The 102,721-nt window shown below is 40.8% G+C and overlaps 1 protein-coding gene across 1 annotated transcript; it reads left to right on the top strand.

Annotated features, from left to right (window-relative positions):
* The first annotated feature begins 6,907 nt into the window (after window positions 1–6,907).
* Window positions 6,908–69,383, top strand: KCNK13 (potassium two pore domain channel subfamily K member 13). The gene is made up of 2 exons (XM_032187890.1): window positions 6,908–7,256; window positions 68,086–69,383. Exons 1-2 carry the CDS (start codon window positions 6,908–6,910, stop codon window positions 68,976–68,978), a joined length of 1,242 nt encoding a protein of 413 aa, XP_032043781.1. The 3' UTR covers window positions 68,979–69,383.
* Window positions 69,384–102,721: the final 33,338 nt, after the last annotated feature.

Here is a 102,721-nt window from a genome sequence, read left to right as displayed (position 1 = left end):
ACTGAACCCCCAGCCATACAAGGTTCTGTACTGATTTTATAAACCATGCATCACTGAGGTCATGGTGTGGAAGGGAAGCAAACTGCAGAGCTGTCAAACATCCAAGGAGAGATCAAGGTGGGTAACTGAAAATCTGTTTTCATAGTTGCGCATCACTATTGGCCTGTATCGCTGTATCCTCTAATGTAACGTGATAGTCCCAGTTTACTCCCTTCAGGGACAAAACAAGAAACTTGGTTGCATGTGATTTTAGAAAAGATTTAATCTGTCTGGAGCAACATAAGACTAGATTCTTACTGGAGTTGCGTAGTAAACTGATGGCCTAATTTTGGCCTAAAACAATGATCTAGCTAGTTTTTTCGCTGCTCCTGAGATTAAATCCAGTACTATAAATATAAAAAGGCATGAAAGGTTCCATGTGGTTTGTTCCATGTTAGGTGTGCAAATGTGCAATGATGATATAGCTCCTTTAGTGGATTTTTTAGATGTGTCAATGTGCTTTTTCAGTAATGAGTAATATGTTAATTTCTTGTACTTTCTGCTGTTAAGACTTTGTATGATTTCAGTATTTCAGCCTCCGAGTAATGTAAATACAAACAAATGTGAAGAAAGTAACAAATAACTGCACATAACATCCCAAGTAAATAAGCAAATACAGATGTAATGCCAAGAACTGAATACTGAGACCACTAAACTCATGTAGTGTGCAGATACTTTCATATATCTTACCTACCCAAGGAGCGTTTGAAAAAACTCAAATGGATTTTCATGTTCTTTACAATGCTAGATACCACCTAATTCCACAGATATTTCTATTCATATTGGTGAAGCTGATGAGATTTCACAGCTCTAGAATAAATCACTATGACCAAGGTTGTCAGAATTTCATCCACACACTGACATCAGCCCTACCATTTCCTTTCTTACCTCTGAATTTCCTTTAATCTGCCAACTATAACTGGCATCCTGAAGGACAAAAGCAAGAAACACGGTGAGAAGTATTGAAGATGCTAAAGATGCCAAAATGAGCTCAGTAAGATCAGAGAAATAATTTCCTATTTTAATTTAGTCTTTATACCTTGGCTTTTTTCTTTTTTTCCTTTCTCTTTTTTTTTTTTTTTTTTTAATATATTGCCTTTTCAGCTTCACTCATCAAAATAGATTCTACTTACTCTTTTTCTAATTCCATTCTGACTATATACACGTTGATTCATGTGTCTAGGTTTCTCCCTTAACATGTAATTCACTACCATGCACAGTTCCAGTGCTAATTTGGGAACTTAATGTTTTGGTTTAGTTTACATGGTCTCTGGGAATTGTATGTTGACCAGTTCTCTTTAATTTCTTCTAAATTGCCTATTTTTTTCAACTGCTGTAACAGCTCCAGATCCTTTATTTGCATTTGATTTTTAACTGTCTGTATTTTAAAGTAAGTCATTAAAACAGCATTCTGCTTTGTGGAAGTCTTGACTATACTGAAACAAATAAGTTCTGGCATTGACTTCATTCATCATCTCTCCTCTTGTGACTTCTCTTCTGTTCTTTTGGAAGTGGAAAGTGTAAAGCTGAAGTGATTTTTTTGGTGCTTTTAAAAAATCTATTTAATGAGAATATGCAAACTGTTACAATGCTACAAATAACAATATAGTCCACACTTTCTGAAAAATCCTCCATGGAAATGGCTGTAGAGATGCATCCTTCTCCTGACACATTGTGTGACCCCATTTTGCTCTTTTTGAGGAAATATATTGTATATGAGTGTCTTTATTTTGTTTACTCAGAATTCCCCTGAGTCCTACTTTCTTCCTTTCTTGCTAGGCTATGGGTGGGAAATGGGTAAGCAAGCCAACACTTTCTTGATTGGTTCTGTTATGCAGATTAAAAAAAGGTACTGCTTTTTCTTATGTATACCATGAAAAAGAGTCATATTTCTCTAGAGATATCACCAGTGAAAATCTTAATCTAGGACACAATATTCCAATACAGCTTTCTAACACCATTCTCATGTCTTTTGTTCACAGTAAGCTAAACATCTAGACATTTCCTTGTTCTATAGTTTCATTGCAATGGTATATATGTGGGTAAAGGAAGAACTTTAAGTCATCTATTAAAAACAAACAAACAAAAAAAAACCACACACACACACCACAACTTTTTGATGTTTTCTTCTTTTTTGATGCTTTTATCTCTGCAAGGGAAGGAAGCCATCATATACTAGTAAAAGGAATGCAAACCTGTAGGGTTGTCCATTGCTCTAAAGTCAACTTCTTTTGTTCTTACCAAATGTATTGGTTTTTCTTATAAATATTGTCTTAAAGTAAGATGAAGGCAGCTTCTTTTAGTCAACTGAGATCAGAGAAGGCAGTTCCCAGGCATAGGTCGAAGAAGATACGAATATTACCCTATCTCCAGACCTTATTTTTACAAAGTGCATTCCATCTGGATAAAGCTCATCTCCATGTACAGTTACAGCCTAGGCATTTCCTTATGTTGCCTAAAGTTTGCTCCCATGTCGTGCAAACGTTAGATGTGGGTTACAGCGTCGCAAGATGTAGAAGGAAAAGCAGTAGGAGGAACTTGAAGGAAGGCTGCTAAAGCCCTACAAGAGACAGCCTGGTGCTTTGAAAGCCCCAGAGGAAGATGAGCAGCATGCTTATATATGAGTAGCTTGGGAAAAGCTACTTCACTGCAGATAATAAAAGTAGGGGGGCGGGGAAAAGCATAATCACTGGTCTTGTTACACAGAAATGAGAGACAAAATATATTACACAGCAGATGTACTGCAGGCACAGAAAACTGTGAAATGACTTTTCCAATTATGTGCCTATATATGTGGAAACAAAAAAAAAAGAAAAAGGCATAAACAAAGAAAAACCTGCTCTGAATGGTGTTGGTTTGTTATGTGGTTTGGAAAACCAAGCTATCAACTTTGTTTTTTTTACCTGTTGAACTGAGAGAAGTTAAGCAGCATGCAACTGTAAATTGGTTTCCAGAAGTGGTAGTAGTTCTTGAGAGCTCTTGAGGAGTCCCTTGTAGGGACTATGAAGTCCTGAATCTCTCTGTCTTTCACTCACAATAGCTAAATTTAATCTTCAAATAAAAATATCCTCTCTAGGGTATGCTCAAAGTATAAATGAAATAGTCATCTCTAAGAAGTCTAGAATATGATTTTAATAACTAGCATGGAAGTAGATTCAGTGGTCTTTCTGCTTTGTGAGATAAGCAAATAGATGGGTAAACGCAAGGCGTGACATTCCTTACTTTGAGTTCAGTAGAACTCTACCACAGATGTAATCTCATTGGAAATCGTAACAGTGGAACAGGCATGTTGAAAAGTTTAGCCTATTCTAAATGCCCAAAATGTTGCACATTTATAAAGGGTTGCTATGTTTGTTTTTGTTTTGTTGTTGTTTTTGTCTGATTGATTTTTTTTTTTTTCCCAGATTGCTTTGTTAATTTCAAGATTATTAAGTTTTGGAAGAAACTTCATTGTGTATAAAACTTGCTTGGAAGTAAATTGCAGTTCTCTCAAAGGCTTCTCCAAAGACAAGCAGTGCGTTTCAGTTAAGTGTACCAGTTTATGACTTCCAAATGTGATAAATGCTTAATTAAAAAATATACCATCAGCAAGATAGAGAAACCACATCTCTTTGTGAGTCTTCCAAGTTACTTGTTGACACATTAATAATAGCTCTGTTCTCATCAGACATTTATTAGTAATCATTATTAGGGAGGGCTGAGAGACCTGGGTCTGTTCAGCCTTGAGAAAAGAAGACTGAGAGGAGATCTTATCAATGTCTATAAATACCTGAAGCGTGGGAGATAAAGGGATATGGCCAACCTCTTTTCAGGGGTTTGTGGGGACAGACAAGGAGTAATGGCCACAAGATAGAGCACAGGAAATTCTGCACCAACGTGCGAAAAAACTTCTTCAGGGTGAGGGTGACGGAGCACTGGGACTGAGCAACTGAGGTTGTGGAGTCCCCTTCTCTGGAGATATTCAAGACCCATCTGGACGCCTACCTGGCCAACCTGCTCTAGGAAACCTGCTTTGGCAGGGGGGTTGGACCCGATGGTCTATGGAGGTCCCTTCTAACCCCTACAATTCTGTCATTCCGTGATTATTAGGGTACTCAGTGACTGCATCTTTATCATTTACTGGGTTATCATTTAACAATATCAATAGAAACAGAAAATACATTGATTTTTTTCTACTATTTGCAATTGTGCTCAACCTCACTACCATCAATCCCTTTGTCCCTAAAAACATGCACGGAAAAAAAAAAAACCAACAATGGAACTGTGTCCTTGTGGTTCTGACGTGTAAGGCAAACATAGCAAATTTCCTGATGACAATACCACAAGTGAAACATGCTGAGGTTAATGGAAATGCATTCAGTGTTCAGGCTCAAAAGGTGTTAATTTGGGTTTAGGGTTCATTTAAATATCACCAATATGTTTAAACATTTTTTTTTTCACCTGAAACTAAAAAATATCTTATGCCAGTGAACACACTTCATTTCTTTATTCAACCATGCTTAAATGCTCTGGATGAGCAACTACGTCTACACTGTGCATGCTCTTCTCACACTCAGATTTTTCTAGCTGTCTACACAACAGCAATGGGATTAGTGACCTTTATACAAGAAAGTATTATTTAAAGTACCTTAATTAGAAACAGGGGAAGTAAAGGAAGAAAAGGGAGCTTAAAACAATAAAAGGTACCATACCTGTGGTATTTGCCAGCCAGTTTTTCATTTTCCGCTTCAGGATTCCAGTCAATATAATCTCAAATTTGTTCTATCCCTGAATAGGAAGCATTAATAAGATGATTTCTCAAGAGATTAAATCACTGCACATCCTTTGTAATGCTTTAGCTTGGTGAAGATCAGATTTGACAAATTAGGATCACTTGCAATTTTTGATGCCCTGTGACAGTTGTATGCTTCATTGTTTCTCAGGAACGTGCCAGATGTTCTGTACCTGTATTAACAGTCACACTCGTGCCACACATAAAACCAACACAAAAACTATTTCATGCAAAAAAAATAAATAAGTAACAGTAAGAACTCTAAAACCCTGGATATTTTTCCTTGGATAACTCTTTGGGTAACGTGATTGTTCTTCACATTCCTGTAGCAATCACAGCGACATCATGGTTACAAACAGGTGAAGGCTTATGTGCCCATTGTGCTAATCCAAGCCACCAAAGAATAGCTTTGATGGACAGAAGCTTCAGAGCAAGAAGCTTCTCTGCAAGAGAACTGATGTAGATCCATCTTCTGTTAAAGCAGGGGATAAAGTTTTTGTTTTGTTGTGTTTTTCTTCTAATAGAAACTGTCAATAATTTTAAAGATAGAGCATCCTTTTTAATGGAAGTATGTGGTTACCTTTGCACATGGCACGCAGTCTGGTTAGTTTGACTGGCATCTAAGTCATCTTTTTTGGCTGTTCAATATCTTCCAGCTTTGCTGCTAATTTTAATTGCCATATGCCACTGTATGTTGAAGAGGAATGAAGAGGGAACAAAACCACAACATAATGTGTTACGTTTCACCTACGAATAACAATAAACAGGAAAACAAAGAGGAAGCATGAGTCTCATTCATCCTCATCTGTTGGTTTGCTGTGCGATGTGGGAATTGACTTGGCTCCCCTCGCCAAGCAGATCCCCTGCCGTGCCATCCTTGGTGATCCTCTCTTGAAAACCAGCGAGAAGTTGCACGCAATCAGCCTGCAGGACTCAGCCCCATGCCTGAGATGCAAGCACGTCAGGCTACGAGATGGCCAGTGGCTCTCACACTAAGTGTTCTTTATTTGACATTAAGGGGGATTGACATTAAGGGAATAATTATTAAGAATATCTTCGTTCCCATTGCATTTTTGCTGCAACATGATTAATAGAAGGGAGTGGGGAAAGTTGCAGTAGTACCTCGTTAACCTACTTTCTAAAATAACGTGTGTAACGTGTCTTTCACCGGAAGGAAAAAGCGTTTATGTATGAATATGTTGTACGGAGCTGAATTTCTAACCCCCGATCTTTTCAAGTAGAACTCAGCACTGTGTTAATTGCCGGATATCGCTCACTTCAGCTTTTTCTTTTTACAGTAATTTATCTTGCCAGAAAGTTTCCATCGAGGGCGCCTTGTGGCCGCACGCAGCCCGGCGTGGAGGCACCCGCAGCCCGGGCGCGGCACCTGCCTCACGCCCAGCCCCGGGCGCTGGGAGCGGAGCCGATAACGCTTGGCGGAGGGGAGAGAGCGCCAGACCCGCAAAGAAAGCGGTGCCCTCTCCTGGCAACGAGCAGGAACTCCTCCTGCGCTGTGCCACAACCGCGCCGGAGCCCTCGCACCTGACGGCGCCCAGCCGCTGAGCCGCCCGGCTCTACCACGGCGCTCTGAGGGGCTCTGAGGAGCCCCTGGAAGGGCGAGGAGCCCTCGGTGCCGCCTCGGCCGAGGGGAGCTGCCCTCGGGGGGCCGGCTCCTCACATGGCAGCGCCCCGGGGCGGCGGGGCGAGCCGAGCTGCCGCTGCCCCCGCCGGGCCCGCCTCAACCCCCCCGGCGGCGGGCGGGCGGGCAGGAGGCGCTTGGCGGTGCCTGTCCCTGCGCCCCTCTCCGACGTGCTCGGGGCGGGGGAAGGAAGGGGATATGAAACTCGCCCAGACGGCGGCCGCGGGGGCGGCCCGAGGGGGCTGAGGGGCTCCGCGGGACGGCACGGGACGGGACGGGACGGGGCGGGGAGGAGGGGACGGGACGGGACGGGACGGGACGGGACAGGACGGCCGGTGGCCGCCGCCGGGTCGCCCCGAGCCCTCGTCCCCGCTCACGCGTGGCGGGCGGCGCCGCCGTGATGCCGGGCGGCGGCCGCGGGAGGGCCCCGAGGTAGGGCCGGTGGCGCCCGGCGGAGGATGGCGTGCGGCGGCGGCGGCGGCGGCTGCTGCTGCTCCAGCGCGGGCCGCCTGAACGCGGACAACGCGCGGTTCCTCCTGCTGGCGGTGCTGATCGTGCTGTACATGCTGTGCGGCGCCGCCGTCTTCTCGGCCATCGAGCTGCCCACCGAGCGGCAGGCCAAGGAGCGCTGGGAGGAGCGGCTGGAGAACTTCACCCAGCGCCACAACCTCAGCCGCGCCGAGCTCCGCCACTTCCTCCGCGAGTACGAGGAGGCCGCCGTGGCCGGCATCCGCGTCGATGACATCCGGCCCCGGTGGGATTTCACCGGCGCTTTCTACTTCGTGGGCACCGTCGTTTCCACCATCGGTGAGTGCCCGGACTCGACGGGGTCCCGGGGTGGGGGTGCCGCCGTCGTGCCGGTGCCCGCGGTGGAGGGGCGCCCCCGGGCTGTGCTCGCCTCCCCGGGGGAACGGGGGAGCCTCGGGATGCGGGGACAGGCTCCGGGGATCACCGCTCACACCCGAAGCCGAAAGGTTTTGGAGAGCCGCCACGGCATCCCGAATGTTGTAGCGTCTTCCTGGAGCGAGTCTTCGGTCCGGAGTTGGGGAGGGTCGGTAGGCAGCGAGCTCTGAAGGGACTTTGCTGCTGGGCTAATCTTTTACACAACAAAAGTCCTGAAACCAGCGGTGCCCAGCTGGCAGCTGTAGCACCTGGGAAGGTTGGGTTTCAAACCACCCAGCTCTCCGTCGCACTGGCTTTCCGTGTCAGAGTCAACAGGTCGGTGGGCACTGCCTGCTTCTTGGTGAACAAACCCGAGTTTATCCGGGCAGAAGGAGCTGCAGGGGAAAGTGATACTGAACAGAAATTCAGGGGGGCTGAGAAGAGTACATGAAGATGGAAAGGGACAGAGCCGGGAACTGACATCAGCGCCCCGGGGAGCCTGTGGGTGTCATCAGAAAGGCTGCGTTAGCTGCTGTGGGCAGCCAAGAGCCCCGGAGAAACGGAGCTTGCTTTAGTGAAAGACAGGCAATCTTCTGCGCATTTACCACTGTGATAAATGGGGTCACTATGTCTTAGTAATGGGATTTCCAATTCAAATCAGTTTCACTCCACATGAGAAACACACTGAGGAATGATTATTTAATTACTAAGGGCAATTTTTCAAGAAATCACCATTAACACTTGCTCCCTGAACACGGGCTTTGAGATGTCTTGCTTTATGTTGGACCTGCGAGCTGTCCATCAGTTTGTTGAACACTTGATGCTTCCCAGCAGTTCTACTGATTCCCCAGCACCAAGTTTCTTAGATCTTAAGTTCATTTTGTGATGACAGGTGTCATTGGACTGATTTTACATTACCTCAGGGCATTAAGGTTTGGGTGTTTTGTGTCCTTAGACCTGGAGAAGTATGTTTAAATGTTCTGCTGAACTGGTGCTTTAAAGTAACATAACATTGCTAAAACCATTTCTGAGAACTGATACTGTTTGTTTGAGATTGTAACATCTCCATTCAGGTCTGTTCCCTGAATGATCAAAATATGGTGTTCATCCTAACCTTTGCTACTGCCATAAAATCACAGGAAACAGAGCTGGGAACAGATCTCCGAAGTTCACTAGGTCCACCTCTGTTCCTAGAGGAGGTATCTTGTGTGCAGTTACTTTCCTGATAGGCATTTGTCCAAGCTGATGTTTTGAACCTGCAATGCCGGAGATTCCACAGCTTCCACAAGGAATCCAGACTAGTGTGTTATCATCCTCACTGGAAAAGAAGTTTTTCCTGATGTCTGCCTAACTGCAGTTTAGTGACTTTCCTAATTTTGGTCTTATCCTCAGACATAGAGAATGGCCTCTTAGGTACTCTAAAGACTGTCATGTGTCCCTTCAGTCTTTTCTCAACTTAGAAAGCCACAATATTATAAAACCCCTTTGCAGTGATAGAGTTAATTTTTACCTGTAATAACTGATGCCTGTAGTTCTTAATGTTAATATTTATCTTATATGAATGAGATTGTTAGAGGGAGAAGAGTATCTGTGGTCTTATTAGCTGTAATTACTTACAAGCACAAATATCCACTTAGTCACTCATACTTCCTGGTAATTTCATTGGTTTGCTGATTTCCGTTGCCCACAATTGAGAACTCAATCAGCATTTCTACAGAAAATGCCCTGGAGAACCCTTCTTCCTTCAGATGGTCTGTAGTCTTTGAAGATTTACATCCTACCCCTTCTTTTGACTTGACATTTCTCATTTTTAGTTGTATCAATAGTATCACTTTCTCAGTTTTATCAACAGCATCATTCTTTCTTAATCTGGTCAGTAGCATTGCATGCTTTTGGTCTTATCAATGTCATCACTCTTCCTTAATCTCCTCAGTAGCGTGGCTGCTCTGTGAGGCTGCTGGTGTGTTTCAGCTCTTTATCTTAGTGTGTGCCGCAGGCTGGGCTCTCTGGATGGTCACAAGACGATGGTGACTTGGCCACATCCCTGGGGCCACACCATGCAGGACCATTCTCCCACATGCCCTGCAAGTGTGTTTGTTTTTATCAACCATATCATGGCTCATCCTAACACTAGATTGTGTTATACGTCTCTGATCAAAGATTTTGCTCTCTTCTTGACCCTTTCTGAATGGTCTGCATTTCTTTCATGCCCCAGTAGAGTGCCCCCAAATCAATGTATTAGCTCCAGTTGTGACCTTACTAGTCTATGGAAAGTGGAAAAATTATGGCTTGTGTTTTTTATTCTATCCTTCTGGTGGCCACATACATTTCTACAGCTAAGTTTGGTGCCTTCAGTTAAAGACACTTTTTCAGGAATTGGTGTTTTTATGACATACTCCCTGTCCACAGTCAGTAATACATACTGGTGTCAAAGGTTTTGATTTAACAGGTAAACTGTTGTCAAAGAAGCGGTCTTCTATTTCTCTTATAAACTTTATCTTTTATATTTTTTTCTCTTCCACATGGTGGCAATTGTTTTGCTACTGTACTCGAATAAATGTATTTCTTCTGCAGTAAATAAGGAAAACCTAACCACTTTGATACACTGCTAAAGCATCACTGAAATGTTACTGCTAGTATCAACTGCCTACCTGTACTTTAGCTTGAAAGATTTGCCATCATGTGTTTTGGGCTTTGAGAGGAAAGAAGAGAGGTTTACAGTATCTAAGGGGATAGTACTGTATTTTTAATTAAGATTCACATAAGATGTCTGTCACACAGCTATCATACTGTGATATCAGTGTGTGGAGTCAAGAGGTTGAAACAAAATATACCAACTCTTTTCATTTGTCAAGAAAATACAAAGCTAAACGAATAAAAAAATGTCCTTTTTTCAGTTTAATAATCTAGAGTTTGTTCTGTCAAAGGATGTATTCATATCAATGCTCAGCCTGTAATTCCTAATTTTGATGTGTCTTTTGCTTAATGTGGTCCAGCATTAGGCCCTGAAGTGGAAACAACAGAGGCATAAGAAGGCAGCCACAAGCACCCGCCCAACTGGCAGATTACCTAGTTTTGCCAGGAGGTCATCCCAGGGAATAAGATGGGGTCAAAGCCCCTTCATCCCATGAAGGCAGTTGCCTAACTCTAACCTATGGAGTGGAGCCTACCTGTGTAGGATTGTAGAAGCACAGAATATCCCGAGTTGGAAAGGACCCGCAAAGATCATTGAGTCCAATGCCTGGCTCCACACAGGGCCAAGTCTGTAGCAAAATCCTTCATACACCCCCTTTGTTTTCCAGGTTAGTTTGTCTGTTTGCCACATAATGCACCAGCATTTGGTAGGCTCTGGATGCTCAGCAGTGTCGGACTGTAAGGTCACGGCTGTCAGAAGGCACTCTGATACCTAAGCTCTGTGGTACTTTGGGACAGCAGCGCCTCCAGGAGTTAGGGAGATGATGCCCAGGTGCTTGAAGAGCTATGGATTGGATTGCTGCTTGTCTTTCGTGATAGACACCTCGGCACCCTCTATTCTGCTTGAAATAGGTAGATGCAGCTGCCCAGAGGGTTAACATAATGGGGTATTTGCAGCATATAGGTCCTTCTCATATACGTTCTTCTCTGCTTTTTGAAACCACTGAAAAAAACAGTTACTGACTTCAGCTGCATCAAATGAAGGACTTATCATTACTGCCTCCATATCTCATGTACATCTGTATTTCTGTGAATAACTTCACAAAATTGAAAGGACTTTGTTTCCTTTTTAAAAACAAACAAACAAAACCTGTGCTCATCCCAGGCAGTATCATGGTCTTGATTAAAAGTGTTTTATTTTTAACTCTAAATGATGGGAAACGTGTCTTGTCATAAAGGCATAGCCTAAAGAAAGTAACTCATCAAACTGACATATGATGTAGCATATGTGTGGTGTTTGACCAGGCTCACAGCAAATGAGGTATTTTTTCCTACTGTTGAAACAGAATTTCTTGTATTTCAGTTTGTGCCCATTGCCTCTTGTCTTTTCTGTGTGAACTCCTTATAAGTAGTGAGGCAGAGGAGGAAGTTATATCATTTTCACAAAACTAGGTACATTTTGTGGAGAAATTGCCGTAACTTGTGTCCTTTGTGGCAGAAGCTGCCGCGTGTTGCTCTGGAGGTGCACAGCCTTGGTGCAAGGTGAGAAAAGAGGTTTGTCCCCCTGCTGCCTTACCTGAGGCCCAGGAGCCAACATGTGCTGGCAGAAGAGTGGGCTTCGTGCAGTAGAAAGCAAGAGGCAACCAGGTGGTAGTGTGTGCGAAAGGGGGCACGGGGAGTCAGGGCGTCTCCTCTGAGCACCTAGAGGGGGCTGGGAGGGGAACATTGCTGGCTAACTGGGGGGAACCCCCATGGCAGGGCTGTTCCCTGGCAAGGCAGCCACGCTGCCCATCGAGCAAAGGAAGGAGTGTTCCACGTGCCAGACAAAGTGCTGGTATCCTCGTTTTTGCCTGTGTAAATGCAGCACCTGCTGCTGAGGAGAGTTACATCTGAGGAGGAACCAAATGGAGGGGGAGGAATAATGCCCAACAAAACACCAAGGTCATTAAGATAGAGAACTGGGCTACTGTTTGTAGCCTCAGATTGCCCTGTTTTTACCATCCTTTGGGTGAGCAAAGGGTGGCGGCTGCACCGAGTGCCACCCCGGTGGCCGAGGGCCTGGTGTCACAGAGACCAAGGGACAGGCCGTTACCCAACCGAACCCGATCTGCATGTTGGAACTTGTACAACACAAGGTACATTGTTCTGCTGGCTGATGTTATTCTTTAAATTCTGTTTATGCTGCAAGCAGCCCTAATAATTCAAAACAGTGGCCTGCTCTAGCCACTGGGCCGTGACCGAGACTCAGTAATCCCGGGTGAGACAATGCGGTATGCTCACAGGAGCCAGTGTTTCTTTTCTCTAAGTTCATTCAGGTTCTGGATGTTTCGTGTCATAGATTCTGGAGTACTTTTTCTTCTTGGTGAGTTGGTACTAGGCTAAGTTTGTTTTTATGTTCATAAAGTCTGTTGTGGTTCTTGTCCCTGAATGTCAGTTGAACTTGTCTCTGAATGTCATGAACTTTAGAAGACAACATCTGACCTTGAATCCTGTCTGAATGTAAACTCTTACACATTTTCTTTTAAAGAGATCCCTCTTCTCCTTATAAACAGTGGCATATGGCTGCTATGTAAAAGCATCATGTTTAAAATTCTGCCACAAGAAGAGAGCTTGGGTTTCAGTTCCCTGCTTTATCCCCTCGCATAGCCTGGCTCTTCTTGCTGCGGGTGTAGCCCATGTGCTGTTCACCTGTGTTTAGTGGAGGGTGATGTATATATAGCTCAGTTTTCTGGATCTTTACTGACTCTGAGATTCTTTTCACCAAGGTTGCTGTCAGTAATGGAGACTCCTATGAATAACTTTGTGCTGTGGGGACTGTTTCAGGTGCCCTTCTGAAGTTTTGAAGTTCTCCCAGGCATGACATACAGAACTACTATGCAAGGACTGGGTTACACTCCTGGAGCCACTGAGCCTCTGAGTCCCTTTCTGGATGTAAAGTGCTTTTTGTCATCTTGCCATACTCATCAGCAGAAGTATTGCACTAGGCTGCTTAGGTTCTCCTTCAGATTAAAACCAAACCAAACCAAAACATTTAAAAATTATATAAAACATTTAGTTCCAACAAGCTCTGTTAAAGGTAACAAATGATTTCCCTGCTTTCCTCTACTGTAGAGCTGCCTGAAGGATGAGAATGCCCCAAATATCAGCGCGGGTTATGGCTACTTGAGTTAGTATGACACCCACTTTCTCTTTCCCTTTGAATCTACCATATCCTGCAGTCTCTGACTTGAAAAGCATATTCCACTTACACCCTGTAAATGTAGAATACGGGGAACTGAATGTCATGTCTGATGTCCTTTTCCTGTCAGCATACGTTAAAAATAGTAATTAGTTTCAGAATCACAGAAAATTTTCCATGATGGCAAAAGGTAGGTATTCAAAGATCTCAGACTTTCAGTGTAGAAAACCTGGCATTGCGATAAGCAGAAATAGTAGAGGAAGGGCTTCATAAAAGTGTTATTGCAGTAATTAATGTGTTAGAAAGTATATGATGATAATTAGAAATGAAAAGTGTGTCTGGCTAAGTAAGATTAAGCAAGGAGATGATGTTTAGATTTTCTTTGAAATATTTCACAAATGCAAAAGAAACAAAATGCAAAAAAAATTGTCACACTGATCATTTTGGAGGCTGTTATTTTCTGAAGGTATTGAAACAATCCTACTGGCCTTTGTTGTGTAAATAGAGCAGACCATTTTTTTTTCTTTTGTTTTTCAAATAATATTGCATTTGCATTAAGGAGTGCAAAGAGGATTTTAATTAAATATTAAAAAACTCACTTAATTAATTTCTTAAAAATGGACCTACTAAAGAAAGAGGAACAACTAGGTTTGCCCAGTGCCAAGAGGAGGAAACAGCAGCCAAAAAGCTGAAATTAGAAGCAGCAAAAAACAAGGTTTATTTTACATGCAGGCAATTAGAAGCAGCAAAAAACAAGGAGGTTTATTTGACATGCAGGCAACTGGTATAGTGACAAAAAGGGAATAATCTTTCCTCTATCTCATCCTGATACTTTAATAAGAAAGGTTTTTTTTGTTTGTTTGTTTGTTTTTCTGTTTTTTTTTTTTTTTTTTTTTTTTCTCTACTCTATATAAAAAGGCTTTCATTAGTTGTAGGTCATCTTTAAAAATGCATTCTAATGCTTCTGATCTGATAGCTCTAAGAGCCTGAAAGATGTGTGCTCTTAGAGGATGACTACAAGACTGATTCCCTTCCTTTGGGTTTGAGGGGAAAGTTCAGGAAAGGCATGTCTAGAGCTAAAGGCTCTTCACTTTACATTCCCATCCTTCATCTTTCTCTCTCTGAGCCATGTTTGCCAATACCGAGATCTTAGGCTAAAGCTTAGGGAAGATGCAGGTAAACTGAGGTAGTTTATTTGCTTTACAGAGATTACCAAGTAGTCCTCAATTTACTTAACTTTTATTTGTTTCTAGAACTGCATCTGTTTGTGTAACTAGTACATTCCCCACCTCTGAAGGACCTATTTGCCCAAGTTAGTGATTGGTTCACTGTAATAGTTACTGATGAATATACAACAGATCTGTATAAAGCAAAGACGTAAAAAGAAATAGGAAAAGGAGAACGGTGGTTACCACGACAGAACGACCATCAGTCTATACGCAGAACAAAGCAGAAATTTTTAAGTTAAGCAAACCATGCAATAGGAAAGAAGTATGAAATTAAATGAATCTGGAATTTCTTTTTTGTGACATTTGAAAACAAGATCTAAAAAAACACAGGAGTGGTAGCCTAGCACATTTGCTCTTGGACAGAGGTTAAAACAAAAGGTTAAACCACACAAGAGTAACCCACAAGATTAGGAAAAGGCCAGGTGACTTCTACTGTGTACATTTTATAATTTCTCTTAGTGTCAGAGTTTTCAAGTGATCTTCAAGTCATCCAACTTTTCAGTATATATCTTACATAGGTCAGATGAATTAATGTGTCCTAATATGTCTGTTTCTCTTCCCTGACCAGAAAAAAAAGCTGAGGTTCCAAATGCAAAAGTTGATAATGATACTAACAGCATTGAAAATTAGGTGAAATAAATCCCACCCTAGCAATCTGATGATGGGCACCCAGAAAGCAGCAGAATCAAGACACTGACTGTTAATTTCTCTGCCACAGGTTCCCTCTCCATTAAAATAGATCAGTAAATATTTAAGAGCACTCTGAAATCCACAGATGCAATAATTATATCAGCAATTCTCTTTCAGGAAGGTTGGGATGAGGCTTTTTGTCCAGGGCATAGAGCTTGATCATAATGGAGGATTTATTTTATCTATTTACAAGTTTATATGCTGGGAGATTAGCACAAATTCTCCTATAAGTTTTTCAAACATAAATGCAATTTAAGAGGAAACCCTCTCAATTTGTCTCTAACTTTGCTGTGGTGTAAATGTAGAAGGCAGCTTCTGTGACCACAAAGTGGCAGAGTTCATTAATCTTTAGAGGAGAAGGAGAAAGAGAAAACCAGGGGATTTCAAGAGCAAAAGTTTTAATAACTCAGAGACTTGCAGCAAACAATCTCAGAGGAACCAAAACTAAAGAAAAATTAGGTTAAGGCAGGCTAGCAGTCGCTCTGACAAAAGTTACTCATGATGCTGGCTCAAATAATCCACATGTAGAAAGAGGACAAGAGCTGTAGTGAAAGACCAGCATGTTTAAATTTTCAGTTAGTTATAGATTTCAAACTATATTTCAATCAGAAGGAAGCATACAGGAAATGGTCATGTGGCCACGATGAAATAGGGTAGGGCCCAGTTGGACACGGTATTCTTTGAACAGTTTTCACTGGATCCCTGTAAGAATAGAAGCATGTATCAAATGGGGCTCTGCAGGGGCCTTCCTGCAGTCCAGAATTGCTGCTATGCCAGTGGAAAAATAAATCACATTGAAATGTATGAAGAAGCTTGCAGTGTTATGTTTCCACTATATTCTTTTCTGGGAAGCATTATCCAGAAAACAGTTTTCATGTTTGGCTGCTGCACTTCCAGAAATAGGGTCTAGAAGGAAGCACTTGGCATGACCAGGCATCTAGAAAACAGAACTTATGCCAAAACTGGAAGAAATCAAGGAATTTGAATAGCCGAGAGAAGAGAATTCGTGTGGAAGAAAACAATATGTGAAAATCTGATGCAAGATGGATTTAATACTCTGTTCTCTAAGTGCACAGCAGCTAGGAAAAAAAGTTAATGGGGCTTAAATTACAACACTGCCAGTTCAGGTTACACACAAGAAAGTCTCCTAACACTGACTATAAAGTGAACCAGTTGTGCAGTCTCTCTGGGACTGCCATAGAGAATCCAGCACTGTAGTCCTTGAAAGCAGGTTAACCAGACATCCCTGGTGTCATCCCAAGAATGACACTAGAAACTTTAATTCTGTCACTGGGCAGTGAATGGACAAGATGACCTTTTTATGCTCCTGCCAGAGCTTTTTTTTTTTTTTTTTTTTTTTTTTCCCCAGGTTCTGTCATAGTATATTCCTTATCCCCATTAGCCTCCAAAAAGATTATGTGTTTAGCACCCTGCATATAAAAGTTTGTTCTTCAGCAGTTTTCCCTTGTATTTTTAGGATGCAGATAAGAAGCATTTTGTGACAAATTTACAGGGAAAATATAGATTTAAAAAAAAAATTGTTAAACCCTCAGGAAATGAAAGCAGGATTTTAATATTAGAACGAAACAGGCTTTGACAAGTGCAATTGTGTTACCCTACTTAGTATATATCTCAAATTAAATAAACTTTAAAACAGCCTAAAATAGAACTGATCATGCACTGAGAAGCACTTAATTAAAGCAGTGAAATCAGATACAACAATATCTTTACTGCTGTTAGAGTGAAAAGAGAAAAATGGATGAAAAGAGATTAATCAAAGCCACAGCTTAATATAAACAGATCTTTACTTTGAAGAACTTGGTCCTGTAAGGAGCTAAGTACTTTGCTGGAAGATGCTCTTCTGTCAGCTGTAATTAAGTGTACCTCCTTCTGTAGCGTTATATATATCCCTATGACTTAGAGACAAAGAGCATGAGGAAAGTACGATTGTTCTTATTCAACAGCTGGAGAATTAAAGCAATGAAATGATACCTAAACTGAACAGTGGGTATCTCCCTCTGTGCCCTCCACTGCTCCTTGCATCTCCCACTTGTTCTAAAGAGAGACCTAGCAAAACACACCACTGTTCACTTGCAGTGCTTCCCTGCAGAAACCAGAGGAGGGAAGGAAAAGGAGGAAGGGTGGCTGTGCACACCCAGACCTCGCCTTCACATAGGGGTGGGGCATGGCTGGGGCCACAGCTGAGTGTTTGGTTTTTAGAGTGGTTTTGAGTAAATGCTGGAGAGGAGAGGAGAGGAGAGGAGAGGAGAGGATTGAGACATTTGGGAAAGCTAAAACTATATCCTCTTTAAATGATGCAAAACTTTGGGCCCTACATGAGTTTGTAACTGGATCAGATCCTAGAAGTTTAAAATATTTGTAATTTGCTTCTGAACTCACCTGGATGTTTTTGATGGCAATATTCTCCTTATGAAGAGCCTAACTAGCAAACTCCTTGAAGGGGACACTGGATAATGCTGTGGAGCATGAATTCTGCAAGACAAAAGCAAAGGATTTAAATCTGCAGAACAAAATTTCCTAAGTACTAAAGCTGTGCCTCAGGGAAATGTGATTTTTGACATGGAGGAACTCATCTGAACTGCTGCCGGCAGTAAACTGTTACAGGTACTGACTGCTGTGTAATGGGTGGTTCTCTTGAGGCTGCCTACCTTGTTGTTCAAAAACTCTTCTCCATGTGTTCATCCAGACCAAATACAATAAAACCTGCAGGTATGAATGCAAGGAGAGATGGACAACTTCACTCTCAGCATATGGGAACATCAAACCATGGATCTGAACATGTTTAATACCTTGAGGTACTCCAAAGAGTTCAGCACATTTGCAAAGAATAAAAAAATCTCCCTGGGTTATGTAGTCCACTTGCCTGACTGAGAAGGGATGCTTCTCTGAAAGACCTGAGGTTTTGGCTTTGTGCAAAACACTTTCCAGTGTAATGGTGAGCCCTTATTAAATTGCTCATTATATGGTGACATGAAAAAAATAGGTATCAAAACAAGGAGTAAATCTGCATAATTTTCTAAGCCAGAAGTTTCCCGAGGAGTGTGCTGCAGGCTGAGCTGGAGATTAATTCTGCATGTTGGAGCACACAGCAAACGAGAGCTTTCTGACTGGAGTGGTGACACATGCGATACTGTGTTTTCCTATTTCCTGGAGAGAAAATTACTTTTTTAATTGAAAGTAAAAGCCTAATCAGAGCTGAGAACATTAGACATGCTATGAAGTGGGATAAGTTGGATGGAGAAAAGAAAAACACCAATTTAAACCAACTACTTGCTGGTTATGGGTGCTGTCTTAATTTGTGCAATGGATGAGTGCTAAGAGTAGGGCAGGACCATGTATACCTAACAGTGAGACAGTATTGACTTGAAATAAGTGATTAAAAGTGGTCAGTTCAAATAATGTTTTATATAATAGCTATTAATAGAAAATAGTTCCTTTAACTTGGATCAGACCACTTATATAAAGAAGCATATACATATTTTGCTATTGGAAATTTGTAATTAAATGAATGCTGGGGAGGAGGCTTGCAAACTCTAATTCCAATATTAGCTGACTCAACGAATTTTAGAATAGTTTAGTCAAGTTATAAAATACTGCAAATAAAGGCTTTGATGACTGTTTATCATTACTCATACAAATAGTTCTGCCTACTACAGTGGAATTATTTCTGCTGATAAACTGAAGCATTTATTCAGATAGTTGATGCATGAACAGTTAATACTTTAAAGCCTTTTCAAAGCAGTATAAAATACTTGAAAATAAAATTGTTTCAATGTTAAAACTGGGAAAAAAAATCATCCCTGCACAGTCTTCTTTGAAATATTATTATATATCTTAGATTGCCGGGGAAAAAATTAGGATTATAAAGTAGAGATTTTTTTTTTTAAAGCATTGATGTGGCTTAAGGGTTCTACTGAATTCACAGTGCCATCCCTGTCGGAGGGCTATAGCTTGCGGAAGCATTTCAGTTTTCTTGACTTGTGAAAATCAATATACCAGAAGATGGTGTTGATTGTAAATATAGCCCAGGCTTCTTGCAACCTCAAACCAATTCTGCGTTTGAGGTGGTTTTGTTCTCACAATAAGAATGTTAATAAGACTCTTAATGTGTTTCTATCCACACAGGGGAAGTGGTGAGCATTTTAAGTGTGACACTTTTTAGTAGAAAGCTATTCTTTTGAAAATCTGATAGTCCTCAGTCATTAGGAAGAAAAGGAAATGGGAAGTACTTATTGCTTCACTTTTAGAACATTGTAAAAAAAAAAGCAAAAAAGTAGTAAGAGGTGATAAAACATTGAATACAAATGTACCAAAGTAAACTAAAAAAAGTTTTCTATTTTAAGCATGTATTTGCATCCATTTTATACTTTTTCAACACTTCTTTTGCAGTAGTCAGAACTTCACAGCAACAGCTGTGCAGCACTCTTACTAAAAAAGACTGTTCCTTGTGTGCATCTGTACTTGTGATTCTCTTATTCATGTCAGCAACGTATTATGTAGCCTATACACACAGCTGAGCTTTGCTGCTTCCCATGATAATGAATTCTGTGCTCTTAAGCACACACATCCAGTTAATAACATAGTCAAACTCAAATATCTTAAAGCTGGTTGGAGCAAAATGGTTGTGTTCCAAGAGATGCTTTGAAAATAACAAGATGTTGAAATTCAGTTAGAAGCAGAAACTGATTGTTTTATGAAGTTATTTCTACCAAAATATAAATGGGGTAGTGCTGTTGGGACAGAATCTTCTTTTTAAATGAAACTTTTTTTTTTCTTTTTCTTTTTTTTTTTTTTTTATTCCCTCCTTTTGTTGTTCTCTCTACATCCCATCTCTTTTCCATTCTCTGTATGCTCTGCAGTGGCACTGTGGTGCTGTTTGTTGTCAGAAAAGTTATATTCTGTAATGGCAAATTTCTCTCTTTTTGTAAGCACGAGTTCATTTTGTTATACAGGCTGCCCTTCCTCCTTTCATCTTTTATGTATAATGCTTTAAGTAGGAATTTTCATCTGTCCAGAGAACCAGAGTCTGCATCATCCACCTGTGGCTGTAGTATTCCTGTTTCACAGGGTAAGCGGCAACAAGCCCGGTTTGTAGAATGATGAGAAAGTTCTTAAGACTGTCCTGTGTGCTTCAGTGAGTAATGTTGTCTGTTCCTGCCTCTAAGATGCCATTTCAACACAAGTGTGAACATCATTGTGCTGTTAGAGACACTGCATTCCAGATGAGCTGTAAGCCAAATCCCCATATTATTAAAACTGCCCTGGTACCCCCTGTAAGAATTCAGTCTTGCCCATATTTCAGTGGGGATGGATGCTTTCAGAACAGGGACGTAAAAGGAATTCTCCCCACATTTACAACCGACATGCTGTTCTGTTACCTCATCCCCCATGTGTTTTTTTTAATTTGCGATATATTCTGTCACAAACTTGTTTCATGACAGAATTGCTATCGTTCAGTGCCATGACAAGACACCACTACACAATCTAAAAAAATCATTTTGGAAGGATTTTTTTTTCAGGAGTTAGTAGTATTTTAGGTATAAATGGATGAATAAAACATTTACTCTGAGGGTCAGATTTTGGTCCCATTAATGACAGATTCAAGGCTCCCTACGTGTGTTCATTTCAATTTCTTTCTTTGGAATCCAAAGGAGCAGAGGAATAGAAGGTGGCATGTAACAATTTTGTCAAAACTAGATAGTAAATGCTTTGTAATTTATGCAGCAGGGGATGGATTACCGCTTTGCAAATTGTCCTTTGATATGAGAAATGCTTCTGTTAGCAGTAGTTTTTCTCTGACGCTTCCCCAGAAAGAATTATCTCCCGCTTAGAGAGCAGATGCAGGGGAGTACTGGAAAAAGCAAATTAGCGGGATGAGGTTTTACTGCAAAAACTTTGGAACTGTTTTCCTGATGTGTTTAGAGTTGATCATGTAAATAACAAGGTAGGTGAGTCTGCAATCAGTTTAAAAGCTGTCTTTTGCAGTGTTACTTCTATACAGTTTGTAAAGTGTTTGTCTACTCACATCAAGGACAAAATACTGTTTTTTGGAAAAGCATTTTATTTAGTCTACAAGCCTATGTCATATCTTGGAGACGCTGTTACACTGAAGGGCAGATGATTTTAAGATTCGTTTTTATCTTACCAGTGTTCAAGGGACTAAATTCAACGTTTTACAGAAGCTGCCTGCAAAGCCTTTTCACCCTAAAGAAAACATTGGCATGACTCAAAATACACAGAAAACAGATCTGCTCTGTTTACTAGGTGATTTTACAGTCATGTCTCAGAACAGACTTGCACTTTAAAAATCAAATTTTGCCCCCATTGAATAAAAAAAATAAATAAATAGCATTCATTAGTGCTAGTTTATGTATTTTCTCTTCCTAAAGTTCTTTGTCATTAATTCTGAGGGTCATTAACCCAAATGACTGCATCAGAAAAGAAGATGGAAACCCTACTTTTAATCTGCTCTAGGGAAGATCTGCAGTCAGCTGGGTATTGACACTGCTTAAAGCAGATACATGGGGAGTGAGCAGCAGATGTGAGGAGAGGGCTGCCAGGGGAAGTGATCATGGCAGTTGCAGAGAAAAAGGGGCTCACTGTGGAGGGCCAGTGGGTAAGCAGGTGAGGATCATGGACTTAGAGTCACCAGCTGAGCTTCAGCAGCAGCATGGGTACTCCATCCCCCTTGCTCAAACACAGTTATCCAGCTGTCTTCTGGTGGCACTGAATATTACCCATACCAAATGCCCTGTCCCTCATTTGCAGATATTACAGATGTTCTGAAGACACAAGTCTGGCTAAAGAGCATGCTTAATATTGACATCTGTCTTTTTAACAATGGAGCTAAGCTCCAAAATCTTTTGGCTTGCATGTTCCTGGACTGTCTGCTATAATGAGCCCTAAAATAGATCTTGTTGTTTGTACTTGACAATTAATGCATAACACTGGTGCTTCCTCCTACAACTGATAACTGGCATGTCTGTAGCTCCTGAAAAGGAAAGACCTTTAACATTATGAAAGGATCTGTTTGGTTTGTGTCTATCCATTTCTTCCACACATGGAATGCCTGTTTTTCTTTGCACCACTTCAGTGGGAAGCACTGAGAACATATGTAGAAAATATAGTCACTTGGAGTAGCTACAGTTAGTGTTTTCTTTCACATGGGGCAAGGGCTTAAAGTTTGTTTAGCCTCATCCTAAAATGAGATGTGCTCCTAATCTCATTACTGAGCACAGACATTCAAACTTCACATATAGTTATCAACGGGGATGGGATCTGTCAAGTGACCATTTGAAGAATTCCCTGAACAAGGAACTAACATGAACCAGAAACCTAAATAGAGTAAAAATGATCTCGTCCTTTATACGTAACCTCCGTCTTCCTCAGCTTCAGCCTGGCAGTCCTGTTCCGAACCTCTGGTAGTTTCCCAGTACACCGGGAGCCTTCCTAAGTATTTTAAAAGTTACATGGATTTGTGCACAATTCTTGCTGCAGAGATTTAGATCACATACATGTAGCTATGGCTGTGCCCAGTGCCACTGGTGGCAGGAAGTTCTCCTGCAGGATAAGGAGGTCTGAGACAGTGAGGCTGATATTTTAGAAATCACCAAAGTTGACTGAGAAGAGGGCAGAGCAAGTGCGTTAACTGTCACCAAGCCTGCACACGTTGGGGGCATTTTTTCTCCAAGTCTCTTGTGCTGTCATAGCTGGAATTCAAAGCTGTTCTGATTGAGTGGGATCCCTGGGGTGATCCTGCTGCCAGTCACCCCCCACTCCAGCTGCTCAGGAGAAAGTACCCAAGGTGGAGCAAGCTCTCTGACTCTCTAGGATGTAACTGGCCCCTCTGTCCATACTAGAGTAAATCAAATACTGGCTAGAATAAATAGCTTAAAATAGCTTTTTTGATCTATGGTGGTTTTTTGTTTGGTTGGTTGGTTGGTTGGTTTTTGTTTGTTTTGTTTTGTTTTGTTTTGTTTTTCTTAGAGCAATGCATTATATCAGCAGCATTTCCAATTGCAAACAGATCATTTTTTCCATGACAGAACGTGTTACACAAGAAGGAAGTAGTAGGGAGTAGCCCAAATCTAGCATGAAAATGAACATCTCTGGAGCATACAAAAATATCAGCTCAGTTTCTGATGTGTTTATTTGCTGCTAGAGCTGTGAGATACAACAGGCTCCTACCTAGAATTGCCTTCCTGGCAGATAAAAGTGGGAGCACTGGCAAGCATTTACAGTCCTGACAAAATCATGTCAGCTCTTGATATAATGAGTAACAAACAAAAAGTGTGAAACGTTTAAGTATTAGTTTGAGATATCTTAGTGTTGGCATAGAATCAACACTTGATTGGCATAGAGAAAAGGGAAAGCAAGAAATTTGGGTAAGAATAAGAGCCACTCTGAGACTTCTGAGCTGAGTCCTGCTGCTGGTGCTGGCTGCGATGCTGGTGCAGCTGGCTGCAGCTGGGCGCTGTGCTGCTCAGGGGCTGGCATGTGCCTTGCTGCAGTGCTAGGAAGAGTGGGTGACCCAGCTGTAAGCTGAAATAGCTGTGGAAGGAAGGAATAAATGTGAGGGGCTGTGAATTTACAGGAAAGCTGTAAGTATCCACAGAAGGAGAGTCTCATCTGAAATATTAAAATCACATCAGTTTCTTTCATCTTGAATGGAGTTTCATCACCAAATACATTCCTTTTTTTCTCCCCCATCTTGTTTTGACTTTTATCCTACCTATTGACTGGAGCCAGGCCCAAATTCTGTAACTGGAAAAACTAAAACCTCATACTTGACTGATTCCTGTGATTTTTTTAGAAGAAAGATGCTCTTAGCAAAGCATTGTGTAGAAACCTTTATCTCATACTGGCTTCTCTGAGAGCCTCCTGCATGGGATCTGTCTTACTGGACCACAGCATCAGGCCCACCAGTCCACCTCTGTCATGGCATAATAATGCCTCATGTAGCAGAGGAAGGACTTGTTTTCTGCAAGAATATATTCTTCCTCGCTCTTCCTTTCTATTCTGCATGTCTTCTTTTTTTTTTTTTTTTTTTTTTTCTTCCATGTGATGCCTCGTGGGCCCTGGCCCAAGGTTCTGATCTTATGCCAAAATCATGGGGAGCAGATAACCAGCTGTGAGGAGGTGGATATTAGGGGGCAAATCTCTTCCTGACTGCAGCAGAATATCAGCTTCTGACCAGGAATAATGAGTATTCCTCTTTATCTGAGCTCTTGTAAATTCAAACATGTGCTCATAATTTTATCTGCCCATTAACAATAAATCAGGACTGTAGGATAATTCAGAATTACAGACTAAATTGTACAATGAAAATGTGTTTCTTAGCAGAACTGTTTACAAAACAAATGCTCAACTTTATTAAGAAAGGAGTTAGCTGGAAATTGGTTATTGGCCCACCAGACACTTGAGCTCTGGAACTGTCCCAGGACACGGCTTTAGTGCTCGGTTACATTTCCAGAGGGCAGCACGCAATAAAAGTGTGTTCGAAGGAGTTCGGGGAAGCAGGTGACCTGCTGGAGCTAGATCAGGCTCAGGATTTCTGTTATACAGGAGATGCCATTTGGATGAGACTCCAAAAGTTTCCATAGATAATATACAAATTTGTCTGCAGGAACAATTTTTTCTCCTCCTCATTCTTCCAAGCAACACGAAGCAGCAATGTCTGAACTGTCAGGGATTCTGTACACTTCCAGGTGCACCACGGACTTCACTTGCTGGACCTAAAAAGGGGGTTTGCTTTGGGGTGACCAGTTACCTGTCATGGGGTAGCCTATGCGGTGGAGACGTCTCACAGCCACACACGTGGAAGCCAGGCTGCTCAGCGAGATGGCTTCTCAATTGTCAGAACCCTCTTTCTGTTTTGGGAAAAATATGTCAAAACCAAAATGTTTCTGTGAACCACTTGGGTTTGATGCTTTGTTACTTCCCCATGAAAAAATGTTTTGTCAGAAAATTCCTACTTAATTCCACTACACAGAAACAATTAGAATACAAGAATTTTTCTTTCTTTGTTCCCTTATTGTTTTTATTTTTTACAGATATTCTATTTTTAAAATTAGAAATGAACTGAGTATCTGGCAACAAGGGCTTTTTTTCAGTTCAAGTAACTATTATGGGACTTGGTAAAAAGTCAGCTTGTTCTGCCTGGTGAAGTTAGCTACAGTGGCCAACAGAACTTTGCTTGAATCCAGAGAAAACAAACAAACTTTTTTTTTTTGTTCCACAGAGGATGTCAGAAACCTCTGCCCTTACTACAGGGCCAAATTCAAATTTTCTTTGGCAAAACCACTACAGTGCTAATGGACGTGAACAGAAGAAAGTGAACAGGGCCTTCCTCTCCTTTTCTGAGGCTCTTGTGCTTGTAGGGCTCTGGCTCAGTGATCAGATAACTCAAATCAGCGATAAAACATGGATTTAGACTCCTCACTTTAGGCAACTTGGTCTGACTCCATGACAGAACTTCACAGGGTCCCCAAGTTTTCAGGAACTATATACTATTTTTTCTAAATTACTTATCGCCCACAGAATCCTGAGGCATTTGAAGTCTTTTGTAGACTTCACTTGCAAGAAGCATTCCGTGAGACATAAGTTACGTAGACGTTTCAGGTCATAGTTTTCGACTGCCACTTAATTAAAATGTTGAAGTGAAATAACTTTGCTGATGAGCGCACCAGGCAGCAGTGAGACAGAAAGGCAGGAAAAGTTAAGATTCCAACGTTGTGTTAACAAGTGAGAAAGGAAGGTTAAGTGGGTATAACAACCTTCACCGATACGCTTTGTGTTAGATGCAAATATAATTGGTTGTCATTATTTCATTAATTAGGAGGTGAACAGAGGACCTATAGATAGAGAGAAGAAGCAAAAGGCTCAATTACATAAAAACAAACAAACAAACAAACAAACAAAAAAAAAAAAACCAACAATTTCCAAGTACTTATAATATCAGGGATTTCAAAAGAATGGGAAAGATTTTTAACTGTAGAATCTTCAGATGGGACTACTGATTTTCTAGCAATGTTCTGGCCTTAGTTCTTGCCCTTTCAGAGGACATCCAGAGAAGTAACATAATGTTTTGTTTTCTAAAATCATGGATTTGGTTTTGGCCAAATAGAAGCAGTTACAGTGTGTTTTTTAATTTCAGAATTTTGTATCTAACATGGAAAATGTAGTGCTTACAACAGTCCAGTCAGAGAAGTGGATCCCCTTCATAGCCTCTCTGGGTCTTGGTGTTTGTTTTGGGGTCCAGTAAAGCTGTGGGGTCTGATGACAGCAGCAGACACTGCTACAGATGGTTTCATTGGTATGCTTTGTCCACATTTTTTTTCCTCCTTCTCTCTTCACTGTGTGTTTTTTCCTTCATTCCTGACCATTACCTTGTCCCTGATGATAACACAGGCATGACTGAGGCGTTCCAGCTGCTTTAGACCAGACCTTGTCTTTTCTGAAGAATGGTCTCCCAGAACAGAGCTCTGGAGAAGCCCCACGGTGCCTTTACCTGAGCCTGCTGTCTGGTGTGATAAGCTCAGGGACTGACAGGAGAGCTTTTTCTAGGAGCAGATTCCTCTGAAGAATCTCATTTTGCTAGGGCAGTACAGAAAGTTGATCCCTTGGCTACAATCATGAGTGATGGCAGTGTTGGAACTTTGCTACACTGGTAAAATAAAATGCAGAGGTGACAAAGTCATTAGGTCATTTGTTCTGTAAATTGCTATTTTCCATCATTGATTTCAATCAGCTCAGCCTCAAAGACCAAAATTAATGGACAGCCATACAGTTGCTTTCTGTACAGAAGTCAGTGGCATTGGGCAGTGAGCCTTTGGTCATGACAATGTCAATTAACTGAGATGGAAGTATAACAGTTAATAAAGGAGGCTTACAGCAGAATCCAGATAATTAGGTGAAATCAGGGAGGTAATTTTTTTTTTTTTATATAATGGTTTAGCCTACCCTGAATTCATACCTCAGATCTCTGCTGTATGTTTACATTTTTCCTGGCTGTATTACATGTCTTTGGTGGCTTTGTCAACTGTTTCTTGTCCAGTAATCAGAATGACAAAATTTTAAAAATACCTTCAAGTCTTTTTGAAGTTCATCTGCATTTCTATAGCCAATATTCTTGTCACTGGTATTAATATCTTTAAAATGGTGGAAGGCTATATAGCCAGAACAATTTTTTTTAGATGGCTTATCTACATTAAAAGGTAATATGTTTAGCCTTGCAGGGGGACTTAGATGAGCCTACAGAGTTACTGAAGTGCCTTTATACAGTCAGCTAGCATATTTATGGAGTGGTTCAGCACTCCTAAATGAGATACATATTGCTGTCCTTGGCTAGAAAGAGAAGGCCAGGTACTTTTATAGGGTAGTGCTGTACTCCATTTTTTTCGCCTAGACCTGGGAGAAGCTAGGTAAGGAGTCTATCTGAATGAGGTTGGGACATGTGACTGGGCAGTCCCATTCCCATCTGTTCAGGAGTCTGGACCCACACATACTCCAAAAGTGTTTTTATATTTCCTTCAGTGAAGCTCGTAATGAAAAATCCATAAGTAGTCCAAGAGCTGGAACTGGAACCTCCGAGCCGCCATCCAAATAGTTTCTTCCCTGGCAGCTCTTTGTCACACTCCCTTTCTCCTTCTGCTGTAATCCACACAGCAGCCTGGTTTCCCTAGGAGGGGACTTTTCTGTCTCAGCCTTGTGTTCAAGTTGGTGGGTTAGATGCTGACCTGGGCAATGTTTGAAACCTCCCCATGGCTGAGTAGGATTTAGAGTTGAAGCTCCTGACTTCCTGGGTGATTGATCACTTCAGTCATTGCCCACTGTATGCAGTAAATTTAGGTACCACCACTGGTGATTTTGAACACAATTCATAATAGCCAATGCCTAGCAAAGTCAATGAGTGTCAGTCAGGAGATGTAAAGAGAGTTTAGACATCTCTCTCTATGACTCTGGAAACACCAAGTCTGGATATTCAGGCTGAGATCCCACTGAGTATTCATGGCAACTCAGGTGCTTGGGGATCTTTGTGGAGGAGCAACCAGGCTCCAGGAATTTCAAGTCAGGTAACTACAAAGGACAGAGAGTCTGAATAGCAGTTTGAATTTGTGTTGAAAGTGTGCCTCAAAGAGATGGTGCTGTATACAGGTGTCTGAAATACAATCCAGATTTGTGCAGATGCTTTATTTTACACATGCTCAATAATCTCCCTGAAGTATCTGAACTACTTGCTTTCCTGTTCAGGACAAGTAACATATATAAACAGTTCTCTGCAGAAGTGAGTTTTAAATTTTCCTTCCACAAGTATATGTAAAATATATCATTAACGTAGTAGAAATGTCTTGTTTGTTTGTTTATTCACAGGACAGCAAAGTATAGCTAGCTTTCTCTGTGCTGGCATTTCTTAAAGTAAGCTGAAACAAAATAGTAAGTGAAGTCTTCTCTAAAAACACAAAAAGCTCTTATAAGGAAGGAGCTATTTTTAAAATAGATTAGATTTCAGGTTTTTAGTGTCCATTCACTCTTACATTTTAGATTTCATTTTAAGATAGGAGAAAAATACATAGGCCTGAAGCTCTGATGTGTGAAGTACAAGAACAAATCCAATACTTGCTGTTGCATAAATCCTCCTGTTGTTCATCTGAGGACTGCAGAATCTGCCAAAACTTCTCATAACAGCACCATGGGAACCTCTGGAAACTTCAAAGAGTTCAGTGATTACTGTCAAAACATGCACAAAGTAGCAATAAAAAACAACAACCCTGCAGGATTTTAGAGATATTCATCTCCATTGAACCCTTCTGGATTGTAATTGATACCAGTTTAGTTTCACTAAATTAAGTGCATTTTGTTGGGAAAACAGTCATTGTCCCCTTTGACATAACATAATGAACCATGGCAATAACAGTTTCATGGTCATTAGTTGACTGTATGTGTGAAGTGTGAAGCCTAAACTGTGGCTTTTCGCTCTTAAATCACAAGGTCTCGGCTCAAGATGCCGCACTGCCAAAGATTGCCTTGACGTGCCGCCAGCAGCCTGACTTCAGGGCTGCTGTGCCTATGAACCATGCTAATCTGCAAGTGCAGGCCTGTGATGGTAGCTTAGATGTAGGTAGAAATTACTTTCTATTTATTTATTTATGTATTTATTTATTTATTTTAGGGCATCAGCAATTAGAAATGAAGGTTTCTAATCTTACAAAATGCTTCCTTCCTTAAGTTACAGAGAAGGGCTGGTGGGACACCTCTCCATGAATGTGTATCTGACATTTGCCATGCCTCAGAAGACCTGCATTTATTTACATGTCTACACATAAGCAAGTGTAATAATAAACAGAAATGAACCGAATCCTCAAAGTCTTCCCCAGTTTCTCAGTGTTTGATTTGGCATTCTGATGTTTTCAGACCTGTAGCCACTGTGTATCATTTAGCTGACTTCTGTGTTTCAGGCAATTGAAATGTATCCAGTTTCTCCTGTACTGAACAGCAAAGTTTGCTTATCTGTTCAAAGTCAGAGAGGAGACTGGTGAAGACTGTGCAGTCCAGGTAGAGGAAATGAGCTTAGGGATGGTTATGGATATGGTTTTAGCTGTATCCAGGGTATTCGTACATCTGGTAATAACCTCAGGAAACAAGGCTGAGGTTATAGCGTAGGTTTCAACTGAACTGTGTGTAACACCCAGACTGACTTAGATGTTTGTGAAGATACATCGAAATTTTATCAAGATTGTATCAGTTCTATCACTTTTTTTTTTTCCATTTTATTCTTTTTTACCTTAACTCAGTTTCCTTTAACTTGTTCCTTTTATTTCCTTAGCCAACAAACAACTCTACAGTAACCATACATGTCCTCACAAAATCATAAAATCATTTAGGTTGGAAAAGACCCTTGAGATCATCAAGTCCAACCATCAACCTAACACAAGGGAGTCCCATCACTAAACCATGTCCCTTAGTGCCACTTTGTAGCCTATTCCAATGCTTAACCACTCCATCCATGAAGAAATTGTTCTGGATATCCAATCTAAACCTCCCCTGGCACAACCTGAAGCCAGTTCTTTGCATTCTGTCATTTGTCACCTGTGAAAAGAGACCAACACCCACCTCCCTACAGCCTTCTTTAAGGTAGTTGTAGAGAGCTATGAGGTCTCCCCTCCGCCTCCTTTTCTCAAGACTAAACGTGTCTTCTGGCCCCCTGTGTTTTGCAAAAATCAGCACATGCTGTTTCTTATCAAGGGCTACATTGTTAGGTGTCTGGACAATGTATATATGCTGATTGCTGCCAAACAAAATATAAAAATTTTTTCCAGACTGCTCTTGTTTTCGGATAACATGAATTATGGTCTCTGTCTGCCACCCAAACTCCTATTATCAGAAAATCTGTGGGATCATAATTATTTTGGCAACTTCTAGCCCTGTTTCAGATCTGACTGAGTCTAATTGACTGCTCCAAAAATTGCTCAGGCAGAATGATTCTCTGACTGACAGGGAATCAGGAGGATGTGCTGGTGGGCATATACGCTCCATTTTATTGCAGAACTCAGCTGAAACTATAAGCATGTTTATTTTTTCCGATACTGTCACTACTAGACTTTTCTATGCCAAACTTTTCTTCAGATTTCTGAAAGCTCTGAGCTTTGCGATGTATCTGTGGGCGAGTAATGAATTCTTGGCTAGGCATGGGAAGAATGTCTTTGCATTTACATGTTCTGAGTGTACATACTAAATTCAACAGAGCATGAATTAGGCATGGAACTTATGAGCCCTACACCTTTACAAGCTAACATATTCTGCCTAAAAAAAAGTTTTTTGCTTTGTAAATGATCTCTAAATAAGCTAGAATGTAAGGAGTGAGCAGGTCTTTGCAATGTGGAAGCTCACACACATTAAAACTTGAGCAACTTCTGAGCAGCAAATGAAAATGGCTAAGACAAAACTTTGCTTTCATTTTTCAAACACTATCATCTGAAATTATTATTGTTACCTCCACCATTTTTTCTGCTGAAGACTTCCATTTCTCCTCCCCCTCATTGCCATGGGACTGGGAAGAAACTTGCTGGGTAAAAATAGCACGACTGTGTTTTTTCCCCCAGTAAAGTCCAGTCAATCAACTTCACAACTCTTACACATTGCTCATGATAATGTTATATGAAGATCAGAGCACTGTGGATCTTCCTCAGCAGGCATTAAAACAGGAGTTACTGCATAAAGCAGCCTTTGTGTCAGTTGAGGAACAATGCTAGGCAAATTCTTTGGGAGAATTTTCACTGTTCCATTCCTCAGTATAATCATGGGGCTCATACATTGTCAGAGCTCTCAGCACCCTGTAGGGAAAATCCAGGACAATTAATCAACCTTGAAATGTAAACAATGGAAAACGTTCATTGGTTCACGTGGGGATTTACAACTTAAGGAATATGGAACCATCATTTTGAACAAACGTGTAGTGCCAGCTAGGAAGATTATCACTAGCATAGACAAGAAAGCCAGCTGTCCTGATAATGTTTGTTAGTTACAAGGAAAATATTACTGCTAATGCAGTCTTGTACCCATAACAATATGACTTTATGAATCTGAATTTGCAGCTCTCAGGTCCTTCTGGCTTCTGTATAGAAATGCAAATCATCCTAAGACTTCTGTCCTCACTTCAGGAGCCTTATAGCAATGAAAGTAGCAGCTCTGCCACTGGGAAAGGAGCTGGTGATTGCACATTTTACAATGCTAATGTACATACTTAGCACATTGGGATATGAAACTCACTGTTAATGTTGATTTAGTTCCTCACGGATAGAGACTGTGCCACTGATTATTGCTGGGAACTGAATGTGCTTTGAGCCACAGGTCCACTGTCTTAGATTAGAGCCTGGTGGTAATTACCTAAGCCCAGAAACTTCTGGACTTGGAAACTCAGCAATACTTTTATTTCTCACCAGTCAATTTGTAATATAGAAAGGAAGAAAGAAGAAGGAAATTATATGATAGTTTCTTATCTAGACAAATTTGGACTAAATTTTTTCTTTATTCCAAACTGTGCATTACTGGATATATGCCTTGAGAAGTGGTCTTTTGTTCTTAAAACAAAACTTTAGGTGATCTGGACAAACAGATCACCTAAAACAAAACAGGTGTGATCTGGAAGGAAATAAATGTCGTTAAGAAATGGATGATTTCAGGTTTTCATGACGCATCCACTTGTGTTAGTTCTAGTGATTTGTATTTGATCCTGACATATTTTGAGATTGTATCAGTGCTTTGGGATGGGAAATGTGCTAAAATGTAGCAAGCTACACTTACCAGGTAATGCTCAATGATATGACCTGACCTAGATCTTTATGATACGGAAAAAAGCATCATCTTTCAAATATACTTCCCTTTACAAAGTATTCTAAGAAGAAAATTAGAATGAAATTGTCCTTTGGGGCTCTATGGACAGAGTTCCCATTTATATAAATCATCAGGGATGATTTGCAGTGTACTGAACACGGGTGTTTAGGTAGCTTAGAAATAATGTTTTCCTGCAGGTCTTTCTGTCTTTCAGAATATGGTTTCATACTGTGGATATATTCTGGGCTTCCCCTTCTAAGAAATAAAGTGAGCAGTGCCTCAGCTGAAGTGAATATGGAAAGATGTGAAGATGGTTAGGACTATAGGACCTCCACATGCTTTTTAAGTGCTGTGGGGTCTTTACATCCCACCTCTACAGCACCCATGTATGGATAGAAGACACACTGGCGTAATGTCTGAACATGAGGAGAAGCATTTGATGCCTTCTGGTCTTGGAGAAGCACTGCTTATCTTCCCGTGTGGGAATAATTCAAAATAAGAACAGAATGAGGGGCAGTCTGACCTCACTGGAAGAACTCATCTTGTTTGCTTACAGATGTCAGAACATCTCTTTGCTATTATACAATGTCAGCTGGCCATACCTTAGAGATCTTGCGTACTGCATCATACAATCTGTCCCCCCCTATGTGAGCAGGAAAAAGAAAGAAAATTGAATGTGTTCCATGCAATAATATCACTGAAAAATAAAAAAAAAAGGACTAAGTTTAGCTCATATTTTGTGGGCTAAGGATGCAGCTGAATAAATTTAGGTTTATTAGTAAAGTAATCCTTCAATTACAAATAATGTCAGAGCTAAAATACACAGTAATTATGCCCTGTTAATACTGCTGAAATAAAATTTTCAATGCAAAATTTGGCTAGCATGGAATCCCAGTGGGTTAAATAAACTACAGAGAGGAACGTACAAAGTCCACTGTCAGTGGCAGGTGAAGATGAGTATGCAGAAGAAGATGCCATAGAAATTTAAGGAGACATAAGAGGGTGTTTCACCAGAAATTAGAAACAGGAAGCATTCTCAGATACATATTTCTTTTGCCCTGTACCTCTGGTGAAAATGAAGAAAGGAATTTTCATTATGGCCTTGATAGGAAACATCACTCTCGGAGTCCTGGAGCAGCAGCATAGGCTGGGGCAGCTGTGCCAGAAGACAGAGACAGAGGCTTAGGATCCAGCTCTGGCTCTGTGCTGGGACAAGACCCTGGCTGCTGACGGAGTAGTACCGTGTGTCCCACGAGCACACCTGAGACATCACTGCAGAACATCTTGGAGATGGTCAGGGAATGTATTTGATGTATTTGAGCCAAGTACGTAATGCAAATATGAAGAAAAAAGGCCTACATGCTTTTAAGATACACTACATGTAGTTATATTCTAAGATATGTATATGTTCATTTATGTATGTATGTACATATATATAGTGCTTACGAGCTATTTATGAAGGTAAACACATTGGTGTTACACACATTCTTCCTGTTGCTTTGGAACATGCATAAATGCTGCTGGTTTGAGCCACTAGGCCTTTCCCGAAACAGAAATCAGCTGATGTTAGCCTTCCCTGCTTCCCTTAGAAGCTCTGTAACCAAAAAGAAATCATTATTGATACTCTGCTAAGGTGACAAACAATCAGGAAGACTTTACATCCATCAGGAGGACAGAGCTGGCCTTTAGGAAGTTGCCCCCATTCCTCACCATGTGCACTGATGAAGCATTTTGCTTCACAGTTTACCCATAAGCAACAGGTAAGCAAACAAAAGGGAGCATTTGGAGGTTTGCTCCTCACTGGTATTTTAACCTCTTGTGGAGACTTTGCTGCTCTCCGTGTATGATATGCCCACTTGGAACCTATTCACTATTCACTTGGAACCTAAATATAACAGAAAGATGATAAAAGAGAATGAAGTCATCTGTTGAAAATGACCAGATAGCGTTTTAGAAGAATGCCAGGATAGTTCAGGAAAAATACTTTGTGGTTGCTTTCGTAGAAGAGGAAGCATGGAGTTTGACTGAACAAATTGTCAGGGAACAGCTGGAGGCATAGTTTGCTGAAGAAATCATTAGCTAGTTAAGAGGCATGCAATAAGCAGCTTAGATGAGCTTTTGGGTCCTACCAGTCCTATCTTCTCTTCTTCAATGAGTCAATGAGTGATTTTGCTTGTGCCTCAAAGCATGGAAATCTATATATCCTTTACATTTTTTATCAACTTCTTCATAAGAGAGGATATTTGCTACAGTAAAATTAGAAATTGTGTATTCTTGCTAGCCTCCTGTTATCATAAATCAACGAGTCCTGCAGCAGTATTGCCAGAGTGACTGTTATTTGTTTTAATGATGTTGTTCTGTGATATATTGTTGCTATTGTTTCTGATTAGGTTTATTCATATTTAAATTGCAGTAGTGCACAGAGCTCTCATATCCAGAGGACACACCTGCTTCTGGGTTGCCTTGTGAAACTGTGCGGTAGCGTGCAATTCCTGTCTCAGGTTGGATTTTATCATATGAACGTATTTACTTGTCTTCATCAGTATTTGAGTATGCATTTGTTTTCAAATACGCTCATATTCTTAGGTTAGAAGAAAACATAAGCAGGAGTGCTCACTTTCTTTAAGCCATTTAGTATTTTTTTCACTGTCATAGTGTATCTTCCCTTTGAATTTAACAGCCAGAGCCTTTTCAGTCTCTCTTTGTTCAGTGGTTTCCCTTGCTTTTTGTCATTATCATTATTATCTCAAATCCTCTTTCTCCTACACTGAGAGCAGCTTACAGCTGAAGATGCTAACTGTGATGAGAGCACACTGGTGATGTAGGGTATGGCTTTTCCCAGCACTGCACACACTGACTCCAGCAGGGTATTTGCCTAGGTGCTTAACTTTAATTGCATATGTGGTACCTTAGCCTTTGCTGTATTTAAGATTAATTTTAGCTCCTGTTCTTTATGTTCTATCTTTTGTTGGCTATTTTGATGGTCACTAATCTCTACATCTTTTTAATGGTAAAACAGTTTGGTGTGGCCAGTCAGCATATCTTTTTTTTTTTTTTTTTTGTGGAAACCCATGTCTTCTCTTGCATTTCCTGCCAGAGATGACTACTTGACCAGTATTAGACAGGTTTGTATTAGACTAATTTAGTTAATTAAAAGTTATTTTCCTATTTTACTTTATGCCTCTTCTTCAGCATTTTTCTTTGCACAGCCTGAAGTTTTGTTTTGTTTTATTTTCTGGTTTTATTTGTTTGTTTGCTTTTGTTTTTGTTTCTCTGGGGAGACTCTTCACTGAACTACTCCCTGGGTAAAATTTAGTGCCTGATTGTGGTCTCCTGACTGTGAATTAAATCAAGGGAAAACCAATGCATGGGGGCAGCTTTAGACATCAGATCCAGATGTTGTACTGAAGCTGTCATGAAAGCCCCAGATCTGTGACCAATGTGCAGAACAATATTCTTCAACAATAAAAAAGCTAGAGGTGAACGTAGAATGGATTTGTATATGAAAAAAAGGGGGTTTATTACCTCCGGGGTGGTTTGCTCTTCCCTAATTGGGTGGAAAACAGTGTGAGGATACTTAAAGCACTGTACAACTCTGCCTTCAGTGATGGGAATGCTTTCACACTTGCCATAGTAACAGCAAAATTGCTAGTTGTAAAATTAACTTAGTCTCTCTATGCTTTCTGACATTGCTATTTTAGCACTTGGTATGCATTTTAACTTTGCCCATGGCCAGGGTATGTAATGAAATCAGTAGGGCTACAGTCTATTCAATTAGCCCTTAATAGTGGCTGCAGTGTGTACGTATGAATGGTGGCTTAAAATCGATGCCTAAAAGTAAAGTTTTGGTTCAGAGCCTGTCTTCATCTGAGAAAACCTGGAAAACAAACAAACAGACAAACAAAAAAAAGCCACTTAATATAAATCACGGGCCACCCTGAATTAGGGATTAATTTATTGCTGTGTATTTTAGCACCAAGGCTGTGTATTGATTTTGGGGATTCAGCCCAGCTTTAACGGAGATCTGCATACAGACTTTTCTCCTAAGTGCTCATTAGAGCTGCCCTGAGCTACCTCTGCTAATAGATGGTTGTTCAGAACATGAATGCTGGTGGAAATTGAGTTTTAGAGCAAATGGCAGTATTAGTCTGCAGACAGCATGAGTTTACCAATAAATACATTCATGCAATTGATGTAGGTATAAATATATCACAGATCTCAGGCATTCTGGAAGAATGCTGAGGAAACTATGTGACTTTCATGGACTTCTTAAAATAAACCCTCCTATTTAGAAGAAAGTAATCCAGAAAGTATTTTCTTTAAAAAAATAAATTACTATTTAACAGTAAAACAGTAGTATCATGTCCTTGTGATAAATACATTGGTGCCAAGAAAAATACACCATCCTTTTGCAAGTCAGGTTGTGGATTTCCATTGTACTTCCAGAAACTGGGAAACTCAGTTACCATTTAGCCAATTCACCGAGTTTTGTGGAGGAGACAAAGAGGTACAGGACAGATATCCCCTCATGTCTGCAGGTTTCCACAGTCAGGAGCTCTCCCTAGAGCACCCCTGATGCTCTCTGACTTGGGTGGCCAGGTTTTGCCAGCTCCTGCACTGACTCTCAAGCACTGAGCTTCCAAAGAAAACCTTCAAGTTGATGCCTTATGAAACCTCCTAGAAACACGTCAGTATTGGTGGGCTCCATAGGGATGGCAGTGGAGCAAACCGATCATCTGCCACCATCCTTGGCCATAGCCAGGTAGAAGAAACACAAATAGTGCCAGAGGGTGGGCAGGAACTATGGCAGCTCCTGAAACAGTCCTGTGCCTCCGGGGAGCAGGAGGGCCAATCCACAGCTTCATTCGGGGAAAGCACATACAGATTTTTGGACCCTTTTTATTCCCCTTTATTTTTCCCTCCTTTGAGCAAAGTTTTTACAGAATAAAGGAGAGCCTTACAAATTTCCTGTGAGTCAAGGTGTGGAGAGATGAGAGAAGATAAAAAAAAAGGCAAATACTAATCACTTGATAAGAAGCAATAAAGTAACAGCCTGTAAATGTTTCATAGTACAGGATAAATTGGTAATGATCTCTAAATATTTGAAAACATAAACATATGGGAGGAGTAGATTTACTTAGTATAAAAAGAGTATGATTAATAGCAATGGGATAAAATCTAGCAGAAAGAAAATTTAGGATGAATATCAGAAAAAAATTGGAAATTTTATTAACTGCTATCTGACAGATTGTGCTTTTGAATCAGTAGTGGTCTACAAGATGCTTGCTGTTAAATGTTCTAGCTTTTTTGATCTGTTAAGTGGTTTTCAAGGAGACTAAAAGTACTGCGAATCTTTTCCTACTATTTCCTTCCAAGTTTGTGCTTGTGCCAAGTTTGGCAGGGGGTGTGCTATGATTGCAAATGCCAAGGGGATCAATGTGCTCAGTCACAAGTAGAAGAGGTACCCATGAAATATCCCTTGTAGTAAGATAAGGGTTTTTGCCCAGGAAAAGCTCTCAGAATCCATTATAAATGTATTTGGAATATTTTATTAGTATGCTTTGTGTGGATCCTACTACTTGATCTATTTTAGCCTTTAGATCTATTTACTGAATTTAACTTCAGTGGGCTAGAATTCTTGGTTTAATAAGAACCCCACTTTGAATTCTGGAATGCCATGTAACTTCATTTTAATGGAAAAGCTGTGCCCAACAATAGCTTTCAGAACACCAAATCTTTTCATATTTTTTCTATGTAACTTGAAAGCAACATAGCTGAAATATTAAGTAGCTGATTACTCAATGAAGCTATTAAAATGACGTTGAGGTTTTGATGTTTTTCCCCTCAATTTTTGTCATTCCTATCAGATAATATTTATTTTATTTGCTAGATGGTGAGTCACTTGTGCAAAGTTTTGCATCTGTTGTTTACAGAACATTTATATGTCACTGAATTTGCTATCTTGGTGTCTGACTCATCTTTGTGTTGCCCCGGTGTAAACAGACTTTTTGTAATGGAGTTACAAAGGCGTACAGAAGGAGTAACATAGCACTAGACCAAACTTTTGGCTGCTGTAAAATTTTCCCAGGTGAATACCTGTGTATCACTAATACGAATATCCACAAATAGAGACCTTTTTTTTGACTTTTTGGGGAGGTAAGATGTGTAAATCGTTATGCTTTGGAGTCAAAACTGATCTCCAGCTGACACAGACAAGAAGGAAACTTTCCAGAATACACTGCGTCAGGCATTCAGATGCCTATAAATGTGTATATATGTATGTAGTGCTGTATTTATATTCCTCAGGAAAACAAACAGTAGCACATGAGTAGCACATGAGGTGAATGACATTTTAAAAACACGGTCTCGCCTTTATTTAATGCCACTCACAGTCACTCCCAGGCTGTGCAGCACAGGGCTCCCATGCGATGTGTTCTGCCTCGTACTGTGCCATGGGCAGAAGATCTGAGCACCAGCGCCTGTGTCTCTTCTAAAACTGTTGGTGTGATCACAGAACAGTAACATGGGAACAGCACACAAGGGTGAGGGCAGCCAAGGAAGCTGTCCCTGGATCTGGGCAGGTAGAAATTTATCTGTGCTACAGGATTAATGTGCTGTCTTGTCAATGAGGCTGGAAATGGGGGGATATCACAGTATACAGCCTAGATGTGAGGCTGATGGCGTTTTTGCTTTTTTGCATCCTCTCAGTCATCGTCCTTTCTGTCACAGGTCCCATGTACTAAAGCTTTAGAAATGGAAGTGCCACACGGGGTCGAATACAGAATAACTTAATGTGGGAAGTCAGGTGAAGGTCAACTGTGCACAGCCAAGAAATACCTTACACCAACGTGACTATGTTAGATGGTAGCAGTTGCAGGGTCTTCCTGTTGTATTTGCTTTAATAAGTTCAGCTGATAAGCATTCATTCTTTACTCATGTGACTTCTGCTTAGATAAAGAATTTGTGCTGTAAATTGTTTAAAAATCTGAGTCAAAAACTTGTAACATCAGTGTGAAGGTCTGCCACTAATGGACAGATGGGCTTTGCCTCTCCTGTGCCTCAGTCTAAACATCTGGAAAACCAGGCAAGAATGCTTGCCTATCTAATACCAGTGCAGTGAGATTCAGTTTAATCATATACATGATGTAATATTTGGGTTTATGAGTTGTGAAAAAGACAAATAAATACCAGCATTAAAGACATCATTGATTTTAGCTTCTTCAGTTTTCAAGGTGATACTTTGACATTGATTTTGGTCAAGATTTTATTCCAAGTGCAAGGTTTTTTTTGCATATTTTAACACGAGAGAGTTTCTTTAGCTTACCCCATTCAGTTTTGTGATTATAGACAGAAGCATTTTGTAAGTTCTGTGCCCATGGCCTCCCCTGGTTTGCGAGTAAGTAATGTCAGGGCACTGCTGGTTATTTCTGAGAAACTTCCTTCAGTGTCCTGCTTCATTACTTGGGATTTTTTTTATTATTATTTTTTGTATGTGTTTGTTTGTTTGTTTGTTTTAAAGGACACCTGAGATGTATTAGCAAAGTCTTCTCCAGGTTTCTGTCTCTGGGACAAGTCTATGCTTTGTCTTTCTTGCTTCAAAATTACACAAAAAGCATGGGGAAATTGCAAGAGGAGGGCAGGCAGGCTTCTGCTTTGGTGTAGGAAATATGCATGATCCTGGAAGGATGTGCAAACCTGTGTGGCTGGGTTAGTTCCTGGGCAATCTGATTGTGTCACTGGATGAGGAGCACAAGCACAAGTTTCCAGGCTTTTCAGCAGGGCCAAAAGAGATATGCTGTGCATCCTATGGCAAAGATTGCAGCTCATATTTGCAGGCTGGGAAATGCTCCTAAACCATGCAAGGGATTGGCATGGTCAGCAACTCAGCAAGCAGCATGCGGAGCATGTGGCTCTGTAGCTGAAGGAGCCAGGGTTTCTCTCTAACATCTCTGCAAGGAGATGTTGGGAATAAGTAGGGAGGTTGTGGTTCCAACAGCGATTGCACTGTGTTGAGTGCCAGTGGATCATACTCTGAAGCTCAAAGAGAAGATTAAGTTCTAGGAAAGAGCCATGAGAATGAGTAGCATATCAGGAAACTTGTTTTCTAAGGAAAGTCTTGAGTTCATTTTAAGTTAGAATCTGAGAATATAGAACGGTTTGGGTTGGAAGGGACCTTAAAGATCCTCTAATTCCAACCCCCCTGCCACAGGCAGTGACACCTCCCACTAAACCAGGTAGCTTGTGACCACACAAGGACAGGAAGCTGATTTTGGACATAGCAGATTGGGTTGTATAGCTTGGCCAGCTCAGGCTTTCGGTGCTTTTTTTAGCTGTTGGAGTTAGGACATGATTTGTCCATCAGCATTTACAAAGGAGGATTCTTTCATTCAAAATATGTAAAGAAGAATTTTTGCTTGCTGAAGATTTCATTAATTCTCCATGTAAAGAAGAACTGCCAGCAAGAATATTCAATATAACTGAAAGTAAACAACTGTGTGTATTTTCTTAGATTAAATGCTCTAATTGCTTTAAACAGTCTTCTGTCTCACATAACACATCCCCTTTCAGACATGAACAACAAAGCAAAATACTTTAAAAGTTAACAATTTTTTTTTTTTTTTGCTTGTTTGCCATGTTTTCTCAATTTCATGTGATACACAGGAAAAAAAAAACTACTCATATTTCTCTGCATTCTAGGCATCATAATACAGGAAAAGATGCTGTATGGAAGGCATTTCTCTGCAGGGACGGTCTAAATCTTAGAAAGAACACTAATTTAATATTTTCTTCTATCCTTTAATTGCTATTCCATATGCTGATGAAGACATTATTGTAGCAGACAGCATGATTACTTAATGGAAATATTTATTTCCATTAAAACGCAGATTTATTTATTTATTTATTTATTATGTAGTGTTTGCAGCCAAAATATATGGCATTGTACATTGCTGCCTGAGAATGTGTCCAGATACAAAAGCAGAACTCGTACTTGTTTTTGCTAGCTGCAAAATAACTGGGAAAAAAACCACCACCACCAACAAACTCAGAATGGCCACAGCTGGCAATTACTGAAATGCTTTATTGTCGTTGTTGCCTTTCTCACTTTCAGTTGTCTATCACTGTGTTATTAACAATGAAGAAGAAATAGAAATACTTGACTTTTGAGTTGTGTTTTTTTTGAATTGTGAAGATAAAATTCATCTCTGGGAGAACCAGTGGTGATCTCCACAGAATTTTATCAGGATCAATGTAACACATTTTTTTAAAAAATGAAAAAAAAAAAAAAAAGAAAAGAAAAGAAAAAGAAAGCACAGTCTCAGACTTCTGTATCAGTGAAAGAAAATTCCAGACCCATCCACTGTAACTGAAACTGCGCTGAAAATCGTCACTGGAATTGAATAGCCATGCATCAGTTTATTCATCTGTCTTTCACAGATAACCCCATGCACTTCAATTTCTCATGACTTAAAGCCAGTAATTCCTCACCAAAGGATAAATAAGCAAATGTGTACGTTCTTTGATGACAATATTTTCAGTCATTCAACTTTTGGTGAGAAACTCAAAGGGAAGTTTGAGAATCAACCTCATTGCACACATTGCACGTGCATTTTTTATTGGAATGTGCCATCAACAGCTGTTTTTCTTTTTAAGAAAAAAGAAAGTTAGAGTTCCTGTTTCCTGTCACCACTTCACTTTTCTCAAGGCATAAGCCCCACACCATCTGTGCACATTTCACAGTAAGGCTTTAATTTCTATCTGTCAAGCTAAAAGGAAATATCTTTTCATAGCAGTTCAATATTGCTCATTGACATTCTGTGGGATTCATCCTGGAAGATGGTAAAAGACATTGTCAGAAACAGGAAGTTTAGGGGTCCATTGCCCATCCAGATATGCTTAACTTTCTGTGAGGAGCTAACTTGGCAGTATCCTGCATCTCAAAATCGTCGAGACTCTACTTGTACTGATGGAGTTGTTCACTTGTTCTACAATGTCTAATGTTAGATTCTCCTGATAGAAATTGTTCCTTAATTATTGGTGGCAGCAATTGCATCTTATCCGGTATGACAAATCCAAATACAGTTCTTTCAAGGAGACATATAAAGGATAAATTAATTTCTCAATTTTTATTGTACTTTAATTTACTTTAGTGAATTTCTTCAGCACTTTCCCGTGTTGGAGGGCTGAGGGCAGGGAGGGGAAGAGTTTTTCATAAACACAGTGCTTCATCTGTGTGTGCACGCATTTTACATCTGCTTTAAAGTGAAGTGTTCTCCTGTTCTGTATTTCCCATATAGAGCTATAATTCTCTCACAGTGCTCTAGTTAGTTTACATGCACATAAATAGCAGGAAGAGAAGCTTAAAATCTTAAGAAAGTGAGACTGCTGTTTTCTACCATGCTATATCTGTATCAAATGTGAGAAGAGAAAAAACAGGGGCAGGAAAGTTGAATGTTGTTTTTAGGTAGAATCGTGTTTAATTAGAAGTTGTTTTAGGGTTTTCCATCAGGTGCTAGCAGAATTCTCACAGTACCTGCTTAGTGATGCTAGAGAAAATTGGGCACTTGAAGATGTGAAAATTCCTGGTATGTTTTAGCTCACTTTATTAAAGTTGGGCTTGCTGAAAATCATCCTTCTTTGGAAAAAAAGAGCAATGAGGTATAAATTGTGTAAGACTATTTCTCTGTCACTTCTTCATAGAGCTTGTCTGTCTTGGACTCCTAAATGCAATTGCAGATCAACTGGAGGTGAAAGTCAGCTTTTAAATGCAGGTGTGTAATAGCAGTTTCTGTTACTTTTGATGTTAATGGAAAGAAAATGTTTTTTTCTACTTGAGGGTTGCATGGAGGTTACCTGTTCTACTCCAGGATGAGTAAACTCTGATTAAGCTGCCTGAAGCTGGTAAGTGCCTGTCAGACACTCAGCAAATGCCTGAAGAAAAATTAAGCATGAATTTCCTTGATGGTTCCAAATTAAAAACACTACTATTACTAATAAATGTGTTCTGCTAAGCATGAGGAAGGTTTATAATTATTTATCAACTTATTGATCAGGATGGACAGCAGATGCCAGCTCCTTCTCGTCTTTCTCAGAGGAGGGGTGGCAGTGGAGCAAGGTGCAGAGCTGAGTGCTTGGCTGAGTCCCTGAACCTCTCTGCCCGCTCCCTGCCCTCCAAGGAGCAGGCACCTCACCTGAGGGAGCACCAGAACTTGTGTGCTGCCGGCAGCATCCACTGGTGTATTGCCTGTGATTTTGTGCTGGCAGACACTTGAGTTGCCATTATATCAGTGTTTATACCCGTCCTCGTGGGCTGTTTCCACATCCCTCTGGCTTCCCCTGCCTTTAGCCTATGTTCTCCTACGGACAGTTGCCCATAGCAACACCCATCAGAAAAGACCCGGTGCCTCTCAGGCCCTCTGAGGGAAGCTCAGTGATGCCAGCCGTAGTTCTGGAGGAGCTCAGCTCTGAGCCTCCCTTCAGAAGCATTCCTTCAGAAAACAGCAGTTTGCAGGAATGAGAGGACAGCACACCCCAACCCAAAAGCATCTGACAAAATGCTTACCAGGGATTGTCCTGCGTGACTAGCCACGCTGGCATTTTCCTGCTGGAAATATCACATTGCTGATGTTGTGTAGCTTCCTTCAGGGCAGCGCTGCACCCAGCAGCCCCAAATCCCATCCATATCCAGCAACCAGCACACCCCTCCCCTCCCATCCACCTGCATTATGTGGGGCTGTGCCATTAGTTGGGGTAAGGAACTGACCTGGTTAAAAAAAAATCTGAGAAAAAGGGTTATTTTTAACCCTTCCTCTGGATCAAGTTGTGGCCATGGATAAGTACACCGGCACAAGGAAGCTGACTTGGGATCAGTGGATGAGAGCTGCTTCTGCTGCCATTGCCGCTGAGGTGAATGCATATTGATCTCATTGTAAATTGAGAAAGCTACTTATTTTTGTTAGTATACCAGACAACTTCTCTATTTGTGCTGGTATAACTACAGCAACAGAGATCAGACAGAACTAGGTAGTGTGGGACCCACATGCACTGGAGTCTCACACTCAATCTGCCATTAGCTGGAAGCATGAAGGGTTTGGCAAAAGATTCCCAATGCTGATACAGCTCCAGCATCTGCCAAGTCTGTGTTCCTGGAGATCCAAGTCCTGGTCTTCTTGGCCTTAATGTCGAGGATGTTTGGACTCACATCTAAGCTTTCCACATCAGGTCATTTGTCCTCATATCAGGCTCTTTTTTTCTTGCTTCCCATACATCTGCCACCACCAGACAGCTTTGTGTAACCATGGATCTGTAGCTTTTAACCCATCAGATTACACAAATTTGATTTACTGAAATAGCAAAACTGCAACGGCATTGATTGAGGCTTGACACAGTGAGGGCACTGAACATGAACTACTGAAGTTGCTATGTGGAAGCTCAGAATAGCAGTGCAGCTCCAAACTGGGCAACTAAAACCTGCCCCTGATCAATGCTAATAATGCCTTCATTTTCTTATTTGCTATGCTGAATTTCTTTTAGTAGGTAATGATTTCCTGAGGGAGTTTATTTCTGTTCTTACAGCTATAGCTGTTCTTACATCCAAATACAAATCAGAAAAGAAATGTATGTGGCTGACCGTGAAAATATTGGAAAATATTGGAAAATACACAGTGGGCGTATAAATCCTGATAAGAAGCTTATGGAAACTGTAGTGGGAACCTAGACCTTACCTAGGACAGTGGGTAGAGAAGCTCAAATACTCATGGATACCATCCTACTCAAAGCATTTAACCCATGCTTTAAGTTTTTAATCATTTTAGCCTGCATAATTGTTTTTATGCCTGATCCAGCTGTCAGTGGACTGGTACAGGCAGTACTGTATGCTTCGCCTCCCTCCAAGCAGAGCTTTGCTGCAGCAAAAAGTTAAGTAAACTGTGGGATTCAGAGGTCTTTAAATGACATATGAGCATCTTCCAAGCAAAAGCAGTAAAGGATGTTTCATTTTAAAGGCAACTTCACTAGTTGGTATTGTTACATTGTGGAAGATAAGATCCTTTAGCAGGATGCTTTAGTGTCTGCTTACCCTTACAGTGCTGGAATAAATCTATCATTTCCTCACACCTGTTCACATCATTAAGTTATAACTATCCTGAATTTCTGCCTTCACATTGCTGAGTTTAAAACAGCCACTTCAAGCTATTTAAAGCAGAATTAATTGGAGAATGCCATAATAAGGACTCACAGTTCACTAATCTGAGTAGAACAAGTAAAGCAGTACTCATTTGTAATATATGAAGCATAACTATAATTTCCTTAAAAGGATTAATTCATTTCATCCTATGCTTTTTATGGGGATATATAAAAGCTGGCAGGGTTGTGGGGTTTTTTGTTAGTTTGATTGTTTGTTCTTAATTTACCTTTAGTCATGTGCCAAAGTAAGAGAGTACTATAACATTGGCACTTTCAATAAATTTACAGTGAGCAAAGTCCCTGAAAAAAAAAAGGCAGTTACTGTTTGTCATGCCAAGTGGACTGTAAAGCAAATGGTGTCTTTGCCTGAATCATCAGAGCATCAGAGATCTCCTTAGATTCAATTGTTGCAAGGTAAAAATAGAACAGTCTTCAACTGAAATTGTGACTGTTCTGTGGAAAGACAAGAATACAAGAACTGAACATCCTCTTTCTTGCAAGCTCCAAGGCCTTGGCTCTGTTGAGAGACAAGGGAGGTCATCCACATAGTGCTGTGTTCTTTTGCTATTGAACAAAAAATGAAATGTGTGTATTCATGATTATTCTCTGCTGAAAGGAAATATGTTCCTTAATAATGTACAGAGACACTACAGTGATTTGCAAATCAAACTATATATTTTTAATCCATAGAATCTTGTACTCAAATTTAATTTGACTTGTAAAATAAACCTGACTTGCTAATATCCCTTAATAATTTTATGGAAACAATTTATTTTTCACATTAAAACTTGTTTGGAGAGAGGTTCCTAAAATATAATTGTGTGTGATGTCAGTCAGCCAAGCCTCCCAGGTTTTTTGGTTGGTTGGTTGGTTGTTTTAAATATCTGTGTCAGTAAGTCTTTTATGAAATCTGTATGAAATTCTGGAAGAGGATTAATTAGATGTTTCTAAGATGTCTTCACAGAAGACACTTTCTAAGATATGTGCTTCATTAAGTAATGAAGCAAGATAAAAAGGGTTTTCTGAGCTTTAATTAATACTTTTGCTAAGGAACAACACGGTAGAAATGTGACATATAACCCAAAACTAAAAGAGAAGGGAGAGTGGGGACAGAGACATCCTTCCTACAAAATTTGCAGCACAGTGGAATAACATGCAAACCCTGACTGGGCAAGCAGGAAAGCAAGGCTCCTATAAAAACATGAGAAATTCCTGAGGAGGCCAGACCAATGGTCCCTTTAATCCAGTGTAGTGTTCCAGCAGCAGCAGGAGGTGATGGGATTTAGGTAAGTGAGCCTGGTCAGAGTCACAGGTCCATACTCCTTGTACTTCCTCAGCACCCAGAACTGTTGGATGTGGTTGTTAAAGAGTAGGTTCCGACCTTTTCCTGCTGTCGTCTGCTCACAGACTTGTTGTCCATCCATTTGTCCAATTCTTTATTGAGCTTGCTAATATTGTCTGCCTCTATGGTCTCTTGTGGAGGCAAATTGTAGACATTCAAAACACCAGTTGTATGAAGTAATTTCCTTAAGTTTTAGAGCAGTTTCTTCCTTGTTTTGCTGAGCGATGTGCTAGTTCCGGTATTTCAGAATCTGAGGAACAACATATCCCAATTCAGTTTGTTGTTGCTATTTTTTTGGTTAGTTTTGTTTTTTATTTTTTTTCTGCATGGAATTTGCATTTGTGGAATTTCATTACCCAGACAAACTTAGCATCATCTGCAGATCTGTGCATCTCACAGCGCACCCTCTTCTTGCAGTCATTTATTCAGCCGCTAAATAAAACAGGTCCCAGTACCAATTCCTGGGAGACCAGCACATTCAGAAGAACTCCTCTACATGTCAGTCTACAGAATTCCTCTTCTACATTTTTGACGACAGTGATTAAAAAAAGATGTAGTAAGACAGCTTCACTTTGACGTTTCAGATGGATCTCATGGACATTTAGTAAAGAGGGGGTATAATAAGAAGAGAAAGTTTGGTCTGTGAAGTAAATCTCAGGGCAGACCAGTTCTGAAGCTGCATCCACAGTTCTGACTCCTAAAGTGAAACTCTGAGTTAGGGTCTGAACAGAGAAATTTTCAGGCAGATTTTTTTTTTTTTTCATTTTGTTTCCAGTATACTAATCAGGAGTGGAAGCTTGTACTTTTGTTAGAATAATTTTGATTTATTCTTCTCCTGTTCTTGACTTGCACTAAATCCATAGTAATTTGACAGACACCTGGCATGCTGCTCTTCATGAAAGCTCTCTAGGTGGTGTGCAGATTTATCAGATGGCACCTTATATTCAAAGACATGTTCAGGGGATGTCAGGAGCCTGACACATTTCTTACAATGCTGTAAGTGACAGCATAAATGTGGGTAGTACAGGGGGACAAATTCATCTAGAGAAGCCTCATCTGACAGCACCCACTCACCAGCAAAACCCCTGGAATTTGCTCACCAGGCAGCAAGCAGGAGGAACACACAGGGTTGCTTGATTTTGAACAGCAGGAGCTGCCTGTCTGCGTGTGCTCCACAACTATATGCAGGCAGAGGAGGAAGGAGCCACAGTGGTGCAATTTAGGAGAAATTTCTTTACTGAAAGGGTGGTGTGGAACAGGCTGCCCAGGGAAGTGGCTGAGTCACCATCCCTGGAGTTCTTCAAAAAATTTGTGGGTGTAGAACTTAGTAGCATGGTTTTGTGGTGGACTTGTCAGAGCTACATTAAAGGTTGGACAAGATGCTCTTAGAGGTCTTATCCAGCCGGGATGATTTTATACTTCTATAATCACAGAGCTCAGCGCTGCAAGGTGCTGAGCAGCTGTGCTGAGGTACAAATGCTGGGTATCAGTGCACTGGGGTGCCGTGCCTCCTTACACGAGCTCTTCACCACTTGGCATGTAGGAGTCCCTTACTGTGTTTCACACAAACCCCGTGGTTGTTTCTTCAGCCCCAGTGCTCTGCATAAGGGATCAATGTCAAGAGGACTGAACCCTGATCTCAAACTTCCCCTAGCAGGCAGACATCACCAGCTGGGCTTTTAAGAGGACGGAGGTGCAGTTGTGCATTGTGCTAAGCACAGCCCCGTTGTTGCACGTGAGCCATGCTTAGACTGCAGCCAGACAGGCTCAAGAACCTTGGGACCCCAGCAGAGGACTGCTGAGCTTGTGCAGCTCTGGAATGCTCAGGCCAGTGAAGGTAACAGCATCTATGGGCATGCATGGACAAAATTAAGCATCTAGAGAAGTAACAAGGGGAGAAGACTATGATCGCTGGGCTTTTCAATACCTAAGGGAAAGTTGGCTTTTTGTGTATCATGTTCTTAGACTTTGTCAAATACATTCTTAATTAAACACATTTTAGGTACTTTTGTACTATTTTTGTTTTGGTCCTTGTAAGTATTTAAGGATTTTCTTTGCAATCAATATTATCTTCTTGTCTTCAGCCAATTATTTTGATGTGCAGCCAGCTAGGTGCTCTTCACACACTTTTACTTCAGCAAGTTAATTCCTAGCTGTGTTTACTTCCAGAGAATGTTAATTAAAAGGTGATTAGGTGATTGTTTGATTGATTGTGTTTGTTTTGTTTGTTTTTTAACCAGGAAAAATCATCAATCTGTGTAGTCTCTCTTTAAATGATCTCTTTTGTACTCTCACCAAATTGCTGTGCTTAGACCCAACTTGGACATGGACATGGTGCTTTAGCTTTGTGAGCTAAAGTTTGAAACATTTTTGGTCTCTCTAGCCCAGTTTGAGGAAAAGACTGATTTTTATTTTTATTTTTTTTTCCATTTCATGGCTCTCTCTGTTCATCTGCCATGGCTTACAGGACTGGTACTCCTCCTGTAAGCCACCCTGTCAGCCTAAGCACCACCCTTCCCAGAGCCCTGGGCCCCAGGGAGCTCAGATGTGGTTTTCCTCTCCAGGACCACATATTGAAGCTTATCACACACAAACTCTTCAGATAGTCATCTCAACCATAGCTTTTTCTAAAGAGTTAAAGAAACACTCAAACTGAGCTGAAATGTCTGTTTGCTGAGATGGACTGCACCATCTTTCCAGAATTCCGTATCTTTTCATTTAGACTCCTTTCATCGTAGCTATCATGCCTTCTCCTGCAGAGAAACATGGCTCCTTCTGCTCCGTACAAAGTCCCAAAAAAACTTTCTTCTGACTGCCCTTGGCTTCCTTTTCCTCTTTAAAACCTTTATGTTTGTTCCTTTGCACGACCTACCGTTAAACATTGTTCCTTCCCTGAGAATGAAAGGAATCAAATTGATTGTTTTCTGGCTCTAAACCCTTCTTGGCGTTTTCATCAGCTATCCAGAATTTGGTTACTGAAGTCAAATTCTTTGTTTTATGTTTATTTACTCCAGAGGGGAGGTTGACATGTCATCCCTAGGCTGAGTTACTACATATTGAGCCAGATAATTTGATACAATTGCAAATTTATCTATTTACTTACTTAGCTTGTTCTACACAAAGTCCTCAACTCATCACGAGATGTCACACAGCTTTTTTATTCACTCCTCAGAACCACTTGTCAATTAAGAAGTAATGATCTTGAGCAGTGCTATACAAATGTAGGGAAAGACAAAAGTAGCGTGCAATATGAGTATATATAGTTTTCAGTCTACATTGTTCTTCTGCATTTCAGAGTTTGTTTCTGTAATACGATATCCACTCTCATCACACAAAAATTAATGGCAAAGCTTCACTTCTTAAGATGAGAGTAGCAATTTCCAGGAATTCCACATCAACAGCAGCAGGCAAAACCCCAATTTCTTGACAAGATAAAATGTTGGCAAAAGTAAACAACTGTATTTTTAGTTTTTATGCTTCTATCTTATAAGATATTTTTATTATAAATAGCTAGCTCTCACTGAATCCCAAATCAGTGTGGACAGTGGATCAAATTTTACCTCACCCTTATTGGTGCAAAACCAATATAATTACATTGATTGTAGTAGATTTATGTCTAATTTGTAACATATGGTTTGTATCAAGGCCAAAATCTGATTGCCCACTATATTTGTCTGAGATGCAATCATGTACAAATAGTACAGAAATCTGTCTAAACTCCGTAGTTATTACTTGGGCAACTGGATTTTTCTGCCCTCTGGTAATAAAAGTAGTGAGCAACTAAATTCAAACATTTAACATTACTCTAAGAAACATATTTTCAGCCTCAGCTGATTAAATGGAATTTGATTAACTCTCTTACTTCCATCCTACTGAAATGAAAGGGCTTTTCTTGCAAGGATAGGGAGGAGATGGCAAGGACAATTATATGACAGTGCTTCAGTAAGGAAAGGGTTGCAGATGTGAAAGGAGCTGCTAATGATTCATAATTCTCCTTGGTTAATACAGAGCAAGTACTTGCTAATGACAAAGTTTCTAGTTTAATTGAAAGATTTAACTAGCTTCCTCCCTTACTTAATTCCACTAAGTTTTTGGGGAAGTGTTTGCACATGCATATAGTCGTATTGACCCATGCTCTGTCTTCCTATTCAATTCGCTTATCTTTCCCATGACACTGGCATTTCTGTTAAATTGAATCTAGGAAGCATGTACCTATCAAATTATGTTCTTTATCTAGAAAGTAAGAACTGTGTGATACTTTATGCACAGAAACAAGGTAGGAGCTCCCAGCGTGTTGTTCTGCCTTTATACTGTCCTTTAGGTATGAATAAGGAGTAGGTCTGATTTCCAAGAGAAGAGGAAATGCATTTATTTCCATTGTGGAAAACAGCACGAACATTTTTCAGTTAGCAAGTTTTCCCTTGTTCTGTGATCGCTTGGAAGAGAAGGCAGCAATTGGTTGCCCAGGCTGGGGCTGTACTCAAAAGCATCAGCTTTCAAACAGAAGAACAAACTATTCTTGCCAGAAGGTGGAATGTCATGTGGAAACATGGATGTCCAGAAAGCAGCCCCTGAAAAACAATTCTCCTCCCTATAATTTTTGCAAAGCCCTGTACATGACTTCTCTGCTCCCCATCTGAAGCCCTGAGCACTGTTGTGGCTCAGGAGAGCTGTGCAGGGCACTGCCTGCTTCCTTCACAAAGTCGCTAAGAAACTAAAAAAGTTGCTGTGACTTTGAAACCATTAATTTTTCCAGCTCCTGGCTGGGTAAAAGAAAAAAAAAAATACAAAAAAGTGTACAAGCCTTGTTTGCAGCAGAAAACAAGCCTCTAATGGAAGTGTGATAAACTCCCTTCCTTCAACTATTTCACTAACAGCCTTTTTATTCTAAAAGAGATTCTTTTGTGACACAGGCTTTTGCACCTATTTTTCAGCGTGTGCATTATATGCTATATCAAAGCACTATTTCCTTTTCATGTATGGCAAACTGTTTGGGACATGGCGGCTGGGAAGCCATTATAGAGAGACAAAAGGCTGCATGGGTTCCTTTTTGAACAGAAAGGACTTGATAAATAGCTTCAAAACTTTCAGATTTGTTTTCACACAGTTAGCCATGGCATTGGTCACTTACACTCCTGAGAGATCCCATTATTTAATTCTTTGCTTCTTTTCCAAATTAAAACATGCTTTTCAGAACTGTGAATGATGAAATTGGAAACATTTAAGCCTATTACCAGTACAGGTGACATCTTCAAAGCTTCTGGAAAGAGCCAGGACTTTGCTGTTTCATGATAACATTTTTTTGATATATATATTTTTTATTTTTTTTTTAACGAGCCACATGTTTGGTTTTGAGAGTTATTCAAACATTTCTTCTTCCCCTGGCAGAATACGTTTTTAACTAGTGATACTTCAGTTCTTGTGACAAACATATGTAGTGAAAGCTTTTTCAGGTTCACTATTTTCATAAGCAGAATCTGTAAAATCATTTTCATTAACTGTAGTTATTTAATTGATCAGCACTAAATGTATCAAGTAAACCACCACACACATGGAAAAAAGTATTTACAGAGCAGCTGTATACAGGCTGCCAGCAGCTGAACCTCTCTGCTTCCAGGTGTAACAGCTTCTGAAAGACTGGGAAAAGCTATCTTCCAAAATAATCTAAGTCATCTCTGGGATGATTCATGTGAGAAATTTCTCTTTGTGCTTTTTAAAACGTTTTAATTTCATTTAACACCAATGTTTGAAATGATGGACCTTTCTTATGTGACTATGTCTTAGCACTGAGACCAGGAAATAGCCCTCGATTACATCTTGCAAACTTCCAGAAAGGTAGTTCATCTGCTGCACTCCAAATCCACTGTAATCTCTTGAAAGTTCAGACAGGCATTCACCCCCCAGAGTTTTTACTCTTATAGTTTTCAGCCTTATGATTTCAACTCAGTGATTGTCACGTCTTCAAGTAACCACTCAGAAAAGAGTTCACTTTTCCTTGAGGCTCATGAGTATCAAACTCTGGTAGGTATCTAATTTGTTGGACCAGGCAGCTACAGATACCTGTGGGCAGAGGTGAGCGATTCTTTAAAAAGTTTTATGTTTTCAGCAACAGTATAGTGCTTTCTCATAAACAAAATCTGTTAATTCAGTTAACAAACTTGCAGAGAGAAACCTCATAGAGCAGAGGAAAACCAAGTAGAGTTTCTGAGAGTCTCTTAAAGGCTTCTACAAGGTGTGTTTAACCTTTGATCAAAAGTATTTCAGAAATGGTTTTGCAATTTTCCTTCTAAAAAGATTCACCCCAGTTTTATCTTTCACAAATGGGTGTCTCTTTTTCTAGACATAATTAAAGTACGATTTTGTTCCCATAAATCTGCAAATACCTGTCTGGAAAGCCTTATATCCCTTTTATCCTTCAGATAGTTTCATGTTCCACTGGACACACCCTATAAGCATTCTCCAGAAGCCCCTTCCAACCTCAGCCATCCTCTGATTTGGGATGTCCTCAGTAGCTTTTCACCACCCTTTAACATCCTGTAATCTCATTCAATTCTAGTCTCTCTGAATGCTTGTGGTGGTGCTTTATAATTGCTCATGTGGGTAAGGCAGCTGATGCACAGAGAGCAGGAGTTGGGCATCATGCAGAAAGGCAGGAAAAGAGAGAATCAGTCCCTGCATGAGGCATTGTTTTGTGGTTCACAGGCAGGGGCAGGTGCTTTTTGTTTAGGAAACCCATGAGAAAAGTGCCAGCAGCTCTCACAGCCACCCAGTGGCATAGCAGGTCCTTGCCTTTTGAACCAGGTGGACATAAACTGCAGACATAAACTAAACTGTATGTTTTGCTGTCATGCAGGTAGAAGCCAGCACAATCTCACACAGTCCAGACTTACTCTTTCCTCCAAACCAAAAACCACTGTGCTGTCTATTGCTGTCATTAATATTTGTTTGTGTGTTGTTGGTTGTTCTTTTTTTTTTTTTTTTCTTCTGTATAGAATCTTTAGTTGGTCTTGACATTTTTGCACCTGGTGGCAACAATGCTTCTTTTGTAGAGGATTTCTCTGGAATAGCCTGGCACTGTTTCACAAAACTAGCTTCTTTATTCAAGTGTCCAACCATCAGTCTCCCCAGCATAACTTCTTGCTTTTAAAATGTTTAAAAGGGTGAAAAATAGCCTTTGCCTCCTTTCTAAATCCTAGTCTTTGATCTATCTTATACATGTTAATGGGTAGGAAATTCAAAGCTGATAAAACACATGTTCAAGCTCTTCATCATATGCTCATAGCAATTGCTCAGAGAAATGCCAGTGCTACATCACCAGCTCTCCAGTGGCAAATATTCGTCACAGTCTCTGTTAACATAGCTGTCATCATTGTCTGCCAGTTTTCATAATTTTAATCAGAATAATCATATTTTCTTCTTCTTTTATGCAGAATATTTCAAGAATCTTACTACATACCATACCAACAGCTCTTTCTGTATGGTGTGAGCTCATGTTCTTTGCTTTTTATTTGTAGCCCCTGAAGCATCTGCTTTGTAATTCTGAATTTTTTTTTTGGTCATTTTCTTAGCTTTTTGGGGGCTGTCTGTCAGTCTCTGAGGAACTAAAGTGGTGTTTGTGCTGGCTTTTATACTTGCTCCTTTGATCTGTCCTTCAGCTTGATGTATCCAAGTGTCAGCCTAACTTCATTTTCCGGCTGAGGTTTTCTGTTACATTGAGGTAGCAATGCCAAGGCCCTTGGCATGTGATGGTTTTGGTAGTGATGCCTCCCAGGCTGCCTTTCTGTCATCAAGATAAAGCTTGAAATTGGTTAGGAAGATGTAATCACACACAAACACATGTGCTCATAAACTGTTTATTCACATCACCAAAAATCATCTTTCCTTATCTGAGTCCAGCTGCCTTTCAGCCTATGTAAAAGATCTCTCCTGTCCTGTCTTCTTCCCCTTCCCCTTCCCCTTCCCCTTCCCCTTCCCCTTCCCCTTCCCCGTTCCCTTCTTCTTCCCTTTCCCCTTCCCCTTCCTCTTTCCCTTCTCTTTCCCCTTGCTCTTCCCCTAATTATCACAGCAGAGATCTTCCTTTAGCTGAAATGCAGGTGACACTGTTACATAAAATTGCTCCAACCATGTCGATACCTAGAGACAAGAAAGAGCATTAATTTTATGAAACCCACTTCACCAAAAAGCCATTGAGGTGGTTATCTCAGCCTCATATTGCCAAAATACACACACACCACATATTCTCACTTGTTTTTTTTCCCACTGTTGAATACAAAAAAAAAACTTGCCTTATTGTCAGTAGCTTTACCTCTAAATGGGAAAAAATACTAAAGCTGTACAGCAGAGGAAAAATGTATTAGTACATATTGGACTGAAAAAGCAATTCACAAAAGCTACAGACATATGTACCTTTCCTACAGTATTAGGTGAAAAAAAATCCCTCCAGGAGTTACATAAACACTTTTTTCCTCCAAGAAAAATAAGGTCCTTTGTGTATATATGCCAAGAATGAAAGTTAAAAAAGAAAATTTAAACTAACCTTGGAAAAACTTTAAAATACACACAAATTTGTACTGTTTAGAAGGAAAATTTTAGTGTAGATAAACCCATAACTTAATTAGCACACAACATTTTGTTCCTATTCCTTAATAGCTCAAGTTACCATATTTACTCAGACTGACTGCTTAAAAACATACCCTTGAAGCAATGTTCATTACAGTCCTGATTCTGAGAAAGTACTATTGTGCCGTGACAAATTATGGCTTGACGTTACTGTTTGTTGTAAGCAAGGTATACTATTCAACAGAAGAAAAGGTTTATATACATATATATATACATATTCATCATAAATGCTTATGCTTATCTGATGCAGATATAATTGTATGCATATTTCAGTTTTGCATGTAAATAAATATATTCATCTTCTCTTCAGATGTATTGAGGCTGTCAAAAATTAATTTTTTAAAATATCTGTTTCAGTCACACTTCGAGATCTCTAGATCTGATTTTGATTCTTCAAACATTACAGACACTTCATATATACCATGTATACATTATATATCTCTCTGCTGAACATACTGTGCTGGGACTGAAAAGAAAAGGCCAATATTTTAAGGAGTTATTTTCCTATAAATATGTCTTTATGGAGACTTCTCTTGGTGCTATGAGTTAACCAAACATGCATAGCAAATCTGCCATTTGTTACATTTCCTTCCTCAAAGACTTTAAATCCAAATGTGTATGCATTTGATTTTTCAATTTGAAAATATTTGAAAATAGTTCTGTTGTGATTAAAATTAAAACTGATGAGAATGCTATTTTTTATTATTTTAACATATTTATATATTAAATATATTTTAACATATTTATAAACATACAGATGTGTTAGTAACATCAAGATGATGCAATTAAAATCAACGTTTCTGTGTTTTAAGAATACATAAAAAATACACAAGCCTTTAAATGACTGTTCTACAAGTCATAAAAAGTAACCATAAAAAAAGGAGTAACAATGCTTTCTCAAAATTTAGCTGTGCTTTAGTCCTGTAGTGACACAGGGTGTATTGACTTAAAAATGATGATGGAAATTCATTGGGTATAGCACCTCAGGCTTCAAAAACTGCATAAAAATTATAAAGGGAAACCAGAAGGTAGGTATAAAATATTTATAAGTGGAATTTATGATTGCAATGGAACTGTAACAAGGCAGTGTATACTTGTTACACAAGACCTGGCATGAACCTTAAATAAAATATAAACTTAATTACATAAAGCAGAATGGTAGAGATCCCATGAATTATCTTATACAAAAAAAAAAAAAAAAAAAGCCTTAAAATAATGAAAATTACAGAGGCTGTCTCTCACAGAGTCACGTATTATTTAAGGGCGTTGTAACTAAGGTATCAACAGCCCCATAAAGACATTTTCTATTAATATTGAATTTTTATTATATTTTACATCCAGTGTTGTCCCTTTAGCATTTTTTTCATATAAACCTCATAGATTTCTTAAAATTGGAAGCTTTTCTTAAGCTATGTTTCTGTTCAGTGCAGAACATGTGGTTTATATATGGTTTATATATTTGAAATGAGAGAAGAATGGCAATAACAGGTACTCAAGTCTCCAGACAGGTTTCAACAGTGACTCACTGTGAGCCTGTGAGCTAAACTCCACTGTGTTAAATACAGACATTTTATCATACACATTAACAAAAAAAATAATAAAATAAAAAAAATAAAGGCAAAACAAAAAAGCTTTCCTTCTGTTCTCTAAAACAAAATCACTCAAAACCCCAAAGTTTTGCTATTTTTGCCCTCAAAGTCCCATTCACACACTCATCATGACGCTGATCTTCTACATCTGTGTTACAAGATTCAGTTTTCAGAAGGCAAATAAATTTTATGCACAATCACTTACACAAGTCTTTTATATCCTTGGTGTATCACAGGCTGAACATGAGACTGGTACCATCCTCAAAGCATATCTCCCTCCTTTCAGTTCGGCTGTTTTTGCACACTGGCACTGGTTTAAGAGCAAGCACCTTTGCCATGCTCATCTCTGTCTGCAGAACTGCTGCTGGTGTTGTGTTCTTCAAAGGTTTTGGAAAATTATCATTTGATTGTTGAAAGACATAAAAAGGAAATGCCACTGAATCACAATTTTAGGATTTTATATAGTCACAGGCAATACAATTTTCTCTTTTATTTTGCCTATGTTATCCAAACCAGCCAACATCCTTCCGCTGTTTTTGTTGTTGTTGTTGTTGCTGGTTTTTGTTTGTTTGTTTGGTTGTTTTTTTGTTTTTTTTTTTTGTGTGTGTGTGTGTGTGTGTTTTGTGTTTTTCTTTGTTTGTTTGTTTGTTTTTGTTTTTGTTTTTGTTTTTGTTTTTTGGATTTGTACATTATAATCGTTCCCATTTCATAGTAATCTAGAATTTGAGTAATCATTTTCCAGTTTTGATATGTGATTGGTCCAGGGAAGAGACCAAGCCACACAGGCCCCCTGACCTGCTCATTGAAAGAACCTGGGATGCCCTTTTGAGTCTTCACATCCAGGTCCATCTGTTTACCCTGTATGCACAGATGACTGCCCAAGGAAGGTGTAGTTTGAATAGCTGTGTTGGAAAGTTGGTGTGTTGATTGGTAAAGATGAGGATTTACAAAACAGAAGAAAGCATGGTTTGGGCCATTCACCTAAGACTCCAGGGAATATAGTCAGAAAGCCCCTGCTTTATCCCTGTCTAAATTTTTCTGAGCCTTTTCAGAATATGCATTGGTGTGGATGTTTTGCTGGGGACACGCAGGCATGGGGCATCAGCTGCATGGCAGGGTCCTTGGGGACAAGCTAGTGTCCTGGGTCTCATTGTGCTCTTGTGCCCGGGTGTAAGGGGCAGAGCTGCCCTGATGCTGACACTTAGGAAGGTTTTGAAACATAGGATCATAGAATGGTTTGGGCTGGAAGAGACCTTAAATGTAGTCAAATTCTAATACACATACACGTGCATAGGTGTACCTAAGTGTGCATCTGTGCATACACATGTGCATGGAGTGCGCTTCTTGGGGAAAGGCAGTAACTCTGAAGAGAAACCACTTTCTCTACCTCCCAAAGACAAGTAGAGAGTAAAGACATTAAAAGTTGTCTTTTAATCCTACCAAAATCTCATACAGCAGAGAAGCAGCAGACTCCTACTGTTTTCAGAGGTGGGGGGGGAGGGTTGAAGACAGAGAACTCTGGGCCTAGTTTGAATTTGGGAGGTGGTGGGGACATCTTGAGATCCCACCTTCTTTTGTTGGATGGAGTCAGGCAGGACATGCAGGTGGGTCTCAGGATAACCTGGTATTGTTGGCTTCACAGGTCCAAGTACTCTGGTTACCCAAAACCTCAAGGGCAGCAGTCTCCTGAGCTCCAAGTGTGAGAGCCACACCAGAAGCTCATGCATGCCATGAGTGGCTCAGGAACATGTATGAACCAACCTAGTAGAACCACAAGAAGGACCATTAAAACCAAGCTTCAATATTCTAATTCTTCCCAATAGTAGTTTTCCATGACTGTGGACAGCTAAGAATGATGTTTGAATAAGATAGGACAGTTCAGTAGCTGTAATGAGTCAGACTCATTTACTGGTTTTACTGGTTGAACTCTTGCTACCATGAGCTGAAGGAGAAACTTTTCTGCCACGTGGTTTGGCCTCACTTCTTTGGAAGTAATTCAGCAGTCAACAGTGGCAGTAGTGCTCTCTGCCAGGTTTGATGACTCTCCAGATAAGCTCAAGGGGGAAGAAATCTCAAGATATATGAGAAAGTGTAGCTTGTACTTGGGTAACTATATTTATAGCTTCATCAAAACATGTTATATCATTAATTTCAGCTTCACTATTGCCCTTTAGGAATGGACTTACCCCTGCTAGGAGTTCTGCAGAAGGTCACAATCTCTCTAAGTCTTCCTGAGCTGGATGCATGACACTGCAAATGTAGCCTGGCACAGAATGAAGCAGCAGCCACGCCACTCAGGGCAGGGTACCAGGTCACCATCAGCCGGTCACTCAGCATAGTGGTCTATCTGTGGATATGACTCAGCCCTAACAGCCCTGGAGGCATTTCCAGCTTTACGACTCCCCAGAGCACTCAGGATGCCCAGGCAGGAGGTGCAGCACTCACAGGCACCAGGAACATCATGAAACAGAAGAACAGATAGCACAAAGCAGTGCTGCTATAGCCATACGGGCCCTGCCTTCCCAGCAGGCTGAGCCCTTCTCCACCATGGAGCTACCTGCACAACAGAATACCATCGCCAATGAAATACATATCATGGCACACTAGGCTGTCCCTGAGAAAATATTATTTCATTAAATATAATTATTTAATTAATATTAGGACTCAGGACTCAGCTAGCTCATTTTTTCCTCTGTATTTAGAGAGAAGGTCAAGAAGTTGAAACAAGTGTTTCTGACAACACGTGTGACTGTAGGTGTGTCACCACAGAAATATGTCTTTTTCTTCTCTTTTTGGGAAGGACTTTTTGTCCTCCTTCCTTTACAATACAGGACTCTATTATAAGCTTGCTGTCACAAGGGGAATGATGTGAGGTGGTTTGAGAGTGTTCCTAGAAGCGTTCCTGCTGGTGACAGGATTACTCCAGAAGAACTAGTTTTGCTAGGACTACTTATCCTGCTCAGAGAGCATAAGAATAAACTATTATGGCAGAAGTGAATTTTGCCACATTATTAGTGTCTTGACACTGTGGGAACAGTACAGGACATTTTCTCAATAAAGTCTTTCAAGTACAGCTTCTCTTAGAGTGGTTTTTCCTGCCTCTCTTTTAGAGGCACACCATACCCTTACAGAAATAGCTCAGCACAGAATGTGTACTGGAAGAAAGAGGGTCAGCGTCTTTGCAGTTATCCAGGACTTCCTATATTTCTCTTATCTAATTACAGTTTTCTTAATCTCCTCATTGTAGTTGAGTATCTTGGTCATATTTAGTTTGGTTTACACCTTTCCTGATCTTCAAACATTTCCTTGTGATTGTTCCACTGGTGAAATTCAGCATTTCCCCAGTGAGTCATGACCAAAGTAGAGTTGATAAAGTAAAACAAGGAAGAGAGTTAATCAAATAAACAGAAAATGCAATAGGAATAGAGCCACAACACAAAGAGCTCTGATTGTAGGTTAAACTGGAAAGCCATTTCATGAAGATATTTATATTTCTAGCATCGCAATGACTCATTATTGTTGCTATAGCGTTACCCCCTCTTTCTACCCACTTCCTCTTTGTGGGGAAGGCAGGAGCAGTGAGCTGTACTTCTGATAGCACACATTCAAAAAGGAAATGAAACCTCTCAGGAAAAAAAAAAAAAAAAGAGGTATTTTGCAAGACAATAGAAAGACCCAATCTCATGATCCAAAATGAAATGTAAAATCTATATGTCTGTCCTAGCCTTCCTACACACAAATTATATTTGGTGCTTCAGGCTTCATTCATGAAGGATTAGGACTGATGAACAGTTTCTCATAGTTCTTCATGGCACCATGAGTACCAGGATATGAAAACTGGAAGTTTAACTGGTATAACCTGTGAATGTCAGAAAATCCAGAATTAACACATGCCAAACTGTGCACCACCAGGCAGAGGAAGCAAGTGCAGTAATGACGTAGGAAAAAAATGCTTGCAGCAGTTGGTAGCTTTGGAGTAGTTTGCAACAGAAAAGATGAGATGAACCCACACTGGCCTGGAGTAGACATCTGGATTTGCCAAGGCCATTTGCTGTGGCCTCCTGAGAACACCAGGGCAAGGGTGGCACAAGTCCCCTGGGCTGTGCCCCGTCAGGGGAATGAGATGGGATGGGGCTGGGGGACGTGGGCAGGGTGAGAATGGCTGGGTGGGACCACTGCATAGCCTTGTCCTGGCGCCCAGCTTCTGGAGGCTGGCGCTTGTTATAAATAATCTTTTCTAGATTTTCAAAGGCTGATAAACCAGGATATTGAAGAAAGAAAGTAGAGAAACTGGATATTTTGTAGGGTTGATTAATTATAGCAAGATAATGCTTGTTTCCTCTTGTATTTTGATATAAACCTGTTTCTGTTAGATTGAGAACAACATTTGCTTAATATTGGTCAATACTCACCTTCTGTCAGATTATTCATCTTTAGGAGAGCTTCCTGTTGGACACAAGTCAAATTGACTATTGATAAGAATTACAGCTGCTTTCTTTTCTTTGGTTATCCTTATTACTCGCTTCAGGAAACCATGGAATATGATCATATTACACTGTCAATATGTTTACAATTCTTCTATCATTCTTTTTCTTAAGTATCCCTGTATCCTTTTGGAAAAGGCATACAATATACTCTGAACTTACAGGTGGATTTTAGAGCACTTTGAAATAACAATCTTCAAGACAGAATTTTTGCTGCCAAGATGAAATCTGCAAAATTGTTTTGCGTAGGAGGTGTGTGGTGCTTTAGAAAATTTTTATTGACTCTGCTTGGAGTTTGAATTCCTTCCAACTTCTGCAAACGTAGCTCTGCTACAGAGAAATTCAGAATTAGCGTGTATATTCAGCAAAGAAAACTAAATTCTTTTTTAAGCACTATTAAAAAAAGAAAAAAAAGACAATAATTGAAGGAAAATTGAAACTACAAGGAATGTAGTCGCTCAGTCTCGCTGAATAACATGAAATATATCAGGCTATAGTAATCAATGGATCATGGGTCACAGGCAAATCAGTACTGTGCTGATTTCAGAATAGAAATTTGAAATTTGTACTTCATTGCCATGCTGCCATACTTAGGATTTGTCATGTGTATCTATCAATGTTAATAACAGTGCCATATCCACAGATACATCCAACAAATCCATTGAAACACTCTTCGGTAGTATAAAAACATTTGTTTTTTCCAACTCAAAATGATGTGATTTTCGCTTGATTGACTATAATCTTGATTTCTACACGAAATAACTCTTTTTCAAGAAATGTCACTCAACTTATAAAATAAAGTTCATTAAATGTCATCAGCATCCCTCATACTATAAAAAAAAATGTTTATCACTAGCATTTTTTTCCTGTGGTTCCTGTTTTTATTTCTTCATCACAAGTAATCTTGTGTTTTCAAATAACCTGCAAGTGTCAGCCACTGCTTTTATTTCCTCTTTCATCTGATTTCATAATTTCATTCTGTATTTGCTTCTCAGTCTGCAGTTTGGCTTCTTACTCTTTCCCTATTCAGCTGTATGGTTCACACTGCTGTTCTAATTGCTCTCTAAGGCATTTCCCATCTATATATTTGCCGTTGGTTTCTCTTCTATGGGTCATATTGGAGTAACCTCTTACAAATTGTTAGGAGTGAAGTTTTTCTTTCAGGACTTATAAAAGAACTCAGACATGAAATTGCTGCTTAACTAAGTGTGATTTATAACTTAAAATCATTTTTGGTGCAAGGAAAATAATAAATAGCAAAAGTGACAACAGTTTTTAGAAAAGGATGCAAAGATGTTCCTAGGAGCCATAAGCCACAAAGTCTGTCTTCCATAGGGGCACATTGGGAAACTGTAAAGAAGAACAGAGCTAGTAGGAGTTTTGATAGAGATGATGGAGCTTTTCAGGAGGGAAGTCATGTCTCACAAAAATTACAGGTTACCTAGACATTGAAGAAGCACTCTCACAAATGTCCTCAGCAAAGTCTCCAAAGAAATAAAATTCTGCTGGGATAAAAAGTAAATTCCTATCACTGATAAAAAACCATTAAAAAAAAAAGTCTAGGTATCATTATTCAGTTTTTGAAATGGAAGCACATTAACAGCAGGGTCTTTGAGGCTCTATGCTGCTAGCTGTACATTTAACAGTCATAAACAATGTAAGACAAGATAGATAACATTTACATAAGATAGAGAAGTATTCAGGGTAGGCAGCTATAAACTTCACTGTGAAGAACTGCAGGTGGATATCATATTACTGAATAACTGAGTAATAAAATGACAGATGAAATTCAGTGGTGACAAATACAAAATAGTGCACATGGAAAAAAATGTTTAATAACAGCCAAACGCCCGTCACTTGTTGAGCAAGAAGTCTCATCCTCTGTGGGTAGGCCTCTAAAAACATCAGTTTGGTGGTCAACAGCAATTAAATGGACAACCAGAAATTACTATGAAACAGAGCGCAAAGCAGGACACATCAGTATGTCCTGCATAAATTCATTGTACATTTACATTGCAAGTACTGTGTATAGTTATTTTCCTGCTCCATCTCTGAAGGACTGTACTAAGGTAGAAAGAAACAAGCAAGGCAGTGGGACTGGTAATATGTCTGAGCAGATAGAAACTAAGGACTAAATACTATAGAAGTCCTCAGACTGGAGAAGAAGTGGGAAAGAAAGAAACAACAGAAGTGTATAAACTCAGGCGGTGAAGTGAGAAAATGAGCAGAGAATGATTATCACTACAGCTAACAATGCAAAAGGTAGGAAACCTGAAATGGATTGTCAGGTAGGAGGTTAGACAAAGATTTCTTTTCCACAAACCATAATTAAATTGCAGAACTTACTGCCTCAGGAGACCCAATGTGTAAATTATTTGAAAAAGAATTTGACAAGATTGATGGATAAATTATTAAATGTGATGTCCTGAAAGCCTCTAAATTGCTGAATCTTGGGAAGATATGCCAGGGAAAGATGACTCTATTCATACTTTCTTCTTTATTCATGCTTCTTTATATCCTTTCTCTGAGCATCACACACCCAGTGCTGTCAGAGGCAGGGGTCTGACCCAGCTCTGTGGCCCTGCAGCTTGGCGCTGCTCGCCCAGGCTCCCACTGAAGTCCCAAGCCCCAGTGCAGCTGGCACCCCTCAGCTGACAGCCATGGCCTCGCAATGGCAAAGAAATGCCACGCAATGGCAAACAGCAGACCTGTGGGTTTCCTGGGATGGTGCAGAGACCTGGGAAAGACAGCAGGCAGATCAATAGGTGTTCTACAACTGCGCCGAGATTTCAGTTCCAAATTGATGTATTTCAGATACTCAATTAATTATTTTGGCTTAGAAATGCTGCCTCAATCAAGCATGCCAGTTGTACTTTGGACGCCTCGCAGCCCGTGTCCCCCTGGCTCAGTTTGGCACACAGGCAGCATCAGGGGTTGTCAAAGAGAGCCTCACTTCTATGGAGACACCTGACAGGTTGTTCTTTTTGTTTTGTTTTGTTTTGTTTTTTAACATTATATTTTGGAAGAAAAAAAAAATGCAGTATTTCAGTTTTAAGTGCTGTAGTGTTACCCCAGACCTCACCCTCCTGGTCTATAACCAAATTGTCAAAAAGGCATTTTGCAAGCAAAGCAGGGAATCCACATCTTTGGACCATTGCACTGTAGGGTATCTGAGGCAGAAGAGAGAGGAAAAATATGTTTTTGCTGGTGTCCCATTGAGCAGATGTGATGGATGGAGACACCTGCCCCAGGGCAGGCACCTCTCCTCTCAGAGACAAGAGCTCACAGCCCCTCCGATGCTGAGTAATGTGCATGACCCCAGCACGCAGCCAACAGGCTTATTTCAGTGTCTTTTGATTAGAGGGCAGCGTCTGATGTGAGAGCTTTCACTGACTTAATGAAGGAACTCATTTAAGCCATAGGTCTTCATGCTTGGCACAGCACAGTGTTGTCAGCAGTTTTACTACAAGAATGAATCCCATTATCACGTCTTTTTGTCTGTGAATGAGCTTTATTTTTCCTTATACAAATTTGGAAACAAAAAAGAGAGAAGCAAAGCAAGGAAAGCAATTTATTCCCAGGTAGTGTTTGCAGAGCTGTTGTATGAAAAGGGGTTTTGAAAACATTAATTTATTTAGTAGAGATTAGTGAGATTTCTGGCTTGATGGCCAGTGGAAAAAATGGGAAAAAATTTGACCTGAAGTTGTATTGGAAAACATAATGAAACAAATAATGAAAGTTTTGGTAGGTTTAATTTGACACTTAGTGAAATGCTGCATTACATTTTAAGATTATTAAGCTTTTAAAACTCTGAAATGTATTGCATTTTTTTCCCATTTGTTTTACTTCAAACTGAGAGATTTTAACCAAAAGGTGACCGATCTTTCAAAATGAAAAGTTTTGCCACAAAAATACCAAAAGAAAACAGTCTCTTTCATTTCAACTGGTTCAGCCTTTTACCATTTTGCACTCTTGCATTTCTTTGTTGAAACAGTTCACCAAATTTACTTGGATTTATGAATAATTTCAAACACCCCAAGAGTCCATTTGGAGAAAAAATTACTTATTGTCAGTCAAGTCCTAGTCTGTAATACAATATACCAGATTAATTTTAGCTGTGATGGTCAAAGTTGAACAGACTCAGTGTCGTCCAGTACTTGTAAATACAAGACATTTCAAGAATTAACATTAGTTCTGTGACTAAAAGCTTATAGGTCACTTTTGACAAATGGTCTTAAAAGGAAAGTGCTTCTAAAATTAATATCTTTATTGTAATACTGCTTTTAGGTTTCCCATTTTAGTGCTTCTCTGGAAATGTTAGCATTGATTGCTCCATATTGAGATTTGTAAACAGAAAAGTGAATTTAAAAAATACATTTTCTCCAGAAGGTCAAAGCAGCTGAAGAGGAGGAACTGGCACCGGATAGAGCCACACTCAGGCTCGCTGCCTCCTGGATCAATGTTCTGCATTTTGGCGTATTTATAGCTCACTGTGCCTTTCTTGCCATGCCTCTTTGGGTGCCTTTGTGAAGCCTTTGTTGGTGGGTCTTTGCCCAGGCAGATGTGAGCTCAGAGACCACTGAACCTGAGCCCCTGACACGAAGTGCCCACGGGTGGGGACGAAGCAGCCAAAGGCATAATGCCACGCTGCAGGTGTGAGCACCGTTTGCCATAAATGCATCTCTCTTGCCAGAGCTTTTACTGTACAGCATCTGGCACACACGCTGATCCCCGCTGCCAGCCACCTTGTGCCAGAGGCTGCCCAGCTTCCGTCTCTGCCCAGCCTGGATGTGGCAGCCCTCCCCTACCTCCCCGCCGCCGCTTTGGGCAGATCCCACCGGCTGCAGAGGTTCCCCTTGGCTGTCGGTCTTTGCGTGTCTGTCCACAGGGTGGAGGTCATGACTTGCATATAACAGGCTGCACAGAAAATAAGTCAGCATCAGAACTAGGATTAGAGGCGGATCGGTTCAAGGAGAAGGAGGGGAAAGCAGGTGGATGGAAACATTTGTGTGCCAGGAGGAACAATGGCAAAAAGCTGTCATGAACAACATTTTGTCAGTTTGATTTCTCTATTGCCCTGTTTCCTACTACAGAGAGCAGCAGCCCAGCTCCCTCCAGCAGAGAAATTTGACAAGGAGGCTGGAGCCTCCTCCAGGTCCCCTGGAAGCTGGGGTTTGGAGTGTGTGTCTCAGAGGGACACTACTCTGCAGGGCAAGAGTCATGCAGAGGGGTGAGGACAGGGGCTGTCACCTAAACATATGGGAGCAGAAGCAGCCTCCGAGAGGGATCTGTGCTGGTAGCAGGTCTCCAGTGGTGGGAGGAGGACTGCAGTTCGGAGCTTTGGGAAACACAGTCTCTTCACACTGTAGTTGTCTATCTTCCAAGCACAAATGTGTCACACTTCAAATACAATTTCCTTTATTTCCCAGAGCCTAATTTCTTTATTTTATAATTAGCATCTCACAACTGCAAAGTGAGGGAAACAAATAACTCTGTCTCTTGTCCGACATGATTTTGCTGTTTTCTACCAGGATTGGCTTAATTGATGAGCTATTTTATCCCTTATTAATCTTCTCCAGACCCTAATAAAACAGCAGCAAACTTATTTATCATGCATATTACTCTAATTTACTCAGTGTTGTTCTGGACATGCTTGTTCACTTTTTATTCTTCAGCAACCTCTTGGTAAAACAAGTAGGTCTTAACGGCAGTTTTAACCAAATCAAAATTGCTATTTGCAAGCTGTGGGAAAGGAGGGAGATAAGGGAAACCTCTGACCTGAGAAATTCCTTGACAGAGAATGAGACCAGAGGAGATATTTGTTAGGTCCCAAATACAGATTTTAGCTGCAGAGAAGGACATGGACAAATAAGAAAGCTTCATCAATGCTGACTTAAAAGAGGCCGATAATAAGCAGTCAACACTGGGGTTGGACGTGATGCTGGGTGCCCATGTCCCATCTGTGCCCACAGTTAGCTCAGTGAGGCACAGAAAGGCTTCGTCTCGGGTTGTACGGCTCTGGTGGGGACAGACTCCTGTGCCTGTGAGGTGAGAGTCATCCTTGGATTGGATCCCCTGTGCAGAACAGCATCAGAAGGAAGGAGCAAGTATGATAACCCCAAGGCTAGAAATGAACCAGGGTGCAATGGGGAACAGATTGAGCCTACCAACCAGATGAAAATCCAGACCTTCAATAACCTCTGTTTTCTTTCCTTTGTGTTTGCTCTTGCTTGTTTCATTCTGGTTCTGGAGGAAATGCATGAACTTCCTTCCCCTTGCTGCAGGGAAGAGGTGAGCCTCAAGCAGGTAACAGTTTGGAAGAAAGTCCTTTATCTCCTCAAGCTGAGCTGTGCCACAGGGATTTGCTGCCAGTTCCTCTGTCTAGCCTGTGACAAAGCTTCTGATGTGATAACTAAAGGTTTATTTTTTTAAAACCCTTCTGTTTTGTCTTCCAGGGTTTGGCATGACCACCCCAGCCACTGTTGGAGGCAAAATTTTTCTGATATTTTATGGCCTTATAGGATGTGCAGGGACCATCTTGTTCTTTAACCTGTTCCTGGAGCGCCTGATCACTGTCATAGCCTATGTCATGAAGTCCTGCCACGAGAAGCAGCTGAGGAGGAAGGGCGTCCTCCCTCATGATGGCCGGCGAGGCTCGGGGACCTCGGAGGCAGACAGCCTGGCGGGCTGGAAGCCCTCAGTGTACTACGTCATGTTGATTTTGTGTGTAGCATCACTCATCATCTCCTGCTGTGCCTCTGCAATGTACACACCAATTGAAGGGTGGAGTTACTTTGACTCACTTTACTTCTGCTTCGTGGCCTTCAGCACCATTGGTTTTGGTGATCTGGTCAGCAGCCAGAACACCCAGTATGAGAGCCAGGGCCTTTACCGCTTTGGCAATTTTGTCTTCATACTCATGGGGGTTTGCTGCATCTACTCCTTATTTAACGTGATCTCTATTGTCATCAAACAATCCATAAACTGGATACTAAAGAAGCTGGACTGCAGGTGCTGCCATAGATGCCAAAGAAAATTATTTCGGTCACGGAGGAATGTGGTAATGCCGGGGAACATGCGCAGCCGGAGAAACATCTCCATCGAGACTGACATTGTCAACGAGAGCGACACAGATGGGCGCCGGCTGTCAGGAGAGATGATCTCCATGAAAGACTTCCTGGCCTCCAATAAAGTGTCACTGGCCATCATGCAGAAACAGCTGTCGGAATCTGCCAATGGCTACCCGAGGCAAATGAGCACTAATTCAAAGCAAAATGGATTCTCTGGTGGGGTTGGAGCCCTAGCAATTATGAATAACAGACTGGCAGAGACAAGCGTGGACAGGTAAAACAGTAACAGAAATACCAGTGACACAGTGTGAAGCATTTCAGCACATACGGCAACAACAGGCATCAAATGGAAGTAGCAAGGGAGAGTGTCACCAGAGGGTGGGCTGCACGTGACAAGCATACCTTCTGTTGGAAGACCTCTCACACACATTTTTTGGGCTGCCACTTAATATCTTGGCTCTTTGAATTGCACCAGTCTCGGCCTTCCTTCTTCCCCTTCCTCCCCTTCTTCCTCTTCTTTCCATTCCTCAAACAGACTACTGCAGGAGAAATTCTGTTTAGCCTTCAGATCAATTTTCCATGCCCTGTACTTCTCCATTTATGTGAAATACAGATTTCAGGATAAAAAAATCGGTGGTATTGGAAGAAATCAAGAGTGTCTTCTGGACACATACTTAATTCAATGATTGTTTTGAGCTTTCCGTCTTACACTTTTCATAACTGTTTTCTGAAGGTATCTTATCTGAAACCAAAAGAGGAATCATTATAAAGCATACTCTGTCCTTCTACAGATTTAATTTAATGGAATAGAAAAACAATTTCCTTTTAAATATCACTTCTTAACATGTGTTCTTGTGAAATATCTAGGCTCGATGTTGTGAAACATCTAGTCTTGAAAAGCCAGGTTCTGCTGCACTAAAAATGTTTAGATCTGGAGCGATTCTCTGACAGTCAGTAGAGGAACTCTGGAGCTATTGTGATGTGAATGAGAGGAGAATTTGACCTTTAGAATTTGATTTAGTCTTCCCTTTAAAAGGATACTGTCAAAAGAGATAGAATAAAAAATTACCTTACATTTTTTTCTTCTATTTGCAAAACATGATTTTTTTTTTTTTCTAGGCTAAATTTCCTTCTAGAATTGAATCACTGTGGTTTTCTGTTTCAAAACTATCAAATTGTAAAAATCGCCATCCTGACAAGTTGTATGAATTATTCCACAATAACGACCATAGACTTTTAGAAATTTCTGTCCATATTATGCTCAACTGTGACTGAAGCAGTTCAACATCAACATTGTGTAATGCAACTAGTAACTGGGTTTACAGAGCAGGCTTTATTCTGCAATTAGATTGCCATGCCAACATTCAGTGCATTATTATAAGTGACTGTGATCACAAAATCACTTTGGCAATGTCCTTTTTACCTCTAATGTAATTCTTCACCTGTTTTCTGGCATTCATTAATGATAAAGACAGGGTCTTGATTAGGGAAATAAAAAATATTTAACTCCTCATTTTTCTCAATGAAATGCTCTGAGTGTTCATTATGACTAGAAAGGAGACTTCATTGAGAAGCATAATAACAGCACGAAGAAAATGAAAACAGGAGACTAGGTGATCTTTAACGACAGTGAAATCACGCTTTCTGTTAGATAACTGTAGAAAAAAGGGATGAAATTAACATAAACTCTAGCAAGAATTTAAGGAAGTCTGGGCTGAATTCCAGTTTCTTCTTAGTGCATTAAAGCTGAACACTATATGAGAGTGTAAATAAGCAGAATGGGTCACAAAGGACCTGAGCCAATTCTCCCTAAAGAGAATAGTACATGCATCAGGACTGAATGTTTTCTCACTTCTGTTAGTAAGAAAACCTTTCAGAATACTACAGTTTTAGGCAACACCCCTATGTAGTTCGTAATTTCTCTCATATGGAACAATGCTGATAGCTTCTTCAGTTTAACTTGTATTGCAAAATAATATCATATTATTTTTGTTCATTCTGACCAGAAACTCTTTTATTTAGGTTCCTAATACTACAGGATAACATTTTAATACTCATTTTAAGCAATATTTGAATTTGAAAATAAAAACATACCTCTTGGAATCCTTTCCTATCATAAAGCAAAACCAGAGATTAGATTAAAAAACTGCACTAAACAAGTGAAAAGAATTCCTAGCTCTTCCTGACATGTTACAATTAAAATATCCTGATTAAAAGTCAAATCCTGCTGTCCTTAGTTGCAAGGAGAGCTTCAAGCTGCAGTCAGTAGTCAAAAGTCTAGTATCAACTCACCTGTACAGCAGCGCAATATGCCTAATGGTATCCCCCCACATTAGTGCTCATGTGAAATCCAAATCGGTTCACAAACCTTAACTTTGGTGAGAAGAGCGGTCTTATTTGTCACTGTGGGGAGGGGAGGTGTTACATATTGGAAAAAATTCCACTGAGATGTTTTAGACATATTATAGTACCCAAGATCTATTATGTTGTTACAATTTTTTTTTTTTCTCCCAAAATCTTCTGTCTCAACCTTACTGAATAAAAAGACTTGCATATAAAAACAAAAAAGTTCTGCTCTGAAGTCTTCTTTCTGATTTCATTCAGCAATGCCTGTGCCCTAAGATTTCATTGTTACAGGAGTATTCCTTGTGCTGCCAACTATCAGAAATAATTTAGGACTCAGCCCATTGCTTAAGCAGAGAGCTCATCCTGGTCAGAACAGCCACAGACTTGAAAAGTGCAGCTTACTTCTCCATTTGTGCTAGTTATGAGTTCTTAGGTGCAAATGTCAGATTTTGCTGAGCACTGTAGATAGAAGTTAATCCCTTTCCCTGATGATCAAGGCAATGCCCCAATTAACCTCTTAGACAAACAACCAAAACATGTAAGTTTCTTGAGTCCATTTATTCTATCATTTTGTGTCATCATTAATGAAGGATCTGGCTTCCATACAGGATTTTGACCTTCATCCTTCCATACCTAATTAGCTTTCAAATTTGGTTCTACAAGTCTAAGCAGTACACAGTGAGACAACTAAAATAACACGAGGCAACATTCATAGCAAATAGGTGAAAAAGAAAATTGAAGGAGAAAGGAATACATATACACTGATGGAAATAGGTACAACATTACAATCTGCACAGTCAATTCTGCAGAGATATTTATCTTTCCGAATATGACACATCCCAGCAGCGGATCAATAGGAGGTGGTTTCCATTGCTCCCAAGAGCATTTATACTGCTCCTTTCCATTCCTTGTGATACCAACCCCTGGTTGCCCATCACCACAGAGGAATCTTTATCAAATTCAATAGATCTGAAAACATCTATAGTTATGAAAGCAAGGCCATAAAATGCAGTCTTAACCTTGGTCAAGGCTGAGTGAGATTTTTGGTGTGCAATAGCTCTGCCTTTCCTCATCAGCCCCAACCTTCTGTTCTCTCAAGCTCTGGCTTTCTCATGACCAGAGCCTGCCAGTTGCAAGACAGTCTACAGTTGTTTTGTGGTCTGGTTTCATGTCCACTGAAGATAAAGAGGGAATAAGTGCACTAATTTTGGCTAATCACCTCTGTTCAGATGTGAATTGCCATTCCAGAGCTGAAGGGCTGGTACATTCTGTGACCATGCCATCTTCTATCATGAAGTCATGCTGTCCCCGAAGCACCTCTGACTTTGTCTTTAAGAAGCCATGCAGAATGCTTTCCTTGGGTGGCCAGAGGAATTCTAGGAGAATATTAGGGATTTAAAAAGAAGACCTCAAGTTTGGAAAGGGAAAATTTTGTCCAATGGTACTACTACAGTTGTTTTTCTAAAGGTATTGGACAGAAATCCTCAAAAGCTCATTTCATAATGTAGCATCAGAATTTTAAAGACACTGAATATGTGGAGATGTAAGCATACATATGCTAAAAAAAGGCAAAATTTGTTACAAGAGTGCCAAATATACAGGAAACATCACATTTCTAGCAAATGAAAGCAGTGAGGAATTAAATGAGGAAATGAGGAATGAAAGGAAATAATGTCAAGTAGCCATGGATCTATTTTCAAAGATGTCTAATTTAAATCTTAATTCTGTATTGCTTAGAACTAAAATATCAGCTGGCAAGACAGAAACCTTTCAAAATTACCGTGTTTCCTCATTACCTGATATGAATTTGCTTTATGGCTAATGAGATGTGGACTTTATTTTTTTAATGCAAAAATGTTTCTGTGAAATCTTGGATGTACTGAGGCTCTGAATTTGCAATTAAAAGGTCAGGAGTACCTCTAATGCCACTGGATTAAATAGCAAGTTGCAAGCTAGAAGATTTAAACTGATACTCCTTAATAAATTAACTTTTTTTGAAAGTTGAGTTTATAGTTATGCCACACTGTAATAATATTAGTATTGTAAATTATCATTATTGCACGATAAAAGGAAATATTTAAGGCTAAAGAAAATATGATCTAATAGTTTAAGTAAAGGTAGCTCTCAGGACAGTCTTAGGTTTTGTAAAATTTGTTCATTGATTGCTTTGCTGTGTGGGTAGGTAGGCGCTGACAGAGTTACACTCATTTATCTCTGCAAAGGGCACAGTCCTGTGTTTACAAGGATATGAATAGGCTTTTCAAAGGCATCTAGTTCCTGCTGAAAGTCAATTCACCTCCTGCCGCACTTTGACTTTCAGTGGAAGTTAGGTAGCCAATTCCCTAAGGCAATTTGAGATCCCAAGCCATGTTTTAGGTCTTGAATCTAAGCTGCCCTGACAGTGTCCCTGAAAAGTTCAGGCACTCGGAGCAAGGTTTCAGTGCTGCCATGCAGTAATAGCTGAATTCATTTATTTAAAAGCCTTTTATGGTGAATGCTTTGCATCTACCCAACAGCACAAGCAATGATTACAGTTTGCTTGATTTAATCTTGGCCTCTGCCAGTTTTAATTATATTTGACACATTTAGAAATTGAATAGGAAATAGGAGGTTGGGCTGGGCAGGAAAAACAAACTGGCTCCGTTTCTCAGACTGAATTAATCAAGAGAAAGAGGTCAGGTTGGAGGAGAAGCTTTCTGATTAACATTGCATTTGAATACATTTCCTCTAGAGGTGGAGGGTGTTAAGTTGTTTGGATGACTCCTCTTCTACGGCTGCAGAAGTGGAGCTGTTTGCTGTGCCATGCCAATGCCTCCACTTGTGGAACAGCAGCTCAGCTTACATCTTTTCTTATTTTGACTTAGTTTACTAAAAATGGGCTAGTGCTGTAATTCCTTGGACTCCTTCAAGAAGTAGTAAAATTATTTTGTAAAATTCTGTGTACAAGCTGTGGAGAATCACCAAGTGTTGTCTTTCCACTGCGCAGAAAATACTGCTAAATATACCAGAGCAATCTGTCTGTTTGAGAGCCTTCATGGTAGTGTTTTCCTTAATCCAGGAAATAAGAATACAACTCCTTCCCACTTCCCTATTTTCTAAGCATCTCTTGGCAACAATGCCTACACAATACTCTGTGCTTACTGCCTAAAAGATCATATTTCACTAGGAAAATTAAAGCCATTGCCCATCAAGATGGAACAACACAGCCCTATTCTTTATCAGATTCAACAGACGCACAGCGTAAACACAGGGAATGACTCTTCAGGTCCAGGGAGACAGAAGCTTTTTGAAATGCCCCATGTTTATAGAACTGTTTCATGTGACACCAGAGAAAAAACCAGTCACTGCAGATATTTGAAAGCTTAAAGAAATATAAGAACAATATTACAGAATAGAAACACTAATTTATATTTTGTTTTTCTTAGTTCTGCTCTAACATTTCCTACAGTTTTAATGATTCAAAATTATTTACAATAGCACAGAAGAATATACATTCACTAAGATTTTGAGGAAAGTGAGATTTGTTTAAAATGAAATATCCTTTTCCTCAGCTTCCTAGCATTTTATAAAGGGAAGGGTTGATTAAAAGAAGAATTATTGGGCTTCCTTTCCAAGCAAGTGTGCCAGTTTCTGGATTCCAAATGGACTTCCTATTAGGTGTCCATGCAGAAGCTACTAGAGAGAGGCAAGGTGCCCTGGATTTCAAACTTTATCAAAGTTTGCTTTTTCAAAGCTATTCTGCCTTTCAAAGCAATGGAATGCTACCAGTCCTTTCTGTTTGTGGTCTTATCTGAGACAACTTAACCTTGCACTTTATTACCTTTAGAAGGAAAGGATGTACATGAAGAAAAATGAAAATAACCTTAAATAACCTTAAAATGTACATGCTTGGAGCTGCTAAAATCCTCTCCGTTTTGTTAATTTGACGTTTGTGTCAGAGTTTAATTTCTCCGGCTCACCAAAGAGGTTTGCTCTTACTAGTGAATAGTCACAGTTCAAATCAACTTTCAAGTTGCATTGTTCCATCTGTTCTAAATGCTGGAAATGAACTGGTGATCTGAAGAGTGGGCACTGTGCTACGCCTGTTAGAATTAAAAAGGCTGGGGTCCTAGTGCTTAGGTCCATGCGGCGGGCAGGAGACACTCTGGGGCCATTACAGACCAAGTTGCTGCAGCAGAGGCGATTGCTGGCTGCTAGCCCCCGGGTGTCATATCGTCTGCATCCTGTGCATGGGGCCAGAGTAAACAGAGATAATGCTCTCCAGAAGCACCAGTTCAGAAATTCACTGGATAATTAGGCTGGAAGGGGCCTCTGGATGCCATCCAGCCGAAACCCCTGTTCAAAGCAGGTCCAGATAGCTCCTGCCCATCTCACCTGTTACGCAGCCAGGTAATCCTGCTTCTGCACATAGCACTCAAAGCACATTTCTCCATTAAAAACTGACCACCTTTCTCTTTGAAAAGGAAATGACAACCCTTCCTCTGTAGCTATTGCATTTGGGAAAATGTTTAGCTCTAGGTTAAACACATTTCTTTGTAAATAGCATCTAGGCAGCTGTTTTTCTCAGTGTAATACAAAGCAGATGGGTATTTTGATCCCTAGATATCCTTATTGTTGGCGGTCTTATTAGAGATGGCAAGGACTGAAAAGGTCAGTCAGTCTCTGTCAGCCCTAAACCTCTGGCAGGCAGCACAGAAGATCTCGTCTTGCTCTGTACTTTGGGTTTGGTTGCATCCTCAGCTCAGAAACTGACTCAGCTCCACTGAAATCAATGGAGACTTTGCTACTGGGCTCTTTATCTAGCATTTTTCACAAGAAGTATTTTCACTTTACAAATAATCCAGAGAAATGTTGACTAGCCTTTTGTTTTGCTTTTACTACCAGCTGTACAAATGTTAACTCTGCTCATGCCTTGCTGTATTGTGCACGAGCTTTTTACCCAGCGACCATTATTTGGTCTGAAAATAACAGTCTAATTACAAGGAAACATAGAGTCATCCAGGTTGGAAAAGACTTTCAAGATCAACAACTCCAACCATCAACCTGACATACTGAATCTCAGCTGAAAGTATCTTGATTATTATCTCTAAGAACTGTTTGGTAGTTACTCAGTTCCTTGCCTGGAAAACTAACAAGTTTCACATTTTTCCCTGGAACTGTCCGCAGTTCTGCAAGGGCAGGTTTAGCTCTGTCCTGGCTTCCCATGTGAGTTTGTTTTTTCCTTCACCTTTCTTCCCTCAGGCAATACCTGCCAGGTCTTCCACCCTTCATTTTTTTCTTTCCATTCATCTTTACCTCAGTTCAACAAAGCAGTCTCCTACCCAAATATACTATGGGTTTTCCCTCTCCTTAACATTGCAATTGAAAGTGAACTCACTGTCAAAAAAAAGGATTTTGGAAAACAAAACCAGAACAAAACAAAACCCACCTTTTTAATCAATATGAATTCAGAGCCATATGGTGCCCATTAAAATTAATGATAAAAATGTGTTCTTAATCATTAATCTACTTGCTCCACACTGTCTGGTTAATCCACTTTTTTTGAAGTATGGTGCCCAAAATCAGACACAATGACACAGAAAATGTGCTAATATAGCATGCAGAGCAGCATGATTATTTTCCTCATCTTACATAAGAATCTCCTATGCATTTAGGTTCTAGGCAGGTGCTTGCTACCTTAAAGCACTGTTGATTCATGTTCAGCTTGTCACATGCTATTAATGCCAAATTATTTTCTGCAAAACTGTTACTTAAGTTTTAATGCTTCCAGTCTATGCTGGTCATTATTTCTATGCACCATTTACATGTATTGTTGTTGAATTGTTGATTTTTCAGATCTCTTTCCCATAGCCATTTCATTTTGAATGCTAGTCCTTCAACATCTACTCCACCATCCCAGTAATTAACAAAAATACTGACCCCATGCAGGTCTTGCAGAACCCAATAGATACCTTCTTGCACTTTGATACTTAACCATCACTCTATACATACTGTGGCTTGAATACTGCTTCTCAGTCAATTCTGCACTCATTTTGTGTTAGTCTCACCGAGTGTGAATGACAGTAACCTGCATCTGCAATATTTTCATCCTGGGTCATGAGTTATGAGCGAGAAAAGATTTAGCTTTAAGATCTCTAAGTGAATTTGCACAACAGACTAGTAGGGAAAAATATAATAATAATAAAATGAAATAAATGCAAATCTTGATTTACCAAGCCTCCAGCACAAAACTCCACCCTTTTCTTTTACAGTTACTTCTTATGAAATAAATGTGTTCCAAGAGCTAGTGAAACAGATTAAACTACTTGAAATATTATCTGGAAGAATTTACTCTGAAAAATAAAAATGTATTTTGGCAATACCTTGGAGGATTTGGGTTGTTATTCCCCCCACCCGATGCATTTCTGTTCTAAAAGTTGCAATCCATTAAAACAAAGTCATACATGAGCATAAATCATTTTTCTATAAATATGAGCTCAATTTTAATTTAAATTTGTATATAAAATCCAATTCTAAGTGAGATTATATTGGATATTTAATCTTGTTGGTTAAAAGTACTGAGGCACAGAATGCCTTTATTATGATAAAAAGATTTTTCAGGAATTATTTTCCCTCAATGTGTCAAGCTGTTGATTATCTTTTTGAAACACTGGTCTCTGTGAGCATTTCAGGGTTAGTGCTGTGCAACCAACAAATCATAGAAACACCTTTACATCATTCCCCAGACAAAACTTACAGATTTAGAATGAATGTGTTGCATGTGAGGGAGCATATTGTTCACTAGTCATTCAAGCTCCACAAGCCACTTAGAAACAGTGGCTGTGTTGTCAACATCAGTCTTCTTTGACCATCCCCTTACACCACAGCTCTGCAGAAAGCAAGCGATGTGGCCTCAGCACTCCAAATGTGCAGCTCCTTCAACAAGAAGCCAGCCCACTTGTCATGTAAAGGCTGCACCTCGGGTGGTCTGCCCAGCCACTGCCAGAGGTTTCGCTGCCCATAATCCCAATAAGCAAGTTTTTCCATGAGCAGTGGAACTAGGGGTTTTCATACACATATATGTCTAATGTCCCCTATACTCATTCCTTGCATGACTGTAACATCCACATATTCCCTAAACAACCAGCCTCTCTCTTTCTATTCCCAATGACACCCTACCCCAATACTCTGACAGTTTCAGCTTCTTCCTGTATCCACTGCAAGCACAGTGATACCCTGATTATTTTCCACATTTTTAATACCCCTGCCTCCTGCATTGCCCCCTCCCCTGGCCAGCAGGACCTACGCTGGGCAGGCTGCTGACAGGCCAGGGAACAGCCTTTCCCTCACGCACACTTCTCCTCACAAAAATGTGTAGAAATTTAATATATTTCAGACTTTTACCCCTGAATTAAATGTGGTTGGAAAAAGATAAGAGGTTCAAATGTTGTTTCAGGACAAACTGCCAGATAAATCAATGAAAAGGGACACATCAGGAGTACGGGTCTATTTCACCTCATCTCTGGAAGCCTGGTCGGTTCTGAAAGGAACTGCATTTCCATGGTTTCCATTGCCCCTATCAGACCACAGGTCTTTAATTGCTGGCAACACAGCACTGATCAGATTTACAAAGGTATTTTTATACCTTTGCATAGAAGACCATTGCAGATTAAAAAAGAATAAGTACCCAACTCCCACGGAAATCATGTACATGTATTTGCAAAGCTCTGTAGGCAGGGCTGAGCTTACATTCAGTCCAAACAGTTGTTATTCCCAGCTCATTACTAAAAAAAAAAAAAATAAATGTGTGAGCAGGAGCTGGTAAACATGGTAAACCTCTAACTTAAACAGGTATTGTGATGGAGGGAAGGGAATCTGTGTCTGACGCAGTCCAGCTGCCAGCACAAATACTCCAATAATTAATCAGAATCTGAGTATTCCAGGAATTAAGATCAGAACATTTCAAGGAGAACAGTTAGTGGAAAATCTGAACAAAGAATAATACTTCACATATGTACAGCCAGAGACAACTCTGAAGCACTCCAGAAATACTGTGTTAATAGCAGATGTAATAGCACAAACCATCTGAGTATATTCTATTTTAAAGGGAGAATATTAAACTGCATGAAATGGATTCTGAATTTATAGAGGCAAGTATGAAAGCTATTGTTTGTATCTCCAAAGGCAGTTGAACGATGACATCTACTCAAGATACAACATCAATCAAAAAACAAGTAGCATATGAAATTGTATTAAGAATCTGTTATTGCACTATATAGATTAGATATATGTCCTCATCCTAGCTATTATTGTAATAGTTTGAACAAAAGATGATTACAAATGTAAAAAGATAAAGCCCAGGTAAAAGCAATTACAAATATCCAAATTAGAGGTCCCTACATGCTAACCCCTAAGGCACACACATACAAAAAGAAAGTCAGAACTATCTGCAGATCTGACTCTTGAAATAAGTGTGAGTCTCGCTTATATCATGACTGGACAGTAGAGGAAAACCAAGGAGCATAAGGAAACACACAGCTGAGAAAAGGCAGCCCTTCATCAGGAGCGATGCTGGTGGGAGAGGACAGTCCTTCTCTCCTGTGCAAGGCTCACGCGTCTCACTGGAGTCCTGGGTGTGCAGCAGCAGGACTACCTGCAGAGCAAAAAGAACAGGACAGGTAACTATCAGGACCCATTTGTTTTTCTCCACTGAAAGAATTGAAATGACTGAATTGGATTAAAATGAAAATAAATAAAAAGTAGGCAAAAGGAAAAAATGCACTTGTAAGGTTGTGTTTAGATGATGAGCAATATCCACGTAAAGAATACAGCAGGGTTTAGAAAATGGATGGTTACATAAATAATAATTGTGTGATATGGTATAAAATAATGTTTCTGAACCCTCACTCTTCTGTGCTGATAATGTTAAGAAAAAAATTGTCTTTTCCTGCAACATGTACATTTCAAGACATAGTGCCTGTGAAGGTTTTATACTTTTCTCTTTAAGCAGGTGTTGTTAAGGACTTGTAACAAGACCAATAAACCTCTGCAGTTCTCATAAATACTATTTCCCAAGTTATTAAACTGCTCAGGAAGTACATGAGCAAAGCAAATGTAATTTAGATATATGACTGTGGTAAGGGCAATATAGATCCCATATCAGAATATTTATTGAAAAGAAACGTGTATGTTTATATACTACAGCCATATCATACATATATAAATTTTTCTCTACTGATGAATGCCCTCAAAAGCAACAGGCTTGTTACAAACTGATGCAAAACACCAAGCCCCTTTTCAGCTGTGGTAAATGCTGAAATGTTGGGTGGACTGTTTAAGGGAGAAGCAGTTACACAGATTTCCAGGTGGGTTAAATTGACAGTGTTTAATTTACTTAGATTTACACCAGAGAAAGATTTGGCCTTTGGCACTGGTTGGCAGAAACATTAGGCCAGTTGTCTCCTATTACATTTCAGCTTTCTCTGAGGACATCTGGAGGGCCCACATTTATGATTAATGCAGCAGTTAAATACTATAATAACAGTAGTGGTACAATATAGAAGTACATTTACATTACAAGACATGTAAGGAAATAAATACTACAGTGCTAATATATGTAGCTGTATGAATCTTTCAACTTTATTTTAAGCATTGCATTTCATCATCATTTTCTACGTTAACAGCTATTTTCTTTTACAGAGGTTGGGAACTGGTGTATAAGCTTAACATACAGGACCAGGTATAGGGTTCCATGAGGTCAGGCAGCTATGATACCATTCAAAACTCACATTTTATCAGATTCAAGTCTTTTGAAATGTTTTTTCCTGTTTCTTGAATGACCTATTAATTTGATAAAGTTTTCTCATTGAGATATTCAGTTATCAACCAGCTGTTAGAGAGACTGGTGAAGCATGCTGCAAGCAGTAAGGAAGTACGAAATATGAACCTACAAAAGATCTGCTGTCACCACGTTTGGTTCCCACAGATGAAAAGATGTTAGAGGATCTGATAGCATGTAGTTCATTTATTTTCATGCTTAGAAACAGTTTGTAAGTGTTTTAAAAACAAGAATACTGATATTTTTCTATTCAATAAGAGATAGCAATGTCATCACATATGCACGAGTGGCTTTTTTCAGGTAACATAGACCAAGATGACTACAGACATTAAGAAATATTTTGTGTTTGTTTCTTTGTTTGTTTGTTCCTGTGCAAATTTAGAATTTTAGAGTGCAAACAAGTGTAGGGAAAGCAACACAGAAATTGATGGTGTGTGGTTTGGGGTCACATTAGGATTTGGCACTTTGCAACACAAAACAAAAGCATTTCTACACAGCAAATGTGTTAAAGTGGCAAGGAGCAGAGGCAGTGCAGGTGTCAGGGTGAAGTGGGTCTGGATGAGACCCTGCAGAGGGGAACTGGAGCTGGACACAGCCCTGGGGATGGCCATAGGGCCATGGCTCAGCAGGCCCACGGCTGGCACCGCCGGGCAGTGGGGAGCAGTAACCTGGCCCTGCTGGTGGCCTCAATGGGGCAGGGGCTGAAGGCCCGAGGGTTGATGTGGAGTCATGGGACTTGGGCAGGGTCAGTCTCTTTGGGGCAGAAGTTTCTCAAGGGATGATGAGAGCATGATGAGGTTTGTGGTTTGCTTCAGGCCTGTCTTGTTCCCATCAGTGTTTCCCCCAGCCTGTGATGCAGCCCTTCAGGGCCCTGCCGCCCCCATGGCAGGGACAGCCAGTCAGCACTCCCTGCCACCACAAAACTGGAGTGGGTCAATTGAATGCTCTCTCATTTAATCTGCCTGTCACAGGCTGGAGCCATTTTGTGTGACTAACCCTGTCTATTAGTATGTTAACACAGCTTTTGAAATGCTCTCCTGGTTTAAGCAGAGCATTGAGGGAATGACAGTAAACAGTTAGATGAGACACTCCTCCCTTGTATTGCAATGTGTCAAATCCACACATACAGCTCTTGTATTTGCTGAAAGGCAGGTATTCTTGTTCGCTGAAAGTCACTTTCTGTAATTTAGATGATTTTTATGTCTTCGGTTCTATTTTCGGGAAGTTCATCTTGTGGCTGGGTTTGTGCTCCTGATAGGTACATGGTGAGCAGGGAGAGAACTCAGTTCTAACGTGAAATAAATGATCTTCGCTGTTCTCAGAGCATAACCTGGGGTTTGTGTTGTATAGATTCCTGAAGGCTTCTCCTGCCTCTTTGCTTCGTGTAAGATAACAAATGCTGCAAGAGAATTACTTGTCTTTGAGTAAGTGCAGGACAAACATTGGAATCCCCTTTGGAAACGAATGATCAGACCTCATTTATGTTATTTTAAAGAGCAGTTTCCTATATCCCAGGTTGCTGCTTCAGTCACCAGGCCATGGACTGCTTTCTTTGGGGTGTATCTGTCTCAGAAAAAATGTTACTATAGGCTTTGGAAGGTATTAGGAATACCTACTTCCTGTCACTTACAATTAGTAAGTGACAAAAAAAAAGATCAAATTATTTCAAAGGATTAGGCATGCTGATGGAGAAGTTGTTAAGGGTGCTTCCAGGCAATTATTTGTTTAAAACCTCTGTAACATTGCTGTGGTCACTGCTGATGTTGAGTCTTTGTGGCGGGAAAAGAGCTATCCCTAGTATTTTCCTATATGCTCAGGTTGCCCTTTCTTTCATACCAGTCCTAGCTAGAGGCTTGTTGGAGATCAGATCATCCCCTTCACTTGTGCTACCACTTACTTTTGAAGGAAACCAGGAGATGAGTGCAAATCAAGCTCCACTTATGGATGAGCCACTGATGCATTGCCAGGGAAAGCCTGGGAACAAGAGGTGCAGCAGAGAGCTCAGTCCTGCAGCCTCAGCTCAGCATGTTTCACACCTCCACTTTCTTCATCTTCCTAACATGCTTAGACAGAGGAGATGCAATAACTAATGTCACAGCTGAGACGTTACTCCACCGCCTTTTTTTTTTTTTTTTTTTGACCAAGATAGGGTTTGTTCTAAGGCAAAAAAATCAGTGATCTATTTTAGTGAATAACTAGGGTGATGAAGGACACTGCTGTGCCAGCTAAAAACAAACAAACAAACAAACAAACGAACAAACAACAAAACAAACAAACAAACAACAAAACAAACAAACAAGAAAAAACAAAAAAAAAAACACAAAAAAAAAAAAACCAAAAACAAACAAACAAAAAAAACCACCGTTTTCATCTTCACTGCAGACTGCTACCTGTGGCATGATGACGTAGCAGGCCTGATAAGCACAGAAAGACAAATGCATGTAAATGTCAACGTGCATTTGGTTGTTCCTTGTTATATATGGAGTGGTAATTCGTGTTGAGAAAATGGTTGATATTAATAAAGAAGGGGGACATTTGGGAGGGTGGCCATGGGGGTCAGAAAGCCCCGTGGTTGATGATAACATTAGACTCTTAAACATGAGGCCATCATGAATGCAAAAGATTTTAGAGGGAACAAAGAAGGGTGATTCAGGAAACTCCATGCAGTCTCTGGTTGCTTGTTCTCCAGCCGTTAAGGCATGGAAGTTTCTGGGTGTTTGCTGTTGTTATATTCAAAGTTGTTTGACCAATGAAAAGTTCTTTTCAAAAGAACTGCTATGGGGTGAAGGGTGTAAGAGGGGAGCCTGTCCTCAGGATTAAAAAAAAAAAAAAAAAAAAAAAAGGCAACACGATGTAATGAAGTTATATCGTCAATGGGTAGGCAGAAAGAAGAAGAGGAACAGGCTAGTGGAACCAGGACGGGAACAGGCACATTGATTGCCTCATGAAGATGGGTTCGGCCAAACTCAGCAAACTGCTCAGGGAAGCGCATACAGAAAGTCGCTGGAAATGGGTGCACCAGAGCTGGGAAGAAGCTCAAGCTGAGAGAAGTGGACCCGCGCACACAACTGCCCCTCACCCCTCGCTGGTAAGCAGTTGTGCATTATGGGGAATCATACGTCCTTAGAAACAAAGACTGTCCTGGTGACCTTACAGCTTATTCTCCTTATTAACAATCGGACAGTTTATGATCCTGAAATATGGGACCAAACTGAGGTCAAGGTGTGGGACTCTGCAACTAAAAACAACAAGGTTGCAGTGGAATTGGTTGGCACCTGGTGAGCAATCTCTGAGGCCTCAAAGAGCCATGTGGGACCACAGTCAGAAACGTGTGGTTTGCCAGAAAGTGAGGGAACTCTGGGCTCATTTACTGATCTGACTGCTATGCCAGCGGCCCCTCTGCCGCTACTGCCATCGAAGGCTTTTGCTGTTACGCCCCCTGATGACCTGGATGTGCCTTTTGACACAGGCCCTATTGGCCTTGAAAGGCAGATGGATATGCTTTTCTTTGATTTGGGAAAAACGGGATACATAAGGCCTGAAGACCGAGTTGCTTGACAACTTAAAGCAAGGCATATTGCTCAAAAGGAATGGAAAACAGAGACTTGTTTGTAGTCAAGAAAAGGAATGGAAAATGGAGACTTGTTTGTAGTCAAGAAAAGGAATGGAAAATGGAAACTGTTAAGTCATGGAACTTAAAGGACTGTTTGTTACCTTTTCTGATTGTACATATGTATAGGTGTACTTGGGTTTAGTAAGTCATGGAACTTAAAAGATTGTTTGTTACCTTTTCTGATTGTACGCATGTATAGGCATACTTGGGTTTAGTATGTAAAGCAATGTTCTATATGTTTAGAATGTTTGATGTTCGTGTGTGCGTGTTGGTGGAGTGTAGACTCCCCGCACACCCAGCACTGTTTACTTGCCTTTTATACCATTTGTAAATATTCTTTTATAAATATTACTAAATTCAGATTGAGATGAGACTTCATTTATAACATTCCTTATTCATTGGCTGACAGTATCTTTGAACTGAATATTATTTCCATTTCCTTTTGTTGTTCCTCATTTCCAGTGCAATCAATATCAACCAACAAGCACTCTATTAGGAATGCGTGGTGCTTTACTGTGAGCAGTAGGGTTGTTTGATGTTAATAGTTTGGAGTACATGACACTGGCTTGTCATTACCTGACATTGCTCTTGTTTTACATCAATGCCAATGAGACTAGAGGAGCTTCTGGGAAGCTAGGGATATTGAAGATTAGTGCTCTGTCCCTTTTCTCTTTTGGTGTGTTCACATCCCAAGGTTAGGATCTTGTCTTCCAGCCAATGAATATATGTCACATACAGTGAAATTTACAGTGGGAATTGAAAGCCTGTCCAGAAGATAATATCTTTGGAAAAGGCCAATGCACTAACAAGGTAAGATAATGTAAGAGGCCATGAAATGGTTTTTGTTTGCATTTGTATTGGGCTTACATGGCAAAGTTTTGGTAGCAGGGGGCTGCAGGGTTGCCTCAGCAGATCACAGCAGCTCCAGTGTCAGATCAGAGCCAGCTCCAGCTGGCTCCAAAAGGGACCTGCTGCTGGTCAGAGCCAAGCCACGAGTGATACTGGTTGGGCCACTGCGAGAGCAGATTCAAGAAAGGGAAATAAACTGCTACACAACAGCAGCTGGTGGGAGAAAGGAATGAGAAATAAGAGAGAGACAGCCCTACAGCCCCTCAGGTCAGAGCAGCAGGAAGGCAGGAGATGCTCCAGGCATGCAGCAGCAGTTCTCCTGCAGCCTGTGGAGAGGCCCCTGGTGGAGCAGGCTGTCCCCCTGCAGCCCATGGGTCCCACATGGAGCAGATCTCCACGCTGCAGCCCATGGAGGAGCCCCTGGTGGAGCAGGTGGATGTGGCCTGGAGGAGGCTGTGGCCCACAGAGAGCCCCCACAGGAGCTCCTGGGCCAGAGCTGCAGCCCGTGGAGAGGAGCCCACGCAGGAGCAAGGGACCTGGGAGGAGCTGCTGCCCGTGGGGGACCCGTGCTGGAGCAGTTTGCTCCTGGGGGACGGACCCCATGGTATGGAGCTGTGTGGGAGCAGTGCTTGAAGAGCTGCTGCCTGTGGGAAGCCCATGCAGGATCTGTTCGGGAGGGACAGCATCCCAGGGGAGGGACCCCACACTGGAGCAAGAAAGCTAGGAGGAAAGAGCAGCAGATGATGAAGTATTACAGGCTGACTGTGGACCCCATTCTCCTGTGCCACACAGAGGGAGGAGGTACTGGAGGGTGGATGGGGGAAGGAGTTTTTTGTTGGCTTCGAGTTCTCACTGCTCTAGTCTTTTATCAATAGGTAATAAATTACATTAATCTCCCTTATGCTGAGACTGTTTTGCCCATGACAGTAATTGGTGAGTGAGCTCCCTGTCCTTGTCTCAACCCACAAGCTTTTGTTTAATCATTTTTTTCCCCTGTTCTGTTGAGGAGAGAGAGTGAGAAAGCGCCATGATGGTGCTTAGCTGCCCAGCCATGTTAAACCACCACGGCATTCTAACTTGCCTTTCGTTAATGAGTAATCCTTTGTTCTTTTTCAGTCTTTTGATTTCTTAGAATCTGTTTTCAGATAAAATAACCACAAGTTCTGTCATATTTTTTTTCCAATTAAAAATGTTACTTCTGACATTTATTGGGTGACTAGTTTCTCTTACTGTTTATTAGCATACTTCTACTGAAGTGTTGAAGTGTTGAGGTAGATTTTGGCTGTTTGTTTTCTGTGTTTGTGCTTTTTCTGCTTTGTTTATTCTAATCCTTTCTGAAAGTCTTGTTCCTACTGTGAGGGGTAGCCAAGGGGGGGGATGATTATCCTTCACCATGTCAAGTTCCATGGACCTTCCTGCTAAACTCATCCTCTTTTTTTATTTTATTTTTAAGACTCCTAGAAATTACTGATTATTTCCTGCTTCTTCCTGATTGACTCTGAGGCTTTCATCATATGCCAATGCCACTGTGGTAATTTAAAGCCACTTGTTGCTGATGAAAATCAATGTAAATGGTCTCTTGACCATTATTTTGGATCTGAATGTCAGAAGCTGTGCTCAGAGGAAGTCCGCATTTGCAGACTGATAGAAATCTGTGGACACTCATGGAAATTTGCTACTTAGTACGCTGGCAGTTCCCTCTGCATTTATGGCCCATCCTTTCCCCCTGCATATAGCAGATGTAGCACCCTTATGAGCTGGTTATCTGATATGCAGGAGCAGAATTTCCGTATCTTCATATACTGCAGTTTTCTACTTTTGAATTAAAATGTTTGATTGAAATGGGGATGATTGTAGGTTCCATTTCTTTCTGATTGTTACACCAGGGTTCTCATAGCCTGTTTAAATGGAATTTGTGATGGGACAGATGACCTCAGAAAGAACAAGAAAACATTTTTCTGCTTTCCAATCTTAATTTGCAGAAAATACAGAACACTTCATTCTGTCTTCTTTGGCAACAATACAAAAAACAATGATAGTGAATTGAGTGGTCTTACTTCATTTTTTATCTTAGACACAAGTTTAGATTTTTTCTTTGGAATTGCTGATGTTACAGGTGAGGATGTCTATGCAGTCTTGGAGTGCAAATAAGTGCAAATCTATGAGCACATAGTTCAAGACCCTGGATATTTTTAATTACCCTACAAAAGGCAGTAACTGTAAAATTAACAACACTGAGGAGATCCAGAGTATTCTCAAGTAAGAAGTATCAGGCATGACTGCAACAGGAGAAACAACTTAGTAAGGATCTGGCAGTCTGGGTTTTATTGTGAGCTGAGAACCAGAGCACCTAGGGACTCTGACTAACTGATTGCTGTATGTACATGCAATCTGCTAATGTGCTGAGGGGTTGTGTTTTCATTGCCATTGTTGTCCAGATAGCTAATTAAAAAACTTGCACTGGATTTATTTGCACATGCTACTATTTGTACCTAAAGTAAAAACATCCAGCCAGATCCTAAGCGTTAAAGTTGTCTGAATTTATGCGTGCAGAGTTTCTAAGATTCTCGCAGAAAATAAATCAGTTTAGCTTATTTGAATCAACTCCTCCAAGGTTTCTCCTTTATTTTGCAAATGTTTCCCATATCTGTGTGCTTTTCCTGGGATGGTAGCCAAATGCTAAAAGAAAGATAATACTTCATCGATTAAATGGCAGCACGATGTAAGGCAATGTTTTTTTCATATCATATCTGTAACAGTCTGGGAAAAGAGATTGAATTGAAATCCCCAGTAAAACTCCATAGCCCAGACTGTGCAAGAGGAATGACTGAGATATGTCCCAGAGGCACATTCAGTTAAACATCCTATGAAAAATGCATTTTTTTATCTCATTTGTGTGCATGCCCCTTGTATTAGCTCTAAACAAATCTTAATATGTTGGTTTTGCCTAATACTTTTTCATGCTTTCACCATTGTTACTTCTATGCTGCTCTCTTCCCAGTTTTCAGAACTCTGCCTCGTGGTAGTGAAGTATTTTTGTAAAAATATTTAAAATTATCTTTTCATCTGCTGGAGATAGAGGTAGTAGAAGTATCTGTAGTAGGAAAAGGAAGGGCAGTTTCATTTAACTGCCATCCTGTTAACAAACCCATGTCCAACTAGCACTTTGTGGTTATCACCACACAGCATGTCATGGTCACCTGAAAACTCTCACTGACAGAGGACAAAAATCAGATCACTCTACTCCAAGAGCAGCTTACTGTTTGTTTAAGCAATAGGAGTTAATTTTGCTCCAGCTTTAGCAATGTAGCACACAGTCAAGCAATTCCATTTGCAGCAAAAAGGTAAGAGCAAGCCCAAAACGTTTTCCAGTGTTACATGATTAAGTAGCTAATCAGATATACCTATTGTACTTGTACAATTATCCCCAAAGCAGCACTACTTCAGGCACACATTTTGTTAAAATAGCTTTGATCTATAATATGTCTAATACTCTGAGGATATGTCACAAAGCTGTGAGGTAATTCAGATATTCTGATTCTTGACAAGTTGGTTTAGACACCTTACTAGCACTTGCTGTAATAAAGCACCACAGTGCAGGTGGTTCCCTGGTGTATTTAAGACATTTTCCTTTGTTGTCTCTAGTGATTATCTTTATGAATCTCCTCTGAGAACATTGGTTTCCAGTTTACTTCACTCTTCTGGAGGAGGATAAAATTTAACTACATGCAGTAATGAGTTACATTCATACTGGGATAAAGTATATTAAGTTTTTTTGCATTTACATCATACTTACTGGTGTTTCTTTGGAGTGTGCTGTGTTCAGATTAGGTAAGGAACCATTCAAGGCTACTGATCAGAGAAAAGTAGAAACGTTATCACACTTCTTCATTTCCAGCAGATATACTGAACTTAGGCTATGGGTAGGGGCACTCATCAAGGCTCTGGGTGTTGGCTTGTGAAGAGGGAAAAGGAGAATCCTTCTAGGACACTGAAAATAAAGGTCACTGCTGCCAGAATCAGAACTCAAAATGTCCACATGGCTCTGCACTAATTGTTACCCTAGTGCAAATGTTGTGGTAAAGACAGAGCTCAGTTAAACATCCATAGGCCTTACCAGGCCATCTGTTCTGAGTATAAAACAAGTAAAATTCAGATCTATATTTATTAGTGAAGCGTTTGGAAGCCAATGAGCTATGGAAATTATTTTTTCCCAGAAGCCTGGACTACCTTTGCTTATCAAAGTAAGATTGTCCGATTTCTGTTCACCAAGTACAGCAGCTGCATCTCTTCAGGACAAGACTCAGAAATCTCATCAATCTCAAGTGGCTCAGCTGAATATTTTCTTGGCAAAAATTATCTGGGTCCAGAGAAAAAGACACAATGGTACTTTGAGCCTTCAGAGAACAGGCTGGCTCTGACAATTACAAAATGGGGCCCATAAGGGGAAAGAGGTAATTCTACTTCTCACTAAATCACTCATTTGTGTTCTCTGTTCCTCACGTAAACACTTCAGAAGGAAACTGTTACTTCCCTCTTCCTCTTGTCTGTGAATGTCCTATTAACTAACAGGACTTTGCAAATATGCATTCATAGAGGCAACTGAAATATGGTGGTGAGTGCTGCATTGCCTATAGTTAGCACACAGTACTTAGAACTGCAGATATGAAAATCTATTTTACTGTGTTAGAACATTTCTTCTCTGATGTCACTTGAAGACACCTTCTTCTACTAATTGTGAAAGAGCAGCAGCTGCAAGCTTCAATGCCATTTTGTTCCAAGGGCTAGACATGCCCTCTCCTCTCCTTCAAGTGCTCTGTGTTTTTCCCAGTGTTTCACAATGCATGTGAAAACACTTCTGCAGTGTTTGGGCTCAGTGAGACATTTTTGAGTTTGGGATTATGGAGAAGTAAACAAATATTTCTTGGCTTTACCAGCTACAGACAAGATCTGCAAAAGCGCTTTAATCCAGCTCTGTTCTGGACACTTCTGCCACTGTCTTTCTGCACTCCCCGCACAGCTCCACCTGGGTGGGATGCTTGTCTTGGTCCTGCCCCTGCTCCAAGCCAACTCCTGGTATTATCATCATGATAATTTATTGCTTGGCACTTAGATTTTTTCCTTAATTATCTCCTCAGATGATGGAAGTGTAACAGAACAGTACACTGACAATAATAAAAATAAAAATTTTTAAAAAAGTTTTTAATCATCTCAGTCATAAAATTCAGATGTTGGCCAACTTTAACAACAGAGCAAGAAAAAAAAAAAAAACTTATTACTAGCCTGGATACTGATCTTATAGCTCCTATGGTTGCAGTATATGTTTAGTTTGCAAGAGATCCAGCTTCAACTTGTACCTGTACCTGAGTGTTCAAGCTGGTCTCTTCCTTCTCCCAAGCTATTGCACTGTAAGTGTTTAAATATTCTACACAAATATTGATATGTAATACAACTGCAATAAAAGAGAGGAAGGAAAAGACCTACCCTAGAGTAGCCTGTCATCTGGTAATCAGACTATGCTCCAACAGATGGGATATGTCAGTCCTCTGATTCTTCAGAACCTGTAACTCCTTCTGAAGTTCCTCATTTGGTTATCAAAAAGCATGAAAAACAGATTTACATTTTGTCTGTTTTTTATTTCATTCATTCCTGGGCATGATGGGATCATGCAGTTCCTTGATTCTGGAATCCGCTACCAATTCCGTCATTGCCATCAGAGTATTAACCCCAGTTCTCCTCAGTCCAGTGAGTTTGAATAACAACTTGAGTATAAACATTGTGGCATGCCCTAGGTACAAAGGTTAATATCAATTTTTTCTGGCAGGCTTCTACAGTCAGTGCTGGTGCCTGTCATGGATTTGCTTCTGTTGTTACTCAATTAAGCAATATAAAGACATCCTGGGCATGGTGATGCCATCCAGCTCTGACATAGATGTGTCTGGCTCCAAAATCTGTATTCAAGTCACTCTTTTGAAACAATGCCTTCCAAAATCAGTATTTTCAAGACGGCATAGGCAAAGTGCTATCACAATGTAATCCTTTTCTTTTGATATACTTAATTTCCAAATTCCAATGCCTTTAACGCTGGCATATCTTTGGATGTGGTTATATTTATTTTTCTTTCCTGAAGTGCAGTTAATATCTTTAAACTGTTTGTGTTTTAAAAGTAATGCATTTGATGTTAAGAAGTAGTAGGGAGCATTCTGGGTCAAAGAGTTCAAAAACATAAATCCTCTAACTCCTTGTCTCATTCCATACACCTTTCCACCCCCAAAATCTGAGGCTAGCAAGACCTGAATGTGAAAAAATATTCAGCTTAAAAACTGTTCTTTGCATTAAAAGCTGTATGGCAAAGCAATACGTTGAGTAAGGAGGACACAGCTACCTGCATACAGAAAGAGTGCAGGTGGCCCATTCAGAGGGATGTTAAGGTGTCTGCTGCTCCTGGAGGAACTTATGTGTAACTTGACAAAGATCAAAAGCCAAGGTTTCCCAATATTACTCTGAAATAGTAATAAATAAATAAATAATATAAATGAAAACAACTAAGGAGCTTCTGAGCAATATTAGCAGGTACAGAAAGGTGTCAGTTCTCCTGGAATACATTTTATTGGTGACTTGAGGTCTGAAAGGCTGATACTGTGGAATGAGACACTCCAAGGCACTATGGGATCACTTTGGAAATTGGCTGCCTTCAGCATGGGTTCTTGCTGTGCTGGTGTGTCAGTCTAACATCAGTACTTGGTTTCAGGCAAGTTTTCTCAGCTTTGGATCTTGTTCTGAAAAGTCCTCAACAAAAATACTAGTAGATCAATACTGCATTATTGGTTCTGTGCTATAAACACTCCTTATATTACTGCCTGAACTGCACACACAATCCAAAATTTGGCTCACGGGTGATGAAATTGACCGATGACTAATGGAAGGAGAACAGGGAGAATTTAAGCTCATGGGGAAAAGACGTGGTGTTATATATTCCCCCTGAGCCCCAGCAGTGATATAGTCAGTGCTTACTGCTTCAGCTTTCTGTTTTTAACATGCGGGAAGGGGGAGGTTTTGGCACTTCTTCATTAAAATTTAGTCCCATGTTTGCCATATGTTGTAGTTTACTGTAGGCAAAATGATAGAGTGAGAAGTGTTAATGAGCATCATTAGTGTTACAGACTGTTACTCTGGACTTCTACTCCTTAATTTTACACCAGGGGTTCCCAAACTGTATTTTCTGTACACCACCATGAACAGAAGCTCTGTGGTGTGGGGCCAGCCGTGTACCACTGTGAAGTGTTCTGCACGCTCTATATCGGTACATGCACAGCTCGCTGTACATCATAAACTTGGCACTCAAAAATGGTCCATGCTGGATGATCTCACCTAATTTTAAGATCTTTGGATAGGTTCCAACCCCCTAAGCTTAAGGAATTTAGTTACATAAAATATCAGATATGTTTTTGAAGCCGGATTGAGGAAAATTAGGTTGAAAATTTATTCCATTTAATCAGTAATGCAGCTAGATGAGTGAGCTGCTCTGAATCCCTTTGCAATCGTTGATCTGACCTAATCATTCATGTAATTAACATAACCACTCCTGACATCTGATGCACACATTTTCTTATATTCAAAGAAAAGTATAAACTAATGGTCTTGCAATTACTTCTGCAATGCATGTCTGTCCTGTTTGAGCAGCAGCGCCCTTTGCTCTCAGTAAGATGGAAAGCCTCATGGTGTCCTTTCTAAAGAGCTTAACAGTTGCACCCCTCTTTGTGCCTCTGCCTTCACCTTCTGCCTTCTGCCATGCACTATTCAGAAACATCCCATGACATGGGATGGACTAGTTCTGACCTGTTCACTGGTGAAAATGCAGAGTAATACCAAGCCTTTATTTTTTTTATTTTTTGGGCCTGTTGTCATTGTTTTGACAATGAACTATAATTAGTTTTCAGTCAGCTCTGATTCACCTTTAACCAGTTTCATTTATGCCATATTGCCCTGGATTGCCTGTGAAAATATTGTGGAAACATGTCATCAGAGCTTTAGAAGGAGAAGATGTACAATCTTTACATCTTCTCCTTAGCTTGACTTGGATCGAGCACAGTTAGTTATTCAGTTAGGCATTTTTAAATTTAATTACAAGTAAATTGCGTTGCCCTGAGGGGACATCTAGCACTGTCCCCAGACTAAACTGGTGAGCAAACACCTCCAGAGCACTCTCCAGCTCTGGCTGGCAAGGCAAGCTGGTTTCTCTGCTCCACGGCCCCTCGAAGGGTCCTTCCTCATTCTGCTGCACCCAGTGTAGAGGCAACCAGAGACAGCCCTGCTGCACAGACACCCTGTCCCAGAGGCAGACAACCCATGGAGGACATATGGCAAGAAGTAATTGATCAGGGCCGTGCAGCAGGTGAGTTGCAGTGGGCAGTACCTGGCTCTCCTGGCTCCTGGACCACTGCCCTGCCTGCTCTGCTGCCATGCCAGAAACTGCCCTGCTGTCTCGGGCACGTTGTGACTGGAAGATGGAGATGGGAAAGACTTTCAGAGAGCCCTGGGGCAGCCTTTGTCCAGCTGCAGATGATGCTTACAATGATTTCCTTCTGAGTCTACTAAGTGAACTATTTACCCTGTGAGGTGTGAATAAACAGGACAAGTGGTTTTTACACCAGGAAGTATTTTGATTTGAGTCGAGAAGCTGTTAATTTAAGGAAGACAAGTGGGCAGGTCCAGAGACAGAACACCACTTTAGTTGTTAGTTGGGTACTTACCCAATAAAATTATTTTTCCCTGCTGTAGCTTTATTATCCTAGAGTTAGATTTGTATTTATTTATTTATTTTAAATGTATGTATATTGCTTCCCTAGGGTTAACTGGTGAAAGAACCAGATTTAAGAAAGAGCACACTTTTCCTCTGCAGCCTGATTATACCAGCCCTTCCTGGGAGGGGGCCAGAGAATGGATTTTCACTTTTTACTAGCTATAGCCAGGCTTCTATGGGGGATGTAGCTGCAGTTGAATTGTATTTTTAATAAAACACTATAGAAAGCTGTAGAAAAGAAAACACTGGTTTCAGCCTCCCTCCCTAGCAGAGATGTTAGGAAATGAATTAATCCAAAATTAACGTTACTTTCCGCTCTGTTTCATCATCCTGCATAAATTTAATATTAATAATGCTTCAAATCATAATGTAAACAGTTTTAAAGCATCTTCTTCCTATATACTTTAAATACAATGATTAAATTTTTAAAAACATGCAGGAAAGAAGTCAGAGTTTGTGCATGTTCAGTATTAGTGACAAGCAAGTCTCTCAGTGCTAAGCAAGCAATTGGGGGCCCAGCCCTGTAAATCAGTTGTGCAGGGATTTATACAACTCAGCAGCTGTATACCTCAGTAACCATTTGTGCTATAAAATGTATGTGACCCTTAGGAGCCAGATCCTGCTACTCAGACACCCTATTGGCTTTTGTCCTGTGCGTCACCAATCCCTGAGGCTAACATGGTGTTGCCCTGTGAGCAGCATACAGCTTCACGCCTGGATTGCTGAATGTGTTTGGCAGGCACGGATGCAAATAGGAGCTCGCAAATCCCCCTCGGCACCCAACGCCCTAATGTTTTTTTGTCAGCCTTGTCTTAAAAGTTAGATTTGGTTGCATCAGGAGCTGCCCAGGAGCAGCCCCAGGTTTGGATCATGCAGGGCTGACATTTCAGTGCAGCCACCGCAGCAGCTGGTGAGGAGAGCAGGAATTACCAGGGCTTACCCCATCAGAAACACCAGCCAGTGCCTCGGGAGTGCTTGGCAGTTTTGGTGTTGATGTTTCCATATGCTTTACAGCTTGTGTTAAGTACACTAGTACAGGATGTAGGAAATCTTTATGGAGACTGCTCAAAGCACTGCACAAAAAGGATGGCACTACTTTTCCCCAAATGCATGTTGTTTTGACATTTTAATGCTAAGAAGCTTGCTGGAGGAACCCCAGAGTCTCCCACAATGTTCTCACTGATTTAGGGTCCCTGAGGCTGTAGGGAACACACCACACCTGCTTCTCCTTATGGCTTTCCAGACATGTTGCTTCATTACAAGATGCCTCACGCTCAGTCTGATTCGTAATCTTGATAGTGTGGATGAAGAAAATGACACGCACAGACACCTCTGTCTCTGCTCTCTGCTCCCTTCTCACTGACATCAAGGGCCATCACTGGCACTAGGGAAGGCACATAGCCTTTGTGATATTACCAATAAACACAGGCAGACCCTCTCGCATCAGGGATCAGCTAGTTTAGACGTTATCTCTTCCTATCACACGAGACGGCTAAGACTGGCTGAGACGCTTGTGCTGTCAATACAGTGGACTAAAACTCCCGATATTAGCAGCTGGAAGTTGTCAGCTGAAATATGAATCACTCCTTGTAAAACGTGGCCCAGTCTCTCAGGATTTGGGGCTCGTCTGCCTGCCGATTTTTAAGCTGATGGTGAGGTGCTCAGATGACTTGGCAGTTGGCAACCTGCCATGCAAGCAACCGAAGCAGCTAAATAAATGGTGAGTCAAAGATTCTCAATAAAAATGAAGCATAATGGCTTAAATCAAATTTAACATCCAAATACTTCCTGCAAACTGGAGCAATTGAAACATGACACAGAAACAGGAATGACTTTGTCGGATATGGGATGTATCAGGTCCTGAAACTACACAGACTGGACTGTAGGCAGCTAATGAGGTGAAGCCGGTGAAAGCTATGTGAGGCTGACAAGAATCAAGTCTTCCCCTCCTGAGAAAAGCCTCCAAAACCTCTTGTTTTGTGCAGGCTGCTCTATGAATAGTTGGAAAAGGGGAAGACTTGTCCTCAGACAAATACATCAGAGTGCCCTGTCACAGCAGTGCCCCGTTTCCTTCAGAGAGATGCTCTGGCCAGGTCCCATTCCCTGCCATACAAACACCTCTGCTTGCTGGAGTCTGTTTTTGGCTCTTAGCTGTGGAAGACTTCTCCTAAAATGTACGATAAATGTAAAACCAAAGCTGATGGGCCCAAAAGTACATGAACTGCTGGGTTGTGTGAGGTAGAGAATGAAGGCAATCTGGGACACCGGGGGAGATCTTGTAGAGCAAAGTGATGTGCAGGAAGGGAGGCAGGAGACACAGGTGCCAAATTGCACAGGTCAGATCACATCATGCTGGCAAAGGGTTAAAGAGCAGCAGCTTCTTCATGGGGGCCAGATGAGAGGCCAAGGTGCTGCAGACATGTTCGTCTTGTGCAAAAAACTTCCTTGATGCAAAAAGCAAGCATACTTGGGCTTCTGGGAAGTGGGACAATGAGGCTTGCTGGCAGCAGGTACGGTAGGAGGAGGGAGGTTTTGAGAGAGCTCATTGCATGCTGCTTGCTTTAATCAGGGTGCTGGTGTGGGGAGATGAGGCTCCAGCCACTGTTTAAATATAGAATAATTACGGAACGTACCCGGTGATATAATGGCTGTTGCATTGATCCAAACCACTGGGCCTGTCTGGGCAATTATTTCCTACAATACCAATAATACTGGATGTTCTTTAAACAGAAAGGTTCAATTTTTTCCTAACAAATAGACAAATGAGTCACCCGTTGGGTCCCATTTTATGAGCCTCAGAATCCTCTTCTCAGCATCTATATTTGGGCATATCCATGACTGAGTTGAGATTTTATTGGGACTGACAGAACTAATCTCCAATTGTAAAAACAAGTGTTGCCCAACAAGATGTCTCTAATCAAGCCAATATCCTTGGAATTGACATCTTACTTATGTAGCCAAAACATATTTATCTGGTCAGCTCTCTCTGTATCTCCACCTTGTCAACTCTCTCGGTACCTCCATCTTCCACATTTACCACTGCAGAAAAAGCAACACGTGTGGCCAGCAGCAATGGGTGGCTGTCCCACCATAAGCACACACTCCAGTTTGTGCAGAAATTAGTTGGTTGGCTGGTTTGTTGCTTGTGCAGAAGAAGAAGGCTACCCTACTTGCTTTCCACTCGCTGTTGCACTTTGCAAAGGTTCACTGTGATTGTGGGATTCTTGACCCCTCTCCATCAGAGCAATACTCAGAAACAAAACTCCCTGCCATCTGTTCAAGAGTGAGCCATATGCAGTAAACAATTTCAAACAAGTACAGAAATGATAACACTAAATACCAGAATATATCAGAGTATTTCAGCAACTAAAGATCACAGCTAATATTTCCCTTCAGCAATTTAAGGCTACCATGGTTTGTTTGAAAAGCAAGGGTAATATAATGTAATCCCCAATTAGTCATCAGAGAATATGATCAGATTAATTATAGCTTTTCTGACTGACAATGGCTTTTACACCTCCCTTGAAGTACACAGACTCTTTTAAGTCTATAGCTTGCTATGAGCTGTGAATAGACTTCTAATGAGGCTTATTGTGCTCGAGATATAGAAATAGATGAGTATTTATCTTCCCACCATACAATGAATAAATCAGTGTACGTTTTGACTATGTGGCTTTTCCATGGTTCTCTTTTATGAGTTAATTGAGTTCTGTCCTCAGTGAGGGTGAAACAGTATGTTACTTTTTGTGGTTATCTGAGTTCATAATAGCTCTCCTAGTTGAACAGCTTAGCTGTTAAGTGTCCTTTACTGAGCAACTGGAAGAGGCTGGAGGCAGCATTCTTGTGATCAAACCCACCATCACTGTCTGTGCATATTAACACCAGATCCATATACTTCACAACCATACTTCAGCTCTGGACTGACCGACACATGCAAGGCTTGGGAGGGTGGGCTCCAAATGGAGATGTGAAATTTGTGGCTTAGAGCACAGCTCTACTGCTTTTCTACGTGTGATTAGTGCATCATGCACTACAGTGTATCAGATACAGAATTATGAAGCCTGGACTTTATCTAGGTGATGTTACTTCAGAGCAGTGGTTTGAGAATAACTTACATGTAAGCTCTCTGTAATTCAATTTCTCCATCTGTAGAATGGTCTGCAATAACTTATTTTGTGGGATTCACTGAGACCTACAGAATAAAAGCACTGGTAATAAACAGCATTTATGCACTAAGCATTAAGTGGTTTTGATTTATGTTTATGGGTCTGAAAGTAATTACAAATTCTGGGACAGGGAAATTATCTTCCTAAATACTCATTTAGGGTACTATACTATAAGGGTTAAGACAGTATAGTCACTTCTACTCCCTTCCCGTGTGTTCTTGCACTTTTGCCTGATGACTTGAAGACTTTGAGTCTCTTAAAACTAATAAATACAAAAGCTGAAGAGAGTAGAAAATAAAGGATTTTTTCTTTTCTTTTCTTTCTTTCTTTTTTTTATTTTTTTTCAGGAGAAACTCTGGTAATAGAGCCCAACATGACTCAATAGCAGACATGCATTTCACTTTGGAATGAATGTGCTGAGCTGTTGAAGCATTGGAGGCACAAACTCTTCTCATCGTAGCTCATCGTAACATTTTAATGTTAGTTTTGAAAGGCCCTGGACAAAATCAAAAGCCCTCCAGAAAGGGTTGTTCTGATCTTCCGGAGCAGCACGCTGATGCGCAGATTATAACCAAACAGAAGTCAGAGCACTTTGCTCCCAAACAGCGAGTGAACCTCGCTGCTTTGGTGGCACTGTGTCAGGGCTCCTCTCTTTACAAAGTGCTCTGATTCATCAAATGAGGGGAATTAAGTCAGACCAATGAAGCCAAGACCTGTGAAAGGCTCACAGTGGAGTCCAAATGGCAAGACTTTTTTCCTTAAATTTACCTCTGGCATAATTCCTTTGAGTTTTATGAACTGAGAATCTCAGCAAGCTGAGGGAGCACTTGGTGTCCTTGCAGGATCTGGCTCAGGACACAGTATGTTAAATGAGCACCTTGTGCATCTGGCTGTAATCTTCAAGGCACAAGCACACTTGTATGGGAAACAGGCTCGCAAAGCACACCGTGATCCTTGGAGCCAAGATAATTTTACAGGTGAGATCAAGCTGAGACCCATAGGGATGAAATCATGGACCAGTGTTTGGTCTGCTTTTATGGCCATACTAGTAACTTTGTGAATGGAAAAAAGTAGTTTCCTTTTCTTGATAGAATATTTGCCCATGGTCTCAAGAACTAGGGATATCTAACCAAATATAAGCTGATTCTGTAATGCTCTGCTACTACAGTACCTGCTGGCAAGTTTGAGAGAGGAGTTTGAGAGAGAAGGGAGGAAGGGAGGAAGGGAGGAAGGGAGGGAGGGAGGAAGGGAGGGAGGGAGGAAGGAAGGGAGGGAGGAAGGAAGGGAGGAAGGAAGGAAGGAAGGAAGGAAGGAAGGAAGGAAGGAAGGAAGGAAGGAAGGAAGGAAGGAAGGAAGGAAGGAAGGAAGGAAGGAAGGAAGGAAGGGAGGGAGGAAGGAAGGAAGGGAGGGAGGGAGGGAGGGAGGAAGAATACAAACAAAGCAAAAAACATTCTGCTCCTGCTCTCAGAAGATCACTTTTGCTGTCTCTTCTCCCTGATCTGAGACCTGGTAGTTCCCAGCTTGCTCCCAGGACATGAGCACCACACTTGTTCCTTCCCAGTTCAGCCGTGCAGAAGATGCAGATTGCCAGGGAGTGCTGGGGTGCCAGTGTGCCATGGCTTGGCTCTCTGCCCCAGCTTCCATGATCGCATGGCACCTTGCTTTTCAGTAACTCAACCACAATGTAAAAAAGGAATTTGGGTATTTTAAGTTGATGATAGCATTTTAGTCTCCTGAAGTCTACTGACTGAAGGGTGTTGAGTAAGTACTGAGGATTAAAACTGTTAATAAAATAGTGAGTTAATTTGGCTGGCATAATTGAATGTCTTACAGCTTGCTGCAGCCAGATGTAGGGTTTGGATGGCATTTGCTACCTTTTGGCATGGAGAAGGTTTTGCACACCTTGCCAGTCCCCAGCTGGTCTCCTGCACCCTGAGTTGCGGGGATATGCCTCGCTTGGGCAGTGCCAAAAGCGGCTCTGAGTGGCTTTCCCTTCCTCCTTCAAACAGAAAGCCAGCGAGGCAAATGTTTCTCTGAAAAAATGTGTTAAGATTGTCTGCTGTAAGGTAGGCGTGAGCTGCTATGGCACCACGGGGTTCCCGCAGCTCCTGTGGAGGGGAGCAGCCGCACGGCCCCGGGGGGCTGCGGTGGGAGGCAGCAACAGCAGCTGGCATGCACCTTCAGCTCTGGGTCATCACTTGACTGCAGTGGGACTCCTGCAGGTGCTCTTCAGGAACAGAAATTGGATGAAGTTGCTGCTGACTCTTCCAGCATCCCCCAACTCCTGTGGCGAGCAGCTGTGTAATGTTTGCATGATAAGCAGCCTGGCTGGAGGCGTGGCATGGCTCTGCTGTGGAAAGGTGCAGTGATGCTGCCTGCACCCAGCTGAGCTCCTCCGGGCCCTGCCTTGACACAGCAGTACACCATTCACTTGCTGAAACACATGCTGGGGCCTGGTGACCCCCTAGGCCATTAGCATGGGCTTAAATGCTCTGTTGAGCCAGGACTGAAATGATGTCATTGAAATACAAAATGTTTTCTCTTCCTGATGGGCATTGCAATGAACGAGCCCCGAGTGATAGATGCACAGCGGCGATGCGGAGCCGTTCTGCAACAACCAGGCGTTATGGGAATTGTGGGCTGTGAAATGAATCAAATGGTTTGCAAGCCTGATAAATGGAAAAATTGAAACTGTGATTTGTAATTCAGAGAATAACTGGATTAATTAAAGAGGCACGTACAACTGGAGATTCCTTGAGTAGTAAGGAATTGAGCAGAGACCCACAATCATAACAGAAGAGAGGGGGAAAAGCTGACCGGCGGTCACATTACCATCTGTTGTTCCAAAAGTTACTTGAACAGTATAGGGAAAAAATGCACCAAGAAAAGAGTACAGATTTGCTTGTGGGCAGATAAAGAACAGGTCTGTTTGCCATCCTAGGGAAACCTGAGTTAACAGCACGTGCCTGCAGCCTCAGCACCAAGGGAGGAAGGGTAGCTGGCTGTTCCCAGGTCCTCTCTATACAGAGTCCAACCAGGTGTGCTCCCAAAACACCTGCAGGCCAAACAGCAGTATCCAGGTGCCCCATGGAAATAACCAAGCTGTTCAGCTCCAAATCAGCTGCTGCTGACTCACTTTGAGGAGCCCACCATGGAAATGACTCCAGGCACCTTCAGGGCTGGGCAGCAACTGTGTTTAAAGCTCAGTGTCTCAGACTTTCTGTACGGCCATGCCATGGCTATCTGCATGACCCTGGGCATGTGAATCCTTTGTGGATCTAACTGTTCATGCTTGCTTGTGCAAGCAAGTCTTGCCCCGTGGAGGAAGCCTAGGAGGAAAATTGGGACCAGAGGGCCTGTGTGAGCAAGATACCCTTCAGTGGGCAAAAGTAAGGGTCAGACCTCACTCTGTTGTGAGTTTCCATGGTGGGCCAGAGTGAGACCCTGACCAGGTGTTAAGGGGAAGGAAGGACATTTTTCTCTCCTTCATTTTCAGAGAAGGCAAACAACACTATATTAACCTATCCAATTTTAAAATTCTGAACTTTGGGGAGAGAAGCTGTTTTGCCAGGAAGGTTAATTCTACCAAACCCTCACAACAAAGGCTCTGATATTATGCCATGTGTAATGGCATGACACTGGAAGCAAAGTGAAACCCCAGAGGAAAGAAGAGGAGAGAAGCCCTGCTCACCTTCCCCAGGGAATTAATGTAAATATCCATCCCATGCTCACTTTTGCAATGCACAGCATAACCACAGCTCTGTGATTAGCCTGGTGTCATCTGCAGCTTTCCTCTCCATCCCGTGAGGCTGCTGCAATGCACAATGTGTGTCTCTCTCTCCTCCCACTGCTGTAAGACTATTATTTTATTTCAGCAGAAGTCACGCATTCAGCTCCATTAAACATAATGGCATCAGATTGACATGAATGCTCTTTTTAGTTATCTAAGTAAGTGCTAATGCCTTTGAGAAGGGAAATCCTCTCTCTAAAAGCCTCCCTTCTCCACACTGTGCCAATGGATGGCACCATTAGCTACAGATTGCCATGTAGCTACAGTCTGGGGGGGCAGCTGTGCCCTCCTATTCCCTTTTTGGCATTGCTGTCCCTACCCAGCTCCAGAGCTCTAAGAAAAACTTCCTCCAACTTTTAAGAAGGAGACCTGCAAGCTTGGTAATCTTATAGAAGACCCAGCTATCTTTCCATCTTCAGTCACCTATTCTTCAAGCTCTTTATCTCTGCAAAAATAGAGCAATAAAAATCGACACCATAGCATGTTGTGAGAATTAACAGATGTTGCAGAGCGGCTGGGGGCCTCAGGTGCAAGATGTTCACAGTACGGTTGTCCCAGTCAGTGAGTCAGCGCAGCCCTTCTGAGATGCTTCACATCCAACTGCTCTCCCCAGCTGGCATCTCAAGTGGTGGCAGTA

The sequence above is a fragment of the Aythya fuligula genome, chromosome 5 (assembly GCF_009819795.1).
Source record: "Aythya fuligula isolate bAytFul2 chromosome 5, bAytFul2.pri, whole genome shotgun sequence".
NCBI classification, from domain to species: domain Eukaryota; kingdom Metazoa; phylum Chordata; class Aves; order Anseriformes; family Anatidae; genus Aythya; species Aythya fuligula.
Note: the sequence above shows the minus strand (reverse complement) of the source record. Positions and strands in the feature narration are given on the sequence as shown.

Bases quoted from the DNA above. Each gene is read 5' to 3' on its own strand.
- KCNK13 (XM_032187890.1), top strand. From the start codon at position 6,908: ATGGCGTGCGGCGGCGGCGGCGGCGGCTGCTGCTGCTCCAGCGCGGGC. The intron at 7,257-68,085 runs GTGAGTGCCCGG...TTTGTCTTCCAG, and splicing joins CACCGTCGTTTCCACCATCG to GGTTTGGCATGACCACCCCA.